This window comes from Schistocerca nitens, chromosome 7 (genome assembly GCF_023898315.1).
Source record: "Schistocerca nitens isolate TAMUIC-IGC-003100 chromosome 7, iqSchNite1.1, whole genome shotgun sequence".
In the NCBI taxonomy this organism is placed as follows: Eukaryota; Metazoa; Arthropoda; class Insecta; order Orthoptera; family Acrididae; genus Schistocerca; species Schistocerca nitens.
In genome coordinates, this window is record NC_064620.1 from 339,471,323 (window position 1) to 339,615,501 (window position 144,179).

The window sequence follows — 144,179 nt, forward strand, 5'->3', positions numbered from 1 at the left end:
CTGTCCCTCTAGCGCGAATCCAGCAGCCTCTGTCTGAAGACCAGGCGAGGCAGAGATAACCACACCAGGGAGTAATCCACTCCCCATGGCCAGACACCAGCTAAAAGCTATCGGTAGTCAAATGATCCTCCACGGCTCACGATATGATGACCAATGCAGTATGTGGTAGCTGATGACAAAAAGACGAAGATCACTTGCAGTGCAAAATGAAGCAGCCAGCTGCCACCCATGAATTTTTCCACGAGCTGTAGGCACCTGCCTGGGCTAAAGTCTGCATACTGTCAGCTTGATGTCTTCACACTATTAGATCACCCACTGGTTGACTACTTTCTGCTGCTGGCCATCTTCTTGTTCAGATATGGACTTGAGCCTGGGCCAACTAGCTACCGAGGTCCACCGACGCTGTTCTGCAGCCTGTATTGTCGCTGACCATCGCCCGTGGCCACACACGCAATCGTCTTCAGTCACGCCGGGCAGCATGGTTTAAACTCTGCCTATGCCAGTGTGAGGTAAACTGTGGCCACGAGCCGGCCGCGGTGGTCTAGCGGTTCTGGCGCTGCAGTCCGGAACCGCGGGACTGCTACGGTCGCAGGTTCGAATCCTGCCTCGGGCATGGGTGTGTGTGATGTCCTTAGGTTAGTTAGGTTTAAGTAGTTCTAAGTTCTAGGGGACTGATGACCTAAGATGTTAAGTCCCATAGTACTCAGAGCCATTTGAACCATTTTTTTGTGGCCACGACGTGACCAGGCAGGGTACAACCATCTCTGTCAACCGTTGCTGACGGCATGATGTTTTACGCCGAGACTCTGCAGACGCCACCAGCACTCTGTGCCTATCTGGAGAGCAAACCGCTGACGCCAGCATGCTGCTTGCTTGTAGCCACCTGCATCACGAGGACAACAACCTTCCCTGCAGGTACGATTCCATCTCTGTAACTGAAATTACTATAAGTCTTCCTTGATCAGGGATGTCTCACAGATGGTCCCCAATGGGGTTCAGTCAACGCCACCTCCACAGTCCACGTCCTGGCAGCGAAGTGGCACACCATCCTGACTTGCTAGCTGCCGATTCATCAACCACCTTAGAGGTCACGTAATGATCCCTACAATCTCATCTCAGAAGTGGCTACCATATCTACACTCCTGGAAATGGAAAAAAGAACACATTGACACCGATGTGTCAGACCCACCATACTTGCTCCGGACACTGCGAGAGGGCTGTACAAGCAATGATCACACGCACGGCACAGCGGACACACCAGGAACCGCGGTGTTGGCCGTCGAATGGCGCTAGCTGCGCAGCATTTGTGCACCGCCGCCGTCAGTGTCAGCCAGTTTGCCGTGGCATACGGAGCTCCATCGCAGTCTTTAACACTGGTAGCATGCCGTAACAGCGTGGACGTGAACCGTATGTGCAGTTGACGGACTTTGAGCAAGGGCGTATAGTGGGCATGCGGGAGGCCGGGTGGACGTACCGCCGAATTGCTCAACACGTGGGGCGTGAGGTCTCCACAGTACATCGATGTTGTCGCCAGTGGTCGGCGGAAGGTGCACGTGCCCGTCGACCTGGGACCGGACCGCAGCGACGCACGGATGCACGCCAAGACCGTAGGATCCTACGCAGTGCCGTAGGGGACCGCACCGCCACTTCCCAGCAAATTAGGGACACTGTTGCTCCTGGGGTATCGGCGAGGACCATTCGCAACCATCTCCATGAAGCTGGGCTACGGTCCCGCACACCGTTAGGCCGTCTTCCGCTCACGCCCCAACATCGTGCAGCCCGCCTCCAGTGGTGTCGCGACAGGCGTGAATGGAGGGACGAATGGAGACGTGTCGTCTTCAGCGATGAGAGTCGCGTCTGCCTTGGTGCCAATGATGGTCGTATGCGTGTTTGGCGCCGTGCAGGTGAGCGACACAATCAGGACTGCATACGACCGAGGCACACAGGGCCAACACCCGGCATCATGGTGTGGGGAGCGATCTCCTACACTGGCCGTACACCACTGGTGATCGTCGAGGGGACACTGAATAGTGCACGGTACATCCAAACCGTCATCGAACCCATCGTTCTACCATTCCTAGACCGGCAAGGGAACTTGCTGTTCCAACAGGACAATGCACGTCCGCATGTATCCCGTGCCACCCAACGTGCTCTAGAAGGTGTAAGTCAACTACCCTGGCCAGCAAGATCTCCGGATCTGTCCCCCATTGAGCATGTTTGGGACTGGATGAAGCGTCGTCTCACGCGGTCTGCACGTCCAGCACGAACGCTGGTCCAACTGAGGCGCCAGGTGGAAATGGCATGGCAAGCCGTCCACAGGACTACATCCAGCATCTCTATGATCGTCTCCATGGCAGAATAGCAGCCTGCATTGCTGCGAAAGGTGGATATACACTGTACTAGTGCCGACATTGTGCATGCTCTGTTGCCTGTGTCTATGTGCCTGTGGTTCTGTCAGTGTGATCATGTGATGTATCTGACCCCAGGAATGTGTCAATAAAGTTTCCCCTTCCTGGGACAATGAATTCACGGTGTTCTTATTTCAATTTCCAGGAGTGTATATTCTAATGGCATAAGTGGTCGCTGCAACGACCAAACACGCCATTCATGGATGAAAAATTGGTTTCTGATACTCCTCCATATTGCTGTCAGAAATTCTTCAACGTCAACAGCTGCCATTTGTGGAGATGGCGCTCCAGCTGCTATGTCATCACCATCTCCGGTGTACAACTTCCATGGTACAACTGAGCTGAGTGAACCTACTATTTTTATGGGCCACTTATGTTCCTTTGGCTAATGGCTCTGAGCACTAGGCAACTTAACTTCTGAGGTCATCAGTCGCCTAGAACTTAGAACTAATTAAACCTAACTAACCTAAGGACGAAATGATAATTAAATAGACACCCTAGCTGCAAGCAGGCGTTGATACACTTCATTGGGGACATGTTGAAAATGTGTGCCCCGACCGGGACTCGAACCCGGGATCTCCTGCTTACATGGCAGACGCTCTATCTATTAGGCGCACTACGAATGTAGTGTTGTGGACATGTTGGGAATGTGGATCTCACGGGGAGCGTGCAAGGGATAAGTCCCTGCAGACGCACTATCCTCTGTGCCCGCGGTGGCTCAGATGGATAGAGCGTCTGCCATGTAAGCAGGAGATCCCGGATTCGAGTCCCGGTCGGGGCACACATTTTCAACATGTCCCCAATGAAGTGTATCAACGCCTGCTTGCAGCTAGGGTGTCTATTTAATTATCATTTCATTTCGAGCAAAGCTGCATGGTCATCGACGGTAACTGTTCTTTCGGGAACAGATACTACCGTCATATATAGTTAGCCTAAGGACATCACACACATCCATGCCTGAGGCAGGATTCGAACCGGCGACCGTAGCGGTTGCGCGGTTCCAGACTGTACCGCCTAGAACCGCACGGCCACTCCGGCCGGCGAACATCGAAAGGGTCCAGGAAAAAGGAAGGAGCATTATGGTCTGGGGAATGTTTTCCTGGCATTTCCTGGGTAATCTCGTGGTTCTGGAAGGCGCAGTTGACTAACAGGAGTATGCATCTATTATCATTGGAAGCCAGGTCCACCCTAAATGCAGTTTGCATTTCCTCAGCACGATGGCATCTTCTGGCTGGACAATGCAATGTGGCACACAAGTAGCAGTGTACGTGCCTGGTTCGAAGAGCACCAGGAGGAGTTTACCATACTAACCTGGCCACCAAACTCTCTAGAATTAAACCCAATCGATAATCTGTAGGACCACCTCGAATGTGTTGTTACCGCCATGTATCCTCAACCGGGAAGACTAGCTCAGATCACCGGCCCTGGAGACAGCATGACTCCACATCCCTGTCAGTACCTTCCAAAACCTAACTGACTTTCTTCCTGCACGTCTCGCAGAGATCCGCGCTGCAAAAGATGGTTATTCAAGCTGTTGACGGGTAGTCACAAATATCGTGAGTGGGCAGTGTATTTCGTTCCCTTGTTGTTTGTTATATTTTGTGTAAATGACAGAGACTCAGGCATATCGTTTTTGATATCACGAGGGGCTACCCTGGTCGAAACAGGGCGAATTTTAGAAGCTAAGTTTGCTCGGGCAGACAAGGCAGACAGAGAAAATAAACACTGTGATAGAAGGGAACTTAGCTTTGTATGGTAAAATTACTCCCGAGTATGGAGAAGCACCAAGAATTTGACAGCTGTTCTGTTAAAAATGAGAATGATATGCTCGTCTACCGATAAGTTATTCTAGGATTGTGCAAAGTCTTGAAAGATTAAAGTAGAGGGTACTTGTATGAAATCAAAAGTAAAGAGAAGGGTGTTAATAGGATGAGTTTAGTTGATGCACAAACTAGTAACGCTGCATAAGTTAAAGAGAATAATGTAGAATTGTCAGTCCAAGATCTTGTGAAAATGCAGAGTCTGTAGTGACGAACGAATTGAATGGTAAGTACTGAAGTAAATGAGTGTGTGTGTAGCAACATGAGTGATATTGAGACAGGTAAAGTGGTATTCCCGTATGCCCCACTGGGTGTTAATGGGTGCTTTGTAGAGGACGTGGCGCCTGGGCAACATGTACAGGGAAGTACATGTGCCAATGAGTTTTGTGTCATGCAGAGTGTAACTACATTCAATAATTTTATTGTAAATACTGCAAAGGGCACACAGGAAACTACCGATGATGTCAGTTGTGTTGTAAGGTTTTGGATAAGGAGGTGATACAGATGCATTTATTTCTGAAGGACGCAGATTCGTCGCCACTTGTGGCTACGCCGCCTCTTCAGAAAGGGGGAAGGAAGGAAGAGAAGGACGAGGAAATGTGCTTGTAAGGCTAATGATCGGGCCAACACGGATGAATTCTATCAGTAATATGTACCGGAGGATAACGAGGTGTATAAAGTTAATAATATGTTACAGACATGTTAATATGTTAATAATATGTTACAGACACTGAGAGAAAACAAAACGTTATGTACTTATACGCTGGCCGCTGTGGCCGAGCGGTTGTAGGCGCTTCAGTCCGGAACCGCGCTGCTGCTACGGTCGCAGGTTCGAATCCAGCCTCGGGCATGGATGTGTGTGATGTCCTTAGGTTAGTTAGGTTTAAGTAGTTCTAAGTCTAGGGGACTGATGACCTCAGATGTTGAGTCCGATAGTGCTTAGAGCCACTTGAATCATTTTTTACTTGTACAATAGAACATGGGGTGAATATCTTTCAGCCAATGGGGTTAGTTGTCAATGTCAGTAGGTCCTATCACGAGGGTAGAATCAACTAAATTATGTACGAAATCATTAAGATTCAACTCACACGATAAAGTGCCGAAAGGCAATATGTATTTGTGGGTGAGCCAAGCTGCAAGGAAGCGTAGCATTGCACAAAGTTGTCAATCTTTAATTAGCTTTAAAGTAAAGGGAGTAAGTGAAACTACTGACCAATATATTGCGTGTGTTTGTATTATATATGTGGTTTTTGTGCGAGCATACCATTAGGTGTACGCTTTTTGGAGAGCACAAGGAAAATGTTTATTGTAAACACAAAGTTGCGGATGACGTGTCAACGTAGAGAGTTAAGCACCTTCTGACAAACAAATAGGTATGACGAGCATGAGAAAGTAATTGTGTGGAAAGGTTTGCTGTTAAATGACTTAAGGAATTTGTTAAGAATTCAGTAATTTTGTTTTACTTGTTTGTTATGTTATGAGTCAAAATAGCATTTATATTAATAGACGGACTATGAACCACCTGGTTTATGTTAAATCAGAGTAAGGACAATGATGCTGCTGATGATAGTTTTGTGGGGCGCTCAACTGCGTTGTTATCAGCGCCCGTACGATTTCCCAACCTTTGCTCAGTCCCACTTTAATGATTGATGATGAAATGATAAGGCAGTCATATCGAGGCAGGTGAAAATCCCTGACCCCGCCGGGAATCGAACCCGGGACCCCATGCTCGGGAAGCGAGAACACGACCGCGAGACCACGAGCTGCGGACAGTAAGGACGAGAGGAGAATCTTCTATTTTTGGTGTCAACATGTAAAAGAAGTGTTAAGATATTTTTGTCCTGAAATGTATACAAGCACAAGTCCAGAGACCAGACTTGTGCAAAGGAGCGAGGAATGTTACGGCAGAACATCGCCTGGTGCAATGAAGCGGCCTGTGTCAGTTCAGGAGAATGACGTCACAGAGAAATGCCTGAAGGCCAGGCCCTGTGTAGCAACAAAGCATATTCAGAGTGCAAGAGCTCTCATTTAGTACCCCTAAGCCGCAGGGTATTCACAGCCACCGCGCCTGAAAGCTGGAGTTGAGACACGTTGCAGTGGCGGCGGAAGATCCGGAATAGATGAGAAAACCAGGACGAAGGAGGTCACCTTTGCCTAACACTAATGGCCAAGCCTTCCAGCCAGTTATGATTTCAAGGCTGAAGTGTTGCAGTGGGGAAAGACTAGCGTCCGGCTCACGTATTGAAAAGCAGCAAGATAGTTCGCACGCCCTTTTCATTTAATCTGAGGATCAGTAATTAGAGGGCAAATAACGGTGCAGAATAATATAGCGATGTTTATTAAAATAAATTGGATTACATTTAGCAGCGTGTAGATCGTCCTCGTTTTCACTATGCTTTCTGTGCGTGCTTGGAAATGTGAAGCATGCAGGATCTGAGACACCCAGGGCAGTGAATGCAACGAAAATCTGCATGGAGCCAGGTGGGCAACCTCTGGCGGTGTCTCCACAAAAGCACTGCCTTGTGGTCGAGTTAAGGCCGGGGAAGTGACTCAGCCAGTGGGTGGCCAGCGCCTTATCATGTTCTGGAGGGTGTCTTCAGAAGATAATAGTTTTATGCTTTTCGAAAGAAACACGACCTGCAGAAAGGTAACGGCCTAATCACAGGAGAAGATCTTTAATTTCACTCTGATGCGACGCTAGTTACTGAGCACTAAAACGCGCGACTGTTGAAAAGCGACATCATGGAGACAGACCAGAAGCGGCAGTTTTTTAGAAGTAGAACGGTGAATCCAAATGTGTTTGGGGTTTTTATCGTAATGCATTCTCCCGGCAGGATTTTTGTGCTTGAAGGAACCTGGACATTCGGCTGAGTGTTGTTCTGCGATTTTGGGCATCTTCTGTTTGGCGGGAAGTAATAGCAGGGGATAAGATTCGTCTAGGAAAACAGGAGTCCGTTCGGAGGCAGGGGATGCATATCTCCTGCACACTGAAAGTGTTGGCGGAGAGACGCGGAGGTGTGCACATCTTGTGCACATCGGTAACTTTTGTTTGGAGACAGAGAGCTGTGCGCACCTCGGTGCACATCTTAGTGGGTCCAGAGTTGGTGACGACGGAAGCGTCATCCTCGTCCTCTACTGTAGAGCCAAACATGGTGTCCTTCATGTCTTTTTGTTAATAATTTCGGTGAACTTAATTAGCAGCAACGGGTTCATATGGGAAATTTTGGCTTGCACTTCCTCAAGTCATTGCAACTATCTGTCTCAAGTCCAGCATAGCTATAGTGGAGCTACGCGTTTCTCAATATGACTATCAGGGCAGAGGTATTGTGTTCGCTTGGTTCAAAGTTCGAGAATAATTTTCAAAGTGTCAGTTGCGTCAAAGACAGCTTACAATCTACATATGGAGGTTGTAAAATTAATCGATGTTCTTTAATGATTGATCCATTTAATATATCTTTTATTGAATAAATTACTGTTTTAATCCGAAACTTATTTCTTAAAATATTCCATTCATATCAAATTTACGTTTTCGAAAACAGCCTCAAGTCCCACTTTGTATTTTTTATTGACCGGTTTCGCTCTTCAAATGAACAAGAGCATCATCAGAATATACACTGTAAGAGATACAAGCTGAGACAATGTGGAAAACTTACATTGACTTTCCTAATGTACATATTCTTCTTCCACTGTGGTGACTTACATTCAAAGTTGACTGATAGCATTAAAGATTACCTTTGAAATTCGCTGACAGTTCTATAGATTGATTTGGCTGTACTATAGTACTTAAACTTACGTTTAAAGAACAGCAGCAAACGATGACACTGACATTGACAGCGCCAAAGGTGAAACTGATTGTACCACAGTACATGTAACATCCATGGTATAGTCCATCCAAAGATAATTTACAGCTACAGAAAACGAAGGTTACATTAATCGCCTCTTTTATGGGCGTGTGTATAGAGATCTCAGATCTGTACATATCTGCTTAGATATACGATTACATCTGTAAAAATTAAAATATGTTTCAAAATACATGTATATACAGAAATGCATTCAGAACTACCGTTTTTAAAAGTATTCCTGTTAGAATGATATGGCAAGTGTTATGTTTTGCTTGCTTATCTACAGTACTTCGTCAAATAACTGGAGCCCATGTAGATGAAATTCGTTTTGCCGGTTTACTAAATTTTGCGGGTTTTTCTTCTTTCTACGAAAAATTCCAATTCTTCCAAAACAATTATCAGTGGACTTTTATCTGTAGTGTGGATAATTTTCATACTGTTTTGTATCTCACCTAATGTATGTTTAATTGTTCTCAAATGTTCACCAACTGCTGTACGATTTGAATTCAAATTGAAATGTTCTCTGTAACATGTTTTAAACTCTCTTCCAGTCTGGCAAATGTACGTGCCCTGTCAGATAATTCTCCTCACGACGTCCCTGAGCATCAAGCATGCTTTTTGTTGAGTACGACGCCACTCTAAGTACACGCAACGACAGGCATTAATTTATTTCTTCTTCAATATTTAAACTTGCTTTTTATGGAAATAAATGAAGTGTAAAGTTTAATGACTGTTTCTCAACGCCACAACACAACCCTCTCCCTCTTCAGAATAACTGGCGTCGTTACAGAAGCGCAACATTTCTTGTAGGCCTAATATTTATTTTCCGGTGAGAATTTATTATATCAGTCTCAGTTGATCCATTGCTGTGTCTGTTGATCCATTGTGAACATGGGACAGTGGCTGATCAAACATTTTACAATGAAACTCGCCGAACAGCTGTGTAATTGAGATGTTATTGTATTTTATTTTCGCTACCAGTTTCGGCAATTCATTGTCATCTTCAGGCCCTATATGCACTACTCAGAAATAGTCGACATTGGCATACTGTGGTCATATATTTCTTGATGTTGTGAATTCTCAAGTGCTTCCTTCGAAGACTTGACTACAGTCATTAGTTTTGAGAAGTGCTTATGGGACCTGAAAATGGCATAATCAACTGACGAAACTGGTAGCGAAAATAAAATAAAATATTATCTCAATTGCACGCCTGTTTGGAGAATTTCATTGTTAAAAATTTATTATGTCGTTTCGAGGATTAACCTCTTGTTGCCCTTCATTCAGAAAGAACATCCCACATGACTGATTTCAGCTGATGAATTGATGAGAGCAGTTACGTATTCGCAATACATATATATCGAAGTCAATAATTAATTACGCTGTTATAATTAAATTTTCCTAACTCTGCTGGGTGGCGAGCCACAATAATTAGTGAAATGCGGAATATCTGAGCAGATGTCAGTAGCCGCACAGAGGCACGCACGCCGACGCCGCTCCGTCTTGCCTGTACTTTTTCGCTAATACGGCCCGCACAAGCAAACCGCCCGCAAATCGACCGGCGGAAAGGCGTCGAGCAAACAGATCGCCACCAAGGCGGCGAGGAAGAGCGCACCCGCCACCGGTGGAGTCAAGCCTCACCCCACAGGCCAGGATTGCAGCCCTGCATAAATCCACCGCTACCAAAAGAGAACCGACCTGCTCATCCGCAGGCTGCCGTTCCAGCTCCCAGTGTGCTAGATCACCCAGAACTTCAAGACCGACGTGCGATTGCAGAGCTCCGTTGTCATGACTCTCCAGGAGGCTAGCGAGGTCTACCTCGTCGGTTTCTTCGAAGACACCAATCTGTACCCAAACCACGCCAAGAATATCCAGCCTAATTGTCCTGCCACACCCGTGGCTCGGCACGACGACAAAACGTTCTTATTTTGCAGACAGAAAATCCAAATTTTTCATAAAGTTTCGGGAGTGCAGCCGCATAAATTCAGCGGCTGCATGCCCGAAACTTCATGGAACAATCTTTACGCCGCGAAAACATGAAGATGCACAGAAAATCCGAAGTTCAAACAAGCTACTCTTCCCCCAGCTATGATCTTAACCCCGTCAAGTGCACGGTGTTGTTGTTGTGGTCTTCAGTCCAGATACTGGTTTGATGCAGCTCACCATGCTACTCTATCCTGTGCAAGCTTCTTCATTTCCCAGTACCTACTGCAACCTACAGCCTTCTGAATCTGCTTAGTGTATTCATCTCTTTGGCTCCCTCTACGATTTTTACCCTCTACGCTGCCCTCCAATACTAAATTGGTGACCCCTTGATACCTCAGAACATGTCCTACCAAGCGATTCCTTCTTCTAGTCAACGTGTGCCACAAATTTCTCTTCTCCCTAATTCTATTCAATACCTCCTCATTTGTTATGTGATATACCCGTCTAATCTTCAGCATTCTTCTGTAGCACCACATTTCGAAAGCTTCTATTCTCTTCTTGTCCAAACTATTTATCGTCCAAGTTTCACTTCCATAAATGGCCACACTCAATACAAGTACTTTCAGAAACGACTTCCTGACACTTAAATCTATACTCGATGTTAACAAGTTTCTCTTCTTCAGAAATCTTTCCTTGCCATTGCCAGTCTACATTTTATATCCTCTCTACTTCGACCATCATCAGTTATTTTGCTCCCCAAACAGCAAAACTCATTTACTACTTTAAGTGTCTCATCTCCTAATCTAATGACCTCAATATTATCCGATTTAGTTTGACTACATTCCATTATCCTCGTTTTGCTTTTATGTTCATCTTACATCCTCCTTTCAAGACACTGTCCATTCCGTTCAGCTGCTCTTTCAGGTTCTTTGCTTTCTCTGGTAGAATTACAATGTCATCGACTAACCTCAAAGTTTTTATTTCTTCTCCATGGATTGTAATTCCTATTCTGAATTTTCTTTATTTCCTTTACTGCTTGCTCAATATACAGATTGAGTAACATCGGGGATAGGCTACAACCCTGTCTCACTCCCTTCCCAACCACTGCTTCCCTTTCTTGCCCCTCGACTCTTATAACTGCCCTCTGGTTTCTGTACAAATTGGAAATAGCCTTTCGCTCCCTGTATTTTACCCCTGCCACCTTCAGAATTCCAGTCAACATTGTCAAAAGCTTTCTCTACGTCTAAAAATGCTAGAAACGTAGGTTTGCCTTTCTTTAATCTATTTTCTAAGATAAATCGTAGGGTCAGTATTGCCTCACGTGTTACAACGTTTCTACGGAATCCAAACTGATCTTACCCGAGGTCGGCTTCTACCAGTTTTGCCATTCGTCTGTAAGGAATTCGTGTTAGTATTTTGCAGCCGTGACTTATTAAACTGATAGTTCGGTAATTTTCACATCTGTCAACACCTGCTTTCTTTGGGATTGGAATTATTACATTCTTCTTGAAGTCTGATGGTATCTCGCCTGTCTCATACATCTTCACGGTATCTATTAGCAACCCACTGAAATACTTCAATGCCTATATAACATACTTTAACGCATAACTCAGCTGTGACATTTAAACTTCTACGATACTTATTTATAAGTATTAGCACTTTTGGGGATAAATATGAACATTGGGATAACGTGAATGTTATTTAACAAATGAAGTCTGTTCAGTGCCAACGACCTTGCAGCTGTGGTAACGCCACTTCCCGTCGGATCACCGAAGAGTTTTTGGGGGTTGCTAATAGTTGAATGGATGGCAGTGCGATCTGCCGAGTGCCGTTAGCAAGCGGGATGTACTCACCCTTTGTGAAACCAGTTGAGGAGCTACTTGATTGAGAAGTAGCGGCACCGGCCACTGAAACTGACAACGGCCAATGTGCTGACCACATGAGCCTCCGTATCTGCATCCGATGATCTGAGGATGACATGGCGGCCGGTCGTTACCGTTAGGTCTTCAAGGCCTGATCGGACGGTGTTTGTTTGTTCTTTTAGTCTGTTCATCGTTGGAAGCAGTATTTGAAGTTTCCAGGATGTAGTGATTTATAGGGAGAATCCTCTTTAGATCAGTCGTACAGACTAAGATGAGGCAGCTTACCAGTAATCTCTATACTACCTCGATGTACAGGATGTGCAGAATCAAACAGGTCCAGAAAATAATTCGTTAGGATAGACAACTCAGCTTACATCTTCCGCATCCAGGGCAGATGGCGTAAGTCGGATTGCCTACATGAACTCAGATCTCTGAGTATAGAACTTCCGTTTGCCCATCGCTCCCTGTCACTTTAACTCTTCGTCAAGTTGTAGTTACACAAAACATTTCCATCGCACATGATTAATGATTATCTACTTATTTGTAGTTATGAACCTTATCTCACTCACTCTGTGTCTGAGGATAGTAACTTTCAGGCCAGATAAATATTGCAACGGTGAGTTAGAAGGCGCCCTCATAATCAGAATAACTCGTTTCTTCACATAAGCTACAAATTTCATAATTTTTCTTTCAGTTGTGTTCTTGCAGTCGGTTACAGAACATGTACTGCTCCAGAAATATTGCGCGTTGTTTTGTATCTTTTCTGTGTGTATCCTGCAGGAACCTCTCACGCATCTGAAACATTATTTGCGGAATCCATTGCATGTCACCGTGTGAACGCACCTCTCTTGCCAAAATGGGCCGCATGTGGTACTCAGATGCGGAGATAATATTCCTGAAAACGTGTTACTGAATTTCTCTTTGAGGGAAACAGACTGACGGGTTTTCAGACGTGTCTCTATGAATAGAGGGTCTATATAAATGTTAGAAGGCAATGCATCGTTTCAGATAACAACTATATAAAAATTTATCTTGCTTTAGATTGAGATATAGGTACCATTGCACATCTTAATATCGGTTTACGATTAATAAGAAATTTCCGAGTTCATTCTAATTTTTATCCTCAGTAGTGACGTGTCCTAGTAAAATTGGTTCAAATGGCTCTGAGCACTATGCGACTTAACTTCTGAGGTCATCAGTCGCCTAGAACTTAGAACTAATTAAACCTAACTAACCTAAGGACATCACACACATCCATGCCCGAGGCAGGATTCGAACCTGCGACCGTAGCGGTCGCTCGGTTCCACACTGTAGCGCCTAGATCCACACGGCCACTCAGCCCAGCGTCCAAGTAAACAAAGCCAAATTCTTCTAATAGGCGTCTGCGTTTTTTTTGTAATTTTTTTAATTAATTAATTAATTTATTTATTTTTACGAATTACACGTCCTTACAGGTTTTGAACATATAGTACCTAATTTATTGATTTCTGCTGCATCTCATGTCGTTTTTTCGCATAACGGGATTGATGGCTAAAGTATAAGTGAAACATGTAGAGCTAAATCTGTGGTCACTAACAATGTCTAGTCAGGGTCAGGAAATGATACATCATAGTACTCTAGTTCTGAAACAGTTCATTTTCTACTTCTCCAGAAATATCAAACTTTTTATGCGATAGGCTCATGTGGAAGAGCAACGGGAAGCAATTTCTTCTCTGTTCCAAAGAGCAACCACGTCGTAGCTAAGCAGAAAACGAAATACGAGAATCTTTGGTCAGCACGGTCAGACAGCCGTAGCTCTACATACCGTTTAGCAGCTCATGCGATAAAGGCGACACCGCAGCTGCGTGCGGCCTCTTATGCCGTGAATCTCGACGCGCTTCCCGGATTCGTCACGGGCCGACGGTCCTGGGTTCGTTCCTCACTGCCAACCCGTCCTACACAGTCTGTTAATGGCAGTAGTGAATCAAGAGCAGAGCCGCAGCAACACTAAGCTGTCTCTTAAGCCCGACCAACGCCACACCACACAGTACGCCTTTCTCGCGTCCTCGTTGAAACACCTGCAGTCTGGCGAAGCTTGTTTTTCCACTGGCCTTTATACAAACAGGCTATCCTCCCCTAAGGTCAGTTCCATAGACAACACGTCTGCGCGCAAATCGCGGGTCGCTACGGTGGCCCGGTAATCACTCGTAGTTCCCAAACAATTCGATGAATCGCTCGCGACGAATCGCTACTGCGTGTGAGACCACACAACCAAATAACTAGGACTACTTTAATTTGTAATCAGAAAACACTGAATGAGAACATTAACAAAAATTGTATGAAAATTCAAAATGCATTAGTAGATCGACTTTGGAAATAAATATTCAGTTTTTGTAACACGGTTGTTTTTTTCACGCCAGCTTTGTTGATGACAGTCTTTGTAGAGAAGCAGTCGGAATCTGCGTCTGATATCGGGGAGTAGTACGTTGTAGTTTCTAGCAAGGTGCTGGAAGAAATGTGTTAAGGTTGATGTAATAAAATTTTTATTTGATGAAAAGTTAAACTTCTAATTCTGAAACGACAAACCAGCTTACAATATTTCAGTTTAAAGCAAAATCTGTGGACCTGAATCCTTTGGATGACAATTAATTTCGACAGTGAATATTGGACCATACCGAGAAAACAGATCAGTGGAAACTAGTTCTTCTAGAACAGCGTGTACGAAGTGCACATTTCATTCAATGTTATGTGAATAGAATGATTAAGAAAAGACTTATTAGTTTGGTCGTACGGGAACTTTCACTTGTTCCGACCGTTCATATTTGCAGTATTATTTATTACACAGAACTTTCGAAAGAGAAACAAATGAATCAAAATAATGTCACAAATGTCGGATTAGTTTAACGGTTTCTGACAAGTTAGAATTAGTTAGGTGCGGTCAGTATGCAGCCTCGTTAGTTGCTTGGTGGTATAAACACGTAACTCTTTATTGGACGAACAGAGCTGTAGACAAAAGTGATACAAATGTTAAAAGTGCCTCTAGCGATGTTTAATATGACGTTTAATGACTCTCAAGAATTGTGATACTAGTTATAACAGTTGCGGTGCTCGATATTGTAAATAGGCATCACGACCGTTACATTGACTTGTCGATTTCTTTCGGTTCTCCCCCAGCACTGATTACACCGAAATTCTGGATATAATTCTTTCCTTATTGCGCAGAAATGCCCAGTAAAATAAAGTGGTATCAGCTTTTCTTAAATCTAACGTGCATGATACCATAATGGAAGAACGTGCATACTGCAGCTATCCTACAGTGAGGGCCAAAATTTAACTACACACTTACTCCAACCCAGGTAAATTCAGCAAATCGCTTGGTTGTTTTGCTTTACGTGTGGTCCAGAGTGAGCGTTAGGCAGCTTATAAAAGCACCATTTGTTCATGGGAGACACCTGAAAAACCGCAAAAACAGGATTTTAACCGTTTTTCGCACCGCTGGACGCAGTTATCTGAATAACTAACCGTAGCATACGGTCCAAATTTGTACTGTATTTTCTTTAGATATCTGTCTAGAATCGCGGCTTTCCCGTTTCCGAAATCTTGATCCTTTATCAACATACTCCCGAAAAATCATGATTTTTGGGTTGGGATCACCTCTTCTATAAATTCTGTCCTTGGTAAAGCGTCGAAATGTAGGAAAATGCCGCTGACACACATATGTATAAGATCAAATCATTTTCACGAAAGCAGCTATCAATAAGCTCTTCTTAGCAAGGGGGTTAAGTGAAGCAAAGAGTACAAACAACCGACAGTATAGAATAAGATACTTACCAAACATATCCATGGGTTTCCACTGCTCCTCCCTACCTGTGTATCCGGAGGGAACAAAATGCAGGGTCGTGTTGCAAATCAAGCGCCTTGTTTCCCATCAACGCCAGTTTGGTAACACAGCAGTCCGTTCAAAACAGGGCCCGATTCCGGTAGAATCTTGCAACCTTCCAAACCCACATACCCAGCACTCGCCACTGCCCGATGGGCTTTATGACTTAGCAGTGAACAAGGACTGACCACGAGCCGATTCTCAGGGGCGTTAAGCTATCGCGCTATACCGCACATGTACCCTCTCACGGGACACTGGGCAGGGTTTTGCTTGGCAACCGGAAGAGAGGTTCCATTGCAGTTTGGATTAAACAATGAAAGCGTGAACAAATCAACGTGTATCGAATATAAAAATGTGTCGAAGTACACAAATAAATTGTCAAAACTTTAATGCCCTATAGAATTCGTGTTATACGAGGGCCGTTCAGAAAGTAACCTCCGGTTGATTTAAAAAAATACACCAAGTTAAATAAAAATATTTTAATATATACATCTTACAACTACATATTTGCACTATTTTTCTACATAGTCTCCATAGCGATTGAGGCACTTATCGTATCTCTTCACAAGCTTTGAAATTCCTTCTACATAAAAATCACCCGCTTGTGCCTGGAGCCAGCCTGTGACCGCATCTTTGAGCTCTTCGTCGTCATCAAACCGCTGTGACCCGAGCCATTTCTTCAAATGCATGAAGAGGTGATAATCACTTGGCGCCAGGTCTGGGCTGTAAGGTGGATGGTTGATAACGTCCCACTTGAAGGACTCAAGAAGGGCCGTTGTTCTGCGAGCAGAGTGAGGACGGGCGTGCAAAAAAACGATACCGGAAGTCAGCATACCACGGCGTTTGTTCTGTATAGCCCGTCGTAACTTTTTTATTGTTTCACAGTACACGTTTTGATTAATGGTCGTACCACGTTCCATGAATTCAACCAACAACACCCCTTTGGCATCCCAAAACACCGTTGCCATCAGTTTTCTCGCAGAAAAATCTTGCGAGGCTTTTCTTGGTTTGGTAGGCGAATTTGAATGTGCCCACATCTTTGATTGTTCTTTTGTCTCAGGGTTCACGTACTTAATCCAGGTTTCGTCACCGGTCACGATTCTGTTTAACAATGGTTCTCCTTCGTCCTCATAACGTGACAGAAAGTCTAATGCAGAGGCCATTCTTTGAGTTTTGTGGTGGTCGGTAAGAATTTTGGGCACCCATCGTGCACAGAACTTACGGTAACCCAATCTTGCTGTCACTATCTCGTACAAGAGAGTCTTAGAAATCTGTGGAAAACCAGTAGACAACTCCGACATTGAGAAACGTCGATTTTCACGAACTTTTGCATCAACTGTCTGAACGAGTTCGGCAGTCACCAATGATGGTCTACCACTCCTCTCTTCATCATAAACACATCTTGCTGTAGCAGGGAAGCGAAGGGACCAGTTGCCCCAATCCTCTTTCGTATGCCAAAATTTTTAGTGAGAAAGGTGGAATGAGGACTGAAGCAGAGGGTTCCCCAATTTCCTGTGAGAGTCTTTATCTGGAGAACATTCGCATTTTTTAAATTAAAAAATCCAATAGGAGAATTTTTCCGCGGTCAAAGACAATGATCCATTTTGCAGTAACAAAAGTAGTGATCCCAATGACCGAACATATTTCCACTGTTGAAAATAGCTATATTAGAAGCCGCGACCTATGAAATCCAGTGGGGACAACGAGACATCCCTAGAAGAGATGAGAAAACAAGGGCTCTCTTCCATAAGTCAGTAAACCACCGAATGCCAACTGTAGCAGTTTATCCAACTTGGCCCATATGCGATTTCACATAGTGAGCAACTTACGGAATTAGCATACACATAGACAGCAATATATAGTGACAGGAAGATACTATCATCTTTGGAAGTCCTGGAATCTCTACAGACTAACAGTTCACAGCAACCCTATTCATTAACTGAGATACTGTTACTATTAAGAACTCGACAGGATACTAATTTAATTATTTTGACATCGTTAAAAGAATACCGGTAAAAGCTCGTAAAATCTCTAACTGTAGATTTTTTTTACCTTAAATATTGTGGCATCGCTTATAGGAAAGACACAGTTGTACATGGTTGTTAAGTAAAATGGAAATGCTGTGTGGCTAGGGCCTCCCGTCGGATAGACCGTTCGCTTGGTGCAAGTCTTTCGAGTTGACGCCACTTCGGCGACTTGCGTGTCGATGAGGATGAAATGATGATGATAAGGACAACACAACACCCAGTCCCTGAGCAGAGAAAATCTCCGACCCAGCCGGGAATGGAACACGGGCCGTTAGGCATGACATTCCGTCGCGCTGACCACTCAGGTACCAGGGGCGTATGGTTGTCAAGTTAACGCTTACACAATGGCAATAAAGGGAAATATGTACCCAATAAGTGATATGGTCAAAGTAAAATACTAGAGTCAAGCATTTGCATTATAAAATACAATATTTCGACACTACTGTCAATAGAAAATTGCTAGTTCACGCCCGAAAGCTTACTTCAAGGCACTAAATAGAAAAATTAACAATCATGTAGTGTCGTGATTGAAGTAAAATATCTAAGTGAAGCGTTTGCATCAGTAAGAATCAAACTGAAGTAAGCACTTATTTAAAATGTCTGACACAAAGTGTGAACGTATCAAACTTTTACAGTCGCTAAACGTATCATCCAGAAACTTGTAATTCGCACATGTAGAGCACTCTTCTCTGACTCATTCCAGCTGACTGCTGCAAATTATATTACATTTTTTAGGGGTGGAGGGGCGACGCGAAAGGATGGAGGATGTTTGCCATTTCAGTATTATTCTGTAAGCTATAAGTTCGATGGCAATGGACTTGGCAGATCAGTTGAACAGAAATGACTGTGTCTTGGAAACAGGTTATAAGACGAATAACAACAAAAATAAAACAAGGATAATGGAATGTTGTCGAATTAAATCAGGTGATGCTGACAGAATTAGGTTAGGAAATGAGACACTGTAAGTAGGTCAGCTGGGCTGTTTGGACAGCAAAAGAGGTGATGATGGCTGAAGGGGATAAAAAATGCAACTGGCAATAGCAAGAAAAGCGTTTCTGAATAATATCCTATTAGGGCACGAGGCGATCAATTGCTGCTTCTAAAACGCAGTCTACCGCTGACGGATCCAAAACCGCACTCACTCTTGTGCTTCCTCGTCTGACTGAAACCAACATCCACGCATGTCCTACTTGAGGTCAAACGTGTGAAAACCGCACAGTGAATCATCTGGGCTGTACGGACAGCCATCGTCCGATTCCCAGTATGGGGGTGGGTGTTATCGTGCAATAGGATGATCCCATCTAAAAGCATTCCTGGGTGTTTTGACTTTATGGCACGTCCCAGTTTTTGCAAAGGTTCTTGCTAGTGCTGCACATTGATTATAGTTCGAACTCGAAGAGCAGTGTGTCCCTGCTTTTCCGGCGTAACAACAAGCGACCTCACGCAGATGAAGAATGCTAGAGCAGAGACGGCCGTGAGACGTCGTCAGCCAATAGATCGCTGACTAGGACCGAACCACAGGAGCGGCCTCTACAAGAAGAGAATACAAGTACCGCCCCTGCTAGCCTCAACCGGACAGTAGTAGACCCTCACTAGAAGATCCAGGAAAGTGGAAGACGTTTACCAATAAGGTCGTCATCCTAATACTTGTGCCTTATATTAATTGCTTATATGGACGTTGTATATAGAGAAGAACACTGACTGTTTGCACGTGGCCAATCGCTTGTGACACGTTCTTGTAAACGAAAGTTAAGTATTGTCAATCTGTTTTATTGTAATAAAAACTATTAATGTGATTTGCTTGAATTGTTGTATAGTCATCCGAGAAAGCAGCATGCTCTAGGCATCCTACAAGCGACGAGTGGACAGACCCCCACACCTGCAGTCAAGAACAAGGTCATCATGACCCTAGAAGAAATTTTGTGAACAGCTTTGGATTTCTTTGGCGGGGAAGAAGTGGAATGTTTCCTCTGTGGGCTTTGCCGTTTGTCGTCAGATTGCTGCAGATTGCACACACTCTGCTGCAGAGAGAAAATCCTATTCTGGATAATTACTATTAAAAACAGTCTTGATCACGATTTATTTAACAAGGTGACCGGTTTCAACCACTACTGTGGTCATCTTCAGACCTATAAGTTGTATACAAAGCTCTAATTAGAGGGCTACATACATTAAACAAAATACATAAAGTTATAAAGCTATAAAACGTTGAATTACCATTGAGTAGGAACCTCTTTATGTTGAAGAATCACTACTGGAGAAACCAGTGCACGTCTTACTATATATAATGGAGGCTCCACCCACTTCTGACTGCATGATGTCATATTAACCAATGAGTTATAAGTCGAATTACAATTTAAAATTTGTTAGTTAAAAGAACATTGTCAAGAATTAGAAATAAATACACACTAAACTTAGCTTACTAAACAGCTATTGTCAATTAAGAAGCGTTAAAAATATTTAAATATGTAGGAAAATGAACTTCGGTTTGGCAGTACATGGGTTGCCCTCTCAAGGCCTGTCAGTGAACCATTTGGAACCACTGGTTGCTATGGTGAAGTTAGACGCCGTTGCAAAGATGAAGCAGCATGTTTTTTCACTGAAGTTATTGTAAGGTCGATAGTCGAACTAGTGGTTGCCATGGTGAGGACAAACGCCAGAGTCTTTGCCATTCTACTTCGCAACAACTTCGTTGGAAAGAAGCCTGCTGCCACATCTTTGCACTGGCGTTTGTCCTCACCATGGCAACCACTAATTCGACTATCGACCTTACAATAACTTCAGTGAAAAAACATGCTGCTTCATCTTTGCAACGGCGTCTAACTTCACCATAGCAACCAGTGGTTCCAAATGGTTCACTGACAGGCCTTGAGAGGGCAATCCATGTACTGCCAAACCGAAGTTCATTTTCCTACATATTTAAATATTTTTAACGCTTCTTAATTGACAATAGCTGTTTAGTAAGCTAAGTTTAGTGTGTATTTATTTCTAATTCTTGACAATGTTCTTTTAACTAACAAATTTTAAATTGTAATTCGACTTATAACTCATTGGTTAATATGACATCATGCAGTCAGAAGTGGGTGGAGCCTCCATTATATATAGTAAGACGTGCACTGGTTTCTCCAGTAGTGATTCTTCAACAGAAAGAGGTTCCTACTCAATGGTAATTCAACGTTTTATAGCTTTATAACTTTATGTATTTTGTTTAATGTATGTAGCCCTCTAATTAGAGCTTTGTCTACAACGTATAGGTCTGAAGATGACCACAGTAGTGGTTGAAACCGGTCACCTTGTTAAATAAATCGTGATCAAGACTGTTTTTAATAGTAATTATTTATAAGACATTGATCAATGCTGTGCCCATAATGTATTCAAAAAAAAAATACTATTCTGGATACATCCCCTAGGCTGTGGCTACGCCATGTCTCCGCAATATCCTTTCTTTCAGGAGTGCCAGGCATGCATGGTTCGCAGGAGAGCTTCTGTAAAGTTTGGAAGGTAGGAAACCACGTACTGGCGGAAGTACAGCTGTGAGGACGGGCCGTGAGTCGTGCTTGGGTAGCTCAGCTGGTAGAGCACTTGCCCGCGAAAGGCAAAGGTCCCGAGTTCGAGTCTCGGTCCGGAACACAGTTTTAATATGCCAGGAAGTTTCAGATTGCTGTCTGACTAAATCACCCTGATGCACGACAACGCCCGCCCACATGCTGCCAATCAGATGAAGCGTACGCTTCAGCAATTCATTTGGGAAGCACTGCATCATCTTCAGTACATCCTGGATATTTCACTGTGTGGTTTTTTTTCTCGTCTCTGGTGACCTGCAGAAAGACATGTGTGGAAGTCAGTTTCAGTCAGAAGAGGAAGAGCAAGAGTAAGTGCGGTTGTAGACCAGTCAGCGGCCGACCGCATTCGATGAAATAGGGATCATCTCGTCTCCCAGGGGGACAAATGTCTTAACACGTGTGGTGATTACTTCTGAATGGAACTAAACCCATGGCCCCATTGTGGTAGGTGTTCGCTTTTCATTTGTCTGTCCCTCACACTTAGTGTAAGAAGGAGAAACAACTACCACCACAAGTGGAATTCTACAGCTGAAGTATTGTGGCCTATTGAAACTGTGTCGAATTAAATATCTTTCGGAAATCAACTTTCAACCTTATTTTATTTGGCAATCAGCTTCAGCGTTTTACTACGCCATTTTCAGGCCCCTTACCGACGTGTAAGAAGTGCCCAGCCAGCCACACGTAACTGTAATGTTTAGCGGTTGGGAAAAATTCCCAGTCCGGTTGTACTAAACGTGATGTGATTCTGTGAAGCTCCACACTGGTAGTGAGAGTCAGTTTCTTTCGCTTCCTGGTCCAACAGCGTTTTGGATCCAACATAACAACAGATGTTTGATAATATTGGGATTATGATAATATTTTCAGAGCGGGCTGTGTTCAACGTCTGCTCGGTTCAAATCCTCACATGTAGGGACAGTGTTGGTAACCGCTTCATACCACGTTGTCAGTGCGAAAGTAGATATTATTCGATGTTAAGACGTTGCTGCACACTCTGTGCAAATTGGGCTGCGAGAAATTTGCTAGGGTATGTCGTGGAAGCACTCACTCTCCATTGTTTCAGAGCATGACATGGGAACGTATTCTGTCACATCATTAGCGGCGACGTCAAGAGGCAGCGACGATCGATTTCCTGGCGGAAGGATTCATAGAGGTATTTCCTTACGCTGTATAAGGGCACCCTTCTGAGGAAAGTAGCCGTGCAGTAGCATTTTTAGGTTCAAGTTCGTTGAGTATGGTGGTGACTTTGAAATGTACTTTGAATATATTGTATGGCGAGAGGGTGAAGCCAGGACATGATGTGCGATCACATTAGGCTTGGACAGCATATGCAGCAGTCGCGTAACATGTGTTGGATGACGAAGAAGACTTTTGCAGCAGATCGAGCGACCAAATGTTTTGTCTACGTAAGATGGCTTTGATATGTTGCGTGTTAATGCACCAGTTGATCCTTATCATATCGTTTGCGCAGGCACTTAAAGAACAGCTTCAGATGTTTCCGAATGTCTACTCGTGGCAAGGAAGGGTGTTGTCATTCGTGCTGTCGGCAGCCTATATGTAAGATGGCAAATTTGCATATGTTCAAGAGTGCCTCGCTGTACTTTTGGTAGTTACCTAGAATCTATTCGGCGAGCTGTGTATCTCTGTCATCTAGAAGTATCTCATGTGCGTGGGCTCGGATGACTGGTTTGAAGAAATATAGATCGAAGACCGATAGTTTACTGGAGATGTCGTAGCCACTCTTTCTCAGCAACCTCGAACAAACTAGCGGATAAAGGGCATACTTGTCGAAATTCCCTTTGAAAAGCGATTAGTCTCGGGTGCTTTTCAGTTATCTTTTGTCTCAAGGATGTGGCGCTGATACATCAAGCGATGACGGTAGTAAATGTGGAATGAAGGTGGTCACAGTCTATTCGGCCATATGCTCTTTCTAGATCTAGAAAGTCGTTAGCAGTTGATGTGTTCGCCTGCCAAGTCATGATCGTTAGGCCTCTTTGATGGGCTAAATTGTGCATCGCTGATCATCCGTCAGTGGCTCTGTATTAGTGCCACATCCCTGGACACACGATGAAAGAGGTTTTGCTCTGTCGTTAAGGGAGCATATTAGTAGTTTTAGGTCAGAACGTAACCGGCTGCAGGATGTTTATTGTCACGGCTTTCATCCTTTTGGGAATGAGTACTATGATTCCCTGAGTGAAATCCAGTGGTATGGTTGCATACTGGAGCACTTCGTTAATCATGTATGTGAAGGAATCGCCGAAGACGTGCCATTACCTCACGTAAAATTCAACCGGTGGTTCGTCTGCTCTCGGAGATTTGCGCCGTCGTGCTGTTTTTGAACTTGAGTGCAGTTCCTCTGTTGTCAGTCTTGCGTTTAGGATTCTTTTTCGTTCGTCAGCGATCTTCGTGAATTCATGAGATTTTCTTAGCCATGGCTTGAAGTGATCCTATAAAGTGCAAAGCTGCATAGTGATCTGGAACGAAAGATTTTATTTCTGCCTGCCTAATGTATCAGATAACCATTTCATCTCGTTTAATGATGTTAAAATGAGAGTGGTCACTCCGCGTTTCTTGGATCACGTCATCATAGTCCTGAGCACGAAGTGTGAAACCGCAGGAGGTAGTGCACTTGTGATTTTATCTTTAATCCGTTGATATCAGCTATAATTTGAACTTGCAAATTAAAAATATTCTTGCCGCATTGCCAGATGGGACGTGCACGACAGCGCCGGTTCCAAGAAGTTCCACAAAGCCGCACGCGGAAACGAGACTTTTCTGCGGGTAGTACCTCAGGTTTTGTTCGTCGCAGAGATATGGGGTCCTTGTAGCCCTTGGCCTAATCTCCATTGGTATACCTATTGGAATAATGCGTATACCATAGCTATCTTGAAGTACAGAATCAAAACTTAAACATTACACACTTCCTCCAACCCAGGCAAAATGAGCAAGTCGGTTGGTTCTTTTACATTACATGTGGTCTAGGATGGATCTTAGGCTACTTATAAAGGCATCATTAGTTCAAGGGCGCTTCCTGAGAAAAGTTCGAAAAACCGTGATTTTAGGTACCAAAAGTACTAATTGTGAGGACAGCCACTTCTACAATTTTTATTCGTGGCAGATCTTCGAAATTTTTGTCATATGTTTCTAAGCTGATATTCTCATGGAACTTCGGAAAATTTTTCGACGTCATTATCTATCTCCAACATTCCAAATTTGGAAATTATATCATTCACCCGGAAAATCAAAAACACCTGTTCTAGCTGTTTTTTCTACGTGGGCCTGCGACAGGGTGGTAAATAATGAAGAAGTGCGGCTGCAGCGTTTTCATACGAATGTGCATATACAAATGTTGGTTAAAAAATGTTATTGCAAATTTTGGCTCTCACGTAAGTCTCAGGGGATGATTTCCACACTTGGTGCTTTAGTTATACTGTTCCACATCCGCGCATTTGTTATAGTTTTTGAATTAATTATTCACTCAGACAGAAGTACGGTTTATGCTAGGGAACAAAATTAGGCGATTATTATAGCAAAATCAGTTTTTCACGACACAGTTCAATCACTATTTATTGTGGTTGTCCTTTTCTTTAACACAATGAAATTAGCACTGGTGAGACGGTTTACAGTTTTACTTCAATAATAATTTGACTCCGAGCCCCCAATAGCAGTAATATAGGCTGCTATAAACGAAACTTATTCAAATAATTCGAACAGAACCACAAGTCCCACTGTTTGTTCTAACAGTTTTGGCGCGAAATCACAGTTCGCCACATGTTCACTTACGACGATGTATACCTCGTAAATCGGACTCACACAAATAATCGTAGCACTTCCAGTTCACCAAATATATGCTTGCACACTTGCACTATTAAACAATACTCGTTGTCGAAATAAATCGGCGCGAAAAAGAATTCTCAAACGACCACATGGGCCACCCTCAAGTGGGGCTTCCTCGCCACCCACCCTCCTAAACTACTGACCAACGACCGACCCCTGGCCAAGATGGACGCTCGCTTATATAGGCTCGGATATCCATACCCCTGGTTATTTAAGTACCAGTCTCACCAGTTAAGGATACAAATTTTGATACATATATCCCTCGACAGAAATAAGTACACCATCGGAACCGCGCTAAAAAGTACATCTTCTTCATTATTTCACATTAATTTCTAGGATTATTCTATCGCCCGTAAATCAAGTTTTAGTTTTTGCAAAATTTCGCCACTTAGCACAAATTTGTTTGTTTACATCTGTGGTACAAAGTTTTAACATGGAACTGCATAGAGCACTGTTTTTAGACGTAATCTATAGCTAACAAAGCACTGCGCTGCTCAAAATCTTCATATCTATAATAATTAATTAATTATGGGCGATAAATGTTAATAATATTTTGCAAACAATGAAAAATATTGCAAGTTAAGTGTATAGTATAACTTAACTAGTTTCAAATACGTGTGATGCCACCCAAAATATTATATAGTGCCGTTCTTTACGTCATGAATTTTCTATTGAATTTTATAAACAATTCTCCCTCAAACTTTGTTTATTGCTCTTTACAGGCTTAATTATTTATGAATCTTAACATATGACTACGGCACTCGATCCGCTATGAGGAAATGTTTTTAATGAGTGCCCGCTCATCCATGTAAGTTGTTATTTACTGTTTTTATTAATCTTTCAGTATTCGTGATATTAACCGATTTTGAGGTTACTATAACTTTTGCGTCTCGTGACTTGAAATAAAGATCGACCTTTCAGAAGGTGCATATTGCTGACCACAATCCACTGCCGCATCGCTCTTCACCGTAAGTTACATAGTTTCTGCGTAATGCGCGAAAAACCAAATAATGCCCCAAGCTGCTGGCCACACGGCGTCGGAGGCATCCCAACGACTGTTGCAAATCTCGCGCAGGCGCACCACGCACTTCCGTGAGTAACGCACCATGTAGTGCGCTCGCTCTCCACAAAGCAATCCTTGCATATTAGAAATATTCATCTAGTAACAGGGGTTTGTACCGTCACAGGCCGCAATTACCCAAATAACTAACCATTGTAAATATCTTAAATTTTAACACAACATTTTTTAGACATTCATCTAGAAACGCCAGTTTTCCATTTGGAGATATGTGTCCATTATCAAGATACACAGGAAAACCATTATTTTTTGGATACCATAAATACCAGTCGTGGGAATGGTTGCTTCTATAACTCCTGCTCATGGAAAATCATCGAAAGTTTCACCATATATTCTTAATATGCTGTTCTCCGGGAATATTGAAACTTTCTTCTCTGCTATTATCCGTTACCGAGATCCAGTGGTTTGAAATTACCGTACTTATGCAAGTAAAATACGCACGTCATACCCTGTCTAAGGCTTGAATGTACACACATCAAAATAAGTTTTGCATCACACCGGTTCCCAGACCTCCTGAAGACAGACGTTGACTGTGGATATTATATACAGACACCCTTTGACTGCTCAGAGATGTGACTAAACCCGCTCAGAGATGTAAACAATCTTCTTTGAACAGCACCTATTAGACGGAGGGGGTCCGACAGCTGGTCAGTTCTAGTCATTCCACTAGGAATGAAGTAAATGGCTCGTGTTGCCTGCAGCTCGACGATGCCTAGACGGTCAATACCGCGGTTTGATCGCGTCCGCGTTGTTACTTTGTGTCAGGAACGGCTCTCAACAAGGAAAGTGCCCAGGCATCTCCGAGAGAATCAAAGCGACGTTGTTCGGACATACAAAGATACAGATTGAAACGTCCCCTTTGAACAATTATACATGACTGTGTTTAAACTGACACACAATATTTTTAGCGCAACGCAATCTGACTTTCAAAAATACCTACAAAAGAATGGCCCTGACTAACATTAACCTATACCTTTCATAAATCACTTACCTCACAAAAATCTTCGTTACTCGAACTACTGCAATACAGCGAGCGCCACTACTGCCAGCTAAATAAAAGATTCAAACTACGGAAGGCACTAACTACTGATAGGCGTAGTTAGCAAATGAAAGATTTTAATAGAGAACAAACAATGTATTTACCTTAATAGTCATCAAAAGTCATAATATATACACTCCTGGAAAAGGAAAAAAGAACACATTGACACCGGTGTGTCAGACCCACCATACTTGCTCCGGACACTGCGAGAGGGCTGTACAAGCAATGATCACACGCACGGCACAGCGGACACACCAGGAACCGCGGTGTTGGCCGTCGAATGGCGCTAGCTGCGCAGCATTTGTGCACCGCCGCCGTCAGTGTCAGCCAGTTTGCCGTGGCATACGGAGCTCCATCGCAGTCTTTAACACTGGTAGCATGCCGCGACAGCGTGGACGTGAACCGTATGTGCAGTTGACGGACTTTGAGCGAGGGCGTATAGTGGGCATGCGGGAGGCCGGGTGGACGTACCGCCGAATTGCTCAACACGTGGGGCGTGAGGCCTCCACAGTACATCGATGTTGTCGCCAGTGGTCGGCGGAAGGTGCACATGCCCGTCGACCTGGGACCAGACCGCAGCGACGCACGGATGCACGCCAGGACCGTAGGATCCTACGCAGTGCCGTAGGGGACCGCACCGCCACTTCCCAGCAAATTAGGGACACTATTGCTCCTGGGGTATCGGCGAGGACCATTCGCAACCGTCTCCATAAAGCTGGGCTACGGTCCCGCACACCGTTAGGCCGTCTTCCGCTCACGCCCCAACATCGTGCAGCCCGCCTCCAGTGGTGTCGCGACAGGCGTGAATGGAGGGACGAATGGAGACGTGTCGTCTTCAGCGATGAGAGTCGCTTCTGCCTTGGTGCCAATGATGGTCGTATGCGTGTTTGGCGCCGTGCAGGTGAGCGCCACAATCAGGACTGCATACGACCGAGGCACACAGGGCCAACACCCGGCATCATGGTGTGGGGAGCGATCTCCTACACTGGCTGTACACCACTGGTGATCGTCGAGGGGACACTGAATAGTGCACGGTACATCCAAACCGTCATCGAACCCATCGTTCTACCATTCCTAGACCGGCAAGGGAACTTGCTGTTCCAACAGGACAATGCACGTCCGCGTGTATCCCGTGCCACTCAACGTGGTCTAGAAGGTGTAAGTCAACTACCCTGGCCAGCAAGATCTCCGGATCTGTCCCCCATTGAGCATGTTTGGGACTGGATGAAGCGTCGTCTCACGCGGTCTGCACGTCCAGCACGAACGCTGGTCCAACTGAGGCGCCAGGTGGAAATGGCATGGCAAGCCGTTCCACAGGACTACATCCAGCATCTCTACGATGCTGCGAAAGGTGGATATACACTGTACTAGTGCCGACATTGTGCATGCTCTGTTGCCTGTGTCTATGTGCCTGTGGTTCTGTCAGTGTGATCATGTGATGTATCTGACCCCAGGAATGTGTCAATAAAGTTTCCCCTTCCTGGGACAATGAATTCACGGTGTTCTTATTTCAATTTCCAGGAGTTTATATAGCAGTTCATGACATCCAGTCTTACAAATTTCAAAACTCCGCCATTTCTCTCCCCACATCCACCACTGCTGGCGGCTCACCTCCAACTGCGCAACGCTACGCGCTGTTAACATCCAGCTGCCCAACACTACAATGGCAGACAACAATGCAAACTAGCCACAGACTGCACACAGCACAGCCAGTGATTTTCATACAGACACTTCTTCAATATTTCATCATAACAGATACGTAGCATACTCAAATAACTCATATAGCATCATCTTATCGATCATAAACATACCGCAACAGCATAATACACATAGTCATCGTAATAATAACATCATAACACCTCAGTCAACAAAATCGTCGTAGCTTCCTCCAATAATTTCAAAACCTAAAAAAAATTCTCTGCTCATTTCAATAGTGTCATCTACCTCAAACGTACTTTAAAATCATGCTCCCTTACCAAATATATCATTCAAAGCTCTCATAATATCACAATGGGTCCGAAAAAATATGAACAGTTCACAAAGTACAGACAGAATACAATTTCGTATGTGTGAAGTTATCCAACGGTGTAATTACGTAAACATCTGTCACTGCCGTAGAAAAAAAAATTGCTGTCTCTCTCAGTTAAATGATCAGATAGCTGTGTAATTGTCTGTTAGAGAAATATGGTATCGATGTGTAAAGTTGTATAAGCAAATACCATATTAGCAAGGGCTCCTTGTGCTTGCCAAACACATGGTACACAAAGTAGGCATGTACCCCCCTGAGGATTAATGTAATTATAACCTCAGGTGTTACAGATTACAGCAATAGAATGAAATGTATCACGGAAAAACTTTGTATCATTGTACTTCAAATATCTTTAAAAATAAATGTTTTAAGTACAAAATAAATCACTCAAATACGTGTACTGTAGCGATAACTGTGCGTCTTCTTGTAAGATAATCTCTGTGGAAGTGTCGTAGTTATCGTCCTCCGAAAGCTAAGTTCTGCAGAAGTCAATGTACTTACCTCATGATAAACAAAAGTGAAATGCTTTGCGTATAGATCTCTTAGTTATTACGCTTATTGCCGTGATCAAGAGAGTACTGTGCTGTAACGTATTAATGTGCTATGGAAACGGCTGTCTCCTTGTAGCTATACCACAAAAGTTACTACTAAAACATGTTTTAATTTCCAGAAGAATTCAGAAAAACTGTGCAGATATAAAACAGATACACCACAAAAGCAACATTGTAAATTGTCACTCGTTAGTAGCGTCGTGATAAAATCGTGTAGCTGTCACACAAACTAACCACTGTGTCATCTGGTATCTCACAGAAAGTACTTTAAATCCAGAATGAATTTTCAAGTAAACCAAAATGTTGCATTAAAATCTCATTAGCAGTAGTGGTAAATGTTCTAAGTATGTGAGCCTTATAGTCGTTACGTAAGCGTGCAACTAGCAAGCAAGAATGTACACACACAATACCACTGTGTTGTCTGTTCACAATAACAATACATTCGTAATTTCTGTTTAAATAAGTTCTCTTGGTTCTTGACTGGATATTTAACTTCAAACATTGTTGCATATTAACAAATTCTAAGTCTGACAAAGCATACTAGTAATGTAAAGTGAAAAGTTATATGGCAAAGACAAAGTTAAAAAGCAGATTATCTTTCAATAAACGGTTTTACATGTGAAATGTGGTGTAAACCTTTACTCTTCCTAGTATGCAGAGTTTCAACTTCGACGCAATTATCATGTGGTATACGTCGGTAAAGAATACTGGAATTTTTATCACGGTTAGCATCTATGTTATTTTTCTCTGAGCCAGCTGGCGCACGTGGCTACCTGCTGTGTGAGTCATTGTCTGTCTCTTTGTTGGCGTGCGTCGTTATTAGGATTAGGAGACCTAACTTCTACAAATTCACCTTGTCGAGAGTGCCCTGCTCTGTTTGAATCCCGCCAGTTCTGATGGAATTCAGGTCTGTCGTTTTGTCGGTAGTTTACATAGTTTCTTGTTTGTCGGTCATGTGGTGGAGAATTTCTCCCGGAATCGTAACTGCTCGCTGAACTGTTGCGTCTGAAGTTATTCTGTCTCCCTTCATAATAATTGTTTTTGTTCCCATATTGTCTGTTTCTATGGTAATCTCTGTCATATTCATTTCTACGGAAATGCGATCTTTCTCTGTAACTATTATTACTCTGCCAGTGGTTGTCATATGGGTGGTGTCTGTTTTGGTCACGATTTGCGTTGTGAGAATAGCCTTGTCGTGTCCAGTTATTATTTCTTTCATCGCGGAATTGCGACGGATGTGACCTGTAATTGTTGTGTTCCTGTTTTCGCGTTCCGCGATTATCAGTGTCAATTTCTAATTCTTGTAAGAGTCCCTGAAAAGCTTCAATGTCGTCTTTGCAACGTCCTGCCAAAATAATATGTCGTAAATGTTCAGGTAATTTGATTAAGCAAATGCGGATGAGTTCTGAGGGGCTGTATGGGTTTGACAGGTACTGATTCTTGTGCAACATGTCTTCAAAATATTTCACAAGACTGGAGAATTCAGATTGTTCGAAATGTTTCATCATTATGATGCTATGTTTTACTCGGTCTTGTGTAGCTTGAGACCAATATGCTGAGAGGAAGGCATGATAAAATTCTCCTTCACTGTGACAATCGTGAATGACCGATCGCATTCTTACAGCTGGTTCATTCTCTAAGTAGCCACACATAAATTATAATCTGTGCTGCAATGACCAGTTGGGAGGAAAACAATGAGAGAATTGATGAAGCCATGCTCGTGGATGAATGTCGTTGCCAGAATTCTTAAATGTTTTGAATTTACGTGTAGTAATGAACAGCTTATAGCAAAAATCATCATGTCGGCGAGTCGCACATCGCTCATTGTTACTTCGTTTCGGCGGTTCCATCTCAAAATTCAATGCGCCTTGACAATTTCTTTCGTAATTTGCGAAGTGTCCTGTGTTATTATTTTGTGGTTGCTCCGTATTTCTATGTCCCTCTTCCCGTACTGGAGCGCGAGTGTCCTCTGAAATATGTAATTCTTGTATTACTTGTGCCAACTGATCTTGTACTTCCCGGATTTCTCTTTTGTACTGTGTATTGATTTGATTTTGATTTTGTTTGAATTTTCTAATTTGTTCATACTCTTCAGTGTCAGTGAAAGCTACAGGTCTTGTGTCATTCAGATCATCATCTACCTTTGTAGATAAGTTAGTGAACTGATCTGAAAGTTCGGCTACTTTATCCGATAGTGAAATTATTTCCTTTGTCTGAACCAAGTTTCAGAGTGTCCATTTGTGTTGAAATCGTATCTACTGTGTCCTTCAAGTTTTCCTGAGTTTTTGCAAGTTGCGTAACCAAATCGGTAGATGCAACTGAGTCAATTTTAGCTTGCAAGGTCTCATGATTTTCATGAACAATAATTTGCAGTTCTTTTATGGCTGCTTCGTGATTCTGTAATGCATTTTCATGACGCGAAAAAATAGGTTGGAAATGCTCACAACTTTGTGTTTTTACGTCATTACAGACTTTTTGACATTTCGATTCAATGTTACGTAACTCAGTAGTTAAATCTTCACGTGCTTGTTCAAGTGTGGTGTCTAACTTCCGAAGATTTTGTTCCATTGTGTCTAACTTTTGAAGATTTTGTTCCATTGTGTCTAACTGTTGCTGTGTTTGTCTCTGGTGTTGTTCCATTGTGTCTAACTTTTGAAGCTTTTGCTGTGTTTGTCTCTGATTTTGTTCCATTTGTTGCATTAATTGCAATAATAATGTATTAGTGTCTGGAATCTGTTTCTCTATGCTTTTTGGCAGTGCATTTTCACCGGCAACATTCGCATTTTGAAAAGCAGAAAATGTGTCTTGACTCATTTGAGAAAACGGTGAGGACCCAAAACCTGAGTCTACAGTATTTGCAATATTGTGTTCTGTCATTTCGGATTCCTGAGGCGAGCTGTTGCCGACCGATCGATCGATAATGCTTCCCTGTTCACTAATTGTTTCACTGCCTACACCATTATTTGCAGCCCGCTCCATTTCCCTATGCACAATTACCAAATTACTACTTTGAACATTAGTTAATTCATCACTCTGCGGCGCTAACACATTGCTTTCGTCTTCACTGTCATTTCTCAGTTTACTTTGGAGCCTAGTATTACGTTTTTCACACGCCATTATTGTCACAATATTTCACACGACAACACAGAAAAGCACAATTTGAAGAGCAAAATAACAAAATACATTAACATACCATTGAAAATAATATGTAGTTAATTGCAAGCGCAGCTGCGAAATACTTGGTGCAAATCTACATGCATCCACAACTGTGTACGACAATGGAAAACTACAACTACAAAGGAAATTCTCTCTATAATTACGCACTAGCAATAAACAAAAGCTACACTAATTACACAAACTACAAGAAAAAATCAGAAGATTACAGTGAGGTATCCTCGGCTAAGGGTCGACATGTGAAACGTCCCCTTTGAACAATTGTACATGACTGTGTTTAAACTGACACACAATATTTTTAGCGCAACGCAATCTGACTTTCAAAAATACCTACAAAAGAATGGCCCTGACTAACATTAACCTATACCTTTCATAAATCACTTACCTCACAAAAATCTTCGTTACTCGAACTACTGCAATACAGCGAGCGCCACTACTGCCAGCTAAATAAAAGATTCAAACTACGGAAGGCACTAACTACTGATAGGCGTAGTTAGCAAATGAAAGATTTTAATAGAGAACAAACAATGTATTTACCTTAATAGTCATCAAAAGTCATAATATATATATAGCAGTTCATGACATCCAGTCTTACAAATTTCAAAACTCCGCTATTTCTCTCCCCACATCCACCACTGCTGGCGGCTCACCTCCAACTGCGCAACGCTACACGCTGTTAACATCCAGCTGCCCAACACTACAATGGCAGAAAAACAATGCAAACTAGCCACAGACTGCACACAGAACAGCCAGTGATTTTCATACAGAGCGCTACGTGGCGTTACCAATAAAAAAAACCTAAACAGCCTACTTACAAGATGAGGTGTGCACAGCTCGTGTTCGTGTCGTTTATTGCTTGACATCTTGTCTTTGCGGTACTGCCGTCCCGTTTCTTGTTCGATTTACTGGCGTCACTAAGTTGCTGGCTTGCCTGCCCGTGAGTGACAGCAGCAACACGTATCGACAACTGCCATACTACCCTTCGAGGGAGCGCTAGTATTTCCGAGTCGTCGTGTGTCGGGAGTTGAGTGAGGACGGAGCAGCAGTGAGGTCTGGACAGCCAGGACTCGCCCGACTGTTGCCGCACACATGACTTCAGTGGGGATGACCTCGGTTGGTCGTTCAGTCGGTCGTCTCGTCGGACAACGTGCATTTGGTCGCTGGCCACTTCCGGGTGTGTCGACTTGTGATTCCTCCTAGTTGTTCCACAGCGACTGGTTATAGTATTGTTCGAGTTGTTTGTGGAAGCGTTTCGCGGAACTGTGTATAGCAGTTATTTTAATGTTGTCTGTATGCTGGATTGGGTCAGTCAGTTGGGGCGAAGCAGCAAAAAGTCTCCGTGGCAGAAGACCAGGCCGGGACTGCTGGCGGCGTGTACGCGCTGTCGGATTGTGAGGCGATAGCTGTGAGAGCGACAAACTTCGTTGCTCACCAAACCGGGACGCTGAAGTTGAGTGATCAGTTAACCTGTTATGAAACCTCAACTATAGTGACATCTCTTCGTTCATTTGCGGGTTGTTGCTCTCTGGGCCATTCGGGCAGCGAAATCTTACAGCCGTCTTCCTATATTGTGATTAATTATTAAATTGACTGTTACTTGTCAGTGAAGCGCTCCAGCGACGTTTTCTGCCCTGTGGCCGTTAACGCCCCAGTTATCTGCCCTGGTCGTTAGCATAGTTTCCTGGCAGTGTGACTTTCCTCATCGTGTTGATGCTGTCTGGCATGGCGTGTAGTTTGACAGCCTTTTAAGTTGTTTGATTCATATTTTGCTTAGAGTGGTTATTGTTCCCTTGGCTGTTTTTAGACGCCAATTTCTGAAGATGTTGTGCTGTTCGTATCCTCCTCCTCGGCCTATATTTTCTATCCTTGTGCCATCGGTACAACTTGACGCTGTCATGGATGCAGATAATCGTCACACTGCGGAACACTTGAAAAGTGGAAAGTAAACATAGTACGCAATTAACAAACGTTACCCTCTCATGTGGAAATTAAAACGTGTTTCTTTCAGTGGTTTATTCGTTATTTATTTTCCTCGTATTCTTACAAATGTTTTCACAAAGTGTCATTGTCTTATGATCAAACGTTTTCATGGGGGCCATTTCAAGCCGTGAAAATTTAATTATAAACATCCTGCACTTAGCACGAATATTTGGGTAGCTTATTCGTTGTTGCTTGGCAGTATCAAGGCAACCATGTCCCGTAACTTGAACCAGTTCGATCTTTTTGTGTGGGAACATTTAAAAGCTTTGTCGTATTCCAGGCCTGTTCATAATGTCGATGAACGCCGGGAACGCATTGTGGACGTTGCCAATGCATTCGGAAAACACCCGGGATTTTTGAACGTGTACGGACGTCGATGAGCAGATTGACGAAGGCGAGGGTCTTCGCATTGTATGGAGGCCATGTGGAACGCCTCTTCTAATATGTTTGTTCTCCAGTGTGTATCCGTAGTTTGGATTCCCGGGGACCGTGTTATAAAGTGCTCATGCAGTCAGTCGTAATACGTCGCGTGGAGGAAACCACTAACCATTTATTAGATTTATTTGCTTGTTTCATTGTCCTCTATTTGCCTCTCTCATTTTTACCGATAATGATCAGACAGTCTGTCACGGGAAAGGGGCCACAGATATTAATAAACTGTGAACCAATCCCCTTCAACATCTACATCCACATACATAGTACGCAAGCCATCGTACTGCACGTGCTGGAGGGTACCCTGTACCGCTACAGCTCATTTCCTTTCCAATTCCACTCGATAACAGAACGAAGGAAAAACGACGGTCTATAAGCCTCAGTAAGGGCCTCAATTTCTCTCATCTTCCCTTCATGGTCTTCACGCGAAATGCGAAATGCACGTTGGCGTCAGCAGAATCGATCTGCAGTCGGCATCAAATGCCGTGTCTCTACATTTCCGCAATAGTTCCTTGCGAATAGGGCGTCGTATGTCCTCCAGGTCTTCCCATCTGTAGTCCCGTATCATTTTCCTAATACCCGCGCAATGATCGAATCTGTCAGTAATAAAATCTAGCAGCCCGCCTCTGAATTGCTTCAAAGTCTTCCTTTAAGCCGACCTGGTGAGGATCCAAAACACTTGAGCAGTACTCAAGAATGGGTCGCAGTAGCGTTGTATGCTCCGTCTGCTTACAGATAAGCTACATTTCCCCAATATTCTCCCAGTAACACAGAGTCGATCATTCGCGTTCCGGACTGCCAATGTAAGGTGCTCACGCCATTTCAAATCGCTTTCAATTGTTGTGCCTGAATATTTAATCGACGTGACTGTGTGGAACAGCACATTACTAATGTTGTATTCGAGCGTTACGGGTTGTTTTTCCTACTCATCCACATCAACTTACTTTTTTTTTTCAAGCTAACATTTACTACACCAATTACAAGATCTGCCTAAATCCTGTTGTAGTACCCTACAGGCACATAGATTAGAAGACGCGCCGAAGACGAAGGTCTTCAAGCGGACGGTGCCCATGTGAACACTTGTTGTAATGTGCTCGTCCTCAAGTTTCTATCCGCAGTTTGGATACAAGGGGATCCTGTTACAAGGTGTCCATGCAGTCAGTCGTATTGAGGCATTCTCGTACATCACAGCAACAGCCGCAAAATGCTGTCACCGCCTCCGCCCTATCATTTACGTAAATAGAGACCACAGCAACATCCGAAAATTGCTGTTCGCCCTGTCTGCCTCATATAGAGAATTATAGCGGTACTACCACATTTCGCTGGGGCACTCATGACGACATCCTTGTCTCTTGCGGACGCTGGCAGGCCAGGAAAACATACTTAATAATTTTTCGAGGCAGTCACATATCTAGAAACTTAATCCGTGGTCTCGGGCCTTCGTCATCAGTGTCCAGTGGGGCACTGTGTCAGATGCTTTCCGGAAATCCACGACTGTGGGATCTGCCTGTCGCCCTTCACCCATGGTTTATGGGTGTGACCTCCCCTTAGAAAAATTTATGAATATCTGTGCTGGTGAACTTCTTACGTTATTTGATTTTCAAACAGCTGAGACATTTCTCTATTTACTTATTCTGATGAACACTAAACTCACACACAATATTTTTAGCGCAACGCAATCTCACTTTCAATAATCCCTATAAAAGAATGGCCCTGACTAACAATAACCAATACCTTTCATGAATCACTTACCTCACAAAAATCTTAGTTACTCGAACTGCTGCAGTACAGCGAGTGCCAATACTGCCAGCTAAATAAAAGATTCTAACTACTGAAGGCACTAACTACTGATAGGCATAGTTAGCAAATGAAAGATTTTGATAGAGAACAATATATATCAGTTCATGATATACAGTATTACAAATTTACTCTCTTTGATGGACGCACGTCCAGATCGTCCGCTCTCAGAATTCTGCCCTCTCTCTACCCACATCCACCACTGCTGGCGGTTCACCTCCGACTGCGCAACGCTACGCGCTGTTCACATCCAATTGCCCATCACTACAACAGCGAATATTCCAAGAATGCCAACCAGCCACAGACTGCACACAGCACAGCCAGTGATTTTCATACAGAGCGCTACGTGACATTACTAACATAAAAAGCTAAACAGCCTACTTACATGGGATATCGAGCCCGAAAAAAAAAGCTTAGTTTGGCACGAGCGATGCTTTGTAAATTCGTGCTGATTTGCGGACAGATGTTTTTCTTTCTGAAGGGAATTTATTGTATTGAAACTCAATGTGTTTAAGAATTTTGCAGCGAGGGTATTAGTTCGTAATTTTGCGGATTTGTCCTTTTTGCCTCCTTGTATACACGAGTTACCTGTACTTTTTCCAGTCGTCTGGAACTTAGCACTGGGAGAGAGAATCGCGGTAAATGCAAGCTAAGTACGAGACGAATGACGTGGAGTATTGTTTGTAAAACCTAATTGAGTTTCCATCCGGACCTGGCGACTTATTTGCTTTCTTCAGTTTCAGCTGTTCCTCTACGCTAGGAATGCCTCTTACTATGTCCTCCAGCTGGGAGTCTGTGCGATGGTGTAACCACGGTATATTTGTACGATCCTCCTGCGTGAATGATGCCTTAAATGTCATCAGAACCGAACCGTGAATCGACGCCTCCTTAGGCCTAATCTCCTACGATGTTCTCAGTGGAGAAGGACCAGCTGAAGGCAGAATCCCGCATACCGCCACAACATGACTGCCGCCGCTGTCGGCGCCAACAGGCTGGTTGCGCGGCCCGGAATGCTGGCGACGTGACTGGAGCACAGGCAGACCACACACACCGCGAGGAATGCCCGCCGTCATTAGGCGCTTCCGGGCAGCCACGGCGCAGGCGCAGCCGCGAGACGCAGCCGGCCTGTCCTCGGCAGTGCGCTGGCGGCCGCATCGGGGCGCACTCCGCCACTTGCTGCTTGACTGCGCCATACTGACTTTGCGTATAAAAGCCTACACGGATGCGAATACCCGAAAATATATCTGTGGATATATTTGCTGGATGTCCTCCTATATACAGGATGTAGAAAAATTGTGTCATGAAATTTTAACTCTGTACACCTGATGCCAGTAGGAACCATAATTGCTAATTTTGTGTAGGTCGACAATGCACCATATTTAAACTACGGGAACTTGACGCCACGCGCTCGGATTGGCCGCAGGACTATCCTGTTGCCCTTCGTCGGTTGACGGGCAACACTATGGTTGTCGGTTCACACATAAAAACGTCCCTCGCCCCGTCACTGTCCCGACGTGACACGCACACGTATCGAATATGTCATGCTGTTTGTCTCCACCTCACGTCAGACGCAACAAGGCAGTCCCGCGGCCAATCGTAGCGCGTGGCGCCTAGTTCCCGTAGATTAAAAATGGTGCGTTTTAGACGTACGCAACATTAGTAATTTTGGTTCCTACTGGCATCAACTATCCAGGGTTAAAATTTCGTGACACAACTTTTCTCCTCTCCTGTATACTCGAGTCTCCGTCTACTCTTAACGATTTCCGCTCTACGAATCTCTCCAGTGCCATGCGACTTATTTCCTAATGTATTAACAAATGGTTGAAATGGCTCTGAGGTCATCAGTCCCCTAGAACTTAGAACTACTTAAACCTAACTAACCTAAAGACATCACACACATCCATGCCCGAGGCAGGATTCGAACCTGCGACCGTAGCAGCAGCGTGGTTCGAGACTGAAACGCCTAGAACCGCTCGGCCACACCGGCCGGCGATGTATTAACAGGTTCCAGAATGAAATTTTCACTTTGCAGCGGAGTGTGCGCTGATATGAAACTTCCTAGCAGATTAAAATTGGGTGCCGGACCGAGACTCGAACTCGGGACCTTTGCATTTCGCGGGCAAGTGCTCTACCAGCTGAACTACCCAAGCACGACTCGCGCCCCGCCCTCACAGTTTGAATTCCGCCAAAAGGTAGGAGACGAGATACTGGCAGAATTCAAGCTGTGAGGACGGGGCGGGAGTCGTGCTTGGGTAGTTCAGTTGGTAGAGTACTTGCCCGCGAAAGGCAAAGGTCCCGAGTTCGAGTCTCGGTCTGGCACCCAGTTTTAATCTGCCAGGAAGTTTCGTCATCCTGTCCCTACTTCTACCACCGTTCCACATATTTATCTTGTCGATCATTCTGCGGAGAACCTCTTCATTCCCTCATGATGTCAACCCAGGTCATTTTTATCACGTTTCTGTAATACAGGAAAACATCTCGATTCTCTTCTTTTCCACATTTCCCACAATCCATGATTTACTCCTGTACAATGATGAAATTAGGGCATACATTTCCAAAAATTTTTTCCTCGATTTAAGACCTATCTTTGATACTACACGGTTCAGTCACATCAATGTGACAACCATCTAAACCACACGCAGAGGGCAAGTGTCAGCACCACCAGTAGAGGGTATACAAAACGTGTCAGGGGGGACGCGGAAAACAGTACAGTCGTTGTCGTTCTGGGTAACTAAGCAATTTATCTGAGATCCAAACCGTAGTGACCAATGGCTTTTGGGCCAAAGATGGAAGCACTTCCGACTGAGTTCGTGTGTCGTGTGTTCGTGTGTCGCCGTGGTTAAAGTATACCTTGAATTTCAAAAATGGCGGTACCCAAACCCTGCCCTGAGGCGACTATTGTTCACTACGGCCCATAGATGACAAGGGTGAACTGGGGCTGTGGGGACGTGTGCGGGCGAAAGGATGTGCAACTGTTTTGCGGTAGGGCATCCACCACCTCAAGGATGTTTCTCCAGGCGGGGAAATAGAACACGAAACCTGATGTAAAACGTGAACTTGCCGTCTGAAGATGAACCTATCGGCTAGAAACCGGTAACAGCGCTGTTTAAATAAATAAATAAATAAATAAATAGCATTGTAAAAAGTGGCTGGTTGCTGTAATCTTCTATGTAAGAATAAACCTATATTTTGTACACAGCTACTGGCTCAAAATGTCAGTTTTTGACAGAACAGCAAATGTATTTAGGCCCTACTTAATTACTGATGAACTCTGTGAAATAAATCATTCTGAACTTATTACTAATGTTCAGTGAAACACAAAATATGTTTAAATTTAATAGTTGATAATACTAAAAACAGTACAAAATGTTTTAAAACACAATGGATTTGTAGTCGTAGTCGTTTGACGTTTATTAAATCGCATACTCTGCAAAATGTTTTCTTTTGAAGTAATTGTTATTAGCCTTTGCTCCTTATGTTTATAAATATGTTTGTTGCTTTTGTTTCTGCTTTAGTAAGTAAAAGAAATTATATGACCTAACGTATTGGAAGGTGAAAATTAATTGAATAACTTTTTACTTAGTTGACTTGGACTCACGGATTTCATTTGACACACACAAAGATTAAAAACCAAATTCGATATTGACCTCCTCGAGATGACTGTATCTCTCAAAAAATTGTCGGCTGCAGTGAACCATGGCAGCCTGGGTACGAAGACGTCGTCAGTGGCCGCTCCATTTGTATTTGATGAAATCATTTTCAAGAGATCACCAGTCTACGTGGCCTTTATAGCCTTCATACTGGCTGTCAGAAGCACATGTCGGGAACTGCGACCCCTAGTCCCACTATGTCACTCTTTAATTTAATCATAGAAGTCTCCCTCTTCACCTTGTTGGCACAGTCGCAAGGACGTATGTTCCATAATAGTCTTAAAAATGTACCTATTTTGTCTGTACCCCATTTAACACTAGCAGTTGGTTTTGACTGCGCTTCTTCACATATCGCAACAATACCCAGAACAGCAGTTCCGTTCCTCCCTCAATAGCGTCTAGCGCTCCACTGGTGGCCAGTAGCTTTTAAGACACGCCTAGTAATGAGTACAACGAAAAACTGGTCAAAGTAGACTTACGTAACAAAGTCAAATGGTATATCCGAAAATGCAAAAAATATGTCAAAAATATGCAAACGAACAGTTAGTGCACATTCAGATAACTGATAGTCTACTCCCTGCACTGCCGTAACGAAACCTCGGAAGAGGGTGCCCTATCAGGATGTAGGAAACCTTTTGTATTTATTAAAAAGATCTCCAACCATCAAAAATACAGCAGTAACATATGTTTTGAGTAGGGTCCGCCTTTACCAAAACACAATTTTGTTTTTTGTTCCATACATGTTTCACTGCACTTGCAGCATTATCAGTGGATCTTTTATTATTATGGCTGTTAAACATACAGAATGTTAATGTATGCTTTCCCGGCGTATACAGCTGGGGAAGAGTTTGAAGACACCACCACCCGGCTGGAAGCCTGAGAACTCCTTACTATTTAAATACATATATATTAGTTTCCGTAATTATGATTTAGAAACTAAAAGAATATTCCTTATGTTTAATAGCTATAATAATTAAAAACCCGTTGATGATGCTGCAACTGCAGTGAATCATGTCTGGAACAAAAAACAAAATTACGTTTTGCTAAAGGCGGATCCACTCAAAACATATGTTACTGTTAAAGCAAACAGAGGCAAAAGAGCTTCAACATTAAGATGATTAAAAATACAACAATTAATACAAAAACAGTACAAGTCAACAAGAAAATTAATACTTTTAAAACCTTTACCAAAAACAGTTATATAGTTAAAATCACTGAGAAGTAAAACGCAACAGCGCCACATACGGCGCGTATTACAAAGCAAGCAAAAATCACTAAATCTGAACAACAACATTAGATAAACCTTCCGGGATGTAAGGTCGTGGTCCATGAAACTCTTCAGCTCCTAACGTTTCGTCCAGAGCTGCGCTGGACATCTTCAGAGGCGTGGACGTGAACCGTATGTGCAGTTGACGGACTTTGAGCGAGGGCGTATAGTGGGCATGCGGGAGGCCGGGTGGACGTACCGCCGAATTGCTCAACACGTGGGGCGTGAGGTCTCCACAGTACATCGATGTTGTCGCCAGTGGTCGGCGGAAGGTGCACGTGCCCGTCGACCTGGGACCGGACCGCAGCGACGCACGGATGCACGCCAAGACCGTAGGATCCCACGCAGTGCCGTAGGGGACCGCACCGCCACTTCCCAGCAAATTAGGGACACTGTTGCTCCTGGGGTATCGGCGAGGACCATTCGCAACCGTCTTCATGAAGCTGGGCTACGGTCCCGCACACCGTTAGGCCGTCTTCCGCTCACGCCCCAACATCGTGCAGCCCGCCTCCAGTGGTGTCGCGACAGGCGTGAATGGAGGGACGAATGGAGACGTGTCGTCTTCAGCGATGAGAGTCGCTTCTGCCTTGGTGCCAATGATGGTCGTATGCGTGTTTGGCGCCGTGCAGGTGAGCGCCACAATCAGGACTGCATACGACCGAGGCACACAGGGCCAACACCCGGCATCATGGTGTGGGGAGCGATCTCCTACACTGGCCGTACACCACTGGTGATCGTCGAGGGGACACTGAATAGTGCACGGTACATCCAAACCGTCATCGAACCCATCGTTCTACCATTCCTAGACCGGCAAGGGAACTTGCTGTTCCAACAGGACAATGCACGTCCGCATGTATCCCGTGCCACCCAACGTGCTCTAGAAGGTGTACGTCAACTACCCTGGCCAGCAAGATCTCCGGATCTGTCCCCCATTGAGCATGTTTGGGACTGGATGAAGCGTCGTCTCACGCGGTCTGCACGTCCAGCACGAACGCTGGTCCAACTGAGGCGACAGGTGGAAATGGCCAGAGAAACCATACACCTATGTTACTCAGGAATAATCATACAGATAATATTTCTTAACAAAAAGGAATTCAAACAAATTTTTTATATTATTTAGTGGTGAAGACCACATAATCAACCAGTAAACCAACTTCATAGTCTGATATCCACATCATACCATATATGAAGCTTAAAGCCACCACAAACACAAAAACATTACTCAACCAGCAGCAGCGTATAGGCACAACAGACATTACTGCAGACTCAGATCAAAAGTTGTACTCTTCAGTATACCAGAAATAGAACATAATAATGATGGGATCAAAAAAACCGTATTACATACAGTAAAGTATGCAATGTATTGTTAGGAAATGGAGAAGAGAGGTGAAAGGTGCGAAGAGACCGGGGTGCGCACGAGTTGTGGGCTGTAGTCAGATAAAAACGCTGTGAAATGAACTCAGTACATGATGATGAACATGGGGAGCAAAAGGTCACTACAAGAACATTAGAAAATGAGAAGTAGCGGAGGGAGGAGAGCGGAAATAGGGGGTGGGAGAAGAAGTGGGGATATTGGGAGAAAACGAGGGGGAGAGGGAGGAAATGGAAGGAGTAAATAGTCTGAGAGAAGACCGGGTATACAGGAGCTTGTGGTCAAGGGGTTGGCAGAAGTACCAACAAGTTAATGGTAGGGGAAGAGAGTATAAACTACCCATCATTTTGGAGCAGATCAAAGAACCGACTTAATCGAAATGGGACTTGTTCATTCAAAACTTTATCTGGCTCCTTTATTTCACTCTTAAAAATCTGAAATTCCTCCAAAATATCCACAAATTTTTACATATGTTCGCCATAGCTGCTCCTCAGTGCACGAAACACGCCTATTCTTAACAAACAGTGGGTGATTCATGCTCTCTATCATCCGTCATGGCGGGTCTACTGCCCAGCGTCACATCCATACAGTATATTGGTGTACCAGAGCTTCTCGGCCGTGTTGGGATTTCTACCTATGTTTGAGCCTGCTGTAGCTTGCTCCCGCATCATAATTATTTCACAGCCTATTACCTGTTCCTCGACTGTTTGAGGAAAGTCTTGCTCTACCTCTTCGTCTCTGAACAGTATTAACCTCGTATTGGTTATCATACTGATCTCCACTATTATTATTTCGACTTTAGTCTAAATTCACTGAATGCCATTGCTTCAGTGCTTAGGGTAATACCCCATCGTTTAGCATCTCCTGCCAAACCGTGAATCACAATTCTTGAGGGTCTTCTTGTTGTGTCGGTGCAACATAAAAAAGGCGAGATTTTTTTCATGACACACGTTTTGCGTTATTGAGTTCAAGCGTCATCACCGGTCTGTAATTAAGTTACTTACATTTTGATTTGCTTTTAGATCGAGAAATAGTTTGTTAAGAACATGTTGATTTGCACTTAATGTTGATTTTTCACTTTATTTCTCGCTTACATAGGGAAATGCTTTCTGCTAGATATCGTTGTTTTTCTGCATTAGACACTGACAATATTGGTCTAATTTTTAGTTGTTCTGCAGCACTATGAATTTCTTACGTTTTTCACAACACACTTTTATGCATACCACTGCACCCTGTTTTTTTTTTTTCTACTTCTAAGTATGTATAGTGGCTTGTGTTTTCTAGTGTTGCCAACATAACCTTTCCACTACTTTGTCTTTGAGCTGCAACCTTTTTCTAAATTATTATTAGATTATTGTATGTGTGTAATTCTATTTAATTATGTTTACGTGTATTTATATACTGTGTAAGAGTAGGGAAGGATTAGTGATAGAGCATAAACAAAATGCGACTAAAGCATAACAAGAAAATTGAAAATCTCAAAACCTCATAAGAGCAAAAAGATTCACACACACCATTTCTATCCTAGTGTGATCAATCTTACAGACGTAACACTCGATGACAGAAAAGGTCTGAAACACAATGTTGACTCACCAGCAAATGAACAACACATAGAATCTGAATATAATCTCACTATAGAAGAAACAAATGAAAACAGTAATGTAAACACGAGGCTAACTAGGGAGTCGATAAAAGATCAAATGGAAAACATAACAACACAAAAGAAAATAATAAATTCAAAAACAACTGTGATGAAACATAACTTAAAATTCTAAAGAAAAAACTACAAGCAGGATACATCATTATAACAAAATCTGACAAAGCTGATAGTGTTGTACTCATGAAAACAAAAGAATACATAGAAAGAAACAACAGAATTCATCAGCAAAAACAACATAAGTTAAAATCAAACCCAACTAACAGATTTCAAACACATATTAAAAACACACGCAAAAACATAGAGTATAGTCATACATTAACAAACAGAGGGACACAGAGACTTGCGCAAAAATCCTCAAGCGCTCAATATGAGATGTAAACCAAATGTCCATAAAGCAAATTATCCAGTCCATCCAATAGGATATTTCAGAGCAGCTCCTACATACCTACTAGCAAACCAAATGCAGTCACAGCTCACACAGTGTTGTAAACTAGAAACTGATAGCACAGTCTGACATACCTCTCAACTGGTAGAACATATAAAGACGCTAAAATCACTGGCACAGCAACACTGCCCTCCTTTGATGCAGAAAGTATATACAGTGGCATTCCTGTTAATGAAACTATAAAAATAATTGAACAAAAGCTGAAAACACACAATGAGGTACCTCATGAAGACACAGACGAAACAATAAGATTGTTAAGTTAACAATACAACAAAATTATTTTGAATTTAATCAAGAATACTACATACCAGAAGAAGATTTACCCATGGGTTCACTTCTTTCAGGAACGTTAGCCATCATTTTCATGAATCATATAGAAGAATTAATATTTGAAGGCAGAATAACAAAGAAAAGCTACAACACCATCTACTGGTACAGATATATGGATGACATAATGTGCATGGAAGATGCACCTAAAAACAGAATACAGCAACTACACAAAGACATAAATAGTGTACACAAAATGTAAATTTCATAACAGAAGAAGTACAAGGAAACACACTCAACTTTCTAGACATAACCATAGGAATAGACAATAATAAACACACATTTGACATGTACAGAAAACTCACAGCAAGTTACATCATCTTAAATGCAACCTCAAACCACCCACAGAATCACAAACAAGCAGCTATCAGATACATGTTAAACAGGCTGAACAGGAGCTCCCTACACACTTCTGATCAGCAAAAATAGGTACCCATTATAAAACGTTAATTTTGAAGTAATGGTTCGCGTATCTACAATTATAATTATATTGTTCATAAGCTGTTGACTATAGGCGTTGGGTGTGGCAGATAGTAATGGCGGCTGCACTACCCATGGTGCAGCGTAAGACTTTATTGAAGTATGGAGTAATTAATTCTGCTTGGTGTCATTTTAACATCGGTAACATAGCCCAACAACTTGAACGAAAGCCGTAATACTGCAGCAATGGTCATCCCGAGGCTGTTGTGCTGCAGTTTCCAGGCACGTTATCGCCTGCTCCGCCCGAGCGCTGCCTCTTTAACTACCACCTTCAGCCTGTGTCCTCTCGTTCCCGCTCGCTCTACAGGTAGCGCGCCAAAAACCCAAGCCACCTTTTACACTTCCCACATTAACTTCTGTACAGTAAAAAACACTCCATCTGTTACTTAACACATATCCTACACGTTGTCCATAAGCGTGTACCATTTTATACAAATGACAACTTGGACAAATATATAAAATTACATATACGAACATTTTCATTTCGTTAATCCATGACAAAATATTGTTAGTATTTTATGCATTTCACATATTTATTTTGAGAGGCACCCACATGGCTTGCTCATACTGTGGCATCAAGCAGTCAGGCCTGCAAGATGAGTGGTCTGCCAAGCGAGTGGATTCATTCTTAATTTATCGAGTAACATGAACTCTCATATCTTACTATTTAGTTACAAATTATCCTCCTGTATGAATAATACGCAACGGAAACACGCATCTGACTATCAGTAATTTACAGAACTCTGACTGTACACTACGCACTGGCAATACCACATTTACTTTTTGCCTTTTATTTAACGGCTTTTGTCAACACGTGGCCACCGCAATGAATATGAATGGCGCACACATTATAAATTCGGGACATTATGACAACATACAATTTGAAGGAAAAGTCCACCAATCTTTTTCTTTTCACTATCTTATTTATTCCGATAAATTCTCTAACCTAAACACACAAATTCTATAACCTACAACAATAACACATGAGAAATTCCGCCCAGTGGGCATGGCTTTACATTGGTGAATCTCTATATTATGGTCTCGTAATTTATTTAACGCTACAGTGCACTTTCTGGATAGGATGGTGGATCTTTTATTATACCTCACACTTCGACTCTCACAATCATCATCACTAAACTTTCCTCCAGACCGAGCGGTACAGAAGGAACAAGCATAACCCATTAATCTTTTGAAACTACCTCGCTACTCTCCCATGCAAACCACACATACCCAAATTACATGACATACACCACACTACAATGTGAAATACTACACAGGGAGTAGTCACAACATTATCACTTTCAGCTTTCCCACTTCAATTAATATTTATCCCAGTTTCACATGACACTGCCCCACTTTGTAATTCTACTTTCCTACTATGAACTCTGGAGATACATGCACGTCTTCCTGTGCAATGCAAGCCAAGTGGCGTTGCTGGATAGACGGCCGACTCACCTTGCTTCTCTCTCAGAGTTTGACTCCAGCGTCACACGGAATCATAACATTAAGAACATGTTCATCACACACGCGAGTCCTCAACTGATACCATGGACGAGTACTTCTCTTTATCCTTTGTCTCATATACAGATTGAGACTCACACAGTACTCACCACGTGGAAGTACTCGTCTCTAATTTCAAGTCCTGCACACGCCATTTCTTAAATGTTTCCAACTTATAGTACACACGCTAGTAATTCAGCTTAACTTAAGCACACGGAAGTATTTCAACTTATTGCTACACGTGGTTTCATTGTGACCGTTGGTCACTTCCAAAGATTACTACAATCCCATTAATATTACCTGCCTGACATTTAATTCTCCCCACAAAAGTTCCTGAGATAGAGAAATTATTAATTCAAACTACTCTTAATTATTCCACATGCATACCATGTCTCCACTCTTTCGTCATTACGTCTTAACAGCACAAGATCCAGCGGCAGAGTGCTGAAACATGGCCGTTCTTTTAGGTTCTCTAACACCTCTGTCGAAGTGGGGGGAGGCACCTTGCTATCGTATTGGTCAGCCACATTTCAGGCGCTCAAAGCTCTGGTAAATTTCATCTCTTTGGTCCCACCAAAGGTGGCCAAAGGATCGACTCAAAGATGATGATATATTCACATTCACTATCTGCGGTTAGCAGATTACCATACATTCATTCATTTCACAGATCTCACCAAACTGGATGTAGGGATTTATTTTGTGGGAGTGCACATGTGATCAATTAAATAAATAAATTGTCATTCTTTCCCACACTGGTATCCGGCTTCACTGTATTAATTGAAATTGAGTTATTTTACCAAAAAAAATGTGTTGTTCTGACAAAAATAATGAAGTATGTTGTACCTATTTTCAATATCGGGCGGTACTGTACCCTTTCACCACCGGCTACCCATGCAGAAGAAAATGGCACGGTACTATCCTTGCAATACGAGGGTAGTTCCGAACATTTTTTTAAGAAAACTGTATTAGAACAAACATAGCAAGTCATCAAAATAACCAGGAGGAGAACTTAGCCCCTGGTGACCTCAAATAGACGACCAAATGCTGTTACTTTACCAAATTATTGACACAGTTGTTGCATTATTGTACTCTCCACAATGTGGAGTAACGTACACATACAAATTTACATCAATCCAAATGACAAATAAAACATTACATCATACAAATAAAAAATAATGGTGAGATAAAAATTGGCTTAGTTACCGGGATCTCCGTTATTTTTAGGAGTAATCCAAACGTCAATAATTCTAAAACAAATAAAAAAATACTAATTGTACTCCTGAAATTTTAAATAGCTCACCGTCCAAACACAGAACAAGTAATCTGACATTCATAAATTGCGTTGTAATAATCTTTACACGGCAATGTCTAAATACAAAACAAAATCAACAAAAGAAAAAATTTCGTACACTAGTTACACGTAGAATGTCAGGCTCCATACCATTACTCTAAAGTATACCTCAAACCTACAGAGAAATAAAACTGAGAAGAAAAACAATGAAATATACCACAAGTTACATACTGGTTACGTAATATAGTTCGTCTAAGACATCATGTCATACCTCATTAACTATCATCACCTAAGCAATTGCCACAACTACTCGACAGTGAGTTTAACCTTATCCTTATCCACCAGTACAAATACCTGCTGCTGAGCCAGTCAGTCGATCAACTTTGATCAATACACGCAGTAAATAGTTTAGCAATAACTGCTTGAATCCACCAGTAGCTCTCGTATCTTACTCTACTGCTCATTTCTCTGTTGTCACACATTTAGACGACAAGAACTTGCATTTCGACTAGCCTTCGTTACACTTCAATGTGAAATATCACCACTGTGATAATGAAAATAAGTGGCTTCAGTCAAACACATCAACAAGATCATTACTGTCCATGACATTAAAATGCATCAGTTGATTCCGATATTTGTTGTGCAATGCAAACTCTTGTCCCCTGTGACAACCTTACTGATCAATGCTACGTTAGTATTACGCCACTGGCTAATAATTAAAGCATCATTGTACCAAATATTCTAATAAACATGCTACATGAACTTGATAACCCAGAACAAACAAAAAACAAACACTAACTATTCTAAACAAAAATGTTAATGAAATACAATTACACTTGCTGTCCCTTCAGGAATGAAACATATAAAAAAAACATTTACACAATTACAAATACATTATTCCCTATCTTGCGAGTCACACGGAATCATTTCATTCTGTGATTTTCTTGGGGTCTAAAAAGTTGCCTAGAAACACTGTCTCGGTGTCGAAGCTCTCCCATGGTTACCCGGACGAAAGTCTTTAAGTCACTCAAATCGGCATTTTGAACACGCACTGAACAGTAAACTGTATCTCACATTAAACACAAATGTCATAGTCACTCTCAGCATACCATCCACACGGATCTGGTCGTCCAGAAATGGCCCTACAAGTACTATTACCCACGGTTCTGTCCTTTCAGTTCATGGTGTAATTAAAAGTCGTAAGTTCCAACAAACAGCACTTATTCCCGCACCAATTCAAGAAATGTCTCCTACTACAAGTGCAAATGTCAATGTCCCACTCTAGTTTCTTGCGTTCATACAATAATTAGTCACCAAACGACAACTTTCCTCTTTAAGTATACCAAGCGTCCCACATGCAATTCACAAAGCACACTTAACAAGTCACTGTCAAAAGTTTATGGATCCCACCGTTCAGTGGTCAAGACAAAACAAAACGATCGTCCTGTCTGCTAAAGACAAAATATTTTCCACCACTCACAACGTGGAAACACCAGTCCTTCACTTTCCACCTTATGGAGATGTAACGAGCAGTCATCTTGTTTCACAGCTCCACAGTCCAGTACTAGTTAATAGTTGCTGGTAACAAATGCCCGCCGGGATCTGCCGCTCGTCGTCCATTCTACCGTAGCGCTGCTTCGCGCGCCGTTGAGCAGTAGAAACCACACGCTGTTGCCTCCGCGGGATACTTTCCCCAGTTGTAAGGGTGGCGGAACTTATGAATGGCCAGTGGTACGTGCGTGTCGCCCCAGGCCGTTGACCTGCTGTAGAGGGCGCGTGGAGTGTACCCCAACCGGCAGTCGAGTGGGGAGTGCCGCGGCTCTGTCGCCCGTCGCCATGGCGACGTCAGCTCGGCCCGCTATCGGTATGGGCGTTACGACACCCAATCAGTCAGACCCTTCCGTGCATCTCGCAACATTACAGACAAAAGGATAGTCTTACAGTATTTAAATACTCATTGATTACATGTATGATCTATTAGCTACATTGGTAACAAAAGAATCTTAGTTCTAAAAACATAAAATCATACCCCCTAGTTTTCTACACATCAACATCAACATTTATCCCTTTTCTATATACAGCGCACTTGTGCTATTGATTGTACCTGTCATCCCTCATACAAAACATGAAGTGTAAAAAAAACAAAAGGAATAATAAGCAATCTATACAGCTCATAATTACAATATCAAATAGTAGGCTACTCTAACATTCTATCACAGCGAAAATATTAGAAACTGTTTATTCTAAACTACAATATACAGTGAACCTTTGTGCTTGTGACAGACTGAAATTAATACCCCTTGAAAGTGTTCTAACAAAAAATAAGAAATAATCTACACAGCTCACAATTACCTACCACATGTTATTAAATGGTAAACTACTTTAACATCCTAACACAATAAACATTTTAGAAACTGGTGACTCTAAATCTACAACATACAATGCACCTTCGTGCTTGTGACAGACTGAAATTAGTATCTTTCTATATATTTTACCTTTTTATTATATATAACAACATTTCTAGGACATGTATGAACCATCCACATGATGTCAGATCCTGACCTGCCATCGAGGTTCATCCCAATCAAACAATACATAATAATGTTTTAGTTACAGATCGGTAGCATCCCCTTTACAGGAGTGTGCGCATTGATCACACTACTCTACGACTCTCACTCACCAGACATCACATTTTCCTTCTCATTCAATCCATTAATACACTAACAGAATAGGTCTAGAAGTCAGCTAACCTTAACACCATCACACTCACGACAACATACCATACCTTTGCTCCCTTATACTCAACCACATAACACATGAAGCTGTTTCAGAGATAGCACTCCAGTCTCCGAATTCGTTCTTTCACTTTGGCACCTCTCTCCATCGGCTTACCTCTGCATTCACTTTACTGATTATTCATCCTCCTAAATGTCAAATTAGAATTGCGACATTTCATCTAAGAACAAAAAATACACAAATTATTCATCCTGCAAAATAACTGTACACATTATTGGTACCGTTTTGAATAGTTATACTGGTACCAGGCTTCAACAACAACAAAAAAATTATTTTTGCCAAATAGCAAATCTTATGGTAAGAATTAGATTTTACACTTATATTACATCCTACATCAGTATTCCACAACGTTCACCATCTGGATCTCATACTCCCTTTATGTCCTTTCACATTGTGCAGTTGTCCTCATCTCTTCATTCGTATTTCGACTCTCCGTCTGTCCATTACTCCACCAATTCCTGGTCGTCCTTCGCCATTGGCATCAATCTCTATTGCAGCATACACAGGCCTCTCTGTAACATACATCTAAGACATCTCCACATTATTAATTCTACTCACCTTTATTTACCACTGTTTCATCACGTCGAATCTCTCTTTATTAATCACACTGCTTCACGTCGCTTCTCTCCCTAAATATCACCTTTATCCGCTACTATTTATCACGTCGCTTCTCTATCTACCATCTTTATCCACTCATTAATCATCACGTCGTTTCTGCTTGATCCTTATTCATATGACAAAAAATACGTACATACACCACTCTGTCGACTCCTGTTCATGACTCATTTGACCAGTCTATTCCGTCATACTTCCTGACATCCCGCCTGAAAATTCTTATGTTCGATTTCACCCTGCACAACGTTACACACCACAAATATATACACTGACTATCCACCATAAATTGCCCACTTCAATCCATCCTTCACTTTTCCATAATTTGATGTTAGAAATGTGATGAAGACCACGAGATTGTTTTCCCTTGATCGTCTCAATCAGTACAGCATTTTCCTGGACAATCCGCCTCACTCTAAATGGTTAACTATACACAGTAAAAAATTTTCTAGTTAGGAATCTAAGCTTACATGAAAATTAAATGTGTGCAGAGAATATACAAGCTGGGAGAAATGGGCAGCCCAAGTGTTAGAAACTTTGGTGCTAGTGGCCTCTTTCCGTAACACCAGATTCCGAACAACCATACACAGCACCTCATTGTAACTGTCACCACGACAATGACATACTATAGATCAGATGGCATCTAATTTAAAAAAACTTCGATCACAATGTTGAATTTTTACATTACGTATTAAGTACCTGCAATAGTCAAATCGCACTAATTAAACTGGACTCATTGGCATTATTACGTAACATTTTAGCAACTGGTTTCTTTGAGGAAACAGTCCTTTTACTTTACTGTTCGAAATAAAAATTTGCAAATTTTGCTCTGAGAGACCAGCCTAACAGACGCCATTACTGGTGTTTTATTCTCTGATCAGAAGTATGGTATTTGCATTCCTACATATTAGTAGAGTATGTCTGCTACCTAGACAATTTTCAGTGCCAGCTGCATGTGTTTTAAGGCAAGACGCTAAGGGCTGATATGTTGGATTAGTTTCTCCTATCCTTCAATCCATTATGACAAGAATGAAATGTCAGGATTCCATGCTCTCCTGTCATTCTGATAGCTTCTGCCGTTCCTATCCTCGACACTATCTGACCTATGAGTCGTGTCTCCGTTCACGATATTGCTCTCATTACCCAATCCTTGTAACAAGTGCTGAAATGACGCAGAATCGTCTACGCCTCTGCCTGTTATCGCTATATTTCTGCGCAATCTCACTGGCAACATCGTTATACAGATTCTAATGATCTCCCCAGTTTCGTATGGCACATCCAGATACCTATTTCGTCTCAGCATTTCCTGATAGCACGACACTGGATCTCTTATACCACCTTCGTTACAATTTGGCATCATGAATATGCTTGGCATAACCTGCTCCTGCTTACTTTTCGACCAGAATTCATTTAAATAGCTACTACAGTCTTTAATAACTTTCTGCATTTTCGCTCTAGCCTCGTCCCTCAAATGGTTACACACAAACTTCGTTTTGAGGAGCAGTCCCCACGATGAAGGTAATGAATCTTGAAATTGAGACAGCCTTGGACTATACCCAGTTGGGTCTGTCACCTGTTTTATCCGACACAACCGTTCTTCTGACTCTGTGAATTCGTCTTCCTCTTTCTGCCTATTTTCGTTTTTTGAATTTATCTCACTCTCCCTCTGCAGTCTACCTGGTGGTGTTTCACCTTCGCTTCTGCACGCTAATTGCAACTGTGCTAGTTCTTCCCTATGTTTCCTATTTGTTTCTAATTGTGCCTCTTTAAACTGTAATAGTGATTGTATCTCCTCCTGGTCGGCATAAACCTCTCGCTGCGTACTGTCAGAGCCTGTCTCGCCTCTTATACTGAGCTTTTCTACATCTGCAATAATCGTATTCATTCTGACCACTACCTCTTTGATTCGCTCATCCAGCAACACGTCCCTACGTTCAGCAGTATCACTCTCTATTGCAAATACTTGTACCTCCAAATTATTGGCTTTTTCTTTCACGGTGTCACATACTTGCTTCAACGCACCCAGATTCTTCTCCCCCCCATCTAACTGATTATTAACTACGGGCAGACGCTCATCGATAACTGTGTGTAGCTTCGTCATTGACTCTTCATTTCCCTTATCCATTGCCTCCAGTCTTTCCTTATTTGCTTCCAATCTTTCCTTCACTATCTTATCCATCGAGTCCAATATTTCCTTAAACTCCCTATCTCTCTCCTTAGTCCCCCTATCTCTCTCCTTAGTCTCCCTATCTCTCTCCTTATTCTCCCTATCCATCACTTCCCATCTTTCCTTCTTCTCCCTATCTCTTTCCTTATTATCTCTATCCATCCTCTGTAAAAACTGCAATATCACACTGCCATTTGCTACTTTCGGTGTGCTCACCTCGTTCGCCTGAGAAACCATAGCTTTGCTAAGGGTAGCTCCACTTTCACTGCATACCTGACCTAGTCCCGGCTCGCCCGCGTCGTCGGGAAAAGCCCCCGATTGTGAACAAAGCCCACCGCTCAAAGGATCACCTTGCCGCAGTCCAGTGAACAATTCAACCCCTTCCGAGTGTTTACCGTCCCCGCTCATTAACCCATGGTCAACAGCTACTTCCTGCTGCACTGCTACGTTCACCCCAGAATCGCTATTCTCCATGGTGACTACACTTTTCGACTGCGACCTAGTTACTACGGACATTACGCAAAAAAAATTATACCACGATCTTCCAGCCTTGAACGATATAGCAATTAATTACATAAAGAAATAAAAGATCCACACCAATCCAGAAAGAATTTGCAAACAAAAAAATTTTACTTCTTCGCGCTATCACAATATATTCCATCAAAAAAAAATCTTAACAGCAACCCTAACAGCAAAATATCCTGGCAGGGTCGAAATTATGAGAGGCACCCACATGCCTTGCTCATACTGTGGCATCAAGCAGTCAGGCCTGCAAGATGAGTGGTCTGCCAAGCGAGTGGATTCATTCGTAATTTATCGAGTAACATGAACTCTCGTATCTTACTATTTAGTTACAAATTATCCTCCTGTATGAATAATACGCAACGGAAACACGCATCTGACTATCAGTAATTTACAGAACTCTGACTGTACACTACGCACTGGCAATACCACATTTACTTTTTGTCTTTTATTTAACAGCTTTTGTCAACACGTGGCCACCGCACTGAATATGAATGGCGCACACATTATAAATTCGGGACATTATGACAACATACAATTTGAAGGAAAAGTCCACCAATCTTTTTCTTTTCACTATCTTATTTATTCCGATAAATTCTCTAACCTAAACACACAAATTCTATAACCTACAACAATAACACGTGAGAAATTCCGCCCAGTGGGCATGGCTTTACATTGGTGAATCTCTATATTATGGTCTCGTAATTTATTTAACGCTACAGTGCACTTTCTGGATAGGATGGTGGATCTTTTATTATACCTCACACTTCGACTCTCACAATCATCATCACTAAACTTTCCTCCAGACCGAGCGGTACAGAAGGAACAAGCATAATCCATTAATCTTTTGAAACTACCTCGCTACTCTCCCATGCAAACCACACATACCCAAATTACATGACATACACCACACTACAATGTGAAATACTACACAGGGAATAGTCACAACATTATCACTTTCAGCTTTCCCACTTCAACTAATATTTATCCCAGTTTCACACGACACTGCCCCACTTTGTAATTCTACTTTCCTACTATGAACTCTGGAGATATATGCACGTCTTCCTGTGCAATGCAAGCCAAGTGGCGTTGCTGGATAGACGGCCGACTCACCTTGCTTCTCTCTCAGAGTTTGACTCTAGCGTCACACGGAATCATAACATTAAGAACATGTTCGTCACACATGCGAGTCCTCAACTGATACCATGGACGAGTACTTCTCTTTATCCTTTGTCTCATATACAGATTGAGACTCACACAGTACTCACCACGTGGAAGTACTCGTCTCTAATTTCAAGTCCTGCACACGCCATTTCTTAAATGTTTCCAACTTATAGTACACACGCTAGTAATTCAGCTTAACTTAAGCACACGGAAGTATTTCAACTTATTGCTACACGTGGTTTCATTGTGACCGTTGGTCACTTCCAAAGATTACTACAATCCCATTAATATTACCTGCCTGACATTTAATTCTCCCCACAAAAGTTCCTGAGATAGAGAAATTATTAATTCAAACTACTCTTAATTATTCCACATGCATACCATGTCTCCACTCTTTCGTCATTACGTCTTAACAGCACAAGATCCAGCGGCAGAGTGCTGAAACATGGCCGTTCTTTTAGGTTCTCTAACACCTCTGTCGAAGTGGGGGGAGGCACCTTGCTATCGTATTGGTCAGCCACATTTCAGGCGCTCAAAGCTCTGGTAAATTTCATCTCTTTGGTCCCACCAAAGGTGGCCAAAGGATCGACTCAAAGATGATGATATATTCACATTCACTATCTGCGGTTAGCAGATTACCATACATTCATTCATTTCACAGATCTCACCAAACTGGATGTAGGGATTTATTTTGTGGGAGTGCACATGTGATCAATTAAATAAATAAATTGTCATTCTTTCCCACACTGGTATCCAGCTTCGCTGTATTAATTGAAATCGAGTTATTTTACAAAAAAAATGTGTTGTTCTGACAAAAATAATGAAGTATGTTGTACCTATTTTCAATGTTGGGCGGTACTGTACCCTTTCAATTTACTTAAGTTCCCAACATACATTAGCAGATCACTCTAATATCACATATATTACACTTCCCATACAGTCTTCCCGTAGCACAGTTATATTATGACAAATTATAAAGGCAAAAAAAGTTTTTATAAATTAGACGACTGATTGAATTTTAGTCTTATAAGTTGACAAACTATAACTCTGAAATTCCTGGCAATTTCTGAAGGTATGAGGAAAGTAATGGTCAGTCAGATACCGAGTGAAAATTTCCAGATCGTGCTACGAAACTAACTGCACATCGTCGAGCTTACTCTACAGTTCCTTCATGTAAGAGTTCAAAAAGTAAATTTTCAGAACGCATCGTGTTTAAAAAATAAGAGAGTCTTGAGGAATGAGGAACAGACAGACAACGTCAATCTGTGGACGGTACTGTCACTTTCAGCCAGAAAACGTATTGTGGGACATAGAGAAGAGAATGTGTGTATGGAGAATTGGAAGGAATCACTTTTTCACCCCCTTCAACTCGCACATCTTTACAGTAGGCATGTGTTCATGCTTGATGCGTTACCTGCTCGCTAAGCTGCGTCGCAGTTATATCTGCCGTCCCTGCACTAACTTCTTAGAGGTGTAAGTCTGCCTGTTATTCTTCAGCGGTGGATTTCTGGCCGTTGTTGTGTTTGCAAGCGAGGTGCTTTGTGTTTCGTCTTATGGGACCTGTCTGAGATCACGTTCCACTAGATGCACAGTGCTATGGAGCTGCAAGTATTCTAAACAAAACTGATTACCTCTGTACGTTCTGTTGTTTACAATAGGTTGTGAGAGGTACTAGCGTTTATTTAGTCGCAGTTTTTCTCAAATTTGTCAAATAGGATTATCAGTTGTTCCATGTATGTTGTCTTGGAGATAATCAGAGATAAGACAACGGAGAGATATATTCACACTTTAGAGCCTAAGGACACCCTTATTTAAGTTTTATGATTCTTCTCGGAGCAATACATGCAATTTCTATAAAGTTATGTTTTTGTTGGTGCTTTATTCTTCAACGCGAAAAAACAAGCGATCTGATTTTAGATTTCGAGATAAGTTTATGTCATCTGACGTGCTTTTTAACTTAAAATTGTTAATGGCACTTCCTTAACACTTCGATACACATCCACACTACTTGGAGTTCTGAAGACTTTACTATAATTGTGTTGCAGTCACGTGCGCCTCAGGCTAAACTCACGGACAGTAAAAGTGCTTCTAGGGTGACGGGTAGTACGACTCTCAGTCAGTTAATACGAGGGCCGTTCAGAAAGTAACCTCCGGTTGATTTAAAAAAATACACCAAGTTAAATAAAAATATTTTAATATATACATCTTACAACTACATCTTTGCACTATTTTTCTACATAGTCTCCATAGCGATTGAGGCACTTATCATATCTCTTCACAAGCTTTGAAATTCCTTCTGCATAAAAATCACCCGCTTGTGCCTGGAGCCAGCCTGTGACCGTATCTTTGAGCTCTTCGTCGTCATCAAACCGCTGTGACCCGAGCCATATCTTCAAATGCATGAAGAGGTGATAATCACTTGGTGCCAGGTCTGGGCTGTAAGGTGGATGGTTGATAACGTCCCACTTGAAGGACTCAAGAAGGGCCATTGTTCTGCGAGCAGAGTGAGGACGGGCGTTATCGTGCAAAAAAACGATACCGGAAGTCAGCATACCACGGCGTTTGTTCTGTATAGCCCGTCGTAACTTTTTTATTGTTTCAAAGTACACGTCTTGATTAATGGCCGTACCACGTTCCATGAATTCAACCAACAACACCCCTTTGGCATCCCAAAACACCGTTGCCATCAGTTTTCTGGCAGAAAAATCTTGCGAGGCTTTTCTTGGTTTGGTAGGCGAATTTGAATGTGCCCACATCTTTGATTGTTCTTTTGTCTCAGAGTTCACGTACTTAATCCAGGTTTCGTCACCAGTCACGATTCTGTTTAACAATGGTTCTCCTTCATCCTCGTGACAGAAAGTCTAATGCAGAGGCCATTCTTTGAGTTTTGTGGTGGTCGGTAAGAATTTTGGGCACTCATCGTGCACAGAACTTACGGTAACCCAATCTTGCTGTCACTATCTCGTACAAGAGAGTCTTAGAAATCTGTGGAAAACCAGTAAACAACTCCGACATTGAGAAACGTCGATTTTCACGAACTTTTGCATCAACTGTCTGAACGAGTTCGTCAGTCACCAATGATGGTCTACCACTCCTCTCTTCATCATGAACGTTTTCTCGTCCACTTTTAAATAAACGTACCCATTCATGGACAACTCCTTCACTCATAACTCTTGGTCTGTACACGGCACAAAGCTCACGATGAATAGCTGCTGCAGAATATCCTTTGGCTGTAAAAAACCTTATGACAGCACGCACTTCACATTTGGCGGGGTTTTCTATTGCAGCACACATTTCCAACTGCCACAAAAACTAAACTAGCACAGGTACGACGTTCACTCGACCACGGCTTGATGCCGACTGACCTGTTGAGTGCGTGAACGCACAGATGGCGTCGCTACTCCCCCCACAACCCGCACTGCGACCAATCGGAGGTTACTTTCTGAACCGCCCTCGTATGTCTGACGTAGTCCCAGACAATCCACTGTTAACGAATTTACACCTACGCCCAACATCGCTGTTCCTCAACGTGGGTTACGACTAGAACAACACCGCTACATATATAGTTTGGCGAACTAAACCCCATGACACCATGATAGCATTACCTATAACGTCTAAGACAATATTGCAGAATCGCAATGATATTATTTTCGAACTCCTTGCGTGTTTAAGTAAAGTTGTTCCTAACGACTGCACTCATGAGAACATATCCCATTTACCGATGATGAAGTTCTTACCATTCGGACTTCCATCGAACCATTTCTTTTATCAGGAAAGGTCTCCGTTCTACTTTATCGCATGGTGTGCTTTATTCATATTAGTTGATAATTTGATGATAAATGGAGAAATAGTGGCTGTATTTGTAATTTCAGGTTCTCAATAATGTCAATTTTGTCTGGATGTGAGCATGTAAATAGTGGTACGCCCCAAAAACATGGCTGCCAGTAGTAGTAGTAACGCATGCAGTCTTACTGCCACGAAAATGCTTTTCAGGGGCGATTTTTACGAGTCCTGAATATGTTGGCGAAAGCAGGTTATTGCTGATCAAGTAAATAAATAAATTTATTTAAGCAAGTGTACAATGTTCAATGGTCGCCCATACTTAACACTGTTCACACTCTCTAGTAAGGTGCTCGCTAAAATTAATGTTATATTCTGTTCAATCAGAGATTAATTTTTCGGTTGATATAATTTATTGTTGCAAAACTGTTAATTCAAATATTAATATCAAAAGTGAAGGAATTCGGAACTTTTAAATTTGCATTTTTGAGAAATTTCTCACTAATACTCCGTTTTGGGGCCGACAGAGAAAACAGTGATAACTCATTGCCTATACATGTTTAGTGCACTCAATTTGCAACTAAACAATGATAAGTACTCACTAACAAATTACTAAGACTAAATTTTCGAGTAGAATTTACCTTTCGAAAATATGTCGTTACTGTAAATACACTGTCCAGTCACATTAATGTGACTACCTGTGAAAAACCTGAATAACCACCCTTTGTAGCGCGGACGGCAGCAAGACGTGGGGGGAGAGGGTCAATGAGGGTCTGAAAGGTATTGACAGGGATCTGCAGCAAAAAATTCAAATGGCTCTGAGCACTATGGGACTTAATATCTATGGTCCTCAGTCCCCTAGAACTTAGAACTACTTAAACCTAACTAACCTAAGGACATCACACAACACCCAGTCATCACGAGGCAGAGAAAATCCCTGACCCCGCCGGGAATGGATCTGCAGCCATGGCGACTCCAGTGTCGTCGACAGCAGCGCTATGTTTCAGGGTTGAGGATCCATAGCGCAAACGACTTGATCGAGTTGGTGCACAGATTCTCGATTGGATTTATATCTGGAGAGTTTGGTTGCCACTGCAGTACAGTAGGCCATTGGCAATCACAGTTTCAGTAAATTACAGCAAGATTGAGTAAGATATCAAATCTCAAAAATAGGACAAATACAACAGATATACCTTGATTAATAAAAGTTTCCGCTAACCCAAATTTTGAAATATCTCATAATTTAATTAAAAGGGAACAGGCAGGCCTTCGGTAATAACAGCTTCAGTCAAGTAAAATTACCAAATACCAACAGGCAGGACTTCAATAATAACAGCTCCACTTCAGTAAAATTATCAAACTGAGAACAGGCAGTCCTTCTTTAATCACAGCTTCAGTTAAGTAAAATTACCAAACAAAAAACAGGCAGGTCTTCAATGATAACAGCTTCAGTTAAGTAAAATTGCCAAATACCAACAGGCATGACTTCAATAACAACAGCTTCAGTTAAGCAAAATTACCAATATAGGAAAAAAGGCAGGCCTTTGTAGGGAAGCAGCCTACTCACGCCGTAGTAAATTCACATCAGTCTCTCCATTGTGTGCCAGCCAGTCCGCTGTAACTAGCTCTGACGTCATAAATGTTGCGCAATACTTTTAAAATCAAGTAAATAACCTGAAACGGTTCTAGTATGTCAGGAGTAATACTAAATTAATATGTGTTGAATATCAGTTCGATAACTTGAACCATTTTCGAAATTTGGACGTTTTTCTGTAAAAATCATTGGCGCAACAGAAAAGAGCTAGAGACTTAAAAATTTATATTTAGATTCCTTTTCCATAATAATTTAATAGAAACAGTACTTTGGATCTCACAAATTAAAATTTTTGTTGAAATTCATGATTTTCTGGTTTTTGTCTTAAAAATTAAGGAAGCAAGATAGATTAAGTAGGCTAATAAATAAGGCTAGGATGTTTAAATTTAAGTAGAATAGAGATCCGCTATAATCATAAAGATGTGAGAAGTTTCAATTGAATAACTATAAAACTATAGTGATAGCGTATCTCCAAAGGGCAAGTTCAGAGCTCGTCTACTGCGTGTAGTGTAATTAAATTAATTTTCTCGCCCAAAATATTTAACTTAGCCACGTAAAACTTTTATTATGATTACTTACCTGTGTGCTGAATGCACATTTAAATTGGGAGCTTCATCGGCCATCAGCAAAAGAAGCAATGATTTATTCAATAACTTAAAGTTATGCATTACTAGCCCAGCGGCTAGTCGGGAGAGCCGATTTGATCAGGCGTTCCCTTAGCCGTCCGCACCGCGGCTTTATATATAAGAACACTGCGCGAGGAAGAAAGGCCCCAGTTCTCTCCAGACGCTGAATAGCACACCATCTGTGTCGGGAGTCGCGTCGCGTCGGTATCATTGCTATAAACAGCCTCGGATGCCGTATTAAGTTACTCGGGATAAGCGTAACCATGAAATCATTTTCGAGTGAAGTGTTAATTCTGGGATAACTTTAATTATCTATCTTCAGTTTGCGTATGTCGTATTTTCACGTGCCGCTGCGGGACAAACATTCTACCTTTATTTAGTGTGGCGTTTGATGAACATTATCATCAAATTATGGCGAGCATTCACTTAAACATTTAATTTGGACAGTTATAGTTGCATCAGCGCATTAGACTCTGAACTGCTCTGTTAGTTAGATTGTGTGGATTCTTTTTTTTTTTTTTTTTTCATCTGTGACTTTCAGAATATAGCGAACGTTTATTTTCACGATCGTTTTTGATTATGAATCCCAGACAATCTCCTAATTCCTCAGAGCTATAAGCTGTAGCTATAAGTGTATTTCTCAGATGAAGTGGGCACTAGGAATTCTAATTACAGGCTTCACGTTTTGCTAATCACTTTCTGGTTGCCAATATTGAGAGAGTCAGTGTTGAGAACGGCAAAAGACAGCATAAATAATAGGAACATTTATATAACAATTAATTCCACTCACCGCCCCACATATGTAGCTAATCGGCCGGGAAACTGCAGTGTTTCTACATTCAAACATTTGGTTCAAAATGGCTCTGAGCACTATGGGACTCAACTGCTGAGGTCATTAGTCCCCTAGAACTTAGAACTAGTTAAACCTAACTAACCTAAGGACATCACAAACATCCATGCCCGAGGCAGGATTCGAACCTGCGACCGCAGCGGTCTTGCGGTTCCAGACTGCAGCGCCTTCAACCGCACGGCCACTTCGGCCGGCTTCAAACATTTATACAACAGTAAATTTTCTACCAGCCGCCCCACAATTGGTGCATCGGCCGGGAAACTGCAGTGTTTCTACATTCAAACATTTATACAACAGTAAATTTTCTACCAGCCGCCCCACACCTTCTTTAATAACGGCATCATTTAAGTAAAATTAACAAATAGCAACAGGCAGGCCCTTTTTAATGACAGCTTCAGATAAGTAAAGTTACGAAACAAAAAACAGGTATTTCTTCAATCATAGGACGATTACAACAGGTATACCTTGATTAATAAAAGTTTCTGCTAACCCAAATTTTGAAATATCTCATAATTTAATTAAAATGGAACAGCTTCAGTCAAGTAAAATTACCAAATACCAACAGGCAAGACTTCAATAATAACAGCTCCAGTTCAGTAAAATTATCAAATTGAAAACAGGCAGTCCTTCTTTAATCACAGCTTCAGTTAAGTAAAATTATCAAATAGGACGCAGTCAGGCCTTCTTGAATGACAGCTTCAATTAAGTAAGGCTACCGAATAGAATACAGGTAGGTCTTTATGAATAACTGCTTCAGTTAAGCAACCAAGATTTGGAATTGCCTCCTCACAATGAGTACACCAGAAGGCTTATATGCAAGGAGCACAAGACTACACCAAACAGGAAGGCCAAGAAAGCTTATAACGAGAGAACCGGCCTTCTAAGGCCCTTTTCCTTGGGTGCAGACCGGCAAAAGAAATATTAACACAGCATGGTTAATTACGCGAAAGCAACTGTAAGTAGCCAAACGGTATATCTCTACAACGGGATGCCTCTACAACGACGGTGAAACGCCCAACAGAAAACTAGGCTACCAAACCCAATTACATAGCTTCAGCAATTTTGAGACGCAGGCACTTCCTAAGCCAATATAATTAACAGAGCAGTGAGGTCTGCAATGCCCGAAGGTATCTGGAAATGGGCACCCGGCAGTACTGCAAGAGAAAAATACTTATTTGGTGTTCGAAGACGTTTGGCAGGAAGGTCGGCTAAAACCCAACCATCTAGGTACTGTGTGACGGCAGAGAGGGTGGAGGGAGGATGACTCGGCCACAGCACAGAAGAAACACGTTATCGCTCCGGCTCAGGAAATACGGCGGGTCACGCAGTTTAAGATATCCTGTTAACAAACAACCAAGGCAAGTATTGACTCAAGAAAAGCTAACAGCCACAATTCAAGGAACCAACTGGGGATGAAATAGATCAGCTTCGAAATCGCAATGATGGAAACAGACCTATGGGTATCAATAAGAAAATACCACTTAAGGCCTCAAAATCCAAAACTTAACTGAAAACGAATCGAAGCTGAAGCTTGCCGGTTCCGAAGGGGGCCCAGGATTGAGCACTGCGAAACTGGCTTCAACTCTCTCGTTTGTGTGCTACGTCCACAGCTGGGTGGCCAGGCTACGCAAGAAGACGGCACTCAAAGTCAGCCACGGATGCAGTATGCCCAGCAACCAGTCGCCGGACTCTGTGCCCAAAACGCTTGCATAGGTGCTCGCTTTAGTCACCGTACGGACCTCTCATGCCGTCCTCCTCGCTACGCTACGACTGCCCAACGAGGCACACCACAACACACCCCGTCCCTCAACAACAACCTCTAGCAAAAATCTTAGTGGCCTCAAACCAGAGGGACATCACACGCCAGGAACTCTAAATGCGACGCCAGCAACACCGCCACTGCTCAAGTGTGCCTTCCAGAATGGCGAGATCACCCAGTCAATGCCACGACGATAACACTCCCTTCTCCGCCCTGGACCCTTCACTTTTCACGCCGCAGACGCCAACTGCCATGTGCCCAATGGAGCATAAAATACAGCCGCCATCGACTATCATGTGCTCATCCGGGGCAGTGCTGAATACAGTATGAGCCGTCCATCAGCAAATTATGCTTCTCTTCACGGCGCCACTTCAAGCGCAGCCATTTTTGCTGTGGTGTTAACTGTTGCCTACTCATTGGACGGCAGTTCTCTAGTCCAACCGGTGCTACTCTCCGACCGATGGTGCGGAATAACACAGAATTCTTAAGGGAGTCCATTACTTCTTCTCGAATGGCAGGCCAGGGTGAAGGGGCTACGATCCGCCTTTCTTACTGTCAGACGTGGTTGACCGCCATCAGATAAGTGACTGGCTGCACGTTACCTGCGGCTAGCCGGCGCACCCCTGATCTACAATATGTTCTTTCAGTGCACCTCTTGTTTCCATTTCTCCACGTTTCAGTACTTAGCAGCAAAAGGTCAACGAGAGATTCTTTTAACGAATTTGAAAGCAATATTTTATTTGCAGATTCTAAAAATAACCCCCAAAAATTTTGGTCGTACGTAAAATCTATGAACGCTACAAATAATTCAATACCTTCTTTTGCTGATAGTAGGGGGAATGTAACTGATGATGATAACCAGAAGGTCGAAATTCTAAACTTAGCTTTCAAAAACTCGTTTACTCTAGAGGACTGCGGCACCATTCCCCATTTCAATTATCGAGCAAACGCAAGAATGGCTGACATAGTGTTTAGTGTATCTGGGATTGTAAAACAGCTAAGATCCTTAGACGCCAGGAAGGCATCTGGCCCAGACGATATCTCCGTAAGATTTTATGTTGACTGTGCTAGAAATATAGCACCATTCTTATCTATCATCTATCAGAGATCACTGGAACAGCGGAAAGTTCCACGGGAATGGAAGAAGGCCCAGGTCATAGCAAAAGGGTAGAAAATCGGATGCACATAATTACCGGCCAATCTCACTGACATCGACTTGTAGAATCATCGAACACATTTTGTGTTCAGACATAATGGCCTTTCTGGACTCTGAGAAGCTCATCTGCAGAAACCAGCACGGTTTTAGGAAACAGCGATCATGTGAGACACAGCTGGCCCTCTTTGTGCATAATATACAACAGGTTCTAGATACCGGCTCCCAGGTTGATGCCATATTTCTCGACTTTCGAAAGGCGTTCGATCAGTTCCGCACTGTCACTTGCTCCAAAAAGTGCACGCTTGCGGTCTATCCGATGACACATGCGGTTGGACAGATAGTGTTCTAACAGACATGGAGCAGTATATCGTCCTGAACGGAGTGACTTCAACAGAAACAAGCGTAACTTCAGGTGTGCCCTAGGGCAGTGCAATAGGACCGCTGCTTCTTGCGATTTACATAAACGATCTGGTTGATGGTATTTACAGCGGCATTAGACTTTGCCGATGATGGTCTAGAGGAAAGTAGTATCACACAAAAGTCGTGAACATACCAATGAGGATTTGCAGATAATAAATGCGTGGTGTAATGACTGGCAGATATCTCTCATTATTAGTAAGTCTAACCTACTGCGTACAACAAGACGAAAATCCCCATTAATGCACGAGTACAAAATAAATGCCCAGTCTTTGGAAGCGGTAACATCCCTCAAGTATCTGGAATGGTCAGATTACACAAGTAACGGGCAAGGCGGTTTATTGGTAGAATCCTGAAACGATGCAGTCCTTCGACAAAGAAAATAGCTTATAATACGTTAGTTCGTCCATTCTAATAGTATTTCTCGTCTGTATGGGACCCTTACCAGTTCGGTCTGATTCAAGAAATTGAGAAGGTCCAAAGAAGAGCGGCAAGATTCGTGACTGGTACATTTAGCGATCGCGAGAGCGTTACAAATCTCATAGAAAGTTTGAAGTGGGACACACTTGCAGATAGAAGGGGCGCTAAGCGGAAGGGGCTGCTCACTAAATTCCGAAATACGATCTTCGCCGAGGATGTAGAGCATATATTATTACCACCAACTTTCGAATCGCGCAATGATCACCATTCAAAAATAAGGGAAATTAGAGCTCGTACTGAGACGTTCAGACAATCGTTTTTCCCTCGCGCGATCCGCGAATGGAACAGACGTGGGGAAATATGACTGGTGCGAATTGAGCCCTCCGCCACACACCGATTGGTGGCTAGCAGTGTATATATGTAGATGTAGAATGTTGTCGAAAAAATGGAGGCAATATCTGTTTGCTTTTAGTAATTTTGTGTTATAATGCTGTAAGATGCTAATACTCCCTATTCTATCGAGTAGGTAATTATTTCATCACTATAACACGATATGCACTGATGAGCCAAAGCATTATGGCCACCTGCTTAACAGCTTGTTCGTTCGCCTTTTGAACGAAATACGTCACTGATTCTGCGTATTAGGTATCCGACAGTTTGGTGGTGGGTTTGTGGAGGTACTCGCATGCAGCATTAGCTGACTACGTACAGGTCACGTAGTTCGCGTAAAAAGCGGGCCGCTGATCTGCGTACGCGGCGATGGCGCCCGATAGCCGGCCGCTGTGACCGAGCGGTTCTAAGCGCTTTAGTCCGGAATCGCGCTGCTGCTACCGTCGCAGGTTCGAATCATGCCTCGGGCATGAATGTGTGTGGTGTCCTTAGGTTAGTTAGGTTTAATTAGTTCTAAGTTCTAGGCGACTGATGACCTGAGAAGTTAAGTCGCATAGTGCTCAGAGCCATTTGAACAATTTTTTTCTTTCTAGGAAATGTAATGCAGTTAGATTTCGTACTGCGATCGTTTTCACTAGAGGTCGCAGTTTTCGACTACCCCCACTGTGAGAGTGCCCTCACCGGACAGCATATCTGCTTTGTAAATCTGACTCACTTTTCTAGTCACTAGAATAACACCACATACCGTCTCAGCCCCTTGTTCGCTTCGTTTCGTTTCGTTCTCCCCTTCTAGCTGATTGCGGTCGCAGGTTCGAATCCTGCCTCGGGCATGGATGTGTGTGATGTCCTTAGGTTAGTTAGGTTTAAGTAGTTCTAAGTTCTAGGGGACTGATGACCTTAGATGTTAAGTCCCATAGTGCTCAGAGTCATTTTTTTCTAGCTGATTCACTTTCCTTGTCAAGCAGATTATAATTTGAAGTGGACGTGTTACCTTGAGCACACACCCTGATGTAAGGTGTCGACCTTTAGCCTGATTTCAGTCGCTGGGTTCCGAAGAATTCGTTAACGGAAACGACGACTGGTTGGTGGAGAGCGGGCCGCCGGCCCGTGTTGATGGCAGTAAACAGGCGCTCAGCTGACTTATTTATAAAGCGGCGGGCGTCGCGTCTTGTTTACCGACAGGCTGGCCGTCTAATTATAGGCCGCCGGTCCAAGAAGGCTCCTCGGCGGTGTCTCCGCAACAAGTGGCCACGCTCTCAACCTCCACCTCTCGCCTCTTGTTCTTTCTGGCGTCCACTTTGCTCTACTGTAACTGATGATGCGGCCAGTCGCGTTCCAATGTTATAAATTACAGAGGCTTCCCGAAAGCGACGATAACTCAGAAAGCAGTCAAACAGCACAACACGTGAAGTGTCACAAACGAAACAGGAGAGAGTTGCGTGCCAAGTATTTCTGTCCGAGCTTACAGTGTGTCCGAGGAGCCCCCGCACCCCTTCCTCAAAACTGTATGGAATAGTTACAAACAAAACGGTACATCCAGCGGCTCTGAATACCGCCGTGCCTTACAGAGAGAGATCTACACAGAAGCGCCAAAGAACTGGTGTATTTAAATACAGAGATATGCAAAGAGGCAGAATGCTGCGCAGGCGTTGACAACGTCAACGTAAGACAACAAGCGTCTGGCGCGGTTGTTAGATCGGTTACTGCTGCTACAGTGCCAGGTTATCACGATTTCAGTGTGTCTGAACGTGGTGTTATAGTTGGCTCACGAGCGATGGGGAACCGTATGGCTCTGAGCACTATGGGACTTCTGAGATCATCAGTCCCCTAGAACTTAGAACTACTTAAACCTAACTAACCTAAGGACGTCACACACATCCATGCCCGAGGTAGGATTCGAACCTGCGAGCGGTCGCAGCGGTCGCGCGTTTCAAGACTGCAGCGCCTAGAACCACTCGGCCACCCCGGCCGGCGGGGAACAGTATCTCCGAGGTAGTGATGAAGTGGGGATTTTCCCGTGCGGCCATTCCACGGGTGTATCGTGAATATCAGGAATTCGGTAAAACATAAAATCTCTGACATCGCTGCGCCAGAAAAAAGATCCTGCAAGAACGGGACCAACGACGACTGAATCGTTCAATCGTGACAGAAGTGCAATCCTTCCTCAAATTGCTACAGATTTCAATGTTGGGCCATCAACAAGTGCCAGCGTGCGAACCATTCAACGAAACAACATCGATATGGGCTTTCGGAGCCGAAGGCCCATTCGTGTACCCTTGATAACTGCATGACACAAAACACCGACATTGGACTGTTGATGGCTGGAAACATTTTGCCTGGTCGGACGAGTCTCGTTTTAGTTTGTATTGAGCGGATGGACGCATAGAGATATGAGAGATATGTAGACAACCTCATGAATCCACGGACCCTGGATGTGAGCAGGGGACTGTTCCAAGCTGCTGGAGGCTCTGTAACGGTGTGGGGCGTGTACAGTTGGAGTGATATGTGGCCGCTGATACATGTAGATACGACTCTGACAGGTGACACGTACGTAAGCATTCCGTCTAATCACCTGCATCATTCATTTCCATTGTACATCCCGGTGGAGTTGGGCAATTCGAGCATGACAATGCGACACCCCGCACTTCCAGAATTGCCACAGAGTTGCTCCAGGAACACTCTACTGAGTTTAAACACTTCCGCTGGCCACCAAACTCACCACTCGTACTCTTACGGATTTATGGGCAGCCGTGCAGCATCCATGGTGTCAGTTCCCTCCAGCACTACTTCAGACATTAATCGAGTGCATGCCACTTCGTGTTGCGGCACTTCTGCTTGCTCGCAGAGGCCCTACATGATATTAGGCAGATGTACCATTTCTTTGGCTCTTCAGTGTATGTGTCTCCCTCTTGAGATGCATCTCTGAGCAACGTTCCGAAAAATTTTGTGACACTACATTGCCCAACACAATTGAAGAGTCACTTTTTTTTTGCAAACCCCTTCGTTGTTTACCATTGCGATGAAGAATTTTGGAAGTTGGCTCAAAGGTGTCTACGATTTTCTACTGAAACGGTGCAAAAGCATGACGCCCTGCGACTTCACTCTCAGGTTCGGCGACGCTACAAAGAACAACGTGTCGATGCACTAAAAAAAAAATAAAGAGCTCAGAAGTTCATGTGGCGTGTAAGGTGGGTTAATGACGTCACATTAGCACTAAAATTATCCTCAATTCTGCCCAGAGCCAGTTTGGACGTGATGAGAAGGTTGTCACATTCCCCCTTCCCCTTACTTACGTTTCAACCCATCTGCCATGGAGGTCAGAATCGCGACGCCTATCGTTGAAATAAAGCACTGCTCACAAAGGAAACTCCCCATCGCACCCCCCTCAGATTTTGTGACAAGATGGCCAAGTGGATAGCCCGTCAAAAACTGAACACAGATCAAGCATTAAAACAGCAAGAAGGCGTACTGAACTGTGAAAATAAATGCAAAATGAAAACAATGAACGGTCCTAGCTTAACAAGTGCAATATTGAGTGTCATTGGACAGTTGCAGCCCCGTGGTTAAGCGGTCACAGTGTTGAACTCTAAACCGGACGAGCCGCGTGCAAAACTCCCTCGCGCCGTTTATTTTTATTTATTTTTGCACAACAATATGAACTGTCCTCTCGGTCATTCAAATGTTTGTCCTCTTTCTGTAGACTTGGCAGTTCTCATACTAAGCATTGGTTATAGAATTTGAGTCATGTGGTAGGAATACGTTACCACCGGCCGCGGTGGTCTAGCGATTCTAGGCGCTCAGTCCGGAACCGCGCGACTGCTCCGGTCGCAGGTTCGAATCCTGCTTCGGGCATGGAAGTGTGTGATGTCCTTAGGTTAGCTAGGTTTAAGTACTTCTAAGTTCTAGGGGACTGATGACCACAGATGTTAAGTCCCATAGTGCCAGAGCCATTTGAACCATTTTTTGAATACGTTACCGTCGCAAGTAAATGTGATGAATAGTAAGAGCAAGAGAGATACCACACAGACGTCTCGCAGAAATGAAAATAACAAATGGATTACGTTACAACAAAGGAAAAGTCAAAGCTCCCAAAACGGAATGCAACTTAAGAAAGGCTAAAAACATATTTTTTGACAGAGCACAAAGAAACTGGGTGATTGTGAAAATGCGTTCATTTGATGTAGCTTCTGTGAGAAATTATTATATTTTAATCGTTTCTTTAGGAGCGATCACATTCACATTCACCCGAACACATAATTCGGACAAGGATTCATATCTCATTCATTTACCAGGCGTACAAATTAGGTGCGTAGATAAGAGATTCCTGTCATATGACACACACGTACTGTCACTTATGCCCCGTATGACACACCAGACGTGTTTCCGATGGAAGATTCCGTTGACTTGTCGCCGTATCATCAAACGTTTGTGGCTGTCATTATAGGTTCCGACTTTACACCTCTCTGTTGCAAACGGACGTTACAACACAACACAGATATAAACAGCGAACAGCGGAAAAAAAAGCTGGCGGGAGGGAGATTTAAACATGGTTCGCCCGCTTGACATTCTAGCACCGTGACCATTTAACCACGGCGCCTATGCTCTTTCAGTTTGCTCTATATTTCGCTTTTTGTCCTTCGACCGTTCGCTGTTTCTATTTTGCGGTGCAGCCGCGTTCAGTTGGATTCCCGGCCCACGATGCTCTTAGAGAAGGCAAATGTTGATGGTGTTGAGGCAGCAACCAGCCACAAATTTCTATTTGGCTTGTTTTTTTCATAGTTCAGTACACCTTGCTCCTGTTTCCATGCTTTGTCTGTGTTCAGTTGTTGACAGGCTGTCCAGTGGGCCATCTTACCACTAAATCTGAGGGGGGTACGACGGGAAGTTTGGGAGTTTTCCTTGTCTGTATCGATACGAAATGGTTGCATGTCATACCGGCGCGTAGTAACCAGGGCGTGGCTCCTCTGTATGTTCAACAAATGTGTGCGGGTGACAACGAGGGAAATGGCCAACCGGCGTTGTCTTAGGGAGAACTTTTGTTGTTTTACTCACGCATGTGTCAGTGTCACGTTCCCCAGTGATCACGACACAGGAGGGCCCTTAATAGGAGGACTAAGAAAGCATAAACATTCTTTGCTGCTTCGGATCACATTCAAATTTCGCCGAATGATTGTGCATGGTCCCTAGCGGCTCTATCCTGCAAACCAGACTAAAAATTGAATGCCATAGCGGTGCAGTCACGTTCAGTTGGATTCCCGACCCACGATGATCTTAGAGAAAGGTTGAATTTTTGGGCCACTGGTGGAGTAGGGGGGTGGGGGGGGGGGGGGCAGATCAGCAGTGTGACGTCTCAAACGTCGTCCTGTTGCCCATTGCGCTGCGAGCAGTCGTTTTAGAAGGTGAAATGTGAGCAAATCAGCGGCCCAAGGAAAGGGGTGCTTTCTCTGACGCCATTTATGCGACTCCCTGAGGTCTCTTCGTGTCGATACTGGGCGATGTTGCGTCTGAAATATTTTGTTCAGACACCCAAGAAAATGGCGTAATTACGTCACTGGGACTCGTGGTTCTGACCTCCATCGCAGAGGCGTTAAGAGAATGGGTGAAATGTGGGTAAGAGAGGGTCTGAAGACCTTTCCATCACGTGACAAGCCCACAGTGGCGTTGGGCAGCATTGTGGTGAAATGTAGTGTCAACGTGTAATCATTAACTTACCTTACAACTCGCATGAACTACTGAACTCTGCCCTTTTTAAGGTTTCGCACCTCAACCGGCGAAAACGGAACCGTTATAGGTTCATTGTCTCTCCTTTCGACTGTTAAAAACCATTTTTCTCAGGAATAGGTAGACGCGTCAAATTGAAATTTATGTCACATACCAAGATTTACAGTTCCTTGTAGGTGTAAAAGTTAAGGTTCTAAGTCAATGGAATTTACAGACGCGGCCGTTTATGCCATACATTTTGATACACGCAAACTCATTTATTAAAACCCATAGGGCACTTCGCGTTGTCCTAGAATCATGACATTTGGCAAGAAGGTCTCCACAGTATAAGCGTAGGGAGAAATCCTAAATTGTTAATCTGCAATTACGTCTGTTGTGACACTTTTTCTCAGGAACGAGGAGACTATCAAGTTGAAACTTATGTCACATATTAAAGTCTATGGTCCCATAGCGGCGTAAAACAGTTAAGCTTCCAAGTCAATGCATGTAAAAAGATACAGCCATTTAAGTCACACATTTTGACACTCGCAAACTCACTCATCAAAATCTGTAGGGTACATCCCGTTGAGCGAGAATCATGATATTTTGGCAAGAAACAAGATTTAACAGTGCAAGTAAAGAAAAAAACTCTGAAGTGTTGATTTACAATTGGAAATACGGAAGCGTCCGATCCCGCCCGTCTGCTTTGACCCATGACGTCATAAATATGGCGGGAACGACCATAGACCACGATTCCAATATGGCGCATATAAAGTCGTTACGTACACTTTATGAGGACGAAAATACATCGAAAAACCAACACACACACATTCCACAAAAAGCCTAATGACACCAAAGGGACAAGCGCGGGAAATAGAGGGTTTTTGGGTGGGGAAAAAGTAAATATAAACAAATTTAGACATCCACCCCCATACAAAACCACGCAAAACGACGAAAAAAACCGACATCACAAAACTCCCCAAATACCACTAAAAACAATATCATCTGGAATCGGACACTTCCCTTGACCTATATAGCTCAACAGCAACTCCTGATCCCATAAATTAGGACCTAACACTTCCCTTCACCTATATAGCTCAAAAACATCTCTCAATACCGACATTAACAGCCACACATTGGGATCGAACACTTCCCTTGACCTGTTATGCTTACGACATCTCCACGTACAGCCGTCCATGGTCCGAGACGTCGGATCTTTAAGTAAGTCTCATTTATTCGCGACATACTGAACACTTCACGACTTCATCCAAAAATCCGAATAGTTGAAGAAATTTTATTAGAGACAACGCACTGTCCCCCATCATAGCCGACAACCGAAAACTGTTGACCCTGTCAGTCATATCCATACCTACCAAAGGCATAAAAAAAAAGCGATTTACCAAAATTCACACACGACGCCACACTCGCAAACTAAACCAAAAACATCACCTAACACACCACCAGAGAGCACCACCGATCGCATCAAAACGACACCTACAAACACACCACTCTCACAAACTAAATTCCGCGCCGTCGTGACGTCATACACCACAACAGCCTTACGTCACTGGTCAAAGCCGACGGGTGGTATCGGACGCTTCGGTCGACCCGATTAATTTAGAGACATCATCCATCCATATACGATAAGTTTTTCTGTATAGTTTTTTTTAAGGCTTTGCCTTTTTCCTCAGCTGAACTTATTACTGAAGATAGTTGTTCTGCTTAACTTTGAAAAATAGTCATCAACAACTTCTTTTATCAAACCTTTACATTTGATTCCTCTGCTCGCACTGACTCTATTTGGGTTATTTTCATAACATTTTGCTCCTGTATCATGCAGTAAATCAAAATAATTTTATGAATAACTGAATCGAATTTCTCTTCCATATCAACCATAGTAATATTCCTTTTAGTTAAAAGATTCATTAAACAATCGGTTCCTTCATATGTCTTTTCACCAGCTGTTAATTTATCCCATTCAAATGTTACTGGTAATCTTCCTATATATTTAAAAGCACCAACAGGTCTTAATCCAAAAGCAGTATCTTCACAATGGTTTACATATTCTAGCATTCTTTCACTTATCTTTATTTTCTTAACAACAAAGTCCGTTTTTTTTTTTTTTGACATCATCTTGAGCTTCAGCTATCTTTTTTCTGTCTTCATCTTACTTTTTCAATTCAGCTTCAATTTCTGATTCACTTAATGTACAATCATATTTACCAGGAATGTCATCAAATAAATTGTGGAATCTGTTCTCAAAAAAAGATTGTCTTTACCTATATGAGCCAGCTTTATTAATGTTGCACTGGTTAGTTTTTATTCCATTTTTTAACTCCAAATATTACATCAAAAATAATAAATTAATCGATGGAGAAATGATAGAAATTCAAACTTGACAATACATTTTGAAAAATTTAGAAAGATTTCTTCATCTGAAGAAGGCAAATATTCACAATAAAGCAGATAAAATTTTAAACAGAGTTACTATTGAGAGCAATGTTTAATTACATGTGGATATAAGAGAACATAATATCGGAGGTATGCTAGGATTCATTAATGAAATTGTTGAAACTAATGAAGAGGCTGTTGCTAAAGATGTTCCTAAAATTGGATATAAGAGAACATAATATTGGAAGTATGCTAGGATTCATTAATGAAATTGTTGAAGCTAATGAAAAGGCTGTTGCTAAAAGTGTTCCTAAAATTATTCCATTTGAATTAATAATATCAATTTTAATTTGGCTTATGGGATATTCATAAAGAATACTGATCATTTTCATCGAGAAACTAATATTATTGCCTCATTCAAGCCTAAAGCCGAATTTGGTGGTCCAATAACTAGTGAACCACATTTTACTGTTCATATTCCAATTTTTGATCCAATTCAAAATTTAGAAATTACTATAACCGATGAAAATGATAATTTGATTGACTTTAATGGTGTTTGTGTAACAGTTATTTTAGAAATTTCGTAATATTTTTTATTCTTAAATAAATCAGCAACAGCTAAAGCAGTCTTTTACTGTGTCATGAACAAAGTCGAGAGTTATACTGATTCCCTGTGAATGAGAAGACTACATGAACTTCATTATTGTTGGAACTGATGGTACAGATTATCCAGCTTATGCAGGGAAATCGAATAAAAAAAGATTTGTTGGTAATTATCACCATAAAGAAAGGGAACAATATTTTGTCTAGAATAGAATTTCCATTTATTTCTTCATGAGCTCTTATTCGATTGACTTCTATTCTACTCAATGAGCTAACCATAGAGAAAATATTCTTAATAATGGCAAAATAAAAAGTAAGAAAAATGAAGTGCTTTATCCATTAGAATTATTTGGCGGATTTTTTAAAGATTATAAAGAGACAATGTGGGAAGGAGATTTAACAGTAATTTTTACATGGTCATCAAGTGCTGAAGATTCTATTCTTTGTTGGGCTCATCATACCCAAGCTGGTGTTGAAGATGTGACAACACCTCCAAAAGAGGGTAAAATTGTCATAGAATCAATGTAAATTCGTGTTCCTGTGATTAAATTTGAACCAGATGATTCGTCTGAATTAGAGCTTTGTTTTCGATTGCTGTTAACGATTGTGAGATATTCTTGTATCTTCAGTTTTGATGTCGACCGACTTCTTTGAGTATTGGCTGACACATATAATTGGATGTTGTACTTTGAATGTTTCTCCAGTCAGTTGGCAGTTGATGGTTAAAAGCGCTGACACTTAAGTTTTCAGATATTTCTGGCATTCATAACGGAGTATGGGACCTTATCATCATCATCATCATCATCACTCCTCTATCCACCCACTACATATTGTGTGTGACGTTCCTGTTCGTTCATGATGGTTTTAGTATTGACTAAGTACTTGCCTCTTGCCCACTCTCAGTGGTAGTTTGTTGTCCCACGATACGATTGTTACTGGACTTAGTCTGGATTATCTGTTGACGCTGCGGTTCATTCGTGATAAGTAGTTTGTAGCATACTATAGAGGATTTTTCGAGCAATGATCCACAGCGAGGTGTACGATGCTGTCATTGACCTCAGTTTAGATGTGTGATGCTAGAACTGTGTGTGTTGGTCCTAGAATTACAACTATATATCTCTCGTATCTGTCTTTCTGACATGTAGTTATTTTAGACATATGTGACACATTCTGTGATTATACACCCGTTTTCAAGTTTACATAAGTATGCATTTACCATCACTCAGATTTCGCTGGACAGAACTATGGCGTTACCAGCGCTGTAGATGTAATAGTGGATGTATTGTCAACTCGTAGACTGCTTGACACGGCCATAGTCTTACATCAAACATAAGTATAGGATTTACTTACGATTCAATTATTGGCTTGTAGTGTCGTCTCCTCAGTAGTCAACTGATAAATTGGTTTGTCTGTGAGACGATATGTATGGCCAGTATGGCTCTTTTGAAACATGATTGCAGAGAAATGAAGGTTTTTAGTTTTAATGCGGTTCAAAGACCAAGGTGTGTACTGGGTACAGTACTTCTACTCATAAGTATATGCAGTTTAAATTTTATTGTGTTTTTGCGTGTTTACTTGGGTTTCATACACATGAGTACTTTTCGTGTAGGTTCAGGTCAGAAAGCTAGCTGACGTGAACGTTGCTGCCGTTGGCCTCTAGTTAGGTGCTCTGTGGTTGAACTGTGTATGTTAGCCCTGAAAGTGGATCTAAATGCCTCCTCTTTCACATGTAATTATTTTAGTCATATGTGACACATTAAGTGATTATGTACCTGTCTTCAATTTCACGTGGATTTACATTACATTACGTTAAGTTCCGACAGAAGCGACTGGTGGCATTGCCAATGTTTTTGTTGCAATGGTGAATATATTGCCAATACATAATATAATAACATTTTATTTCAGTAGATTATTTCAGGGTTGGGCAGATAATGTACGTCCGCCTGGGCAATAACAATCATGAATAGTTATTTAAAGAGGTCTTTAACGAATAACATAATTTTACAATGTATGCGTGGAAATTCGTTATGGTATATTTAAGATATCTGACAAAGGACGTGTCTATTCGTTCTATTAAATGTTTGCTGTGAATTCACTTGTAGAGTCTTGTAGTAGTTTCTCATTCTGTTTTCAGTGTGTTTCTATGTAGCTTGATTGATAAGTCGATAATGCTATCGTTACTATTTTATGCGTACGGGCTTGAAGATGGCGCATTGAAGCGCCGAAACTGGTTGCAACAAAATAAATTAAATCATAAGGACGGCTGTAGGCGTTTTATTTTCTCACAGTAGTAAACGGCCGTCGTCCCAAAGACCTCCTGACAAAATGGACATACAAAAACTTGCATCCATAGATGTCCATTGTGCATTCCTACGGACTTAGGCAATTGCAGCAGGACAATTCGACATCCCCCACGTCCAGAATTGCTGCAGAGTGGCTTCAGGAACACTCTTCTGACTTTAAACAGTTCCGCTGGCCAACAAAGTCCCCAGACATGAACATTATTGAGCATATCTGGGATGCCTTGCTCTTACGGATTTATGGTTCAAATGGCTCTGAGCACTATGGGACTTAACTTGTGGCCACTTTTCACAAGTGTCTGCATCTTGCTGTTTGATGTGTCGTCGAGTCCGAGGATGAAGTCACAGGGCACCATGCCCTCGTACTATTATAGAGTAACGTTGCAGGCACCTTTCAGCCAAATCTTGAGCTCTTCAGCCGCAATGGGACAGAATTACAGAGTTTCGAAGAAGCGGTGCTTTAATTGTGTTGCACAGTGTAGTGGACTTCGAAATTCAGTTAGTTTTTGCGATCCCAGTTCTTTGTATGCCTGAAATTTAAGTAGAGAAATGATAGAGCCGTTGTCAACTTTAAATTTCAGTGAAACGTTATTGCGTCTGAATGTCACGGATACGTCCTTGTCATTAGTTGAGAAGATGCCGTTCACTTTAATTTTTGCCCGTGAAATGTTATTGAATAAATTCTGTTCACCATGAACACAATTTGTATTCGGATATGCTCATTAAAAATAATTTTCGTGCGCTTTAGCACCGTATTACGTTGCCTAATTCAGTTTGTGTTCCACACTTCTGATTTATGCCCTTTCCTTTCGTAGTAAGTCCGTGTTTCTGAAGAAACAATCTTCAGACTTGTAGTTATGATTACGGTGTGCCCATGAACGTAACTTTCCTGTAATGCATTTGTTTATGAACTTCTGTTGCCTACTTTTTTCCCGCACTTTTGTCACACTCACAGCCCCACGTTGTTTACGCACCGTAAACACAAAAAATGGTTCAAATGGCTCTGAGCACTATGGGACTCAACTGCTGTGGTCATAAGTCCCCTAGAACTTAGAACTACTTAAACCTAACTAACCTAAGGACAGCACACAACACCCAGCCATCACGAGGCAGAGAAAATCCCTGACCCCGCCGGGAACCGAACCCGGGAACCCGGGCGTGGGAAGCGAGAACGCTACCGCACGACCACGAGATGCGGGCCCGTAAACACAGTAGCGTCTTTGTGCTGCAACGCATCAACTGAGACTAGTGTCTGCTCTGTGAGTCCAGATCAGAGGGAATGAATCTTGCAATGAGATGTTAGTCATCCCAAGAAGGTCCTTCCTTGTCATTGGGAGAGTGCACAATTGGTAGGTCACAAATGTGAAAATCGGTGTAAGACTTCTTGCACTTCTCAGTATCACACAAATATTTGCAAACTCCAGTAAGACCCTGTAACTGTACTCTTCGTGTGTTTTATAAAACACCAACAAAACTTTATCCTTGGGTGTTGGCACATGCACTCGAGCCACAAATTAGGGCTTTAGCTGATCTTTAATTTCTGTGTATGATATTAGCAAGTAAAAAATTGTTACACTCAGCATCCCCCAATAACTTGGGTGTCATGAAACATGCTGCTCCATTCTGCGTACATAGTTGTTCCAGGACCTTTCAGTCAAACGTTGGAAATTGTGTGGCAGCATCGTGAAATTTTCTTGGACGTTTTACATCTCTGCTTCTAATTCAGCTACCACCAACACGAGATGTTCTTGGGCGGGGAAGGGCGGGGGGGGGGGGGGGGAGGGCGTGAATAGAAGTATTTACGGTTGAGTTAATTCCGCAATAAAAAAGTCTGAACAGTATGCAAATGGAAAAAGTGTTAGCAGCCAGTAAAACATCTTCTGTAACGCCACACTAAAGTACTTTTATCGAGACGTTTTGCCAGAAAAGCTTCACCTGCACTCGCCAGCTATCATGGCACCCTTTTTCAGACTTTTCCTGAACACTAGTTATGGCATTTCTTTCCTTGTTGCCAGTTACGGTGTTTCTTCATCGTGACCAGTGGAGGAGGAGGAGAAGGAGAAGATGAGTGCTTAACGTCCCGTCGACAGCGAGGTCGTTAGAGAGCGGAGCACAAGGATGGAGAAGAAAGTCCGTCGTGCCCTATCAAAGGACCCATCATGGTATTTGCCGAAAGCGATTTAGGGAAGTCACGGAAAATGTAAATGTGGATGGCCGGACGTGAGTTTAAGCGGTCGTCCTCCCGAACACGAATCTATTGTGCTAAGTACTGCGCCACCTCGCTCGGTCGTTACCAATTACGGCATTTCTTTCCTCATAGCCAGTGAGGGTATTTCTTTCCTCGTCGCCATTTACGGAATTTTTTTCCTCGTTGCCGATATTGGCATTTATTCCTCGTCAGTATAGCGTTTCTTCCTCAATGCCAGTTAATATTTCTTTCCTTGTCGCCAGTTATGTCGTTTTTTCCTCCTCTCCAGTTATGTTATTTCTTTCCTCATTGTCAGTTATCCCGTTTCTTCCTCGTCACCAGTTAGGATTCTCCTCATTCTCTGTTTGGCTTTTCCCAGTAACCGGCTACGTTCTTGTGTTCATAAATATACTTGTCGTTCAAAATTAAGGTGTCAGGAAGTCAACCCACTTTGACAGAAAGTAGTTGCTGTTACTGAAGTGGCTTGTTAAGCACGCACGCAGCATCTAAGACGCGACACAGGGCAAAGCACTTTTACTGGAACTATGAGAGAATAATATTGGCAACAACGGTTCAGGTAATTTATTAATATTGAATAATTTTCATACTACTTACCATAATTTGAGTATGATGATGGTTATGCAAGATGCAACTAAATTTCACAAACTACGTACACAGGTCTATTTCAGATTCCAGCGAACAATGACTATCTAAAGTAGTACTATGTTCTGTCTGATTGCGCTTGCACTGTCGGTGGAAAAGTCCTGGCACAGTAGATACACACACGCTGCTGAACTGGGACTGACACTGTGCAGTTGCGCGCCCGCTTATATCCATGAAAATGTTCAAATGTGTGTGAAGTCCTAAGGGACCAAACTGCTGAGGTCATCGATCCCTAGACTTACACACTTACGCTAAGAACAACACACCCGCCCATGCCTGAGGAAGGACTCGAACGTCTGGTGGGAGGGGCCGTGCAATCCGTGACATGGCGCCTCAAACCTCGCGGCCACTCCGTGCAGCTACTTATATCCATGACTGCCAGATGAATGTTCACTTGAAGACGATTTTCGTGACGTAAGGCGGAATCATTATGTAATCCGTGTTTAGTGCGTCTTCGATGAGTTCATAACTGTTAGGCACCAAACTGGTGGCTCCCCTTAATGTGTAGTACCGTCAGTGCGTAAGGTCACTTACCGTCTCTACTTGCGAACACAGCAAATGCTCAAGTAAACCAGACAAGCAGTCACGTTTCAGTGTCAAAGAAAGTCGAGACTATTCTTACAGCGAAGATAGCAGCATTCAGTTTCCCCACGAGAACTTCCAAGAAACCCGTCCAGCCACCCTCATTCCTAATAATTTAAGCTGGTTGACTTCATTGATGGTTTGAACTTCTTCGGACAATGAAAACTTCGCTTTTACTAGAGGTCCGTGTCAGAAATTCCGTGCGACGAGTTTCTCAGTGTTAATCTCGTCTCTGAAAGCCACGTGCTACAGAGGCATGGCAACACTTTTACTAGGCGTATCATTTACTGATACGTCATTACAACAAATCGTACATAAGACGATCGACTTTTTATGTATCTTCAATGCACCTGTGCCTTGCAACTATATAGTTTCACAGCGCGCAAAAGATGAGATACGGCACTTGACCTTTAGAAAACTGTATTCCAATATTGTGTCTGTTTGGTTCATCCTATGACATAAAAAGACATCTTAAATTACATTGCTTCTCGTAGTATCTTGCAATATCCTAGACGAGTTGTTCGATATTTCACGTTCGGGACACCTCGAGCACATGAAACACAATGATAAGACCTTGTCCCACTGAAAGCTCACTTTCGGGCTGATGTCTCGTGTGTGGGGCGCTTCCGGTTTTTCAGAAGGTGTAGAGTGCATCCACGCAAGCACGTAACAGGAGCATTCAAAACTATACCTATAGTGTTTAGTGATGAGAATGTCGATCTAGGTCACAGGATGAGTGTATAGGATGAGGGATTGAGTTATCTACGTCTACATCGGCATATATACTCTGCAAAACACCGTGACGTGCATGGCCGGGGGCCGTCCCATTGTACCATTTACTAGGGTTCTCCTGGGGATTACGGTAGTGACCGATTCCACCAGTCTGCTTTGACCCATGACCCCATCAATATGATTTAAATGGCTATTCTAAGCGTCTCCAGTATGGCACCTATGACGTCACTACGTACACATTGTTTGAGGCGTCATGTCGCGGAAAAAAAATGGTTCAAATGGCTCTGAGCACTATGGGACTTAACATCTGAGGTCATCAGTCCCCTAGAACTTAGAACTACTTAAACCTAACTAACCTAAGGACATCACACACATCCATGCCCGAGGCAGGATTCGAACCTGCGACCGTAGCGGTCGCGCGGTTCCAGACTGAAGCTCCTAGAAACGCTCAGCCACATCGGCCGGCTCATGTCGCGGACTGCGCGGCCCCTTCCGCCGGAGGTTCGAGTCTTCCCTCGGGCGTGGGTGTGTGTGTTGTTCTTAGTATAAGTTAGTTTAAGTAGTGGGTAAGTCTAGGGGCCGATGACCTCAGCAGTTTGGTCCATTAGGAATTCACAGATTTTGAACATTCAATACACGATAAATATATAAAACATCACAACTCGGGAAGAATAGACCCTAAATAATTATTTATCACCAGCAAATTCCGGCGCTGCAAACTAGGTTGGCCTCAAACTCACAAGCACACACACACACACACACACACACACACACACACACACATACACACACACACACACACGCACACGTGCGTTAGCCGACGTCGCCATCTGTACCCGTCCCTGGTCCGAGACGACGGAACTCTGATCAACCTCCTGTTCTCGCGACAAATACTACACTTCATAATATCAGCGATCAGTCTAAATAACTCGAGGAATTTAATAACGGACAAAATGTCGTCTCCCATCTCCAATCGCAACATAGCACTGTTGTATTATATCGTCGTGTCCATATCTAACAACAGAAGCGACACAATAAATTAAACATCTTACCGCACCACAAACAGCAAACCAGTAACGCCAAACAATAAAACTAACTACAAACACTGCCAACGATTTCACACATCCAACTCCAAGGCTTAAAGGAACCCAATACAACATACTACACTCAGTACGAAGAGAAGTTTATGGCACACCTTGACTAGAAGAAGGGATCGGTTGGTAGGACATGTTCTGAGGCATCAAGGGATCACCAATTTAGTATTGGAGGGCAGCGTGGAGGGTAAAAATCGTAGAGGGAGACCAAGAGATGAATACACTAAGCGGATTCAGAAGGATGTAGGTTGCGGTAGGTACTGGGAGATGAAGAAGCTTGCGCGGGATAGAGTAGCATGGAGAGCTGCATCAAACCAGTCTCAGGACTGAAGACCACAACAACAACAACACTCAGTACATACACAAAACCCCAGCAGAGGGCACCGTCCAACACAATAAGACGACATCTACAAACACAACCAACTAATTAAGTCCACGCTGCAATGACGTCACACACAACAACACCCTCAAGTCACGGGTCAAAGCAGACGCGTGGAATCGGACGCTTCCATTGACCCTCCATTCAAGAATGCAGCGCGGGAAGAAAGATTATGTGAATGCTCTGTGCGTGAGTAATTATTCTAATCTTATACTCACGATCCCTATGTGAACGATACGTAGGGGGTTGTAATATATTCCTGGAGTAATCATTTAAAGCCAGTTGTTGAAACTTTGTTAATAGGTTTTCTCGGGATAGCTTACGCCTCTCTTCAAGAGTATTACAGGTCAAATCCTTCTGTATTTCTGTGACTCTCTCCCAAGGATTAAAAAAACTTGAGACCATTCGTGTTCCCTTCTCTGTATACGTTCAGTATCCCCTATTAGTCGTATTTGGCACGGGTCCCACACACTCGAGCAACATTCTAGAACTGGTCGCACGAGTGATCTGCAAACAATCTCCTTTGTACGCCGATTGCACTTCCCCAGTATCCTATCAATAAACCGAAGTCTGTTACCTGCTCTACCCACGATTGAACCTTTCATTTCATATCTCTGCAAGGTGTTACACCCAAGTATTTGTATGAGTTGGCCAATTCCAACCGTGACTCATTGATATTACAGTCATGGATACTACGCTTTTTCGTTTCGTGAAGACCAAACTTTTACATTTTTGATCATTTAGAGCAAGTTGCAAATTCCTACAGCATGTTGAAATACTATTAAGATCTGACTAAATATTTATGCAGCTTCTTTCGTTATAGATAACTCAATGATCTGCAGAAAGCCAGATTTTAATATTACTATTGTCTGCAAGGTCATTAATATACAATATGGAGAGCAAGCCTCCCAACACACTTCCCTGGGGCACACCCGAAAATGCTTTTACACCTGACGATGACTCTCCATCCTAGATTAAATGCTGTCCTTCCTATAAAAATGTCCTCAATCCAGTCACAAACTTCATTTGATACCTCATATGATCGTACTTTTGATAGGAAGCGTACGTGCGGTACTGAATCAAATGCTTTTTGGAAGTCAAGAAACACTGCATCTACCTGGTTGCCTTGATCCAAAGTTTTCAGTATGTCATGTGAGAAAATTGTGAATTGGGTTTCACGTGATCGATATTTTCGAAATCCATGCTGGTGGGCATTGAGAAAGTAATTCTGTTCAAGATATCTCAGTATGTTTGAGCTCAGAATATGTGGATCACTTCTACTACCCTTTCTGTAGACTGGTGTGACCTGTGCCTTTTTCCAAGAACTGGGCACGGCTTTTTCTTTAAGGGATCTACGACAGATTATAGTTAGGAGAGGGGTTAGCTCAGCCGTAGAATCTGACAGCTTTGCTCAGTTACAGCAGTTTCAGCTGTTTCTCAATTCCACAGTGACGCTAATACTTCATCCATCTTTTCAGTGGTAAGAGGAGTAAACTGGGGCAATTCTCCCGGGTTTTCCTTTGTAAAGGAACATTTGAAAATGTATTTCTGCTTTTGCTTTGTTACCATCAATTTCAGGTCCTGTCTCATTCGCTAGGGGCTCGAGACTAGCTTTTGATCACTAACAGCCTTTATATAGGACCAGAGTTTCTTTGGGTTCTGTGAAAGATTACTTCAAAGTATTCTGCTACGGTAGTCACTGAAGGCTTCACGCATTGCTCTCTTGACAGCCGAACGCGTTTCATTTAGCTTCTCTCTATCTATAGCCCCACGCTTTTACACCTATTATGCAATAATCTCCGTTTCTTTATATGATAATTAATTGAAACCCTCAGCTGCCGTCAGGTGTTGTTGATATACCTCGATGGGGACAGCTGAAAATGTGTGCCCCGACCGGGATTCGAGCCGGAATCTCCTGCTTACATGGCAGACGCAGTATCCATCTGAGACACCGAGGACACAGATGAATAGCGCGACTGCAGGGGCTTATCCCTTGCACGCTTCCCGTAAGACCCACATTCTCAACTGTCCACAATCTACATATGTAATGTACCTAATAGGTATTTGCCTATCCACTCATTACTCGCGCACACTAAGGTGACGATTCCCATGGAGGTATATCAACAACACCTGTCGGCAGCTGAGGGTTTCAATTAATTGTCATTTATTCTAGAGAAGCTGCACGGTCATCAATGGTATCTGTTCTTTCGAGAGCAGTTACTATCTTCATATACTCCGTTTCTTTAGAAGTTTCTGTACACTGAGTGTATGCCATGCTGTGAGCATCCTCGCTTTTGAACCATAGAAATTACGGTACTTGTGTAGAGGAGTGAATCCAAATTTAATCTAAATGGTATCGTAGCGAGAGGGATGCAGCGTATAAAGAAAGAAGATGCACAAGTTGATCCCACGTTTATTGACTTCAGGAAAGCCATTAATAAAGTCCGTATCGTTGTTTAAGGAACAAAATACGAGCTCACCAAGTATCGAATCTGACTTTTGATTGAGCCGGCCGGGGTGGCCGAGCGGTTCTAGGCGCTACAGTCTGGAACCGCGCGACCGCTACGATCGCAGGTTCTAATCCTGCCTCGGGCATGGATGTGTGTGCTGTCCTTAGGTTAGTTAGGTTTAAGTAGTTCTAAGTTCTAGGGGACTGTTGACCTGAGAAGTTGAGTCCCATAGTGCTCAGAGCCATTTGAACTATTTTTTGACTTTTGATTGGATTCAGGATTTCCTTGTAAATAAAACTCAACACTTCTTAATGGAACAAATCAAACAAATTTAAAGGTGATTTTATAAGAGGCGATCAAAAAGCTTCCGTTTGAGGGCGTTGCTGCAGCGTATATGCTATGTAGCCTGAGACCAACATGGGCATATAAGCATGACATGTAGGCAAGGGATTAGAGCGGCATTCTAGTCTTTCCAACTTGCATGCGGTGAATGTGGCGACGTGAACTATGGCGACGTTATTACTTAATGCATCCAAACAGCACCAGCATGCTGCTATTCTTTTCATTGCTGCCAAAGGACAAACCCAGTTAGACCTCCAGGGGAGAATGAGGGATGTGTATGGGGCAGCATGTCTGTCGTATGCCACTGTTGTGGAATGGTGCGCCACGTTCCGCGCTGGTCGCTATTCGACACAAGATGTTGGTCGATATGGAAGGCAGCCTTACTCAACTAGGAGACACTCGAGCACCCGCCCTCTAGTACCGATTTCCTCCCATGCGATTATCGCGCCTTCGGTCACTTAAAAAAGCCTTGAAGGGTCGACGATTCCTTTCAGACGAGGATGTGCAGCAAGCAGTTATGCAGCGAGACACCGTCTTTTACCAAATGGGTTCCTTCAGTCTAGTGTGTCAGTGGGATGGTTGCTTCAATGCTCACGGTGATTTTTCCCGATTAGCATTCCTATTAGGAATGTGTAGAATTTTAACGGAAACATTTTGATCGTCTCTTACAGGAATACCCCACTCACATGTGAGAAGATATTTAGTATGCACAATATATAAAAATTATCTAGTTGATAACGCCGTATCCTCTATGGTGCTCATAGCAGACGATGTGGTTTTCTACAATAAGGCATCAGCACCAGTTGCGCGAATTGCAGAGAGACCTGTAGAGGTCGGATGGTTAGTGCAGGCACTGGAAGTTGAATCTAAAAAAAAAAAAATACATACATAAAATACAGGGTGTCCCACTCAAACCTCCCTGATTTCAAGGACCCAGGAGAGAAAAACCACAGTAGATACGACAACGAAAAATGCACCACATTGTAGAGTATCTCAAAGAATTTATATTCCAGCATCAGTATCGTCGCCAGAGTGCAGCATGGTCGCATGAAGTGAAAATGGCGACTGCACAGCAGGGCGCGCAAGCAGTAGTGTGGTTTACAGAAACAAAATCGATGATAATTGTGCAACAAATTATCGTCGTGTGCATGAATGTGATCCACCTGATGTGAAAACAATTAAGGAATGGTACAGGAAGTTTCTCGTAACAGGAAGTGTTCTGAAACGTTCTGACGGTTCACGTTACAGATTTTCAGAGAGACATCAGACAAACGTTTCTCAGAAGCCCAAGTAAATCAATTCGTCAAGCATCTAGGCAACTTGATGTACCTCGATCAACATTGCATCGTATAATTCACCAGCGTCTTCGAATGTGTGCTTGCGAAGTGCAAATTCTGCAACATCTGACGCCGAACGACAAACCACGCCGACAACAATTTGCTGCGGATATGCTGCATTGTATTTATATGGATGCTAGCTTCCTGGAAAGATGTTTATTTACAGATGAGCCAACCTTTCATCTATCAGGTAGGGTTAATAGGCATAACGTTCAGATTTGGGGTTCGCAAAATCCTCACATTGTCATTGAACATGTTCGTGATACCCATAAACTAAACGTCTGGTGCGGGCTAATGCACGACGGGATTGTTGGACCGTTCTTCTTTCCGAACAAACAGTGAATGGGTCAGTGTATCTGGACATGTTGGAGCAGTTTGTATACCCTCAGATATAAGACTAGTAACCCAAGATCATTTTTCAACAAGTTTTGCAAGTTCCTGGATAGGAAATTTCCCAGTCGTTAGATCGGACGCGGAGGACCCATTGCTTGGCCACCACGTTCACCGTATATTACGCTGCTTCATTTCTTCGTGTGGGGATTCGTCAAGGACCGCGTGTATGCGACCAAAGTGGACGGTATTCCTACGTCGCGACATCGTATTACTAATGCGATTGCAACAATAACAGAAGAAATGTTACAAAGAACTTGTCAATAAACTGAATATAGACTCGATATTCTTTGTACTACAAATGGTTCACATGTATGGGTGTATTGATGATAAATAGATAAATTCTTTCAGATGCTCTACAATGTGGCGCATTTTTCACTGTCATATCTACTGTGTTTTTTTTCCTGGGTCTTTGAAATCAGGGAGGTTTGAGTGGAACTCCGTGTAAAATAAAAAGAAGTGGCGTAGTGTTCATAAATCCACAACTGTACGAGTGCACCGTTTACCACAAGTCATTCTCGTAAAAGACCTAACGGAGACTTAAAGTAGAGCCGCGCGTGATAGCCGCACGGTCTGGGGCGTCTTGTCACGGTCTGCGCGGCCTCCCCCTCCCCCCTCCCCCGCCCCACGTCGGAGGTTCCAGTCCTCCCTCGGGCATGGGTGTGTATGTTGTCCATAGCGTAAGTTATTTTAGGTTAGATTAAGTAGTGTGTAAGCTTAGGGACCGATGACCTGTTTGGTCCCATAAGATCTTACCATAAATTTACAATTTTACCTAAAGTAAAATGACCCCATTAAAGAAATCTTAAGAAAATTAGATGTCAGACCGAGGTTCATTGGAAGAAACTTGAGAATATGTAATTCATCCATGAAAGATGTGGCTTACGGAAAAAGTTTTTCGACAGATTCTTGAGTATTCCTTATCGGCCTGTACCGTTAGCAGATTGGGTTAAGAGAAAGATAAAGAACCTCTAAGGGAGAGCGGCGTGTTTCGTCAGGGGACCGTTTAGCCGGCGCGAGAGCGTTACGAAGGTGTACAACAAATTTCAATGGCAGATCTAACAATAGAGGCGTTGTGGATCAGTGAGAGGTTTACCGTCAAAATTGCGAGAGCGTACGTTCGTTGAAGAGTCAGGCAACGTGTCGCTTCCTCCCATATACATCTCGCGAAGTGAGCGCAACTTCCAAATCTGAAAAATTAGAGCTGATGCGGAGGTTAACATCTATATGTATCGACAACACACTCCGAAAACCACACTTATCGGTGCGTGGTGGAGGGTGCTTCTGTATTAGCTCTACTTTCTCGATGTCTCTCATCGTGGTCATTTCGTGAGATGTGTACTTGAGGGAACAATATGTTGTCCAACTCTTCACGAAAAGTGCTCTCTGGGAATTTCAATAGTAAACTTCTCCATGACGCATAACGCCTCTATTGTAACGTCTGTCACTTGAGCTTGTTCAGCATCTCTGTAACACTCTCGCTCCGCCTAAACGAACTTGTGACGAAAGGTGCCGCTCTTCGTTAGATCTTTATCTCTTCTTAGAATCCAAGTTGGCAAGGGCCCCAGACTGATGAACAACAGTCGAGAATCGGTCGGACAAGCACGTTGTAAGACGCTTCCCTCATGGATATTTTAGATTTCTTAAGACTCTTCCTGCGAATCAAAGTTTGGCGGCTGCTCTTCCTACAATTGTTTTATATGGTTATTCCGTTTAAGGTAGGGGTTTTCATAGAATATCGATATATATATATATATATATATATATATATATATATATATATATATATTCATATTTTTCCACAAATTATCGATATTTGTCAGCAGCATTTTCCCCATGATATATCGATAACAAACTGACAATATCAAGTTCCGATACTTTTATTTTATAATATACTTTTTCGCAGTTTTCGGTACATATTTGAAATTGTTCTTTTGAAGTTGTAGTAGTACATAATTTTACTTTCTCTGTATGAAGGAGACGTACTAGTTTTTGGAGTCTGATAACGTCCAGTCCTTCTCTTTGACTGTGTGAAGCAAGTATATGTGGCATAAAAGAAGTCCGACTGCACCGAGTGGTGGTGGTGTGAATGGAGTAACAAGATTTTCCATTTGAAGAAATAGCACATCAGTTGCGTTAAAAATAATTTTTTAACGCAATTAGAACGCTATTTCTTCAAATCGGCATTCTTCAAAAACAGTTGCTGAAAATGATGAACAAAAATATAAATGACAAGATTGGTCTTTGCATTGGTTGGGGACGTGTGAGGGAAATGTTGACGTAATTGGCGCTCGGTGCTACTAACAGAAACTGCAACGTTTAACTTCACCACGTAATTTTGACACTACAACTGCTAGGTGGCTGGCGTTTGGTGAAATGAAAAAATAAGGAAATCGATATGAAGTGTTCCAGACAAATCCGATATGTGACGGAACCGAACGCCGGACCCATCGGACTCCTTTGATTGTACTAATTACATGCAGTTACCGTTGTTGGCAAATTGTTTAACACCAAGCGTGAACGTGCATCGGTTTCCTTTCAATTCTCACTCTATGTGAGATAAGCAGGCTTGTTGATGTACAGTATATCTAATAATAAATCATTTTTTAAAGAAAATCGGCAGCATAATTACAGTGTGCAGCCGATATTTTCAGAGGCCGGTCGATATATCGACACTTTTTTCTATACATCGACAGCTGAAAATGAGACTTTTTTAAATATCGATATATCGGATTCTATTATTTTTTTTAAAATATCAACAGTCCTAGTTAAAAGTCGCTCTGGATGGTTACTCCTAGATATTTTACAGTAGATACTATTTCCGTGAATTCCTCTTCAGTAGTATAGTTGTACAGTAGTGAATTTCTTTTCCTATGTATGCGTAATATGCTACATTTGCTTACGTTCATGGTCAATTGTCAGAGCGTGCACCATTAATCAGTCCTCTGCAGGTCATTCTGCTAATCGATACTGTCTTCTGTCGTTGCTACCTTATCATTGCTAACCACATTAATTACAAACAGTCTTAAGGAGCTTCCAACGCTTTGTACTGCAGAATTTACATACATTGTGAACAGTAACGATCGTATTACACTTCCTTGGAGTAATGCGGAAATTATCTTTGTATCTTTCGGTTTTGTTCCGTTAACAGCGACTTGTTGAGTCATATCTGCAACGAAGTCTTGAAATCCAGTCCCAAATCTCATTCGAGACTCTGTTATTGTGTCACTAAATGGCAATGCACAGCGTTGTCCAATGCCTTCTCAAAATCAAGGAACTCGGTACCAACCTGAGCGATGTTATCTATAGCGCTATAGATCTCATGGAGCAACAGAGCGAGATGAGTTTCGCGAGATCTCCGTATGCGAATGTATGTTGATTTTTGTAAAGATTTTGGTTCTCCAAAAACACCATAATTCTCGAGGTTGAAACGTGTTCCTTAATTCTGCAACACACTGACGACAACGAAAAAGACCCATAATTATGTAAATTTGTCTTACGAGCCTTCCTGGAGACGCGAAAAAGCTCCGCTTTTTTTTTCAGTCGGTAGGTACCCTCCGTTACTCCAGCGATCTACGATAAACTGCTGCTAGAAGGGGAGCAAGTTTCTTTCACATAATCTTTGAAGAATCTTATAGGTATGCTGATGCCTTCCCTCTATTTAGCGACTGTAGCTACTTTTCCATTCCGCTATCGGTTATCTCAATATCTGCCATTTTGACGTTCGTGCGACGATTGAAAGGCGTGACCGTTTTACGATCTTGTTACGATCTTCCATCGAGAAACAATTTCGGAGGATCGAATTCGGTATTTCGGCCTTCTCTCTGTTATCTTTCATTTCGGTGCCAGAATGAACAGAGGATTTCGAAACGTTTACTGATACTATATAAGAAGGAAGCCTCCTATAGTTCTTATCGGTAAATCATTCTTCCCACGTGCCATTGGCTAACGGAATAGGAAGAAATACCCTCCGCCACATACCATAAGGTGGTTTGCGATGTATAGGTGTGGATGCATTTGAATCGAACAGGGGATGCAACTGGACTAAAACAAGGAGATAGTTGATATGACAAATCCTTTAAGCATCAAAGCGTAAGTAGGTATTGGCGGGAGGTTGTGGGAGGAGGTAAGGTAATGGGGGCAAAGGGGAGGGGGGGGGGCGGAGACCGAGGATTGAGTTGAGCAAACAGGATGAAGACGCTTGCACATGACAGATTAAAGTGGACGGTGGCAAAAAAAAATAAAATAAAATAAAATAATCTACAGACTATCGACTACGGGACCAGCAACATTAGACTAATTTAATTTTTGTACGTTCAGAGCTTGTTTCGTCATTGGACCAAACCTCATCATTATACTCGCTATTTTGGAAGATGCTCTCGGTTTTTGAGTGAGAGGAATCTTGCCCCCTTGTAAATGCCATACAAATACGAAATAAAATGAATCTGGGATAAAGAGTACCACTGCTTCCTGGGAGATGTTACAGCTATGGAGCAAGGAGGACGAGGAGTAGAGTGCGCATTAAATCCCGCTATCGTACCAAAAATATTATACGTAGAGAATCGTGGATTGTCATTAAACATTTAGCAGCTCTCGAAGTTTTCGATTGTCCGTTGCTGTAAATTTGACTTAAGGGTGCGTCAAAATAGCAGTAAAGTAGTAGAAGGCGCATTGTGTCACCGGGTACACAAAATCCAAATGTGTGAGAAAATTGCTGCGGTGGTATCGACGCCGTTATTGCTGGCCACCATCAGCAGAAACAAGCATAATCTTTACAGAGAGAGATAGTGTCAAAGTTCTTATTCGAAGTGGACATCCCCCTGTGTCTGAAGCGCGTGTTGACAGAAAGCAACTTGCATTGCAACGAAGCCCCTAGAAGTCAACTCGCCGTGTATCAACTACGGAGTTCTGTTCAGTACCTCCTCATTTGTTACGAAATCTACCCATCTAGTCCTTTGCATTCTTCTGTAGCACATTCCGAAAGCCTCCATTCTCTTCGTGTCTAAACTGTTTATCGTCCAAGTTTCACTTCTATACACTGCTAAACTACAGAAAAATACCACCAGAAAAGACTTCCTAACACTTAAAACTACATTCGATGTTAATAAATTTCTCTTCTTCAGAAACGCTTTTTTTCCCCATTGCTAGTCTACGTTTTATATCCTCTCAAATTCAGTTATTTTGCTGCCCAAATAGCAAGACTCGTCTCGTTTCCTAATCTAATTCCCTCGGCATCATCTCATTTAATTCGAAGACGTCCCAATATCCTTCTTTTGTTCTTGTTGATGTTCATCTTATATCCTGCTACAAGAGGCTGTCCCTTCCGATCAACTTCTCTTTCAAGATCTTTGCTGTCTCTGGCAGAATTACGATGTCATGTTTTTATTTCTACTCCCTAAACATCAATATCTACTTCAAATCTTTCTTTAATTTCCTTTATCACCTGCTCATTGTACAGTTTGAGTAATCTTGGAGAGAGATACAGCACTCTCTCGCTTCCTTCTCAACCACTCCTTTCCTTTGCGCCCCATGCCCTTACAACTGCCCTCTGGTAAATGTAGAACTTGTAAACAGCCTTCCACCTGCATCTACCCCTACTACCTATAGAATTTCAAAGAGAAAAGAACTGCAGCAACGTCCCAAATTTCTGACATATGAATCGTCATAGTAAACTGAGGTGACGTAAGTCATGTAATAGCGATATGCACGTACGAGTGTACAGATAATGGTAGTATCGCCAATACATGATATAAATGGACAGCGCATTGGCGGAAATATCATTTGTACTCAGGTGATTCATGTGAAAAGGTTTAGACGAGATTATGGCTTCACGACGGGAATTAACAGATTCTGAAAGCGGAATGGTAGTTGGAGCTAGACGCATGGGACATTACATTTTCGAGATTGTTAGGGAATTCAGTATTCCGTCATGCACAGTGTCAAGCGTGTGCCGAGAATACCAAATTTAAGGCGTTGCTTCTCACCGCGGACAACAGTGTGTCCGATGGCCTTCACTTAACGACCGAGAGCAGCAGCGTTTGGGTAGAGCTGCCAGTGCTTACAGACAAGTAACACTTTGTGAAATAACCGCATAAAAGATTATGGGATGTACGACGAACGTATCGGTTAGCGCTGTGCGGCGAAATTTGGCGTTAATGGGCTGTGGCAGCAGGCGATCGGCGTGAGCGCCTTTGCTAACAGCGCAACATCTCCTGCAGGGGCTCTCCTGAGCTCGTGACCAAATCGGTTGGACCATTGGTGACTGTAAAACCGTTGCCTGGTCACACGAGTCCCGATTTCAGGTGGTAAACGCTGAGTGTAAGGTTCGAGTGTTGGGCAGACCCCACAAAGCCATCTTTCTATATCTACATGGATACTCTGCAAATCACATTTAAGTGCCTGGCACCCTCACAATTCTCTATTATTCCAATCTCGTATAGCGCGCGGAAAGAACGAATCTTTCCGTACGATCTCTGATTTCCCTTATTTTATCGTGGCGATCGTTTCTCCCTATGTAGGTCGGTGTCAACAAAATATTTGCGCATTAGGAGGAGAAAGTTGGTGATTGGAATTTCATGAGAAGATTCCGTCGCAACAAAAAACGCCTTTCTTTTAATGATGTCCAGCCGAAATCCTGACACTTTCTCCCATATTTAGCGATCATATAAACGTCCTGCCCTTCTTTGAACTTTTTCGATGTACACCGTCAGTCCTATCTGGCAAGGATTCCACACTGCGCAGCAGTATTCTAAAAGAGAACGGACAAGAGTAGTTTAGGCAATCTTCTTAGTAGATCTGTTACATTTTCGGCGTGTCCTGCCAATAAAATGCAGTCTTTGGTTAGGTTTTCCCACAACATTTTCTATGTGCTCCTTCCAATTGAAGTTGTTCGTAATTATAAATGTAATTTTAATTCATGAACCATGGACCCAAGTTATCAACAAGGCGCTACACAAGCTGGTGGTGGCTCCATAATGCTGTGGTTTGAGTTACATGGAATGAACTGTGTCCTCTGGGTGTTCGGATACTTGGAAACAATATGCAACCATTAATGGACTTCATGTTCACAAACAACGATGGAACTACTGTGGATGACAATGCGCCATGTCACCGGACCACAATTGTTCGCGACCGGTTTGAAGAACATTCTGCAAAATGCGAGCGAATGATTTGGCCACCCAGATCGCCCGACATGAATCCCATCGAACATTTGTGAAACATTATCGAGATGTCAGTCCGTGCACAAAATCCTGCACCGGCAACACTTCGGTAATTATGGATGGCTGCAGAGACAGCATGGGCCAACATTTCTGCAGAGAACTTCCAACGACTTGTTGAATCCTTTCCACGTCGAGTTGCTGCACTAAAAAGGAGGTTCGACACGGTGTTTGGAGGTATCCCATGACTTTTGTCACCTCAGTGTACTAGGATTTAGGGCTCCGAAAATCCGCACGACAGACGTGAACACATCGTTAATAGCCGAAGCTTAATGTTTGATGTGATACAATTCGGGATAGAGCGACAGCCTCTTTTGTCTTCGCTGGGGTAACCATAATGGGAAATGTTCAGGCGGACATGCTGAAACAGCTTCTGCTGTCCTAGATCGAAGAACTGCAGCCGTCCATCATACTCCAGTGTGGTGGCGCACCACGACATTGTAGTTTGAATGAGCGGGATGTGCTGAATGACACATTCTCCGAGAGCTGGACTGGTCCAGACCGTCCCCATCGAATGGCGACCGTCACCTCCCAATGTCTCGCCATTAGACGTCCCTTTGTGGGGTTGCTTCAATGATCGCGTGCGCGGAACACCACTCGATGACACGGCTAACCTTCGCGCAAGAACGAGTGAAACAATCAGAACTGTCGATACTGCACAGCTGGCCCACGTATCGGTAGAACTCAGATACTGCCCTCATGTTGTACGAACGACGACTAGGGTTCACATGGATCTCTTGGTCTAACAGAGAAGAACTTTAAGAGCTGGTAAACGATTAAGAACAAATAAAATGCTCTGTCTCCAACTGTTTTCAAATTACCTTTTGAAATTGTAGCGGGGAAATTATGGACGGCTGTTCGGGCAGCAGTCGTCGCCAACTGGGACTCCAGTGCTGGCGGCCTGTGGCAGGTGGCTGCGGTGCCGGTCTTGGCCGCCTGCGGGCTTTGTGCGCCTGTCGCTATCGGCAAGTGTTATGGCCGCTGATGGCGTACTTCCTCGATTAAGACAGCAGTAACGGCGGCCACTTCCCCGGCCGACCCACGTCGGCCCAAGTCGTGACGGTAGCATGCTGTGAGCCCACATTCACCTCCCTCCCATCGCTTATCCACCAGCTTTCACTCCAGCTGCTCCCGTGAGGCGAAAACAAGCAATAAGTTCATTTGCCCCAAAGCTTGAAATTGCTGAATTTTGAACCCTTCTCTATAGCCAGCAATACAAACAACTATGACAAACTGGATACGTTATTACAATCATAGAATTCCAGGCTCACCATATGTGGTTCGAATCCCAACCCGGCACAAATTTTCAACTTTCGCTGGCAGCTAATGTCAGTCATTTCTTGTGCCACAAAATTTGTCACACACATGGCCATGAAATACGTCAGAATTGTGGTCAGAGAAAGATCGTGATTGAGAGGGGCCGAAGATGTGTTTCACAGCTTTTGAATCAAAATGGCTCGCAAACCCGACACGAATTGCTGCAGGCAATAAACGAAGGTCCAGCCCAGTCTGTTAGTGAGAGAAGACTGCGAAGGGAACTGCGTGTAATAAATGTTTTGTTCTACGGTATTACCTTTATTGTGTTAACCGGCCATCATCAGACATTACTGACTTCATTGGAAGTTCTTCTTCGGCGACAATACTAAGAAAATGTCTGATAATGGCCTTGTAAGCCGAAAACCGTTTAACACAGTAAACGTAATACCGTAAAACAAAACTAAAGAAGCGTTTTTCATTTATTATAATGTCGTTCTACCAAGAACCGACGGAAGAACTGCATGTAATGAAGATTTGGAGTACGTCACCTCGCAGGAGGCCATTGCTTACACAGACATCTGAAGACGGCAACTAAAAAAATCATCGGGCTGGAAGAACATGTGACTGGGTTTCTGAATACTCTCCCACCCTATTACCTCTGGAATGGCCTGCAAAATCACCCGTCTTGACCTCCATCGACAACCTGTGGGACGTGCTGGAACAGCGGTTAAAACGCTAGCACCTGTAAACCCAGTAATTTGGAGGAACTGCGCGATCAGATTCTCTCAAATGGCTTAACCTGGATGCGACGTAGCTGCACTAACTTCTGTGCTCACTTTCTAACCGAACCCAGGCGGTTATCAATTCCAGGGCAGAATTAAACAGTGTTAGATGATTCTTGTAATGCCTCCTCTAGGGATGACAAATTTTTTGTTCGGTGAACTCATTATGACTTTTGAGCAACAATGCTATGATTTCTTTTGGTTCTCATTCGTTGTTTTAATCTTTTAATCACCAGTACCACCTCTACCTACACCATTTTTGCCTTTTTGTGATAACTGGAGAATAACTGTACCCCTATCCCAAATTTAACTGCGAAGTCTAGGAAAACATTCAGCCTAACGAAAGAAACCCCCCGAAAAAAATACCCTGGTCCTTCTAGAAAGCGGTTGGAGCTATGGGCCTTCAGAACATGCTTGCACAGTCCCAAACACAAGCCTCAGACAGGAAGGATTAACAGACAATGACTTTCGCTATGCAGAAGGACAATTCCTATATGTGCTTGAAATGTTCAAGGCTTGAGATCAAAACAGACGGAAGTCTTACTGGAAAGGCTCTGGAGAAGAAGTTCTCTGGAGATATTACTATATATGGTTAAGGGTACGAAAATTCCAACATGCTAGAGCGACACTGTCGATACTAATATACAATAAATAGATGAAATATGTAATTAACACATAACTTTTAAGTTAGGGGACAATAAAAGTGGAAGTGGATGTACATAATGGAAAGGCAATTATCAGTGGAGTATATAAAATTAATGGTTCAAATGGCTCTGAGCACTATGGGAGTTAACATCTGAGGTCTTCAGTCCCCTAGACTTAGAACTACTTAAACCTAACTAACCTAAGGACATCACACACATCCATGACCGAGGCAGGATTCGAACCTGCCACCGTAGCAGCAGCGCGGTTCCAGACTGAAGATCATAGAACCGGTCGCTCACAGCGGTCGGCTACAATTAATGAAAATGAGCTTTATGAAAAGAAGGAAACCTTTTTTGATAGTCCAGTTTGAAAGATGTAATAGAAGCAGTAACCGAGTGAGAGGAAACGACAGATTTTTTTTGTCTTAAACAGCAGGGTGGGAACATCTGAAGAAAGAATTGTAGGTTCTTTAAACGCAACGGAAGGAGACTAATCAGTCTATGCGGGAGTGTGTTGTAGAAAACACCTTCTTTTTGCATAAAGATAGATGGGAAGAGCCTACGAGGAATCGTAAATCGATTATAAATTTGATGTTGTTGAGAAAAAATAAAGGAAAACACTACTAGCAGACGCAAGAGTATATAGACAACCAGAGAGCGCCAGCAATCACCGTATTATGATGGTGGGGAAAATATGCTACAACAGCGTAACAGTACCTAACACGAAAACGGAGGATGAACTTACAGATAACAGGAAATTATGTTTAAGAAATATGCTATACCAAAACAGGCCGCAGAATAAAGTTTAGCATGGAAAGGACAGCAGATCCCGCAGCTATGTGGGAAAACATGAGAGAAAGCGTTTTGGAAGCTCTTGGAGAAGATAAAGGAAGAAGAAATTTGTAGAAGAGTTTTCAAGTGAGTTATGATCCAGGAGAACAAAAGTTGCGGTTTCGTCCAGAGATACCAGTGAAATGGTAAAGTCAGAAACGTAAAGCGATACCACAGACAATCAGCGAGGGCTCGCACTAGTCTGCAACGACGTATGGGAGACACTCCACGAGACCACGCCTCCCTCTCAGCAACAGCAGCGCCCTCATGCTGAGGTCAGTATAGTGTCGGCCGTGCAAGCGCCTATCCCAGTTCGAGACCTCAGCTGCAGCAGTCAGCATCTTCGCTTAGGACCAACAAGTAGTTAAAGTTTCAGATGAATTTCCAGTGTTGTTAATTTTAACCACTATACCTCAAGATAAGTTTGTTAATTAGTGCAACAAGTAATGCTTTGCTAGTCCTTGACAGTTGCAAATTATCCAGTCCTCCTGTGGGAAAGCAGTGTGTCAAATTTAAGTAAATCTTGTATTCATTTACGTAGCAACGTAAACTAATATTTCATAAGTTCCAGTTTGATCAGCCTTCTTCCAGAGCAATCAAAAAACCTACAGTTGTGGCCGGAGAAAAGTAATTTCGCCTGCTGATGGCAAAGGGCATGTATGAAATGGTTAAGTAACAAGACATCAGAACCAAGAGAATTATGTGTCAAGATCAGGTTAAAGTGAATATCAGGGTGGAGAGAAATGAACATTGGGGTAGACTCTACTGGAATATACATGCAACAATAGGACATAAGAAAGCTACTGAAGCAAGGAAAATTATTTAAAACATTAGAAATAACAATGAGGGTAAGAACATGACAAAGAAAGTTCGATCTCAAGAAAGGAGAGGACATTTTCCAAGCTAACTACAGGAAAATAGGTTAGACTGCAAAGGACAAGAAGAAGTTACGATCTTGGAAGAAGACAATGCAGAAATAACGAAGGAGGATGTGGAAGCAGCGCGGTCTAAATCAAAAATAAATACAACCACAGGACCAGAAAATATACGAATAGAGCTTCTGAAGCATGGAGGGCCGCGCGGGATTAGCCGAGCGGTCTGAGGCGCTGCAGTCATGGACTGTGCGGCTGGTCCCGGCGGAGGTTCGAGTCCTCCCTCGGGCATGGGTGTGTCTGTTTGTCCTTAGGATAATTTAGGTTAAGTAGTGAGTAAGCTTAGGGACTGATGACCTTAGCAGTTCAGTCCCATAAGATTTCACACAAGCATGAAGGGATTGCAGCGATATCTACAGCAGCTTTCTGGGTAAAATAGAGGCGGAAGGAGATCTGCCTATGGAGTGGAATTCATCCTAAATCTCCTTCATAAATAAAAAGGTGAAAAGAGGGTATGCACAAATTATAGAGAAATAATTGTTATCCCAGCAACAGCTAGGCTTTTCTCCAGGATATCGGACAAGAAAATAGCAAAGTAGGCGTCGGATTTAAGGAAGAGCAAAGTGGTTTTAGGGAAGGATGATAGTGTGTTGATAACATTCACATTATCAGACAGTTATTGCAAAATTCAGAAATAAAAATAAAACCGTGTACATAACTTTTGTGAGCCTACAGAAAGCATATGACAATGTCCTAGACTAAAATTATGGAACGCAATGAGAACGGTCAATATGAGACGAAAATGGATTAACCTGGTTAAAAAGCTACTAAGAACACAAAAGGAATGATTAAAATGACAAACAAGCCTCCCGGAGCCTTGTCGTTGAGAAAAGTCTAAAACAAGGCTGTCCGATGTCACCTGTTCTCTTTAAAATTTGCTTCGGACCGACGCTGAATGACGTACAGGAAACGCTCGGCGAGGGGAATAAAGTCTGGCAACGATACTCTTCACTCTCCATTATTTGCGGATGATCAGGTAACAACATTCTCTCAAGATGAATAAGATATGGAATACATGTTGAGAAAGCTTAAAGAGGGGTATGGCAAATGAGTTTTAGGAATAAATCAGGACAAGATAGAGTGCATGTGTATGGGACAGGAGTGGCAGAAAATGACACAGGAAGGAGAAATAATATCTTGCATAAGGTACAAAAATATTTGGGAACAACAATAGATAACTCCAGTACGTGTGACCTGGCAGAAAATCCAAAGAGATTCTGGTCGTATGTGAAGTATGTTAGCGGCAAGAAACAATCAATGCCTTCTCTGCACGACAGCAATGGAGATACCATCGAAGACAGTGCTGCCAAAGCAGAGTTACTAAACCCAGCCTTCCGAAAGACATCACAAAAGAAGACGTAAATATTCCAGAATTCGAATCTAGAACAGCTGCCAACATGAGTAACGTAGAAGTATATATCCTCGGAGTAGTGAAGCAACTTAAATCACCTAATAAAAGCAAGTCTTCTGGTCCAGACTGTAAACCAATTAGGTTCCTTTCGGAGTATGCTGATGCATTAGCTCCATACTTAACAATCATGTACAACCGTACCTAATTACTGGAAAGTTGCACAGATCACACCAATATTCAAGAAAGGTAGTAGGAGTAGTACACTAAATTACAGGCCCATATCGTTAACGTCGATATGCAGCAGGATTTTAGAACATATATTGTGCCGGCCGCTGGTGGCCGAGCGGTTCTAGGCGGTTCTAGGCGGCTTCAGTCTGGAACCACGCGACCGCTACGGTCGCAGGTTCGAATCCGGCCTCGGGCATGGATGTGTGTGATGTCCTTAGGTTAGTTACGTTTAAGTAGTTCTAAGTTCTAGGGGACTGATGACCTCAGGTGTTAAGTCCTATAGTGCTCAGAACTATTTGAAACATTTTTTTGAACATATATTGTGTTCGAAAACGATGAATTACCTCGAAGAAAATGGTCTATTGACACACAGTCAACATGGGTTTAGAAAACATCGTTCCTGTGAAACACAACTAGCTCTTTATTCACATGAAGTTCTCAGTGCTATTAACAAGGGATTTCAGATCGATTCCGTATTTCTGGATTTCCAGAAGGCTTTTGACACTGTACCACATAAGCGGATCGTAGTGAAATTGCGTGCTTATGGAATATTGTCTCCGTTATGTGACTGGATTTGTGATTTCCAGTCAGAGAGGTCACAGTTCGTTGTAACTGACGGAAAGTCATCGAGTAAAACAGAAGTGATTTCTGGCGTTCCTCAAGGTAGTGTTATAGGCCCTTTGCTGTTCCTTATCTATATAAACGATTTGGGAGACTATCTGAGCAGCCGTCTTCGGTTGTTTGCAGATGACGCTGTCGTTTATCGACTAATAAAGTCATCAGAAGATCAAAACAAACTGCAAAACGATTTAGAAGAAATATCGGAATGGTGCGAAATGTGGAAGTTAACGAAAAGTGTGAGGTCATCTACATGACTGCTAAAAGTGAAACGTCCCCTTTGAAAAATTATACACGAGACTGTGCTTAAACTGACACACAATATTTTTAGCGCAACGCAATCTGACTTTCAAAAATCCATATAAAAGAATGGGCCCTGACTAACATTAAACTATACCTTTCACAAATCACTTACCTCACAAAAATCTTCGCTACTCAAGCTACTGCAATACAGCGAGCGCCACTACTGCCAGCTAAATAAAAGTTTCAAAGTACTGAAGGCACTAACTACTGATAGGCATAGTTAGCAAATGAAAGATTTTGATAGAGAACAACCAATGTATTTACCTCAATAGTCATAATATATATAGCAGTTCAAGACAAATTTCAAAACTCCGCCATCTCTCTCCCCACATCCACCACTGCTGGCGGCTCACCTCCAACTGCGCAACGCTACGCGCTGTTCACATCCAGCTGCCGCTGCCCAACACTACAATGGCAGACAACAATGCAAACTACCCACAGACTGCACACAGCAGTGATTTTCGTACAGAGGTGGCGTTACCAATAAAAAAACCAAAACAGCCTACTTACATAGCCCCATGCTCCCCACAAAAAATTTTGCAAATGGTTTTGGGCACTGGGCAATACATATTTGTTAAAATTTTTCATAATCGTAATTACAATAACAAAGAAATCAAATGCACACACTTATTGATACAATGTTGGTCAAAACCTAAAATTTTCTCACAGTCCATAAAGATAGTCCTGATCATTCATCATAATAGTAATTACAGTTTTTTTTCACAAAGTCTCATTAGTAAAAGAAATCGCACACAGAAGTAGTGGATTTCCATGCAGTCTTGAAGAAGTAGTGTTGTCCTTCCAACGGAAAGACATTGCTGACTCTTGACATGCAGACAGGTAATGGGCCACAACAGAGCAAACCCACAGCGGAGTCAATCGAAGTTTTGAAGAATATCGTTTGGTAGGTCATCACAGAGCAGACCCACTGCAGTCCTGGTAGAGATTACGGTATTGGTGGGCCACCAGAGGCGCAGACCCACTGCAGTCCTTGCAGAAATAATGGTACTGGTGAGTCAGCAAAGACGCAGACCCACTGTAGTCCTTGTAGAGATAATGGTACTGGTGGGTCATCAAAGATGCAGACCCACTGTAGTCCTTGTAGAGATGGCTAGCAGCCATCTGTTGCGACTGTGCAGGTGCACAATCACTATCGAAGATTCTTGCGGAGAATATAGCAAGTCCATAAACCACCACTTGTGCACTCACTAAGTTTTTTTTTTAATTGTCCTTAGAACCAGCAATGCTGTTATCCAGTCCCTTGCTGAATTATTAACACACGTGCAAACACTAACAGTCCCTACTTCTCACATATTGTCCATATACTATGACCAACAGAAACGTGTGCAGTGAAATGTAACTTACAAGTTAATAATATGATGAACTGGTGTCAATTACAATTTTATAACATGAGAATACAATTACAAAGATACAGAAAACATCATTAAAACATAGCAATACAGATAACATTTGTAGTAATAAAGGCTTTACAAAAGAATAAAATATACCTATACATCAGTGTTACAGGAATTATGACATAAGTTCACACATAAAAGATCAGAATAACTTTTGAAACATCAACTTCACACCTAAGCATTAAAACAGAACAGAATAAATAATGTGTAAACATCTTTACAAAGACATTACACATTATCAATGAAAATTTTATTTGAGGATAACAGTATTCCTCATCATAGTTCATGTAGCTGAGTATTAGAAACATCCTACAACATAAGTCTTATCAGATAAACATATAAATTCAGGAAAAACATAAATACACAAGGGTACACAAACATATAGCGGAATAATACAAGGAAAGGACAGGGTTTGTTTTACTGCAGTATTTTGCAAACAAAACTTTCTTTACTTCTCGGAGATCTCCCTTCGTTCTTCATTATTTCCAAAAAGTCCTATCTATACCTGCTTTCTGTACTTTTTTTGTATGACTTCTCAATGCATTTCTTCCAATTAATCGCTACTCATTCTCTTATAGGCTACTCCCTCTTAAGCTAACTTAAATCTACTGAGCTCAGATGCTAAACTAAGGGACGAGGCAATGCAGCAGCACAAAACAATTAACACAAACATCAATGACAAAAAATTTAAATAGGCAAAGCAATTGCAATATTACAACTAATATAAGGCAAACAAGAAAAATAAATCAGTAGTAAAACTAGCTTAACAGAGTAATACAAAGTGAAATTTAGTAGCACTATGCATGGCAAATAGCAGCTTATATCTAAACATGACAAAGCTCAAGCAGAAAAATATTACAGTAAAGACAACAATGCAGACAAGGGAAATGTATATTCACATCTTAATGTCTATGTAATTAAAGTGGTGCACCACAACAACTTATTGTAAAAAAATATTACCATGTACTTGAAAAGAAAATTATGTGTGCAGTTACTGTTACTAGTCCCTTCTTATTGTTCTTTCCTTTCCAAGTGCCCCTTTTTTTAAGAATGTGGATTACAAAATTATTATTTAATAGATCTGTTGACAGAAAGTGTTCACATTAGCAAATGCATTTTATTTTATAAAAGCAATGCTGCAACACAGCTGGAAACTAGATATCAAATGAAATAAGCAACTATAAAAAGCAAAGCATAAAAATATCATTCAATAGTCATGTGACATTTCATAAGTTAGTAGAAATTCTCTCAACTCTCGTAGAAAGACGCTTGTCATAATCGGGTGTGCAGACGTAAAAATATTTCTCGTCATTTCATTATGCATTTCAGTAAATATCATAAATTAAGAGCTCCACAGTGTAATCATATGTTTTCAAGTTCGACCGTGTCGTTTTTGCGATGCTTTCTACAAAGGAATGTCAGAAGCGAGGTTAATGGCCTCTTTTTTTCTCCACCTAATGGCTTTTTCTCCAGGCGGCTGTCGCGCAGCTGGGTGCTCACGACGCATTACGTGCAGGTGGTCACTTAACTTTCTTACCGAAATATTTACGACACCAGTTTCCGCTACAGTGACAGTCTCATATAAAAAATTTCACAGGTCAAGAATTTGCGTTACAAATGTGTAGAAACAAAATCCTGTAAATATAACAGCGTCCAAAAATTTTCGCCAGCATTGTGATACATTCACGCATATACACACATTTCATAACTCTTAAAGTACGATTCTTGGTTTCCAACAACCTTTTTCACAAACCAGAGTCCCTTAACCACTACTCATTATTCCTTACCTTATTCGTCGACACTTCTTCAATATTTCATCATAAAAGACGTAGCATAATCAAATAACTCATATAGCATCAGCTTATTGATCATAAACATACCTCAGCAGCATAATACACATCGTCATCGTAAAAATAACATCATAACACCTCAGTTAAATCTCAAAAACGTCGTAGCTTTCTGCAATAATGTCAAAACCTAAAAAAAAATTCTCTGCTCATTTCAATAGTGTCATCTACCTCAAACGTACTTTAAAAATCATGATCCCACACCAAATACATCATTCAAAGCTCTCATAGCATCACAATGGTTCCGAAAAATTATGAACAGTTCACAAAGTACAGACAAAATACAATTTCATAAGTGTGAAGTTATCCAACTGTGTAATTGCGTAAGCATGAGTCTCTGATGTAGTAAAAAAATGTTTGTCTCTCTCAGTTAAATGATCAGATAGCTGTGTAATTTATGTGTTAGAGAAATATGGTACCGAAGTGTAAAGTTGTATAAGCAAATACCATATTAGCTAGGGTTCCTTGTGCTTGCCAAACACATGGTACACAAAGTAGGCGTGTACCCCCCTGAGGATTAATGTAATTATACCCTCAGGTGTTACAGATTACAGCAATGGAATGAAATGTATCATGGAAAACCCTTGTATCATTGCACTTCAAATATCTTAAAAAAATAAATGTTTTAAGTGCGAAATTAATCACTCAAATACGTGTACTGTAGCGCTAAACTGTGCGTCATGTTGTAAGATAATCTCTGTGGAAGTCTCGTATTTATCGTCCTCCGAAAGCTAAGTTCTGCAGAAGTCAATGTACTTACCTCATGATAAACAAAAGTGAAATGCTTTGTGTATAGATATCGTAGTTATTACTCTTATTGTTGTGATGAAGAAAGTACCGTACTGTAACGTATTGTTGTGCTACGGAAAACCCTGTCTCATTGTAGCTATACTACAAAAGTTACTACTAAAATATGTTTTACTTTCCAGAAGAATTCAGAAAAACTGTGCAGATATAAAACAGATACACCGCAAAAGCAACATTGTAAATCGTCACTCATTAGTAGCATCGTGATAAAACCGTGTAGTTGTCACACAAACTCCAGAATGTATTTTCAAGTAAACCAAAATGTTGCATTAAAATCTCATTAGCAGTACTGGTAAATGTTCTAAGTATGTGAGCCTTATAGTCGTTACGTAATCGTGCAACAAACAAGCAAGAATGTACACACACAATAACACTGTGTCGTCTGTTCACTATAACAATGCATTCGTAATTATTGTCTAAATATGTTCCCTAGGTTCTAGACTGGATAGTTAACTTTAAACACTGTTGCATGTTAACAGTTTCTAAGTCTAACAAAGCATACTAGTAATGTAAAGTGAAAAATTTTATAGCAAAGACTAAGTTAAAAAGCAGATTATCTTTCAATAAACGGTTTTACATTTGAAATGTGGTACAATCTTTTACTCTTCAAAGTACTCAGAGTTTCAGCTTTAACGCAATTATCATGCAGTATATGTCGGTAAAGAACACTGGAATTTTTCTCGAGGTTAGCTTCTGTGTTATTTTTCTCTGAGCCAGCCGGCGCACGCGGCTACCTGCGGTGCGAGTCATTGTCCGTTCCTTTGTTGGCGCGCATCGTTATTGGGATTGGGAGACCTAGCTTCTACAAATTCACGTTGTCGAAAGTGCCCTGCTCTGTTTGAATCCCGCCAGTTCTGATGAAATTCAGGTCTGTCGTTATGATTATCTCGTCTGTCGTCATGTCGGTAGATTTCATAATTTCTTTCTTGTCGGTCATGTGGTGGAGAATTTCTCCCTGAATCGTAACTGCGCGCTGAACTGTTGCGTCTGAAGTTATTCTGTCTCCCTTGATAATAATTATTTTGGTTCCCATATTGTCTAATTCTCTGATTGTTTCTGTGATATTCATTACCGCGAAGAGGTGATCTTTCCCTGTAATTATTACTACTCTGCCAACGGTTGTCATACGGGTGGTGTCTGTTTTGGTCACGATTTGCGTTGTAAGAATAGCCTTGTCGTGTCCAGTTATTGTTTCTGTCGTCACGGAATTGTGACGTATGTGACTTGTAGTGATTGTTTTCCTGTTTTCGCATCCGGCGACTGTCTCTGTCAATTTCTAATTCTTGTAGGAGTCCCTGAAAAGCTTCAATGTCGTCTTTGCAACGTCCTGCTAAAATTATATGTCGTAAATGTTCAGGCAATTTGAGTAAGCAAATGCGGATGAGTTCTGAGGGGCTGTATGGGTTTGAAAGATACTGATTCTTGTGCAACATGTCTTCAAAATATTCACAAGACTGGAAAATTCAGATTGTTCGAAATGTTTCATCATTATGATGCTATGTTTTACTCGGTCTTGTGTAGCTTGAGACCAATATGCTGAGAGGAAGGCATGGTAAAATTCTCCTTCACTGTGACAATCGTGAATGACCGATCGCATTCTTACAGCTGGTTCATTCTCTAAGCAGCCACACATAAATTCTAATCTGTGCTCTAATGACCAGTTGGGAGGAAAACAATGAGAGAATTGATGGAGCCACGCTTGTGGATGAATGTCGTTGCCAGAATTCTTAAATGTTTTGAATTTACGTGTAGTAATAAACAGCTTATAGTCAAAATCATCGTGTCGGCGAGTAGCATATCTGTCATTGTTACGTCGTGTCGGCGGTTCCATCTCAAAATTCGGTGCACCTTGCCAATTTCTTTCATAATTTCCGAAGTGTCCTGTGTTATTATTTTGTGGCTGTTCCGTATTTCTAAGTCCCTCTTCCCGTATTGGGGCGCGAGTGTCCTCTGAAATACGTAATTCTTGTACTACTTGTGCCAACTGATCTTGCACTTCCCGTATTTCTCTTTTGTACTGTGTATTAATTTGATTTTGATTTTGTTTGAATTTTCTAATTTGTTCATACTTTTCATTGTCAGTGAAGGCTACAGGTGTTGTGTCATTCAGATCATCATCTACCTTTGTAGATAAGTTAGTGAACTGATCTGAAAGTTCGGCTACTTTATCCGATAGTGAAATTATTTCCTCTGTATGTTTTTCTGAACCAAGTTTCAGAGTGTCCATTTGTGTTGAAATGGTATCTACTGTGTCCTTTAAGTTTTCCTGAGTTTTTTCAAGTTGCATAACCGTATCGGTAGATGCAACTGAGGCAATTTTAGCTTGCAAGGTCTCATGATTTTCATGAACAATAATTTGCAGTTCTTTTATGGCTGCTTCGTGATTCTGTAAGGCATTTTCATGCCGCGAAAAAATGGGCTGAAAATGCTCACAGATTTGTGTTTTTACGTCATTACAGACTTTTTGACATTTCGATTCAATGTTATGTAACTCAGTAGTTAAATCTTCACGTGTTTGTTCAAGCGTGGTGTCTAACGTTTGAAGATTTTGTTCCATTGCGTCTAACTGTTGCTGTGTTTGTCTCTGGTGTTGTTCCATTGTGTCTAACTGTTGCTGTGTTTGTCTCTGGTGTTGTTCCATTGTGTCTAACTTTTGAAGATTTTGTTCCATTGTCTCTAACTTTTTAAGATTTTGTTCCACTGTGTCTAACTTTCGAAGATTTTGTTCCATTGTGTCTAACTTTTGAAGCTTTTGCTGTGTTTGTCCCATTTGTTGTATTAATTGTAATAACAATGCACTGGTGTCTGGAACATGTTCCTCAGTGCTTTTCGGCAGTGAATTTGCACCGGCAACATTCACATTTTGACAAGTGGAAAATGTGTCTTGACTCATTTGAGAAAACGGTGAGGACCCAAAACCTGAATCTACAATATTTGCAAAATTGTGTCCTGTCATTCCCGATTCCTGAGGCGAGCTGTTGCCGACCAATCGATCGATAATGCTTCCCTCTTCACTAATTGTTTCACTGTCCACGACATTGTTTGCCGCCCGCTCCATTTCCCTATGCACAATTACCAAATTACTACTTTGAACATCAGTTAATTCATTACTCGGTGGCGCTAACACACTGCTTTCGTTTTCACTGTCATTTCTCAGTTTACTTTGGAGTCTAGTATTACGTTTTTCACACGCCATTATTGTCACAGTATTTCACACGACAACACAGAAAAACACAATTTGAAGAGCAAAAATAAGAGAACACATTAACATAACACTGAAAATAATATCTAGTTTATTGCAGCTGCGAAATACTTGGTGCAAATCTACATGCATTCCACAACTGTTTTACTGTACAACAATGTAAGACTGCAACTACAAAGGAGATTTTCTCTACAATTACGCGCTAGCAATAAACAAAAGCTACACTAATTACACAAACTACAAGTAAAAAAATCAGAAGATTGCAGTGAGGTATCCTAGGCTAAGGGTCGACATATGAAACGTCCCCTTTGAAAAATTATACACGAGACTGTGCTTAAACTGACACACAATATTTTTAGCGCAACGCAATCTGACTTTCAAAAATCCATATAAAAGAATGGGCCCTGACTAACATTAAACTATACCTTTCACAAATCACTTACCTCACAAAAATCTTCGCTAGTCAAGCTACTGCAATACAGCGAGCGCCACTACTGCCAGCTAAATAAAAGATTCAAAGTACTGAAGGCACTAACTACTGATAGGCATAGTTAGCAAATGAAAGATTTTGATAGAGAACAACCAATGTATTTACCTCAATAGTCATAATATATATAGCAGTTCAAGACAAATTTCAAAACTCCGCCATCTCTCTCCCCACATCCACCACTGCTGGCGGCTCACCTCCAACTGCGCAACGCTACGCGCTGTTCACATCCAGCTGCCGCTGCCCAACACTACAATGGCAGACAACAATGCAAACTACCCACAGACTGCACACAGCAGTGATTTTCATACAGAGGTGGCGTTACCAATAAAAAAACCTAAACAGCCTACTTACAAAAGGAACGCGTTATATTTCGGTTACACGATAAATCAGTCTAATCAAAAGCAGTAAATTCAACTAAATACCTAGGTATTATAATTACGAACAATTTAAATTGGAAGGAACACACAGAAAATGTTGTGGGGAAGGCTAACCAAAGACTGCGTTTTATTGGCAGGACACTTAGAAAATGTTACAGACCTACTAAGGTGACTGCCTACACTACGCTTGTCCGTCCACTTTTAGAATACTGTTGGGCGGTGTGGGATGCTTACCAGATAGGACTGACGGAGTACATCGAAAAAGTTCAAAGAAAGGCAGCACGTTTTGTATTATCGCGAAATATGGGAGAGAGAGTGACACAGAAATGATACAGGATTTGGGTTGGACATCATTAAGAGAAAGTCGTTTTTCGTTGCGACGTAATCTTCTCACGAAATTCCAATCACCAACTTTCTCCTCCGAATGGGAAAATATTTTGTTGACACCGACTTACATAGGGAGGAACGATCACCAAGATAAAATAAGGGAAATCAGAACTCGTACGGAAAGATATAGGTGTTCATTCTTCCCGCGCGCTATACGAGATTGGAATAATAGAGAATTGGGAAGGTGGTTCGATGAACTCTCTTCCAGGCACTTAAATGTGATTTGCAAAGTATCCATGTAGATGTAGAAGGGCCTTAGTTGTAGAAGACCAGTGGGGAAGAGACCTACTAAATCTTTGCATGGTCGGTCGCTGTGGTCGAGCGGTTCTAGGTCCTTAACCACGCGGCTGCTACGGTCGCAGGTTCGAATCCTGCCTAGGGCATGGATGTGTGTGATGTCCTTAGGTTAGTTAGGTTTAAGTAGTTCAAAGTCTAGGGGCCTGATGACCTCAGATGTTAAGTCCCATAGTGCTTAGAGCCATTTCAATCATTTTCTGAAATCTTTGCATGGGATGACAAAGATGAATAATATCCGGCAAGATGCTAAGAAAACAATATTCACAGTGTAGTGGAGAACGTAATTCCACACAGTCCGGTCACATAAATGCGAGCATCTCTCAACAATATGAATAACCGACCACCTTTTGCAGCGTGGGCCGCTGCAAGACTTGCAGAAAGAGAATCAGTGCGGTTCTGGAAGCTAAGCATTCCAGTGCCACGGCTAGCTGGGCTACGTCTCTCGGTTGATGATCCTTGGAGCGAACGGGTCTATCGAGGTGGTCCCACAGACTCTCGATTGGGTTTACATCCGGGGAGTTTGGTGGCCAGGTGAGTACGGTAGACCCCTCCTAGTGCTCTTCGAACCACTCGCGTACACTGTGAGCTGTGTGACACGTTTCAATGTCCTGCTGCTATATGACATCGTGCCGAGGAAAAACAAACTGTATTTAGGGGTGGAAATTGTGCGCAAGGATAGATACATATGTTGTTCCATTGTGCCTTCAAGAATGACGAGATCACCCAGGTAATGCCACGAAGACATTCCCCAGAGCATAATATTCCCTCCACTGGCCTACACCCTTCCGAAGGTTGTTGCAGGGTGTCTGCTTTCATGCGCTTCACGCCGTACACGCCAACGGCCGTCTGTCTAATGGAGCATAAAACATGATTCATCTGAGGTCACCTCTCACCACTGGAACTCCAGTTTCCGTATTGGCATGCAAGTTCCAGCCTTTGTCGCTGATAAACCGCAGTCAGCATGTACCATCAAGTAGGTGCCTGCTACAAAGACCCATACAGAGCAACTTTCGCTGAATGGTCGGTGAGGAGACGCTGTTGGTACCCCCTCGGTTCATCTGGGTTGGCAGTTTCTCAACTGTTGCACGTCTGTTCGCCCGTAATTTCCGCTGCCGTCAGTCACTCATATTCTGCAGTTCGTGTTGTACCGTTGTTGCCTCGGCACTGGATTTGGATAGCGCAGTTTTGTCATCCACGGTCTACGTTAACCACGGCGGCACGCGAACAATTTACGAACTTAGCTGTTTCGGAAATGCTTCTAGCGTCGGCCCGAAAACTAATGATCGTGCCCTTTTGGATGTCGTATAAATCGCTCAGTTTCTGCAATTGCGACAATGACTGCACTGTTTGCAGCGTCCAACCGCCACCCCCCACCCCCCTCCGACACACATTTTTCATACCGTCCACTGCTACGCTGCCAGTTGTCGTCTGTGGGTGGTTACTGGACGTTAACTTCGAACGTAGGCGACAGTCACGGTAATGGAGCTGAGCGATTGCTTCAGACAAAGAAAGTTAGGGAGAAAATTAAAACAGTGGAAATGGACTAAATGAGAGGCTGTCTGCAGTTAACGATGCAAGATAAGATACGAAAATAGGAGGTATGGAGGCGAGTGGAAACATGACAAAAACTTCGGAGAATTGCTGTACAGGCACTTACAGAGTATTCCTAACTGTAGGTGGCCAAAATGTAAGCCGATTGGAAGATGAAAGAGAGGGAGGAAAGAAAAATACATATACGAAGCAAAGGGAAATAGAAATCTAAGATCGGGTGACAGGCACGCAAGAGAAATATGGAGTTCAAAAACGACTAAATCCTTGAGGAGGAGGAGGGGGGGGGGGGGGGGGGACGCTGAGGAAAATGTGCCAGTGCCGTCTCTCTCAACATCATTTTTATTTTGTTTTCTTAGCTAAATAGAAACTGCAACCCTATCGCAAATGGCAAATGAGAAGCAGGCGCTAAACTAAGGGGAGAAGCCCTCCACTCACCGAAACACATTTCAGCAGAATCACTACATTTTCAGTTATAACATATAGTTTTCGGATAGTAAAGTAGCATCAAAATTAAGTCTCGAAAAGGACAAGAAATTACTATAATTTACAATATACTTTTCAAATGCTACTATGGGATCCTGTCCACGTGGATCAGCCTACGATCTCGTCGGTAACCTACTGCCCAGGTTAGGGCGCACATTCACAGGTAGACCATACCTGCTATGGCTAAATGGCCTTTCGAACCATGGTGTTGCCGACCCTTTTGTACATGGCGCACGTACGTTAGGACTTACGGCCAACCAATTTCGCACCATGAGTAATCCGACCAGAGTCTCCCCCATTGCTCATTTACGCCAGTCATACACCAGCAGCAGATGCGCTGCCACCGTAGTGCCAGGGCAGTTACCATATGGTAAAAAGATGGTTCAAATGGCTCTGAGCACTATAGGACTTAACATCTGAGGACATCAGCCCCCTAGAACGTAGAATTACTTAAACATAACTAACCTAAGGACATCACACACTTCCATGCCCGAGGCAAGATTCCAACCTGCGACCGTAGAGACTGAAGCGCCTAGAACCGCTCGGCCACAGCGGCTTGCTACCGTATAGTCTCATAGGCTAAGCTACTTGCTGTGAGTAACGGATATAACTCTGCCGCAAGAGAAACACACAGTTAATAATTTTAATACTTGTTTCTTGGCCTTAAACTTTTTATATCAGTTTATACCTCATAATGAGTACTTTATAGCTGCATTTTAAATTTTTTAAATTTGGTTAATGATTATATAAAGTAATGGAAATCAAATCTTTGTTGCCCCTGGAAGCCGTTAGATAGGCAACCAGCAACTAATACTAGGTTAGTAATATACTTCTGACGATAAATAAATATAAGGGCCGATCAAAAAGTTTCCGTTTGAGTGCGTTGCTGCAACATATTCGAAGAAGGTGGGTAGGTACCAAAATGTTTCCGAGGAATTAGTGTGGCGTTTATGCCTTTCTGTTCTGCATACGGTACATGCCCAAAAGTGAACTGTGGCGTCGTTATTACCATATGCATCCAAACAGGACCAACGTGCTATTATTATTTGTTGGTTGCCGTTGTAGCGCCAAGTTCCATGTTGTCGCTTCGTGATAACGCACGTTCCCATACCGCAACCGTCCTAAGTGGGAGACACTCGAGCACCCGCCCTGTAGTCCTCGCCTCTCCTCATGCGATTATCACGCATTCGGTCCCTTAAAAAGAGCCCTGAAAGGTCGATGGTTCCCGTCTGACGAGGATATGCAGCTGTCAGTTACGGACGTCTTCACACAGCACGACACAGTGTTTTACAAGACGAGTATTTTTAACATGGTCTGTCGGTGGGATGATTACTCAATGGTCACGGCGGTTTTGCCTGAATGGCGTACCGATTCTGGACTGTAAGGAGTTCGTGTAGTGGCGTAGCAAGACAGCCAAGCCACTCGGAGGTAGCCGAAAGGCACGCGTTAAACTCACGCAGATTGGCGTGAGGTCTGGAACATGGTCAGAGAAATAAGACTAGCAAAACAGGAGGTAACTGGTAGAATACTTAACTTCAATCCAGAAGTGGTGTACATCGGTCTGGCGGTACAGGCATCACAAGATATATATCTATTGAATACGGCGCCTTGCTAGGTCGTAGCAAATGACGTAACTGAAGGCTATGTTAACTATCGTCTCGGCAAATGAGAGCGTGATTGTCAGTGAACCATTCCTATGAACGTCGGCTGTACAACTGGGGCGAGTGCTTGGACGTCTCTCTAGACCTGCCGTGTGGCGGCGCTCGGTCTGCGATCACTGACAGTGGCGACACGCGGATCCGACGTATACTAATGGACCGCGGCCGATTTAAAGGTTACCACCTAGCAAGTGTGGTGTCTGGCGGTGATACCACATTCCTCCCCCGCAAATCGGCGTACGGTTGTGTTATAAGGCTTCCGCCCGCCGTGGGGAGGACCCCATGTTGACGTATGCGACGAGGTGAGGAGCCTAACAACAGGCGAGGCTGTGCCACCCGCACCCGGCCATTCGGTCCGAGGGGAGCTAGGAAACGCCTGAAAACCTAGTCCAGGGTGCACGCCAACATGCGGTGTATGCGCCCTTAGAGAGACAGGAGGGGCCGAAGGGTCGATCTCCATCGGGGCGGTGCACCCGACGGGCGAAGACGACATCCGGTCCGGAGCGGGCAAGAGTTCCATGTCGGAGGACAGCTGGTCACGTGAAGCTATCGGCGGCGCGTGACCCAGGGAGGCGCCCGGCGGTTGCAGCGAAGCGTCCACTGCGGGCGGCGCCGGCGGGAGCACCGGCGGCGGCGGCGGCGGCGGCGGCGGCGGCGGCGCGTTGCCATGGGGCAAAATGGAAGGCATCGTCGGTAACACCTGGGGATGAGGCGAGCCAGTAGATGGGTCCCCAGGGCGATGACCTGACGGCACTGTCGCTGAAAGCAGACAGGGAGCAGCAGAACCCGTGCGACGACAGAGGCGCAGCTGATTGAGATGCCGACACAGCTCACCAGAGGCCCCCAAAACCAGATACATAGCGCGGCCGAGGCAGCGAAGAATGCGCCCTGCGAGCCAACTCCATGAACCTCGATAGTTTCGATAGTATACAACGTCGCCTGGGGCAAAAACAGGTGGCTGCCGCTGCACAGGAACCTGATGCGGTGGATGCAGCAAAGACATCAAGGTTCGATGAGGACGACCGTGGAGCAACTCAGCCGGCGAGCGACCATCTCGGGGCTGAGAGCGATACGAGGGCAAAAAGAGCAATAACGCGTCCTCCCGAGAATGAGACTCTTTCAACTTCAACATCTGTGACTTGAAAGTCCGAACCAATCGTTCAGCGGCAACGTCTGACTGAGGCGAAAACGGCGCGGACGTCAGATGTTGAATACCATTGGCCTTGCAGAATGACTGAAATTCTGCGGACATGAATTGTGGGCCATTGTCGGAAACAATAGTCTGTGGAAGACCTTCAATACAAAAGATAGCGGATAACGCTTGGATGATGGCAGATGACGTCGTGAAAGACATCCGGACAACAAAAGTAAAATTCTGAAAGAATCGACCACGACCAACCATCTAGCATTCCAGAATGGGCCAGCAAAATCGATGTGCAAGCGTTGCCAAGGGGAAGTGGCTTTCGGCCATGCAAAGAATTTCCGCGGTGGGGCGGATTGTTGTTCGGCACATGCCATGCAAGAAGAGCACATATTCGTAATTGCAGCATCGATTCCGAACCAAGTACAGTGCTGACGAGCAAGTTGTTTCGTTCGCACTATACCCCAATGTCCTTGGTGGAGAAGCCGTAAGACAGAGGACTGTAACGAACGTGGGACCACGACCCTGGACTGATCATTATCAGAACGCAACAGCAAAACACCACGTCATACAAAAAGTCTCTCCTTGTGAGCAAAAAATCAGCGAACCAACGGATCCTCGATCCGTGACTTTGACAAGGGCCATTGCGTAGCAACAAAACGCATAATGGTAGTAAGGCCTGGGTCAGCAGCTGTGGCTGTAGCTACACGACGAAAATCAATCGGAAACGATTCGACCACGTCATCGATTTCCGAATCAATGAACATGCAAGCAAGTTCGGAAGAATCGAATGCTCTATCCTCAGCAACAGGCAAACGGGACAACGCATCGGCGTTTCCGTGCTTAGCAGTGGACCGATACAAGATATCGTAGTGGTACTGCGAGAGGAAAATAGACCAGCGAATGAATTTCTGCGCTGTACGTGGAGGTACAGGCTTGTTCGGATGAAAAAGCGATGTCAAAGGTTTGTGGTCTGTGATGATGGTAAAGTGACGACCATACAAGAAATCATGAAACTTAGTAACACCAAACACGAGAGCCAACGCTTCTTTCTCAATCTGTGAATAATTGCTTTGCGCAGACGAGAGCAATTTGGACGCAAAGGCAATAGGGCGATCATGCTATCCATCCTTGTGCGCAAGCACAGCACCGATCCCGAAATCCGATACATCTACCATCAACAAAAGGGGTTTCTGGGGATCGAATGGCGTAAGGCAAGTATTTGAAAGCAACGCCGATTTCAACTGGCGAAAGGCGCGTTCGCATTCCGTCGTCCAGACAAACGGAACACCTTTACGGCGTAAGCGATGAAGCGGAGCTGAAATGGAAGAGGCATGGGGAACATATTTATGATAATAGTTGATTTTTCCCAGCACACTCTGTAGCTGCTTCAAATTCTGCGGCGAAGGCAAGTCTTTATGGCACAGAGGTGCTCTGGACTCGGATGTATGCCTTGGGCATTGATTACATGTCCCAGATAGGGTAAGTCACGAGCAAAAAACACACATTTGTCCTTCCGCAAGCGAAGACCATTTTGTCGCAAGACCTGAAATAATGTTCTGAGATTGGCTAAATGTTCTTCTTCTGTCTTTCCGGAGATCACAATATCGTCCAGATAGTTGGCTGCAGTAGGGACCGACGCACAAACAGTTTGTAGATATTGCTGAAACAATGCAGGGGCGGATGCACACCCGTAGGGCAGTCTTTTAAATCTATACAAACCAAGATCCGTGTTAACCACCAAAACGCGCTGGGATTCTTCGTCCACCGGTATTTGCAAGTACGCATCTGCTAGGTCCAACTTCGAAAAATATTTACCCGGGCACAGTTTGTCAAAAAGATCTTCCGGGCGGGGTAAAGGATAAGTTGCAATCACTAGTTGTGGATTCACCGTTGCCTTGAAGTCCACACAAAGTCTCAATTTTCCGGAAGGTTTTGGCAAAATTACTAAGGGTGATGCCCAGAGAGAAGCCTGCACACGTTCAATCACACCTTGTGATTCCAAATCAGGTAATGTTCTTGCGACCTCATCACGCAATGCGTGGGGAACATTGCGCGCTCTGAAAAATTTCGGTTGCGCGTTTACTTTCAGTTCCAAATGTGCTTCATAGTTCTTAGCGCAACCAAGGCCCGGTGCAAAAATGTCTGCAAATTCTTCACATAGGCGAGAAACACTGGCTGAAGGCACAGTCTGGTTCACTGATAGGACCTGATTGACTATAGACACGTTAAACAACTGAAATAAATCTAAACCAAACAAGTTCACTGCAGAAGAAGATCGAAGAACGTAAAACGACACAAGTTTTGTTTGTCCCTTGTATGTTGCAAGAAGGCTGCACTGTCCTAACACAGGGATATTCTGACTGGAATAACTAGTTAACTTAACATTTGCGGCACGCAACGGAGGTGTGCCCAGTTGCATGTACATGTCTTTATTGATCAATGAAACTGCAGCTCCGGTATCGAGCTGGAATGGTATCACGTGGCCATTAATGTCCAAATCTACAAAAAGTTTATTGTCCTGCTGACGACAAGAGCGACTGTCTCGTGCAACATGAACAGACACTGGTACAGAATCACTTGCTAATTAACGTGATTTCCGGCGATGTCGACGCACACTTTTCGTGGGACGAACACAGTCACTGTTAGAGAGAGTGGCACTGGGCGGAGTAGAATTAACTACATGAATTTCCATGGGCGAAGGGTCACGAGCCTGAGTATTCTTGGTTCGATTCCGATTCCGGCGCGAAGCAAAGCGCCTGGAATGGTTTTTAGCGTCCGATCTGAGGTTTTGCTGGCAAACACTCTGAACATGTCCTTTTTTATTACAGAAAAAGCAAATAGCTTGGTTTGACGGGCAATTCTCACACAAATGTCTAGTAGCACACCGCAGGCATGACTTTAGCACTGCATTTGCTTGCTGGCGCGGCAAACGTAGCGGAGAGCTTGGCGGCAGCTGCGCGGACGAGCGCAAGGGCTGTTTACTGTTCTGTGCAGCTCGCCCGGCGGGCCGGTTAATGTGACACACAGCTGGCGAAGTTTCAAATGATTCCTGAGGAAAGTCAAGTGTGCCTTGCCTATCCAATATGTCCATCACTTGTTGAAGGGAGGGATTGACTAGTTTCAAAATCTGTTCCCTTATACGAACATCCGAAACGTTCTGTGCAATTGCATCACGTACCATTGTATCTGAATAAGGGAGTCCACATTTACACTCAAAAGCACAATCCCTAGTACGGCCTTGCAAAGTAGCAACCCACTCCCGATTAGTCTGACCGGCCGTACGTTTTGTACGAAAGAACGTATACCTTTTTGCAACGACATTGACTGATTCTTTGAAATATGCATCTAATGCCGACAAAATTTCTTTGTAGGACAGAGTTGCTACGTCGCGTCGGGGAAACAATTTCACCATCACTCGGTACGTGTGGACGCCTACGGCGGAAATAAGAAAAGGCTGCCGCTCATTACCTTGAATTCTGTAGGCGGCGAGATGGAATCCAAATTGGCGCGACCACTCCGTCCAGCTTTCCAGTGCAGCATCAAAAGGACAAAAAGGTGGAGCAACTGCGTGTTGTGACTGCAGTAGTGGTGAAGCGGCGGCTGCCGCATCGTGTTGCATTGCACGTTGACCCTGGACGAGCTGTCCAAGGGCATCGAATAACGCCTGCGTCTGCTGATTCTGCAAGCGGTAAAATTCGGACAGTACATCTGGAGATTGTGGCGAAGCCATGACACAAGTAAATTAAGGCAAGATCAATTGGTACAAACGCGACTTAGCTCGTCGCCCACTGTAGTGGCGTAGCAAGACAGCCAAGCCACTTGGAGGTAGCCGAAAGGCATGCGTTAAACTCACGCAGATTGGCGTGAGGTCTGGAACAAGGTCAGAGAAATAAGACTAGCAAAACAGGAGGTAACTGGTAGAATACTTAACTTTAATCCAGAAGTGGTGTACATCGGTCTGACGGTACAGGCATCACAAGATATATATCTATTGAATACGGCGCCTTGCTAGGTCGTAGCAAATGACGTAGCTGAAGGCTATGCTAACTATCGTCTCGGCAAATGAGAGCGTGATTGTCAGTGAACCATTTCTATGAACGTCGGCTGTACAACTGGGGCGAGTGCTTGGACGTCTCTCTAGACCTGCCGTGTGGCGGCGCTCGGTCTGCGATCACTGACAGTGGCGACACGCGGGTCCGACGTATACTAATGGACCGCGGCCGATTTAAAGGCTACCACCTAGCAAGTGTGGTGTCTGGCGGTGACACCACAGTTCGAAAGGAAACTTTTATCTTGCCTTTATGTAGATATACGAGGTGTGGCTAGAAAAAAACCGGACTAGTACTGGTGAAACAATAAAGCGAATGCAATAAGGCTGAAAGTCGCGTGGCCTGTCACGTGACTCTCGCTCCGCCTACTGCTCGAGTTTCATCTGCCTCCTGCACTCAGTCTGCCCGTGGCGTCTGTTTTAAGTAGTTGACGTTTTGTCTGTGCGTCGGAAAATGTTGAGTGTACAGAAAGAACAGCGTGTTAGCATCAAATTTTGTTGCAAACTAGGAAAATCTGCAAGTGAAACGTTTGTAATGTTACAACAAGTGTACGGCGATGATTGTTTATCGCGAACACAAGTGTTTGAGTGGTTTAAACGATTTAAAGATGGCCGCGAAGACACCAGTGATGACACTCGCACTGGCAGACCATTCGACAAGATCGCCGTTTAACAATCAGAGCAGTGTCTGAGTTAACAGGAGTTGACAAGGAAAGTGTCGAACAAGTTTACCGATTTTTTCAATGTTTGCATCAGTTTTTGCTGACAATGGTCTGCCACTGCGAATGTCATCACTGGTGTCTACGCGGCCATCTTTAAATCGTTTAAACCACTCAAAAACTTGTGTTCGCGATAAACAATCATCGCCGTACACTTGTTGTAACATTACAAACGTTTCACTTGCAGATTTTCCTAGTTTGAAACAAAATTTGATGTTAACACGCTGTTCTTTCTGTACACTCAACATTTTCCGACGCACAGACAAAACGTCAACTACTTAAAACAGACGCCACGGGCAGACTGAGTGCAGGAGGCAGATGAAACTCGAGCAGTAGGCGGAGCGAGAGTCACGTGACAGGCCACGCGACTTTAAGCCTTATTGCATTCGTTTTATTGTTTCATCAGTACTAGTCCGGTTTTTTTCTAGCCACACCTCGTATCTATGGCTCCTAAGCAAGAACTTTTTTCACAGCTTCCATGGTTGTATGAATGTTTCATGCGTTGTGCTTAAGTTGTCTGAGACTATGTAGAACTCTTGTACCATTAAGACCACCACCTTTACGTTTCTCTATTTTTTAGGCGGCCGCTGTGGCCGAGCGATTCTAGGCGCTTCAGTCCGGAACCACGCGGTTGTTACGGTCAAGGTTCGAATCCTGCCTCGGGCATGGATGTGAGTGATGTCCTTAGGTTAGAGATTCTATCACATTTGTGTTAATAACATCATTATTAATTATATTATGCCTAATTAATCTTTAAGTAGTTCTAAGTCCAGGGGACTGATGACGTCAGATGTTAAGTCCCTTAGTGCTTAGAGCCATTTGAACCATTTTTTATTAATTTAGTCTCTAAACTTTCTGGACTGACTGGGTACGGTCATGCTAGCAGAGAGATCTGTCTCCTAAGCTAAAAGTCCTTAAAGATACAAAACTGTAAGCTGTAGGTTGCAGAAAGCTTTTCTCCGTAGTGCCATAGTGCTGCAGCTGATATTCGGGATAGCGAACACGCAAAGCCTGCCGCTTTCCTTCCGACGTTATTCTACTCTCTGCCCGATCTAATGATTGCCTTCATTCGCACTTCACTGTATTTGGTGCAATGTATGGCAGCTAGTTTTGAACTGAATAGTTATAATATAATGTAGATGGGTACAAAAAATATTTTATATAGTGACCGAGTGCAGGATAACTATAAAAGAGGCCCCCTACAGAAAGGAATCTAAAGGAATGTTGAGGATTTTTTACACGACGGTCAGATTGGTTTTCGGAAAGGTAAAGGCACCAAGTGGCAGTTTACACGTTACGATATAATGGAAGCAAGATTTATCGACCTAGATAAAGCGAGCGACGCTGTAAAATAGCAAAAGATGTTCAAAATTCTGAGACAAACAAGAATCAGCTATAAGGAAAGACGGGTAATCCACGAGATGTACAAGGAGCAAGAGGTGGAAAATAATAATGAAAAATCAACAACGAAGTGCTCGGACTAGAAAAGGAATAAGACATGGACGGATGTAAGCATTCGCTCCTACTACTCAAACTACATGACGAAGAAACGATTACGGAAATGAAAGAAAGGTTTAGGAATGGGATTAAAATTCAGGGTGCAGATGTGTCAATGATAAAATTTCCCTTATTCTCAGTTAAAATGAGGAAGATTTGGAGGATCTGTTAAATAGAACAGTGTAATGAGAGCGTACTATAGAATCAGAGGAGACATTCCTGGCCAAAGAAGTCTACCAGTATCGCTCATTGGGCTTAATGTGAGGAATGCAGAGCGCTGCATAGAAATGAATCACGGACTGTAATAGATACAGAATATAAGACGAAGTAAGCATCTGACGTGTGGTGCTGTAGGAGGATGCTGAAAATTATGTGGACTGATAAGATGAGGAGGTAGGAGATTCGCTACAGAATCGACGAAGAGAAAAACGCATAGAAAACTCTGCCAAGAAGAAGATACAGGATGGTGCGTTAAGACATCAGGGAATAACTTTCATGGTAACAGAGGGAGCTGTAAAGCCTAGGAATTATAGGGAAAGGCAGAGATTGAAATACAACCAACAAATAATTTAGAACGTAGTGTACAAGTGCTACTCTGAGATAAAAGTATTGGCACAAGATATATTCGTGGCATGCTACATGGAAGCAGTTTGAAGACTAAAAAAAAAAAAAAAAAAAAAAAGGCACAGGTGTACAGCTGGTTTTGTTACCGGCCAGTTCGATCAATACGAAAGTGTTACATAAATGTTCTGCAAGTTTGTACGGCATTTTGGAGAGAAGAGGACGAACTTCCCGCGGAACGCTATTGAGAATGCTTAGGGAACCTCCATTTGCGACAGGCAGCTAAACTATTCTACACCTTCCAATGTCAATCTAAAGTAAAAGCCACAAGAACAAAATAAAAAAGATGAGGTCTCGTACCGATCCATACAGAATTAATTTTGCCTTGGCTTCATCTACGACTTGAACCGAGGAAGGAAACAGTTAACCTTGATACAAACTACCGTCACGCATTATACAACGATATGCGGAGAATATACACTCCTGGAAATTGAAATAAGAACACCGTGAATTCATTGTCCCAGGAAGGGGAAACTTTATTGACACATTCCTGGGGTCAGATACATCACATGATCACACTGACAGAACCACAGGCACATAGACACAGGCAACAGAGCATGCACAATGTCGGCACTAGTACAGTGTATATCCACCTTTCGCAGCAATGCAGGCTGCTATTCTCCCATGGAGACGATCGTAGAGATGCTGGATGTAGTCCTGTGGAACGGCTTGCCATGCCATTTCCACCTGGCGCCTCAGTTGGACCAGCGTTCGTGCTGGACGTGCAGACCGCGTGAGACGACGCTTCATCCAGTCCCAAACATGCGCAATGGGGGACAGATCCGGAGATCTTGCTGGCCAGGGTAGTTGACTTACACCTTCTAGAGCACGTTGGGTGGCACGGGATACATGCGGACGTGCATTGTCCTGTTGGAACAGCAAGTTCCCTTGCCGGTCTAGGAATGGTAGAACGATGGGTTCGATGACGGTTTGGATGTACCGTGCACTATTCAGTGTCCCCTCGACGATCACCAGTGGTGTACGGCCAGTGTAGGAGATCGCTCCCCACACCATGATGCCGGGTGTTGGCCCTGTGTGCCTCGGTCGTATGCAGTCCTGATTGTGGCGCTCACCTGCACGGCGCCAAACACGCATACGACCATCATTGGCACCAAGGCAGAAGCGACTCTCATCGCTGAAGACGACACGTCTCCATTCGTCCCTCCATTCACGCCTGTCGCGACACCACTGGAGGCGGGCTGCACGATGTTGGGGCGTGAGCGGAAGACGGCCTAACGGTGTGCGGGACCGTAGCCCAGCTTCATGGAGACGGTTGCGAATGGTCCTCGCCGATACCCCAGGAGCAACAGTGTCCCTAATTTGCTGGGAAGTGGCGGTGCGGTCCCCTACGGCACTGCGTAGGATCCTACGGTCTTGGCGTGCATCCGTGCGTCGCTGCGGTCCGGTCCCAGGTCGACGGGCACGTGCACCTTCCGCCGACCACTGGCGACAACATCGATGTACTGTGGAGACCTCACGCCCCACGTGTTGAGCAATTCGGCGGTACGTCCACCCGGCCTCCCGCATGCCCACTATACGCCCTCGCTCAAAGTCCGTCAACTGCACATACGGTTCACGTCCACGCTGTCGCGGCATGCTACCAGTGTTAAAGACTGCGATGGAGCTCCGTATGCCACGGCAAACTGGCTGACACTGACGGCGGCGGTGCACAAATGCTGCGCAGCTAGCGCCATTCGACGGCCAACACCGCGGTTCCTGGTGTGTCCGCTGTGCCGTGCGTGTGATCATTGCTTGTACAGCCCTCTCGCAGTGTCCGGAGCAAGTATGGTGGGTCTGACACACCGGTGTCAATGTGTTCTTTTTTCCATTTCCAGCAGTGTATGTAGACATAGACGGAGACAGCAAGAGTACACTCTCTCCTGGGCACCAAGGTCCTTGGAAGGAGGACATTGGTTGGGCGGTGTCGTGCTGACAATACGAGTTTTGCGATTTTAGTGCACTTAACGTATGTTTTCGAGTAGCCGAGTGTGTGTAGAACGAGTCAGTGTGAGGGTTGTGAGAGGAGGTAAGCAGAATCCCGCGTGTGACTCAGCTAGATTGAATATTAGTGCAAATTTATGCGAAATAAGTGTTTACTATAGGTAAGAAGTGAAACTGTGATGAGAGGAAGAATATTAATTAAAGAATTTCGAGGAAAAGACGCGGCAAGGAAGATGTGATCGAATTTAAGTCTGGCTCAAGTGCTGAAGACTAACAATGGCGTTTGTATGGTAATAAAGAGCAATTTAACTTTGCAATAACTGAGGAGGACGGGAATAACTCTCTTAAAACGCGATAGATGAAGAAATGGAAATCGATATGGAAGACATAGCGGTTGCAATATGAAAGTAAGGGTTTAACAGAGATGTGGAATAACGAAGTTGAAAGACATGGATTATATACTTCGCAATTTCTAGAATGATTGTGACATGTGGCAAATAAACGAATATTCAAGCTAGTTTGTCGAATCTATGAGTCTGGAGACATACTGTGAGAGTTTCGGACAAATTCAAGGAGCACATACATCCATAAAACGTAACTGCTTTCGAATAGCACTGCGCAAAAACATACAATTACTAATACAGGTGACAATATGCAGGTTGTGTACACTGCCCCTAAGGGATGTCTGCCGAATCTTTAGGAAGAGAGAGAGATTTATGGGAACAGTACACGCCACCGCCCTACATTTCTTAAAGCACAGAATGAATTTTCACCCAATGACAATTTTTGTTATATGAGAAGCCGTTGTAGGACTTTTATTCTGGTAGAGCATTGCTCCTTTCTTGCCTCGGTTTCAGCGAGTCTCTTTCGCCCGCAGCCTTTATATTGTGATTTCATATGCTCTTTTCAGTTCGCTTATTTTTATATTGTACGTGTGACAGACAACTACTAGGCACAACCTTTTATAATTTTAACAATAGTTCATTACCATATTTTTCTTTAGCCTTTCAGCTTTTATTAATTCTATTCCTCAGTCTGTCCATTTTCATTATCTCTTGGCCTCAGATTTGTTTTTGGCCCTGTGCCTGCGACTCTTTATCGTTTGACAAGCTGTTGCCTTTTAAATTTACTGTACCGTACATGGGGCATACATTTATTTGCAGCTACCCTTCAGAAGATAAATTAATATTTCCCCTCTCATTCATATTATAACTCTGTCTCCCATTTAGTTACATTTTAAGTATACAATTTAGATGTACGCGCTTATGAAGACATAGACTACCGGTAATTGAAAAAACAAATACTTGCGACCAGTGACTGTTGTGGCATTCACTAAAATTTCATGACATTTGGCCACTGTTACCTTCACAGTGACTATGTCACCCCTCATCAGATATCATCCGGAAGGTAGCAAGGGCAAATACGTGAAGGAACTATTGCACAGTCTCCTAGTAGCTTGCGCATTAAAGTTACTGACAAGAATAATATACAAAAAACTGAAAAAGAAATTTGAGGATCTGTTAGATGGCGATCACTTTAGCTTTAAGAAAGGTTAAAAGCACCTGAAAGACAGTTCGGTCGTTACTCTTGATAACGGAAGCAAGACTTCAGAAAAATCAAACCTTCGTAGGATTTTTCGACCCAGAAAAAGCGTTCGATGGTGTAAAACGTTCTAATGTGTAAGGACTATTAGTATGGATAAGCTATAGCGAAAGATACATAACATAAAATATGTTCAAGAATCAAAATTGAAAAATAACAATGGATGACCAAGAACGAAGTGCTCGCAATAGAAAGGGTACTCCTTTTCAATCTATACGTCGAAGAAGCAATGACAGAAATAAACGAAACGTCCAAAAATGAAATTAAAACCTATATATCCTATCTATATCTAAATATCCTGTCTAGGCTCACCTAAATGATTTTGACGTGTGTCATTCATATTATGTTCGACCATCTTAGTATTTGGTGATACTTATGTCATATTTTACGTAGTGACGTTTGTAAACTTATTCTTTCACAACTTATACACTACTGGCCATTAAAATTGCTACACCACGAAGATGACGTGCTACAGACGCGAAATTTAACCGACAGGAAGAAGATACTGTGATATGCAAATGATTAGCTTTTCAGAGCATTCATGCAAGGTTGGAGCCGGTGGCGACACCTACAACGTGCTGACACGAGGAAAGTTTCCAACCGATTTCTGCCGGCCGGTGTGGCATGCGGTTCTAGGCGTTTCAGTCTGGAACCGCGGGACCGCTGCGGCCGCAGGTTCGAATCCTGCCTCGGGCATGGATGTGTGTGATGTCCTTAGGTTAGTTAGGTTTAAGTAGTTCTAAGTTCTAGGGGACTGATGACCACAGATGTTAAGTCCCATAGTGCTCAGAGCCATTTGAACCAACCAACCGATTTCTCATACACAAACAGCAGTTGAACGGCGTTGCCTGGTGAACCATTGTTGTGATGCCTCGTGTAAGGAGAAGAAATGCGTACCATCACGTTTCCGACTTTGATAAAGGTCGAATTGTAGCCTATCGTGATTGCGGTTTATCGTATCGCGACATTGCTGCTCGCGTTGGTCGAGATCCAATGACTGTTGGCAGAATATGGGATCGGTGGGTTCAGGAGGGTAATACGCAGCGCCGTGCTGGATCCCAACGGCCTCGTATCACTAGCAGTCGAGATGACAGGCATCTTATCCGCATGGCTGTAACGGATCATACAGCCACGTCTCGATCCCTGAGTCAACAGATGGGGACGTTTGCAAGACAACAACCATCTGCACGAACAGTTCGACGACGTTTGCAGCAGCATGGACTATCAGCACGGAGACCATGGCTGCGGTTACTCTTGGCGCTGCATCACAGACAGGAGCGCCTGCAATGGTGTACTCAACGACGAACCTGGGTGCACGAATGGCAAAACGTCATTTTTTCGGATGAATCCAGGTTCTGTTTACAGCATCATGATGGTCGCATCCGTGTTTGGCGACATCGCGGTGAACGCACATTGGAAGCTTGTATTCGTCATCGCCATACTGGCGTATCACCTGGCGTGATGGTATAGGGTGCCATTGGTTACATGTCTCGGTCACCTGTTGTTCGTATTGACGGCACTTTGAACAGTGGACGTTACATTTGAGATGTGTTACGACCCGTGGCTCTACCATCCATTCGATGCCTGCAAGACCCTACATTTCAGCAGGATAATGCACGACTGTGTGTTGCAGGTCCTGTACGGGCCTTTCTGGATACAAAAATGTTCGACTGTTGCCTTGGCCAGCACATTCTCCAGATCTCTCACCAACTGAAAACGTCTGGTCAATGGTGGCCGAGCAACTGGCTCGTCACAATACGCCAGTCACTACTCTTGATGAACTGAGGTATCGTGTTGAAGCTGCATGGGCAGCTGTACCTGTACATGCCACCCAAGCTCTGTTTGATGCCCAAGCGTATCAAGGCCGTTATTACGGCCAGAGGTGGTTGTTCTGGGTACTGATTTCTCAGGATCTATGCACCCAAATTGCGTGAAAATGTAATCACATCTCAGTTCTAGTATAATACATTTGTCCAATGAATACCCGTTTATCATCTGCATTTCTTCTTGGTGTAGCAATTTTAATGAGCAGTAGTGTACATTGTTTCTGACCTACATTGCTAGCGTTCAAATACGCATATACGAGATGAGATATGTAAAATATTCAGTCTGAGTGCTTGTTTTCGTGAGCTTTTTATTATTAAAGTTTGATTTAAATGTAAGTACGATAATAATTCAAATTTCTGTTTATGGAATACTAAGATGTTGTTGTTATTGTGGTCCACAATCCAAAGACTGGTTTGATGCAGCCCTCTATCTACTCTACCTTGTGCAAGCCTCTTCATCTCCGAGTAACTACTGCAACCTACATACTTGTGATTCTGATTGCTGTATTCATCTCATAGTCTCCTTCTACGATCTTTATCCCTCACGCTTCCCTCCAGTACTTAATTGGTGACCTCAGAATGTGTTCTACCTGCCGATCCTTTCTGCTAGTCAGGTTGTACAAGTCTCTTTTCTCCCCAATTCTATTCAGTACCTCCTCATTAGTTACGAGATGTACCCATATAATCTTCAGCATTCTTCTGTAGCAGCACACTTCAAAAGCTTCTGTTTTCTTGTCTAAACTGTTTATCGTCCGTGTTTCACTTCCATACATGGCTACACTCCATACAAATACTTTCAGAAACGACTTCCTGACAAATCTATACTCGATGTTAACAAATTTCTCTTCTTCAGAAACGCTTTCCTTGCCGTTGCCAGTCTACATTTCATATCTTCTCTACTTCGACCATCATCAGTTATTTTGCTCACCAAATAGCAAAACTCCTTTACTACTTTAAGTGTCTCATTTCCTAATCTAATTCCCTCAGTATCACCTGACTTAATTCGACTACATTTCATTATCCTCGTTTTGCTTTTGTTGATGTTCATCTTATATCCTCTTTTCAAGACACTGTCCATTCCGTTCAACTGTTCTTACAAGTCCTTTGCTGTCTCTGGCATAATTACAATATCATCGGCAAGCGTCCAAGTTTTTATTTCTTCTCCCTGTACTTTAATTCCTACTCCAAATTTTTCTTTTGTTTCCGTTATTGCTTGCCCAATATACAGATTGAATATCATCGGGGATTGGCTACAACCCTATATCTCTCCCTTCTCAAGCACTGCTTTTGTGCCCCTAAATTGTTATAACAGTCATCTGGTTTCTGTACAAATTGTAAATAGCCTTTCGCTCCCTATATTTTACCCTGCCACCTTTAGAATTCTAAAGAGAGTATTCCAGTCAACATTTTCAAAACTTTCTCTAAGTCCACAAATAATATAAACGTAGGTTTGCCTTTCCTTAACTTCTATGAAAAGTCGTAGGGTTATTAATGGTCTGCGTATTCCTACATTTCTCCGGGATCCAAACTGCTCTTCCCCGAGTTTGGTTTATACCGGTTTTTCCATTCGTCTGTAAGGAATTCGTGTTAGTATTTTGGAACTATGACTTATTAAACTGATAGTTCAGTAGTTTTCACACCTGTCAGAAAATGCTTTCTCTGGAATTGGAATTATCATATACTTCGTGAAGTCTGAGCGTATTTCGCCTGTCTCATACATCTTGCTCATGAAATTGAAGCGTTTTGTCATGGCTGTAGCTCAAACGGAATGTTGTCTACTCCCGGGGCCTTGTTTGGACTGAAGTCTTTCAGTGCTTTGTCAAATTCTTCACGCAGTATCATATCTCTCTTCTCATCCTCATCTACATCTTATTTACATAATATTGCCCGCAAGTACATCAGCCTTGTGTAGATCCTCTTATACTCCTTCCACTTTTCTGCTACATACTAATATGTATACTTATGTTATTACGTTCGTGTTTGCTATAGTTAATTTTCTTGTACACTATATTTCACAGATTCAGTCCAATGATGCAATTTTGAAACACGTAACCCTTCATAAAGAATGTGCGATCGAGGCCTTTCTATATTTCAAAGTTGTGCCAAATCTGAATGGACGCCTGCCTTTGCCATGGATGTATTTCTCCATTAGTTAATGGGAAATCGTATATACTGTTCTCATGTAACGTTTATCGTCAGTTTGAAAAATGCAGTTTGAGGAAAGCGTGTTTAAAGCTTTGGGTTACATTTTTTGTAATTAAGTTAAACCGACCTCTAGTCAGCGATTCCTGGATCATACAGCGATGTTTCCGTATCCAAAAGGACCCTCCACCGTCTTCTTCTTTGCCATGTTGGTCCTGCAGTCCTCTTTGGCAGCTTCTGTCATCCGCTGTTCTGGTCGCTCGATGTGTTTTCGTCGACTTTTGTGCCGAAGTTGTCAGAGGTTGCGTCAGTCTCAAATTCGAGAACTTTCATAATTTACATAATGCCTGTTAGGCCGCCGTTGAAATTACATGTCAACTATTTTGTTCCCGCTGTGAATGGTCTTTGGAGACACTTTTTCGCAAATCGCCTCGTAACTGTGGAGCTTTGGCGAACGTAGTATGTACACTGAAAAAGAGAACATTTTAAACAAAAGATTTTTTGAAAGTTTCGAAGAGGCCTGCCCCCTTAAAGCGTCTGTGGTTTACTGTTGTTAGTATCTTCGAAGTCGGAGCTCAATGCCCCGCGATATTTTCATTTAACTATACCGTTCTTTTTTGCAATCATAAATATGACACTTTTCTCAAAGTCTTCTAGCATATTATGAGTATTATCAGTTATATACATATGAATGATGAATTTGCAAAACGACTAAGTCCACATTTTCATGGTTTTGTCTTATGGGTACAGCAACGTTGAAATGCTAATAGTCACATTGTTTAATACCAAAATGACTTAATGCCCCGTCTTTTGTACGTTATTTCCAGTAACTCAGTTATCGTGTTCACAGGCAAAACGTCCTTAGTCCAGGAGTTAATCGTTTGGCCTGTCAGGCAATAATGTCAATTATTGACAGATGTCTGTATTACTTTCTTTTGTAAGGTAGGCCTGCGATACGTAAGTTGAAAATGAAAATGGCGTTTAATGACAGTGTTTTATGTATTGATGTTGCTGAAAATGAAGAATCGTGTAGCTGCGCCAGAGCTCCTAGTTCACGAAAGTTGCAGCGGAAAGCTCTACAGAACACTGGAAGATGTAACCAAGTTATACCATGAGAGAAGGGGATTTTCTTGCTCTAACCTTTGATTACATGCAAAATGTGTGCTTGCCTAAAATACCAGTTCAGGACATGGACTATTATCCTCAACTTACTGTTTCAGTTTTCTCCGTACATAATATGAAAATTAATTCAGTATCCTTCTACACCTAACGTGAGGGAACATATAAAAGAATCTGAATGAACCGTGCAGTTTTCTGCTCCATAATTTCAATACCTGTCTTTCAATTAGTGTTAAAAAATTCTGTGTGTTTTGTAACGACTCTCCAGACCAGAAACACTCTCAACAGGTTTTTAATGGCTATAAGCAGTCAGAAGCGTTTTTTAAACATCAAACCTTTTCCCTATCAGAGGGCACCATCTATTATCGTAAAAGGCTTTGTAGTAGCAAAAATAAGATTGAGACATGTTGACAGACTCTGCAGAATAAAGGACGTGTGTGAAAACATGCTCAACTCTAGCACAAAAGGATATTTCACACTTTCTATCCTTGAAAGTGAGGATATTTATGATTGCGACAGCTGGTGGCCACATTATTACAAAAGAAATACCAATTCCGTAAGAGATATCTGTTTAAGAATATCTTCAGACATAAAAAGACCCCGTTCCCAGTTTCAACATTTATGGAATTCCGCTCTTTCGCAGAACAGGTTGGAGTAGTTATGGAGAAACCTTTTATAGGAGGGCTAATTCATCATTCTTTCACCCATGGACCAAAATATCCACATATCCCAGAACTACCAATCACGCGTATCTAAATGGTGTGTCCAGTCAATGAAAACAAAATGAAAGATATAGGCAAAATGATCAAGTAAAATTTCCGAGAGTGATTAATCGAAAGTACTTCGTCAAAAAATTGCAACCTAAGAAACAAAGATAAATGGGTTTGTTATTTCATTTCAGAAAGTTATTTCTGTGTGTTTTTGCTTCCCCTGATAATTTACTGTTCGATGTATTATGGGTGTGTTTGTCGATAAACAGAATATATGTTATGTTTTTGCATGTCAGAATTTTATTGCATGAGAAACATTTCTGTAGCTATCCTTTTTTTAAATTAAATTTGAACGTGAAGAGAGAACCAGGCCATGCTTTTTTTAATGAAATTTTTATGTAATTTACTCCTATACATAATATCATACAGTAATTTATTGTAAATTTCGCTACAATAAGATAAACAATTTCTTGTTGTTTCTGCAAATGTACCTCTAGGGACTTAACTCGTTTCGCAAATTATATATGAATGAATGGCTCCTAGATATAGGTGGTACCGAGGAAATGAAATACTCGGAGCGGACCAAAACTATCAGTAGCGTCGGTTCCCACAATGGACGGCTGCAAAAGGCGTCTGTATCACATGTTAGTGGTGGCCTCAACCAACCTCCTGATCTGGAAAATCAAGTTGTACTCGGCAACACGCCACAAATCCAACCACTAAACATCATGATAGAACAACGAGGAAAATCTCACCTCACTACCGGGGGCCCCAGTCAATAGACTGGTGCATCGGATTCCGCGGGCTCACGGACATGATGAGAAGAATAGGAGCTTCCGAAACTCCCTCAAGACAAAACAGAAACACTACATCGCAACACACACTACTTAAGCTCACACATACTTTAGACAGGTTCAAGATTAAAATTTGCACACTACAAGAAACAAGATTCCCAGATGAAGACCATTTCACCGCAGGGAACTACAGAATATACAAGGGAAAACCATCGGTACATAGGAAGAATCTCGGGTTCTATGGCACAGGATTCGCAGTACACAGAAAATCACAGACGCCTTTCGAAAGAGAATCAGCACACGAAAAATTAAGTCGGCAAGTTGGGCATACACGATCATAAATGCACGCGCATCAACGAATGATCTCAACAGGAAGGACCCAGACGCCATTGAGGACTTTTGGACAGTTATGGAGGAGACAGTCAAGAAAATACCAACACACCAAACTAAAATTATTCTAGGAGACTTCAACACAAAAATAGGAAAAGAACAAAAATACAGACACATTACAGGAATATACACACCTGATAGAATTCTGCCAGACCCATGACCTCAAAGTCATGTTAACGAACTTCAAGAAACTCATACAAAAATTAACGATATGGAAACTTTCAAATGACAAGACCACGTCGTAATACGAAGAGATCACAGAGGGAAATCCAGAACATCAACACAAGAAAGGGCTTCTTTGACTCGGATCACCACCTACTACAGATAAACACACGCCTAATCCCTAATAGCAAACAACAGAAAACTAAGATCACTAGACCAGACCCAGATTATCTAACACTCAACTAAGAGAAAATACTGGAGAAAATTAAGATAGGAACAACGCAACGCTGGGAATAGCTGCCAGGAAGCCATGAAATTAGCAGTAGCATTGAGAACCAGAAAACACCGCTGGTGAAACCACACATGTGACCTAGCAATTGAAAGACGAAACAGCACGTGGAAGAAGTTCAATAGCAACAAGATACCAGAAAACTGACAAGAATTTATCAAAACACAGACAAGTAAAGAAAAGTAAAGAAAAACGAAACTACGACAAACAGAAACTAGAAGAGATAGAAGCAGACTTCACAAGGAACAAGACGAAGAATTTCTACAGAACGTTCAGAGAAAACATGATGAAATATCAAGCACCGAACCTCTCCTTTAGGAGACCGGACAGCACACTAGAGACCAATACAAAGAACAACTGTAACCTCCTAGCGAAGTACTTCGAGAAACTTCTAAACGCCTAAACGCAGAATCACTAACAGACAAACTGGACACAGGGTAACCAGCACCACACCCAGATAACGAACCGCCGTTGATAGAAGCAGTAAAAGAAATCATCAAGAACCACAAAAACAACAGAACACCAGGAGAGAATGGAGACATCTCGGAATTCTGGAAGCTACAAGATCCGGATGTCGCAGAACACATACAATCATGAAACAGATATTGGAAACAGAAGAGATACCGAAATAATGGCGCACAGCACTGATACACCCTGTACACAGAAAGGGGATAAGTCGGACCCAAACAACTATAGGGGCATCTCACAGTTACCTGTCACATATAAGATACTTCAGAAAGCACTGCTAAATAGATTAGAGAAGCAAACAGACTACATGATTGGCGAATACCGGGCTGGGTTTCCTAAACACTGGACGTGCACTGAACATATATGGAAACAAGATGATACTGCAACACAAACAGAACATAACCATCACCGTTGTCAACTTCAAGAAGACGTACGACTCAATAGACAGAGAAACCCTTTTTAAAATCCTGAAAGAATACAGGGTAGATAGGAAGTCACTAACCATAATTCAGCGAACACGACATCTAAAGTCTGTGGAGAGTTCTCAGAACAATTCTAAATCAGGAGTCAGGCAAGGCGACGGCCTCTTGCCATTGCTGTTCAGCACAGTACTGGAAAAAATAGTGAAGGAATGGGAAAAGACATAGAAAGGCGTCCTGTTAGGAAAAGTAAGAGTCAAGTCCCTAGCGTTCGCAGATGATTTAGCCATCGTAACGGTACGAGAAACGGAAACGAAAAGAGCCATGAGGAACTTCACGAAATCGTAGCCAAGACCAGACTACAGATATCATACGAGAAAACAGTTCATGAGCACCCGAAAACATTCATCACTACACACAATATTTGGGACAATACACAGAAACTTCAAGTACCTAGGGGAAACAATACAGATTACTGGAAGAAATAAGGTACCTAATGAAGAGAGAAGAGCGAAAATAGAGAAGGCCTATAAACTAACTTGGAGTCATTACAGTAAGAAAGCTAACTCAGGAAAGGCCAAGCTACGACACTACGAGATGGTGGTGCTACCAGAAGCACTATATGCAGCCGAGACCACAGTAGTACAAAGACAGACACGAATCAAACAGATAGGGAAGACGGAACGAGTAACACTCAGGAAAATATTCTAGGCGACACAAAAAGGCGGCGTATGGATAAAGAGGTCAGCTGAAGAACTGTACGAACACACAGAGAAAATACCAGACCAAATCAGGAAACGAAGGCTACAGTTTTACGGACACCTCAGCAGAATGGCACCACATAGGATAACGAGACAGATCTTGGACTGAGATAGTACATAGAAAAACAATAAATGGACGAGTGAAGTAAGAAATGACATGGAACAACTCAACATCACACAGGAAACAATAAAAAACAAACCACTCCTTAGGAACCTGATCAGGAGAAACAAACTAGAGACACACCACACTACAAACGAACACAATGGACCGAACAGAGACGACAAGAACACAGCCAGAGGATGAAGGAACACTGGGTGAACAGGAAAAAGGAGAAGCCGAAGAGAACACAGGACCTAAAAAGAGCGAAGAACGGAAGCAGAAACACAGTACACGAATGAGAGAAGTTCGGGCAGAACGTGAAGAGAAAACAACAGGGAAATGGACATGAAGTTCAGCCTAAATGCGCTCTTCGAGGGCATAACACAAAACATAAATCGTTAATTCCCCATTTAGGAAAGCGTTAAAGCACAACCAATTTTCATGGCACTTTTTTGTTTTTTCTCTTCCCAAAAACCTCTCATATACTCACTGTGGTTCTTCTTCCTCTCGTCTGTCCACTTCTTTCCTCGTTTCTTCTTCTTTGGTGTCTCGTCGAATTTCTGTTTCCTGATTTTTTTCTCTGTATTTTTCTCTATTCGTTACTTGTTCTGTGGAGATATTTAGTTTCTTGAGGTCTTCCATGGTTTCCTTTGCCCAGCTAGTTTACATCGTATTACTCATCACTATGTCAAATATCTTGACCGGCCTAGTTTCCTTCATCGATAAATGTGTCCATAGAATTTAGCCCTTCTTTTTCTGATGTTGTTTGTAATTGTCTCTGTCTGTTTGTACAGATCTTTTGTCGGTCTTTTTATCCAGATCCCCTGTCTCTGAACTAGCCCATAATTCTTTCTCAGAATTTTCCTCTCTTGCTTTTCCATTTCCTTACTGTCGTTTCTGAGGCATACAAGGCTTCGGGTAAGACTACTGTTTTGTAATGTCTTAATTTGGCATTAACGGAAATATTTCTTTTCTTGTAATGGCTCCATGTAAGTCTGTAAGCTTTTTGTAGCTTTGCAACTATTTCTTCATTGGTTGTCGAATTTAGTCCTGTTTTCTGTATAATCTCTTCCAGGTATTTGAAACTTTCTACTTATGCTATATTTACATACTTTGTTACCAATGGGTTTCTTTCTGTGGATTTTGTGTCCATGTACTTGTTTCTTTTATGCGAAATTTGTAGTCCTGTTCTGGCTGCGATTTCATGTAGTGTCTCTAGGGCTTCTTTGGCTTCTTTTCTACTTTTTCTGCGTTCTTGTATTTAAAGAAAAGTTTTAATAATCACCTAGAAAAATTAAGTCACATTATTAATTTTTGTCTGGTTGTGGGTAAATTTTGACAAGCTTGGTATACGTATTAGTGTATCACTCTGCTAGAGGTATGAAAACAAAATGTCCTAGCCTACCTCTATTTTGTCAATGTGCTGCACCATTTATTTATTTATTTATTTCACTCCCGCTTCAGTATTGTGGTGCGGAGATTTCAGTACGTTCCAGCAATGCAGGCATGGCCCTGCAAATAAACAAACACATAATTAGGTAACATAACTTTTTCGAGATGATATTAAAACATTATGACTACCCCAAACATAAAGCCACACACGACCGTACATTTAACAGAATAAGTATTATTGGGAAACTGATCAGATATAACACAAATAATTTTCTGTATCTTCCAACAATATTCTTTACTACTACGCTAGCCACAAGTACAGTACATGTGCAAGGGGTATTGAAATACGTCGCATTGCAGTTATGAAAGTCGTTCTTCTTGTTGACTAATTGGCTAGTCTCCCAAAAAGCGAAGCAAAGAGGGAAATGGAGAGGTTTACCACGAGGGAGCGAGTGTCTGCAGGAAGCGTTGTGACCGCAGGAACACCACCCACCGCTACAGCCACAATGCCGTTGCGGCGTTTAAATATTCTCTCTGCACGCTCCGCCGACAGCTGCGTAGGAGCTGGTGCCAGAAACCATTTCGTACTGGCTTAATAACGTTCCACCGAAACAAAAACGGCATTACGCAGCGAAAGTAGCAGCGATACCTTTAGGAAGAGTAGTTAAGATGGAAGATACAAGCGGAAAGAACCAGAAACCTAATACTCTGTTAAAAGAAGAAAAAACGAAAGAAGCACAAGAAGGACTGCTGATACATCCAGTCAATCAGTCATTATTCCTGGAGATGTGACACACCAATACGAGTGGTTCTCATAAGATTTTAAATATCATATCGAAAAAATCAAGCTGTTACCGTGAATACACACTGTCAAACCACGTTAATGTGATACCTGTCAAAAGCTTGAATAACTACCTTTTGCACCGCAGACGAGCTGGGAAGAGAGTCAGAGAGGTTTTGGAAGGTGTCGATAAGGATGCGAAACGATCTGCGCGCCGTACATGCTGTGGCCAGCTGCGCTAGGTATCTCGATTGAAGATCCAAGGTGCAAATAAGCCGAGAGAGGTGGTTCCACATATCCTCGATTGGGTTTAAATCCAGGTTGTTTAGTGGCTGGAGGAGTACGGTAAACCCACCTCAGTGCCCTTCGATTAACGCACGTACATTGCGAGCTGTATGATACGCTGCATTGTCCTCCTTGTAGATTCCATCGTGCCGAGGGAAAAACTAATTGCGTATAGGTATGGTCATAATAATTTTGAAAATTTGTGGTAAGCTTTCATGGGACCAAACTGCTGAGGTCATCGGTCCCTAGACTTGCACACTACTTAATCTAACTTAAACTAATTTATGCTAGGGACAACACACACACCAAGCCCGACAGAGGACTCGAATCTCCGATGGGGGGAGCTACACGTTCCGTGAGAAGTCGCTTCAGACCTCGCGGCTACTCCGCGCGGCTGTGGTCATGGCCCCCCAGGTTAGACGCATAGTTGTGTTGATCCATTGTGCCTTCCAGAATGACGAGATCGTCCTGTGGACGCCACGAAAACATTCCTCAGAGCGTAAAGCTCCCTTTTTCGGCCTGGCCTCTTCTATCGTTACAGAGCCGTACACGCCAATGGCTCTCTCTCCGATACAGCATAAAACTTGATTCATCTGTAAAGGCCACCAGTCGGCACACAGAAGATATATACACTCCTGGAAATGGAAAAAAGAACACATTGACACCGGTGTGTCAGACCCACCATACTTGCTCCGGACACTGCGAGAGGGCTGTACAAGCAATGATCACACGCACGGCACAGCGGACACACCAGAAACCGCGGTGTTGGCCGTCGAATGGCGCTAGCTGCGCAGCATTTGTGCGCCGCCGCCGTCAGTGTCAGCCAGTTTGCCGTGGCATACGGAGCTCCATCGCAGTCTTTAACACTGGTAGCATGCCGCGACAGCGTGGACGTGAACCGTATGTGCAGTTGACGGACTTTGAGCGAGGGCGTATAGTGGGCATGCGGGAGGCCGGGTGGACGTACCGCCGAATTGCTCAACACGTGGGGCGTGAGGTCTCCACAGTACATCGATGTTGTCGCCAGTGGTCGGCGGAAGGTGCACGTGCCCGTCGACCTGGGACCGGACCGCAGCGACGCACGGATGCACGCCAAGAACGTAGGATCCTACGCAGTGCCGTAGGGGACCGCACCGCCACTTCCCAGCAAATTAGGGACACTGTTGCTCCTGGGGTATCGGCGAGGACCATTCGCAACCGTCTCCATGAAGCTGGGCTACGGTCCCGCACACCGTTAGGCCGTCTTCCGCTCACGCCCCAACATCGTGCAGCCCGCCTCCAGTGGTGTCGCGACAGGCGTGAATGGAGGGACGAATGGAGACGTGTCGTCTTCAGCGATGAGAGTCGCTTCTGCCTTGGTGCCAATGATGGTCGTATGCGTGTTTGGCGCCGTGCAGGTGAGCGCCACAATCAGGACTGCATACGACCGAGGCACACAGGGCCAACACCCGGCATCATGGTGTGGGGAGCGATCTCCTACACTGGCCGTACACCACTGGTGATCGTCGAGGGGACACTGAATAGTGCACGGTACATCCAAACCGTCATCGAGCCCATCGTTCTACCATTCCTAGACCGGCAAGGGAACTTGCTGTTCCAACAGGACAATGCACGTCCGCATGTATCCCGTGCCACCCAACGTGCTCTAGAAGGTGTAAGTCAACTACCCTGGCCAGCAAGATCTCCGGATCTGTCCCCCATTGCGCATGTTTGGGACTGGATGAAGCGTCGTCTCACGCGGTCTGCACGTCCAGCACGAACGCTGGTCCAACTGAGGCGCCAGGTGGAAATGGCATGGCAAGCCGTTCCACAGGACTACATCCAGCATCTCTACGATCGTCTCCATGGGAGAATAGCAGCCTGCATTGCTGCGAAAGGTGGATATACACTGTACTAGTGCCGACATTGTGCATGCTCTGTTGCCTGTGTCTATGTGCCTGTGGTTCTGTCAGTGTGATCATGTGATGTATCTGACCCCAGGAATGTGTCAATAAAGTTTCCCCTTCCTGGGACAATGAATTCACAGTGTTCTTATTTCAATTTCCAGGAGTGTAGTTCCTGTATTTGCGCTCAAATTCTAGCCTTCGCCGCCGACGAGCAGCAGTCAGCAAGATGCATGAACCAGGCATCTGATGCTGAATCCTACCCTATCGTGGAGGGGAAGCTGTTGGTACCCCTTGATTCATCTGGGCGACCAGTTGGTCAACAGTTGCACGTGTATTCGCCTGAACTTATCTCCGCCGCCGTCATTCCCCCCTGTGATCTATGGCCCATGATGCACCAAATTTGCCTGAGATCCGGTTTTCGACAGCCCCATATTGCCGTTTCGGAAATGCTTTCACCCTTCGCCCGAAAGCCAATGCTCATGCCCTCCTGGACATCAGATGAATCGCCCCGTTTCTACGTTATGACAACTGCTGCAATGCTTTCCGCTCCTCCCCCGACACGCTTTATATGCTCTCCACTGGTAGTGCTGCCACCTGATGTTTCTGATTATTAATTGCACGTTGACATCGAAAATAGGTGGTCGTCACAGTAATGTTATTGGACCGTGTAGGCGATTTTGATAATACACCTTTACATAGTCACCTTTCAATGTGACAGACTTGCCTCAACAACGGATGCTTTGTACGAACCTCTGGTTTTGTGGTCTACACTTTTCCTTCTCAGAAAACGATTCCTCTCAAAAATAATCCAGTCGCGTGTGTGAAAATATCTGTCACATAGTGGTTTCTTCATCCAGAGTGGTTACTGGAGAGCTGAATGTTCGCCAACAAGTGGCATATCTTGTAATCCCTGCTGTCGAATCGCACATGCCCAGGTACCGGAAGGCATTTTTCAACAGGTTGGTGCAATACTTCACCCATTGTGGTTGTCGCCAGAAACGAGTTGAGCAATATGCAGATGCTCAACTGGACTGACCACTCTCCCGTTTTGCTGGCCGGTGTGGCCGAGCGGTTCTAGGAGTTTCAGTTTGGAACCGCGCGGCCGCTACGGTCGCAGGTTCGAATCCTGCTTCGGGCATGAATGTGTGTGCTGTTCTTATGTTAGTTAGGTTTAAGTAGTTCTAAGTTCTAGGGACTGATGACCTCAGAAGTTAAGTCCCATAGTGCTCAGAGCCATTTGACCCAACTCTTCCGTTTTGTCACCTATAGAGTAGGGAGACGTAGACTTTCATACCAGTCCCAAGCCAGCAATTATCATTCAATGACACAGTATGCGTTTCAGCGATGGCAAGGAATTTCTCAAGGTGACATTTGGAAGTTGTTCCCGTGAATACTATAATGATTGCAAGAGGTTATCCTTGCCCATGGGAATCTTATCACATACTAATGTCGATTATGGCCATTACTTCTGAATGGAATGCAAGTTTAACCATTTAACACCCATAATGTGATGAACACCTCTACAAAGTTTGATAAAGACGGGACTGGTCCCCCATAGTGAAATAATTTCGTTTTCAATCAGTCGGATATATAGGGTGGTCCATTGATCGTGACCGGGTCAAATATCTCACGAAATAAGCGTCAAATGAAAAAACTACAAAGAAGGAAACTTGTCTACCTTGAAGGGGAAAACCAGATGGCGCTATGGTTGGCCCGCTAGAGGGCGCAGCCATAGGTCAAACGGATATCAACTGCGTTTTCTTAAATATGAACACCCATTTTTTATTACATATTCGTGTAGTACGTAAAAAAATACGAATGTTTTAGTTGGACCACTTTTTTCGCTTTGTGATAGATGGCGCTGTAATAGTCACAAACATATGGCTCACAATTTTAGACGAACAGTTGGTAACAGGTAGGTTTTTTAAATTAAAATACAGAACGTAGGTACGTTTGAACATTTTATTTCGGTTGTTCCAATGTGATACATGCACCTTCGTGAACTTATCATTTCTGAGAACGCATGCTGTTACAGCGTGATTACCTGTAAATACCACATTAATGCAATAAATGCTCAAAATGATGTCCGTCAACCTCAATGCATTTGGCAATACGTATAACGATATTCCTCTCAAACAGCGAGTAGTTCGTCTTCCGTAATGTTCGCACATGCACTGACAATGCGCTGACGCATGTTTTTAGGCGTTGTCGATGGATCACGATAGCAAATATCCTTCAACTTACCCCACAGAAAGAAATCCGAGGATGTCAGAACCGGTGAACGTGCACCCATTGTAGGGTGCTTCGACGGCCAATTCACCTGTCATGAAATATGCAATTAAGTACCGCTTCAACCGCACGCGAGCTATGTGCCGGACATCCATCATGTTGGAAGTACATCACCATTCTGTCATGCAGTAAAACATCTTGTAGTAACATCGGTAAAACATTACGTAGGAAATCAGCAAACATTGCACCATTTAGATTGCCATCGATAAAATGGGGCCAGTTATCCTTTCTCCCATAATGCCGCACCATACATTAAGCCACCAAGGTCGCTAATGTTCCACTTGTCGCAGCCATCGTGGATTTTCCGTTGCCCAATAGTGCATATTATGCCGGTTTACGTTGCCACTGTTGGTGAATGAGGCTTCGTCGCTAAATAGAACGCGTGCAAAAAATTTGTGATCGTCCCGTAATTTCTCTTGTGCCCAGTGGCAGAACTGTACACGACGTTCAAACTCGTCGCCATGCAATTCCTGGTGCATAGAAATATGGTACGGGTGCAATCGATGTTCTCAACATCGTCGTTTTTGAGATTCCCGATTCTCTCGCAGTTTCTCTGCTACTGATGTGTGGATTCGCCACGACAGCAGCTAAAACACCTACTTGGGCATCATCATTTCTTGCAGGTCATGGTTGACGTTTCACATGCGGCTGAACACATCCTGTTTCCTTAAATAACGTAACTATCCTGCGAACGGTCCGGACACTTGGATGATGTCGTTCAGGATACCGAGCAACATACATAGCACACGTCCATTGGGCATTTTGATCACAATAGCCATACATCAACACGATATCGATCTTTCCTGCAATTGATAAACGGTCCATTTTAACACGGGTAATGTATCACGAAGCAAATACCGTCCGCACTGGCGGAATGTTTCATAATACCACGTACTTATACGTTTGTTACAATTGCAGCGTCATCTATCACAAAGCGAAAAAGGTGGTCCAACTAAAACATTCATATTTCTTTACGTACTACACAAATATGTAATAAAAAATGGGGGTTCCTATTTTTAAAAAACGCAGTTGATATCTTTTTGACCTATGGCAGCGCCATCTAGCATGCCAACCATAGCGCCAACTGGTTCCCCCCTTCAAGCTAGACGAGTTTCGTTCTTTGTAGTTTTTTCGTTTGATGCTTATTTCGTGAGATATTTGGCCCGCTCACTATCAATGGACCATCCTGTGTATAGCAATCTACAGTCAATTCTAACACAGAAAGAGGACACAGTAAACTCAGTTTAGGTGATTAGAAGCAAAGGTGTAAGTGACAAAACCGCATATTTGGAGACACGAGTTCCACATGGTAGTGGAAAAACCAGAGACAGCCGTACCGGCTTATTTTAACTGCTTCCTAACAGTTGCCGGCCGGGGTGGCCGAGCGGTTCTAGGCGCTACAGTCTGCAACCACGCGACTGCTACGGTCGCAGGTTCGAATCCTGCCACGGGCATGGATGTGTGTGATGTCCCTAGGTTAGTTAGGTTTAAGTAGTTCTATGC